The following is a 142,538-nucleotide window of genomic DNA, read 5'->3' as shown; positions in this document are numbered from 1 at the left end:
GTGTGTGTGTGTGTGTGTGTGTGTGTGTGTGTGTGTGTGTGTGTGTGTGTGTGTGTGTGTGTGTGTGTGTGTGTGTGTGTGTGTGTGTGTGTGTGTGTGTGGGTGGTTGTAGAGCAGTATGTAGGCTGTAGAACACTGAAAGGGCCTGTGTGTTTCATGCTTGTCAGGGTACATTTGGGGGAATGGAACGTTCGCAGTTCAGTGAGCTTTGTTTTCTTTAAATAGAACCAGTTGCCATAGAGACAACGAAATTGCAGTGAAAGGTCCTGAAAGCGCACTTGCCTTGAAGCAATACACACAAGCGTCACTTTCCTCACACACACACACACACACATACATCCACACACACACACACACACACCCCACTCACTCACACATGCAAACACACACACCTATTGTTTGATGTTAGTAACATAGATTCATGTTTGGGAAATAACTAATAAATTACAATAAGCTAATATAATTATTAATGGGTCACATATAGAGGTACATTGTGTATGTATACACTGTATTGTGTGTGTCCCCTCCCAGGACTCTCATCACTGGCATGGCATCCGGCAGCATTGTGGCGTTCAACATCGACTTCAACCGGTGGCACTACGAGCACCAGAACAGATACTGAGGGTTACAGAGACAGAGAGGCAGTACAACATGGCTGCTGGTTTGGAGGACTTCTGGACACTACTGTTAATTACTGTTAACCAACTATACAGGTTAACAGCTGTTAACTACCTATACAAGTTAACTAGGGTTAACTAACTACTTGTTTAAGTGTTAACTAACCATACAGGTTAACTAACTAACAAACTAATCATAAGCTGTTAACCAGGTTAGTAATACAGTGGGGTCTGAATAATGACTGTATAAAATAAATCATTCAAATACTGAGCTATATGATATGCGCCAAAAAAAGTGAAAATGATATTATTTTATACTAACACAATTGCTTAGAGAAAGATATTTTGTTTAACAAGTAAACATTTTTTTCTCAGAAAGGTAGGGTTCAAAATGATTGACATCCCTAAATATTCTTATAAATTCAGCAGTCAAAAGTTTAGTATTTGGTCCCATGTTCCTAGCCCTTAATGATTACGTCAAGCTTGTGACTACAAACTTGTTGGATGCAATTGCAGTTTGTTTAGGTTGTGTTTCAGATTATTTTGTGCCAAATAGAAATGATTGGTAAATAATGTATTCTGTCATTTTGGATTCACTAATTGTAAATAAGAATAGAATATGTTTCTAAGCCCATGATTACAGATAATCCTGAATGAATCGTGAATAATGATGAAAGTTACAGAGGGTGAAAGATCATACCATTACCAATAACAGGGGAGGTACGCATGTCTTGGGGTTATGATCTTTGACCTTCTGTGACAATCTGAAGTAGATGTCTTCTGATAGATTACATATAATCCTTAAAAGATACCAAAATTCTGTTAGTTATTGGTAAACTTCAAAAGTTTCCAGTAATTCCCTCCCTTTGCAACCCTACCCCTACATTTTTGAAAAAAAAACAAGTATATATTACTTGTGAAACAAAATCATTTTCTCTGAGCAATTGTATTAGTATACAATAGAATACATATTTTTTTATCATACAATATAGCGCAGTATTTGACATTTTTATTTTATACAGTAAATATTGCCAATTCTTTATTAAGGGTGTCAATAATTTCGTACCCCACCGTATATCATAATGCCTAGAAACAAACAGGTTCAAAAATAAGTAATATCAGAAGAAACTTCAACTGAAGAGCTTAGAAGAAGAGCTCAATCATAGCGCTCCAGCGACAGTTTCAACACTGATAAAAAAAATAACGAATGTACGATTTTATTCAACTGGTCATATTTAAAACTGTGAAAAATACAAATAAACAAACCTACAGTTAATAACATTTATACAACATTTGTATGTCAAATACATATCAAACTTGGGACACTTTTCTAGGAAAAAAAGTAAAAACTGCTGTATATAAGGATGATGTAAGGAGTTTATTTCCAGAAAAGATTTGAAAAGAACAAGACGTCTCCATTTTGACAGTTGAACCATAATTCTCTGTTCCAAACCGTGACATGACTCTCTCACATCAAATCTTAGTTTGCTTCCCAAATGGTACCCTATTACATTTATAGTGCACAACATTTGATCAGGACCCATATGGCCCTGGTCAAAAGGCGTGCACTATAAAGGGATTAGCGTACCATTTGGGACAGAGATTTAGTTGATTAGTAATAATAGCTGATAGTTTGTCTCCCATCATGGAAAACAGTAGTCTATCAATGTACTTGTCAAAAATGACAAATTGTTCTATGTTCATGTGATAATGTGTTTAGATGTCTGTAAGGGCAGTTTCAGAACTATACTTATCGTGCGAAATGTGTCCATTGTAATTTGTTTCTTAATCACATCTCACATTATCAGCAGGAAGTAACGGACCTTGTAATGATTTCTGTACCATTTCTTGTTCTGTAACTATTTTATTTATATTTCAACAAAAGCAAGGGTTTAAAATTACTTTTAAATACTTCTAAAATCATTACCACAGGCTTGTCAGATGTAGCACGGAATTCTTTAGTCGTCATTGTTTGTATATCCAGAAAATAGACTTATAAGGAAGACTGTGTGAGACGTCATTTGTAGAAACTCTGGATGATCACTTGCAATACCATGAGTTTGTTAAAGCCTGCAATCCAGACCTGTTTGGTGCTAACATTCCACTCATTGTACTCCATGTTATATGCCAAACGTGACATGATGTTTGGCATTGCAAGTAATGGAAAGGAGTGGAATGTTAGCACAAACAACCAGGCTAAGTGAGAGGCATGTAGCTAACCTGACCAAGAACAGGCTATCGTCATCCCAAAATGATTCTTAACTATTTTGAATAAACAGAAAACATTATACGTTTGTTTCAGTGCAGCAATGTAAAATATGCCACATGTGTGAGTTGACAGTAAGGTGAAAAGGAAAAAAAACGAATCACAATATGCAAAGAGTTTGGGTTTCCATTGTAATGGTACAGACAGCAGCCTAGCTAAACCAGGGACGCCGTATGCAGAGAGCTACAGTGGCTGGATGGAATATCTATCTCACTTTACTGCTTTGGTTCTTAATACCCATCAATATGAATTTGACATACTGGGTTTATTTTGAATATTTGACTTAAATCTTTGTGTAAGGAGGATTTTGGAAGATTTTGCTAAATAAATGCATTTTATTTGTGTTGACATTGTTGCTTTAAAAAACACATTTTGATTTTTGTGTAAAATATTTTGTTGATTTGTATGTAATATATTTTTGTTGATTTATGTCATGATTTTATAAGTTATTTGTATTTACATGTTGTTTTTTGTGTAGATTGTCTGAGGCATTTACCTTGTGTTTGTTTGGAGCTGTTATACATTCACTTATGACAATATATAAAGATTGATGATCAGTACATTTTTTTATTGTTTTCCTTTTTGTTGTATTTATAATAACAATAAATAAAGCAAGCTCTTATGCGACTGGATTTTCAAATGTTAATAGCAGTTTGAACAAAACTAGTAGTTTGTTTTTCTAATATTCTGACATATAGAATTATAACCAGGCAAGTCAGTTAAGAACAAATTATTATTTACAATGGCAGCCTAGGAACAGTGGGTTAACTGCCTTGTTCAGGGCCAGAACGACAGATTTTTACCTTGTCAGCTCAGGGATTTGATCTTGCAAACTTCCGGTTACTAGTCCAACGCGCTAACCACTGGGCTCCCTGCCGCCCCAATAGAATATCTATATGTATATTACTCATATCTTAAACAACAAAAAATCGAATATAACCCTATGCACTTAAAATGTATCTCAATAGTGGAAACTCAAAATGCATGTGTTTGTTGTCTTATTACTACCTTCTAGATCTGGTACAGATTATCCTATACTGCCATCTACTGGCTGGATGTTGTTATTGCTGCGGCTGTGGCTGCTGTTTGTAAATCCCAGATTGTCCGACTGTAGTCCCCCTGGAACGACGCAGTACAATGACCAGGCTCTCAGATTGAGGAAGTGGTTTATTCACAGGTTTGGCTTGGTGATGACCACTGTTAAAAGGTTGCTATACAGGAACAATGACAATTCACTACCATCATCAGGAAAAAAGATGTGCTACTGGTGATGAATCCCGATCAAATTGGCTTCACATGTAATCACTAATTCTTACATATCATTGGGTATCAATACATATTTTGCATAGCAACATAATTTCAATCTGTACTTTTTCATTCTTTCACAACAGAAATTTGGACAATTACATTCAGCAGATAGATACACTTCACTCCTCTGTTGCTATGATTAAAACTCGGTACTAACATAGTTGTTTGTCTGTCCTAGAGGACAAACAAGTGTTCCACACATCAATCATCTCATGCTTCTCTTGTGCTTTTTACTTCTCTCTCTAGACCTGTCTGAATTACTGTGCTTCTCTCTCTAGACCTGTCTGAATTACTGTTCTTCTCTCCCTAGACCTGTCAACTCACTGTTCTTCTCTCTCTCTCTCTAGACCTGCCAACTCACTGTGCTTCTCTCTCTCTCTAGACCTGCCAACTCACTGTGCTTCTCTCTCTCTCTCTCTAGACCTGCCAAATCACTGTGCTTCTCTCTCTCTCTAGACCTGCCAACTCACTATGCTTCTCTCTCTTTCTAGACCTGCCAACTCACTGCGTTTCCCTTTCTAGACCTGCCAACTCACTGTGCTTCTCTCTCTCTCTAGACCTGCCAACTCACTGTGCATCTCTTTCTAGATCTGCCAACTCACTATGCTTCTCTCTCTCTCTAGACCTGCCAACTCACTATGCTTCTCTCTCTCTCTCTAGACCTGCCAACTCACTATGCTTCTCTTTCTAGACCTGCCAACCCACTGTTCTTCTCTTTCTTGACCTGCCAGTTAACTGTGCTTCTCTTTCTAGACCTGCCAAATCACTGTGCTTCTCTCTCTCTCTAGACCTGCCAACTCACTATGCTTCTCTCTATTTCTAGACCTGCCAACTCACTGTTTCCCTTTCTAGACCTGCCAACTCACTGTGCTTCTCTCTATCTCTAGACCTGCCAACTCACTGTGCATCTCTTTCTAGATCTGCCAACTCACTATGCTTCTCTCTCTCTCTAGACCTGCCAACTCACTATGCTTCTCTCTCTCTCTCTAGACCTGCCAACTCACTATGCTTCTCTCTCTAGACCTGCCAACTCACTATGCTTCTCTTTCTAGACCTGCCAACTAACTGTGCTTCTCTCTCTCTCTCTCTAGACCTGCCAACTCACAGTGCTTCTCTTTTTAGACCTGCCAACTCACTATGCTTCTCTCTCTCGCCAGACCTGCTAACTCACTGTGCTTCTCTCTCTCACTAGACCTGCCAACTCGCTGTGCTTCTCTTTCTCTCTAGACCTGCCAACTCACTGTGCTTCTCTTTCGAGACCTGCCAACTCACTGTGCTTCTCTCTCACTCTAGACCTGCCAACTCACTGTGCTTCTATTTTTAGACCTGCCAACTCACTATGCTTCTCTCTCTCTCTCCAGACCTGCCAACTCACTGTGCTTCTCTTTCTAAACCTGCCAACTCACTGTGCTTCTCTCTCTCTCTAGACCTGCCAACTCACTGTTCTTCTTTCTCTCTAGACCTGCCAACTCACTGTTCTTCTTTCTCTCTAGACCTGCCAACTCACTGTGCTTCTCTCTCTTTCTAGACCTGCCAACTCACTGTGCTTCTCTCTCTCTCTAGACCTGCCAACTCACTGTGCTTCTCTTTCTAGACCTGCCAACTCACTCTGCTTCTCTCTCTCTCCAGACCTGCCAACTCACTGTGCTTCTCTTTCTCACTAGACCTGCCAACTCGCTGTGCTTCTCTCTCTCTCTAGATCTGCCAACTCACTGTGCTTCTCTTTCTAAACCTGCCAACTCACTGTGCTTCTCTCTCTCTATAGACCTGCCAACTCACTGTGCTTCTCTCTCTCTCTAGACCTGTCAGCTCACTGTGCTTCTCTCTCTAGACCTGCCAACTCACTATGCTTCTCTCTCTCTCTAGACCTGTCAGCTCACTGTGCTTCTCTCTCTAGACCTGCCAACTCACTGTGCTTCTCTCTCTAGACCTGTCAGCTCACTGTGCTTCTCTCTCTAGACCTGCCAACTCACTATGCTTCTCTCTCTCTCTAGACCTGTCAGCTCACTGTGCTTCTCTCTCTAGACCTGCCAACTCACTGTGCTTCTCTCTCTCTCTAGACCTGTCAGCTCACTGTGCTTCTCTCTCTAGACCTGCCAACTCCTATGCTTCTCTCTCTCTCTAGACCTGTCAGCTCACTGTGCTTCTCTCTCTAGACCTGTCAGCTCACTGTGCTTCTCTCTCTAGACCTGCCAACTCACTGTGCTTCTCTCTCTAGACCTGCCAACTCACTGTGCTTCTCTCTCTCTCTAGACCTGTCAGCTCACTGTGCTTCTCTCTCTAGACCTGTCAGCTCACTGTGCTTCTCTCTCTAGACCTGTCAGCTCACTGTGCTTCTCTCTCTAGACCTGCCAACTCACTATGCTTCTCTCTCTCTAGACCTGTCAGCTCACTGTGCTTCTCTCTCTAGACCTGCCAACTCACTGTGCTTCTCTCTCTCTCTAGACCTGTCAGCTCACTGTGCTTCTCTCTCTAGACCTGCCAACTCACTGTGCTTCTCTCTCTCTAGACCTGTCAGCTCACTGTGCTTCTCTCTCTCTAGACCTGTCAGCTCACTGTGCTTCTCTCTCTAGACCTGCCAACTCACTGTGCTTCTCTCTCTCTCTAGACCTGTCAGCTCACTGTGCTTCTCTCTCTCTCTAGACCTGCCAACTCACTGTGTTTCTCTCTCTCTCTAGACCTGTCAGCTCACTGTGCTTCTCTCTCTCTCTAGACCTGCCAACTCACTGTGCTTCTCTCTCTCTCTAGACCTGCCAACTCACTGTGCTTCTCTCTCTAGACCTGCCAACTCACTGTGCTTCTCTCTCTCTCAAGACCTGTCAGCTCACTGTGCTTCTCTCTCTAGACCTGCCAACTCACTGTGCTTCTCTCTCTCTCTAGACCTGCCAGCTCACTGTGCTTCTCTCTCTAGACCTGCCAACTCACTGTGCTTCTCTCTCTAGACCTGCCAACTCACTGTGCTTCTCTCTCTAGACCTGCCAACTCACTGTGCTTACACCAGGGGTTGGAAGCAAAAGTATTTTCCAATCGCATCGTTTTTAACAAAACCATTTTTTTTGTTCAGTTCCATTGTTCTGACCAGCAAAATAAAGTTCTGAACCGGATTGAACCCCCAAATTAGTAGCAGTTTATATTGTTCCTTTTTAAACCTCTGCAATCATAGTTTAAAAAAAACATTGAACTCAACATTAAATTACTTTACCAATCAGTGCGGATATAGTAGCTTGCTATGGAGCGGGCAAGCTGTAGTTGTTTACATGCATTGGACAGACAATTGTAGGGAGTGAGATGTGACTAAAATGTTGTGAGTGGGAGGAGAGGGTGGAGGAGGAGGCTTGAAGTGCTGGGCATCTTGTTTTGAACTGCAAGATTTTCCGGTTTTCAGTTCTGTTCACTGAACCGGTTCCAACCCCTGGCTCACACACAGCAAGCTGAAAACTCAGGCAGCACTGAAAGACAATGCCATAGCACCTCTGTTCTGACATACATTCACAATGTATGGATTGTTTATAGTTAACAATAGCTTGAAAAAGTCTGTGCTGTCTAATGTTGGTAAGAGATCCAGAACCTAATTGCACTTGGTCCATTGTGTTCAGGCCAATAATCGTACTTTAAATAGGTAATTATTTCACTATCAACATATTAACATATTAACTGAAACAAGGTCAATTTTGTATAATAATAAAAAGCCATGAAAATGGCTGTTAATACTCTACCAAATACACAACCTTTTCCGTAGTCCATTAAATGAGGACTGTACATGAACTGGCACACTGGCATAACAGTCATGGACAAAAACACAATCAATCAACCAATAGATATGGTATCGCAGAATGCCTGGAGAGCTTCCAGCGCCCCTCTCTGGTCCTCTGTAAAGTGTGTTGTATATTATGTCTACAACAGCACCAAGAACCGGAGAATAGCGGAACACTAGACAGTTGGATAAATAAAAGTGGACATGACCGTTGCCACATGTCCTTCCAGACACACAGAGATTATATCTTCACGTTACATCATACAGCATGTCTTATTGAACGCTCTGAAGCTGTGATGACATCTTTTCACTTGGAAGTGTTTTTCTACAGAATGAACTGTACAAGTTGTAATGAATTGGGTGCAATTTAACTTCACACAAATAGATACCTGACTTGATGCATACATTGTCAAAATGAATAATAATACACGGTATTTTTGTTTATATAGCACTTTTCAAGGACCCAACGTCATTATTATTATCATTATTAATTTCAAAATGTATGTTTAATCACATAAATACTTAAGATGCCCTATTTAGGGCGTATGAGGTCCCGTCAAGTTAAATGGAAGATTTTGATCTGTAGGTTAGTTGTGTTGCAGTTTAAGCTGTCCTGTTAGCAGGTTGGTTGGCCTGCAGTACTCACCTCCCAACACCAGGGGACCTCAGTGGATCATTATTCAGTATTTGCTGAAATAAGGCTTAACTCTTGTATGTCTGTGTGGTGTCTTAAAAAGTTAAGCAGATACAGATTCTCAGCCTTAGTAACCTCTCAGGGCCAGAGCAGAACCCATCCAGAATACACCTTTAACCTTGACCCTAACCTCTACCCTTTAACCCTAACCCCACCCTGACTGACCCCTATGCATGGCTCTGACCCCAGTGTATCTTAGGGTAAACTGACACTGTAGCCGGAATGGAAAATCAATGTTTAAGTAATTGGCAGGCATCTTGACAGAGTGTCGTCGTGAATACAGGGACATGGGCTAGTGTTAGTACAGGGACACACGCCCCCTATCCTTCCTCGTTCTCCCTCCATCCTCCTCTCCCCTCTCTCTTCCTTCGGGGTCTAGAAGGGGGAGGTGGGGGAGCGGACGGTGTCAGCGGAGCTAGGAGAGGTGGGGGAGGGGCTGGGGGAGTAATCTTCTGACTCTGAGGTAAAGTCAGCGGGAGAGAGGGCAGGGTTATTGGCGCTGTGGGCAGAGCTTTGGCTGGCACTGGTGGGGAAGCCGGTTGGTTGGGGGCGGGGGCGGGGCTTCAATCTCACATCCTGCTGGTGTCTTAGTCTGAAATCCTGCCGCTCCTTATCAAGAGGGGTGGTCTGAGAGGGAGAGGGGAGAGAGGAGGGAGAAAGAGGACAAAGAGAGAGAGGCAGAGAGACGGGGATAGAGGGCAAATAGAGAGAATCAGAGACAGGAGCGAGAGAGGAGGGATAGAGGCAGAGAGAGGGGGAGAAGGAGAGAAAGGGTCAGAGAGAGAGAGAGGAGGACATGCATTAGATGTCAGGGTTACATGTGAAGAACCTAATGTTTTGGGCTGTACACATTCTGAACAGTCCTAAACACCTACAAAGCCTTGAGTAAGAATGACTAAGGGGAATCCTTACTGTGATAATAACAGTGTGGTGTGGTGTGATGGTGTGTGTGTCCCTACTGTGATAACAGACACTCCAGCAGTGGTGCTGCAGGCTTTAGGACCAGTGTTGAAGTGTTTCTTAATCTTCCCAGCCACAGAGAGCTGCTGATCTTTCACTAATCGGCCATCATCCTGGAACACAGACAGAACCTCTGATAGAGCTGGTCAAGGAACACACACACAAGCACGCAGGCAGACACGCAGACACACACACACACAGACACACATACACACAGTAGACCTACCATATGTATGCTATAAGAGGTATGTTTTAGGTACTCACATTGACCCAGGGGTGATCCAGAACCTGCAGAGCTGTGTATCTCTGCTCCACCTTCACCTGCAGCATCCCAGTAATCAGCTCCTACAATAAATAAACTTGCTTATTTGTATTCATTTTTTACAAACATTTGTCAAGAAGTGTAGTGATAGAACCATAGACCAACCTTAGCAGTGACAGACACGTTGTCCCAGGACGGGGAAGGGAAGTCTAGTTGTCCCGTTAGAATCTGGTCCAACAAAATCTCCTGGTCCTCACTGTTCCTGGACAAACACATGAAAGTAAGTAATTATCATCAGTATTATAATGTGATTTTCTATCTGGGTGTACTGAAATACTATGAGCGGCACACTAAAACTTTGGCCGACATCAGAAGCTTTTACTATGAATGCGATCTCTGCAAACATATGGGAAAATGCCTTTAAACAGCTTATTGTCGGTTGTCTAGTGCGCTGAGTTAGAGCATGTCTGGGATTGAATCCCGGCCTATGACAAATCAGACATAGAGCAGTACTGACCCACTGAATGATTATAATGGTATTGTCTAGCTAGGTATCATAGAGAAGTACTGACCCACTGAAGGGTTATAATGGTATTGACTAGCTAGATATCATAGAGCAGTACTGACCCACTGAAGGGTTATAATGGTATTGTCTAGCTAGGTATCATAGAGCAGTACTGACCCACTGAAGGGTTATAATGGTATTGTCTAGCTAGATATCATAGAGCAGTACTGACCCACTGAAGGATTATATTGGTATTGTCTAGCTAGATATCATAGAGCAGTACTGACCCACTGAAGGGTTATAGTGGTATTGTCTAGCTGAGTATCATAGAGCAGTACTGACCCACTGAAGGGTTATAATGGTATTGTCTAGCTGAGTATCATAGAGCAGTACTGACCCACTGAAGGATTATAATGGTATTGTCTAGCTAGATATCATAGAGCAGTACTGACCCACTGAAGGGTTATAATGGTATTATCTAGCTGAGTATCATAGAGCAGTACTGACCCACTGAAGGGTTATAATGGTATTGTCTAGCTAGATATCATAGAGCAGTACTGACCCACTAAAGGATTATAATGGTATTGTCTAGCTGAGTATCATAGAGCAGTACTGACCCACTGAAGGATTATAATGGTATTGTCTAGCTAGATATCATAGAGCAGTACTGACCCACTAAAGGATTATAATGGTATTATCTAGCTGAGTATCATAGAGCAGTACTGACCCACTGAAGGGTTATAATGGTATTGTCTAGCTAGATATCATAGAGCAGTACTGACCCACTGAAGGGTTATAATGGTATTGTCTAGCTAGGTATCATAGAGCAGTACTGACCCACTGAAGGGTTATAATGGTATTGTCTAGCTAGATATCATAGAGCAGTACTGACCCACTGAAGGGTTATAATGGTATTGTCTAGCTAGGTATCATAGAGCAGTACTGACCCACTGAAGGGTTATAATGGTATTGTCTAGCTAGATATCATAGAGCAGTACTGACCCACTGAAGGATTATAATGGTATTGTCTAGCTGAGTATCATAGAGCAGTACTGACCCACTGAAGGATTATAATGGTATTGTCTAGCTGAGTATCATAGAGCAGTACTGACCCACTGAAGGGAGGGAAGCCACACAGCAGGATGTATGTGATTACTCCAGCTGCCCAGATATCGACCTTCAGCCCGTACCTGTCAGAGAACAACACACACACCTGTTAGATGACAATGCACACACCTGTCAGAGGACAACACACACCTGTCACATATACACGTACCCTGTCTCAGCGATGATCTCAGGTGCTACATAGGTAGGGGTGCCACAGACCAGGTAGAGGAGTCCATCCACCAGGCTAGCCAAGCCAAAGTCTCCCAACTTCAGAGACTTGCTACCATCCTGATGCTCATACACCTGGGACATACAGTGAAGCATAGGCCGGGATTCAATGGAGGGCGCGTTACAGACTTTTAAAGGTCATCTATGGTTGAGTCGACATGCACAGCATTTCCACTGAATGTGATCTCCCTGAACGTCAGGCGTTTAAAAGGTGCCGCACTTTATCACACCTTGCATTGAATCCCGGCTAGATATAAACATAAATAAACAAACACACAAAGACATAATGTACACACACACACACACACACACAAAAACATAATGTACACACACACACACACACACACACACACACACACACACACACACACACACACACACACACACACACACACACACACACACACACACACACACACACACACACACACACACACACATACACACACACACACACACACTCTCACCAGCAGGTTCTCAGGTTTGATGTCTCTGTGCACGATGTTGAGGCTGTGCAGGTACTTGATGGCACTGGCCAGGTTATACAGCATCCCACTAGCATCTCTCTCTGTGTATTTACTAGAGGAAGTGATGGCATCAAACAGGTCACCCCCCTGTGGACCGATACACACAATTACACCTCACAACACGCAGAGTTGTAATGAACAGAACTGACCTGCATGACTCTATTCATAACAGGGTGTAATCTATGAAACGCATGACCAGGTACAGCTCATCTTGAGCAGCTTGCCAGGATCTAAGCTCGGGACCACTCAGCCCACTGTCTGTGCCCTTTCCTCTCTGTATCCCTCACTAAACCTGTCTCCAAAATCTACTGTTCGTCTCGCTCTCCTCAAACTCACCTTGACCAGCTCCATGACTAGGTAAAGCTCGCTGTAGGTGTCCATTTCCTCGATCAGCAGAACGATGTTGGGGTGTTTGACACGACGGAGGATGGACACCTCGTTCTGGATCATGTGTTCCTGGGGAATAACATCAAGGAACGGTCAGGTTACAGTTATTAATAGTATTCTTAATAGTACTGTAGTGCAGGTAATAATAATATAACAATACTACTACTATCAAACTACTGGAGACCATGCAGTCATTTTCATTGGGGGGAGGATACACAAGGAAATATTCAGCGACTTAACGGTCTGCTACTATGAGCTGAGCAAGTCCCATGTTTATGCAAATTGACAGTGGCACGACCCCTCGATAACCATTCGGAAGAGGTAGGGTCTAACTAGCTCGCTTTGACATCCTGCTTGATAGGCATTAGCGAATGTCATGTGTTCCGAAGATACACCCACAAAAAGAGAGCTCTGCGATTCCTTACTACTCTGTAGCTTTCGTTATAACCGGGCTGATATAGGAGTAGTTCTCACCTTTCCCCTACATTTGCCTTTGTTGATGATCTTCAGGGCGTATTCTCTGCCCGTACATCTCTCCACACATTCTTTAACCACAGCAAAGGTACCGTCACCTAAAGTCCTCCCCACCTTGTACCTCTCAGCGATGGACGGAGGGACGGAGGGACATTCATCACTCAGCAGGTTCAGCTCCGCTATCAAACAATGCAAACAGGAGAGTTCGGTCATGTCTGCTACTGCACTCTCCACTCCACAGTCCCCAGACTAATAATGGCTAAATTAAATCTGTATCGAGGAAGATCAGTGCTATAGCGCAATTTACATTTAAAGGTAATTTCCTTATTGAGCCGACAAATGCAGCGTCTACCGTAAATGCAGTTTCCGTGAACGTGGGAACATTGCCTTTAATTGTCAGTTGCGCTATAGTGCTGATCTTCGGCGTTATGGATTGAATCTAGGACTACATCTCTCCTCTATCCTACCTTCACTACCTGCTCCGTCTCCCTCATCCATGGAGCTACACACCTTGGTGGAGGCTAGAGACAGGGACGAGCCACTGTGTTGGGACCCCTGAGAAAGGGAGAGATCATAAATGCTTTTTGAACACATGGATGTTGACAGTTTGGGCATCTATAGACTATCTCTGGGGGACTATCTATAGGGGACTATCAATACGGGACTATCAATGGAGTATTATATATAGGGGACTATCTATAAGGGACTATCTATAGGGGACTGTCTACAGGGGACAAGGACCATGCCCTAGGACCATGCCTCAGGACTACCTGACATGATGACTCCTTGCTGTCCCCAGTCCACCTGGCCGTGCTGCTGCTCCAGTTTCAACTGTTCTGCTTTATTATTATTGGACCATGCTGGTCATTTATGAACATTTGAACATCTTGGCCATGTTCTGTTTTAATCTCCACCCGGCACAGCCAGAAGAGGACTGGCCACCCCACATAGCCTGGTTCCTCTCTAGGTTTCTTCCTAGGTTTTGGCCTTTCTAGGGAGTTTTTCCTAGCCACCGTGTTTCTACACCTGCATTGCTTGCTGTTTTGGGTTTTAGGCTGGGTTTCTGTACAGCACTTTGAGATATCAGCTGATGTACGAAGAGCTTTATAAATAAATTTGATTTGATTTGATTTGACAATCTTTAGGGTACTATATATATATAGAGGACTATCTATATGGGACTATATATATGTGACTACATATAGGGGGCTCTCTATAAGGGATGTTTACATACTCTTAGGTTGGAGTCATTAAAACTCGTTTTTCAACCACTCGGTTAGGACATCTACTTTGTTCATGACACAAGTAATTTCTCCAACAATTGTTTACAGACAGATTATTTCACTTATAATTCATTGTATCACAATTCCAGTGGGTCAGAAGTTTACATACACTAAGTTGACTGTGCCTTTAAACAGCTTGGAAAATTACAGAAAATTATGTCATGGCTTTAGAAGCTTCTGATAGGCGAATTTACATAATCTGAGTCAATTGGAGTTGTACCTGTGGATGTATTTCAAGGCCTACCTTCAAACTCAGTGCCTCTTCACTTGACATCATGGGAAAATCAAAAGAAATCAACTAAGACCTCAGAAAAACAATTGTAGAACTCCACAAGTCTGGTTCATCTTTGGGAGCAATTTCCAAACGCCTGAAGGTACCACGTTCATCTGTACAAACAATAGTACGCAGGTATAAACACTATGGGACCATGCAGCCGTCATACCGCTCAGGAAGGAGATGCGTTCTGTCTCCTAGAGATGAACATACTTTGGTGCGAAATTAATCCCAGAACAACAGCAACGGACCTTGTGAAGATGCTGGAGGAAACAGATACAAAAGTATCTATAACCACAGTAAAACGAGTCCAATATCGACATAACCTGAAAGGCCGCTCAGCAAGGAAGAAGCCACTCCTCCAAAACCGCCATAAAAAATGCCAAACTACAGTTTTCAACTGCACATGGGGACAAAGATCCTACTTTTTTTAAGAAATGTCCTCTGGTCTGATGAAACAAAAATAGAACCGTTTGGCCATAATGACCATCGTTATGTTTGGAGGAAAAAGGGGGAGGCTTGCAAGCCGAAGAACACTATCCCAACCGTGAAGCACAGGGGGTGGCAGCATCATGTTGTGGGGGTGCTTTGCTGCAGGAGGGATTTGTGCACTTCACAAAATAGATGGCATCATGAGAAGAAAGATTTTGTGGATATATTGAAGCAACATTTCAAGACCTCAGTCAGGAAGTTAAAGCTTGGTCGCAAATGGGTCTTCCAAATGGACAATGACCCCAAGCATACTTCCAAAGTTATGGAAAAATGGTTTAAGGACACCAAAGTCAAGGTATTGGAGTGGCCATCAAAAAGCCCTGACCTCAATCCTATAGAAAATTAGTGGGCAGAACTGAAAAAGTGTGTGTGAGCAAGGAGGCCTACAAACCTGACTCAGTTACACCAGCACTGTCAGGAGGCATGGGCAAAAATTCACCCAAATTATTGTGAGATGCTTGTGGAAGGATACTCAAAACATTTTGACCCAAGTTCAACAATTTAAAGGCAATGCTACCGAATACTAATTGAGCGTATCTAAACTTCTGACCCACTGGGAATGTGATGAAAGAAATACAAGCTGAAATAAATCATACTCTCTACTATTATTCTGACATTTCACATTCTTAAAATAAATTGGTGATGCAAACTGACCTAAGACAGGGAATTTTTACTAGGATTAAATGTCAGGAATTGTGAAAACTGAGTTTAAATGTATTTGGCTAAGGTGTATGTAAACTTCCGACTTCAACTGTATATGGGACAATATATAGGGGACTCTCTGTAGGGGACTGTCTATAGGGGACTATATATAGGGGACTCTCTGTAGGGGATTATATATATGGGACTATCTATAGGGGACTATATATATGGGACTCTATAGGGGACTATATATAGGGGACTATAACTAGGGGACTATAACTAGGGGACTATAACTAGGGGACTATAACTAGGGGACTATAACTAGGGGACTCTCTGTAGGGGATTATATATATGGGACTATCTATGGGGGACTATATATATGGGACTCTATAGGGGACTATATATAGGGGACTCTCTGTAGGGGACTATAGATATGGGACTATCTATAGGGGCTATACAGTGCCTTGCGAAAGTATTCGGCCCCTTGAACTTTGCAACCTTTTACCACATTTCAGGCTTCAAACATAAAGATATAAAACTGTATTTTTTTGTGAAGAATCAACAACAAGTGGGACACAATCATGAAGTGGAACGACATTTATTGGATATTTCAAACTTTTTTAACAAATCAAAAACTGAAAAATTGGGCGTGCAAAATTATTCAGCCCCCTTAAGTTAATACTTTGTAGCGCCACCTTTTGCTGCGATTACAGCTGTAAGTCGCTTGGGGTATGTCTCTATCAGTTTTGCACATCGAGAGACTGACATTTTTCCCCATTCCTCCTTGCAAAACAGCTCGAGCTCAGTGAGGTTGCATGGAGAGCATTTGTGAACAGCAGTTTTCAGTTCTTTCCACAGATTCTCGATTGGATTCAGGTCTGGACTTTGACTTGTCCATTCTAACACCTGGATATGTTTATTTTTGAACTATTCCATTGTAGATTTTGCTTTATGTTTTGGATCATTGTCTTGTTGGAAGACAAATCTCCGTCCCAGTCTCAGGTCTTTTGCAGACTCCATCAGGTTTTCTTCCAGAATGGTCCTGTATTTGGCTCCATCCATCTTCCCATCAATTTTAACCATCTTCCCTGTCCCTGCTGAAGAAAAGCAGGCCCAAACCATGATGCTGCCACCACCATGTTTGCCAGTGGGGATGGTGTGTTCAGGGTTATGAGCTGTGTTGCTTTTACGCCAAACATAACGTTTTGCATTGTTGCCAGAAAGTTCAATTTTGGTTTCATCTGACCAGAGCACCTTCTTCCACATGTTTGGTGTGTCTCCCAGGTGGCTTGTGGCAAACTTTAAACAACACTTTTTATGGATATCTTTAAGAAATGGCTTTCTTCTTGCCACTTCCATAAAGGCCAGATTTGTGCAATATACGACTGATTGTTGTCCTATGGACAGAGTCTCCCACCTCAGCTGTAGATCTCTGCAGTTCATCCAGAGTGATCATGGGCATCTTGGCTGCATCTCTGATCAGTCTTCTCCTTGTATGAGCTGAAAGTTTAGAGGGACGGCCAGGTCTTGGTAGATTTGCAGTGGTCTGATACTCCTTCCATTTCAATATTATCGCTTGCACAGTGCTCCTTGGGATGTTTAAAGCTTGGGAAATCTTTTTGTATCCAAATCTGGCTTTAAACTTCTTCACAACAGTATCTCGGACCTGCCTGGTGTGTTCCTTGTTCTTCATGATGCTCTCTGCGCTTTTAACGGACCTCTGAGACTATCACAGTGCAGGTGCATTTATACGGAGACTTGATTACACACAGGTGGATTGTATTTATCATCATTAGTCATTTAGGTCAACATTGGATCATTCAGAGATCCTCACTGAACTTCTGGAGAGAGTTTGCTGCACTGAAAGTAAAGGGGCTGAATAATTTTGCACGCCCAATTTTTCAGTTTTTGATTTGTTACAAAAGTTTGAAATAACCAATAAATGTCGTTCCACTTCATGATTGTGTCCCACTTGTTGTTGATTCTTCATAAAAATACAGTTTTATATCTTTATGTTTGAAGCCTGAAATGTGGCAAGAGGTCGCAAAGTTCAAGGGGGCCGAATACTTTCGCAAGGCACTGTATATAGGGGACTATAACTAGGGGACTATCTAAAGACAGTCTTTAGGATACTATGGGCTCTGTTCTTTCAGATCCTTTTTAGTCGACATCCGCATATCGGTGGTGTTGGCGGTGTCGGAGGTGGAACTGCGTTAGAGCTGTCAAATCTACAAGCGACTCCTGGAATTAAAACCTAAAGCCGACATTGCCCTTGGCTGCATGGAGTCGCATTAAGAGAAATCCCATGCAGCCTTGTTTACAAGTTCAAACACTGGAATGTGAGACGTAATCTACACCTTGATGAGGCTGGTAGAAATCCTCATTATTATGTTGAATGATTTTCAGTTTCAGCGTCATTATTTCTGTAGGCTATAGCCTACACTTTCTCGTTCTGAGCTTCTAATGGGAGTGGGACGGGTGTGACTTTGTGGCAATGATCAAGAGCAGCTCCAATGCAGCTACACCTCCAATACCGCCCAAAACATTAGCTATGTGGGTGGCAGCTATAACCGGTTAACGCTTTGATCCGATTGAACATAGGCTTATGTTAATAAAGCTGTGTGATTATATTAGTAAATCATTGGGTGGTCCTACCCTGCGTCGTTGGAGACTAGCAGGACTGGTGGGAGAGGGGCTGGGGGACTTCCCTGAGCGAGGAGTCGACAGCTGACTGCCTGCCGTCCCATTGGCTACAGTACAGACACAAAAGGTTAGAGGTCAGTGAAAGACACTGCTCATTCAGTTGGTTGCTGATAAGAAGGGCAAACACACATTGCTGAAAAACTGCAGATGTTGATTCTGCAGGTGTCTTATGCACCCACGCACCAATGCACAAAACACACACACTCACAGGGCCATACCTGAACCTGAGCTTCGGCGTGAGCCTCCTCCTCTGGGTGAGTAGCGTCCCAGCAGAGAGGAGATCCGACCGTATGACGTCGACTTCACCACCCTACACTCTGGAGGGAGAGGACACACAGTCAGATATACCACACACACACACACACACCTATACACACACACACATACGGTCGGACCTCTCCAGAGGGTAGTGAGGTCTGCACAACGCATCATTGGGGGCAAACTACCTGCCCTCCAGGACACCTACACCACCCGATGTTACAGGAAGGCCATAAAGATCATCAAGGACATCTACCACCCGAGCCACTGCCTGTTCACCCCGCTATCATCCAGAAGGCGAGGTCAGTACAGGTGCATCAAAGCTGGGACCGAGAGACTGAAAAACAGCTTCTATCTCAAGGCCATCAGACTGTTAAACAGCCACCACTAACATTGAGTGGCTGCTGCCTACACACTGACACTGACTCAACACCAGCCACTTTAATAATGGGAATTGATGGGAAATGATGTAAATATATCACTAGCCACTTTAAACAATGCTACCTTATTTAATGTTACTTACCCTACATTATTCATCTCATATGCATACGTATATACTGTACTCTATATCATCGACTGCATCCTTATGTAATACATGTATCACTAGCCACTTTGTTTATATACTCATCTCACATGTATATACTGTACTCGATACCATCTACTGTATCTTGCCTATGCTGCTCTGTACCATCACTCATTCATATATCCTTATGTACATATTCTTTATCCCCTTACACTGTGTATAAGACAGTAGATTAGGAATTGTTAGTTAGATTACTTGTTGGTTATTACTGCATTGTCGGAACTAGAAGCACAAGCATTTCGCTACACTCGCATTAACATCTGCTAACCATGTGTATGTGACAAATAAAATTGGATTTGATTTGACACACACTAATTACTCCTGTGACATTCTAATTTAAATGTTATGGTACTGTTATCATAACTATCTCACCACTCTCATCTAAGAGGAAGTCATCTTGGTAACGAAACTTCTCTGGACCACAGGCCATAAAGATGTCATCGTCACCAAAGAAGTCCTGAAGGCATGTCACCTGGAACAGACCGACAGATAGACAGTGTCAGTCACCTGGAACAAGGATACCACAAACAAACTAGTCTTCACATGACTTTATTATATTTATTATTGATATGACACAGACAGGTAGCCTGGGTACCAGACCTGTTTGTTCTATCATTCCAATCATTGCCACTCCTTGTCATATGCCACACTTCTGATGGAGTTTGACCTATGACAAGGAGTGGCAAGGATTGGAATGACAGCACAAATGGGTCTGGTACCCAGGCTACCGGTCTGTGTCATATCAGTAATAAAGATAATAAAGTCATGTGAAGACTAGTTGTTTGTGGTACAATAGTACGCAATTGTACGCAAGTATAAACACCATGGGACCACGCAGCCGTCATACCGCTCAGGAAGGAGATGCGTTCTGTCTCCTAGAGATGAACGTACTTTGGTGCGGAAAGTGCTAATTAATCCCAGAACAACAGCAAAGGACCTTGTGAAGATGCTGGAGGAAACAAGTACAAAAGTATCTATATCCACAGTAAAACGAGTCCTATATCGACATAACCTGATAGGCCGCTCAGCAAGGAAGAAGCCACTCCTCTAAAACCGCCATAAAAAAAGCCAAACTACGGTTTGTAACTGCACATGGGAACAAAGATCGTACTTTTTGGAGAAATGTCCTCTGGTCTGATGAAAAAATTGGAACTGTTTGGCCCTAATGACCATTGTTATGTTTGGAGGACTGTGGAGCACAGGGGGTGGCAGCATCATGTTGTGGGGGTGTTTTGCTGCAGGAGGGACTGGTGTACTTCACAAAATAGATGGCATCATGAGGCAGAAAAATGTCTCTGGTACAGAGACTAACAGACTGGGTCTATCTCTCTCTGAACTGTACTTACTCCCCCTCCCCGTTAACCCACTCCTCTCCCCCCCCTTCCCTGTAACCCACTCCTCTCTTCCCACTTCCCTGTAACCCACTCCTCTCTTCCTTCCCTGTATCTCTCCCCCTTCCCTGTATCCCCCTCCTCTCTCCACCTTCCCTGCCTCCCCATCCTCTCTTCTTCCCCTTCCCTTTATCCCTCCCCCTACTCACTACCCGCTTCTCCCACCTCCTCACCCCCTCCTCCGTATCCCTACACTCTCCCTACTTGCCCTGCCCCCTAACTGTTAGAACTGTTAAGACTCCATGGATTGAGGAGGAATTGAAAAACTGTATGGTTGAAAGAGATAGGGGAAAAGGAGTGGCTAATAAGTCTGGCTGCATATCTGACTAGCTGATTTACGGCAAACTGAGAAATGCTGTGACTAAACTCTTGTAAACTGTCATGGTCAAAATGAATAGATTTAATGGTTGTAAAGATGGGGAGAGGTCTGTCCATAATAAAGAAATGCTCTGCGTTTTTGACACCACACTACAAAAACAAGTCCTGTAGGTTCTAGTTTTGTCTTATCTTGATTATTGTCCAGTCTTGTGGTCGAGTGCTGCAAAGAAAGACCTAGTTAAGCTGCAGATGGCCCAGAACAGAGCAGCACATCTTGCTCTTCATTGTAATCAGAGGGCTGATATAAATGCTATGCTGCCAGTCTCTCTTGGATAAGAGTTGAGGAGAGACTGACTGCATCACTTCTTATTTTTATAAGAAACAATGCGCTGAAAATTTTAAAATGTTTGCATAATCAACTTACACACAGCTCTGACACACACACTTACCCCACCAGACATGCCACTAGGGGTCTTTTCACAGTCCCCAAATCCAGAAAGAAAATTCAAAAAAGCGTATTATATAGAGCCATTATTGCATGGAACTCCATTGCATCTCACATTGCTCAAATTATCATGGTTTCAAAAAACAGATAAACAACACTGTCACAAAGACTCCCCTTCTAGTTCGGGTGGCGCTCGGCGGTCGTCGTCGCCGGTCTACTAGCTGCCACCGATCCATTGTTCTGTGTTCCTTTGGTTTTGTCTAATTGGTTTCACCTGTTTCTTGTTTGGTTGTTAGGGTGGGGTTATTTAAGTTAGTTCAGCCCGCTTCTGTTTGTGCGGGCTTGTTCATCTGTATGTGTTAGAGTGGTTAGTGTTTTGCATTTCGGGTTTTTCGCTGTCCTCTATTTTTTCACATTGTTGTTCGCCTGATTTTTGTTCTTGTGATTTTCTGGACATTAAAGCGTGTTTTTCCCGTATCCTTTTGCTCTCTGCGCCTGACTCCACACCTATTCACTCATTTAGCGTTACAAACACCTCACGGCACAACGCCTTTCCCCCATATGACCTAGACAGTTTTTGTGTATGTCTTGATATGGAGGCTACGTGTGCCTTTTAAAATTGATGTAGTTCTGTTCTTGTCTATTAATGTTCTGTCATGTTTCATGTTTTGTGTGGAACCCAGGAAGAGTATCTGCTGCTTTCGTAACAGCTAATGGGGATCCTAATAAAAAAATAAATATATAAAAAATACCCCTCCTCCCCACCTCCTCTCCGTCACCAACTTCCCCACCTCGCCCTCTCCTCTCACCCCCTCCCCACTTCTCCCACCTCCTCCCCCCTCCCCCATATCCCTCCTCCTCGCTCCCTGACCCCCACCTCCTCTCCCCCTCCCCATCTTCACCCTCCCTGCATTCTCCTCCCTCCCACCCCCAGACAGTCATATAGGCCTAAAGTAAAGCATGCAGTCCTAATGGATGTACATGAAAAATACTGACTCATACTTGCAACATTCCCACTGGAATTAAATGCCTCCCACTCAGAGACAGGCTTTTACAAAGACAGGCTGTTTCAGAGACAGACTTTTTCTAAGACAAGCTACTGACTGACAGTGTCACGCCTTGGTCTTAGTATTTTGTGTTTTAGTTAATTAGTTGGTCAGGCCAGGGTGTGACATGGGTTTATGTTATTGTGTTGTCGTATTGGGGTTTTTGTAGGCATTGTGATTGTAGTTGATTAGGGGTGTGTTTAGTTTAGGTTTGGCTGCCTGAGGCGGTCCTCAATCAGAGTCAGGTGATTCTTGTTGTCTCTGATGGGGAACCGTATTTAGGTAGCCTGGGTTTCACTGTGTATTTCGTGGGTGATTGTTCCTGTCTCTGTGTAGTTTCACCAGATAGGCTGTAATTAGGTTTCACGTTCCGTTTTGTTGTTTTTGTATTTGTCTCAGTCTCAGTTAATTTCATGTATTCGTCATTTGTTTCATTAAAAAACATGAGTAACCAACACGCTGCATTTTGGTCCGACTCTCTTTCGACAAATGAAGAACGCCGTTACAGACAGGCTGTAGGGCAGGAGGTAGCCTAGCAGTTAAGAGTGTTGGGCTAGTAACCGAAAGGTCGCTGATTAAAGTCCCGGAGCCGCCTCGGTGAAAAATCTGTGCCCTTTAGCAAGGCACTTTTAAATTATTTAAAGTATGTCAAGATGGGGAATGTATTCATATCAATAACAGGTAGTCAGGTTGAATATGATTACAGGAGCAATCAGTAACAGAATATTAATGTACTGTAACACTAATCAAACAGACTAAGTAATCATACCACTATGTGTCTGGATATCTGAAATGAGCCAATAACCAGTATATAAATCTCACTGTGTGTTTATGAAGAGCTGAGCAGAGTTCCAGCAGGCTGCTATATTACTACAACAGCATCGCAAATGGCACCCTATTCCCAAATTAAAAGTAGTGCACTATTTAGGGAATAGGGTGTCATTTAGGACACAAGCCTGCAGCTGCAGAGGAGGAGATAAATTATGACTGGCTTCCGAGCTGCAAGTCAGCACAATATAGCTCCATTACTGTACTGTAGAAGCTCCCTAACCCACAGTTTCTGTGGAGTCAGACACTTAGCAACACTACATGAAGCAACGCTCAATGCATCACTCAGCTTACAGTACTCACATTAGTCCAGTATTCTCAGCCTGTATTTTCACCCCAGACAGATCACGTCAACAGGTCAATTTCACAGCTGAAGATCAGAAAACATTTTAGTGCGAGGCCGGGATTCAATCTGTAAAACGCTGTCAACAATTAGGTTTTTAAAGGCAATGTCACCACGTTTGCAGATATTGCATTCGTAGTAAATGTAGCCCGGCTCAATTAGAATTGCTTTTAAATCGCACATTGTCGACAGTCGCGATCAGATTGAATCACGATCCTTGTCTGGCACTGTCTGAACAACGACAGAGTCCCTTTCCCAGTAAAAGGAATTGCTATACGGTGCAGTAATAAGACAGCAACAACACAGTCATAACAACAATAACACAGTCATAACAGCAACAACACAGTCATAACAGCAACACAGTCATAACAGCAATAACAGGTCAATTTCACAGCTGAAGATCAGAAAACATTTTAGTGCGAGGCAATTCAATCTGTAAAACGCTGTCAACAATTAGGTTTTTAAAGGCAATGTCACCACGTTTGCAGATATTGCATTCATAGTAAATGTAGCCCGGCTCAATTAGAATTGCTTTTAAATCGCACATTGTCGACAGTCGCGATCAGATTGAATCACGATCCTTGTCTGGCACTGTCTGAACAACGACAGAGTCCCTTTCCCAGTAAAAGGAATTGCTTTACTGTGCAGTAATAAGACAGCAACAACACAGTCATAACAACAATAACACAGTCATAACAGCAACGACAGAGTCCCTTTCCCAGTAAAAGGAATTGCACAGTCATAACAGCAACAAACACAGTCATAACAGCAACAACACAGTCATAACAGCAACACAGTCATAACAGCAATAACACAGTCATAACAGCAACAACACAGTCATAACAGCAATAACTCAGTCATAACAGCAATAACTCAGTCATAACAGCAACAACACAGTCATAACAGCAATAACTCAGTCATAACAGCAACAACACAGTCATAACAGCAATAACTCAGTCATAACAGCAATAACTCAGTCATAACAGCAACAACACAGTCATAACAGCAATAACACAGTCATAACAGCAACACAGTCATAACAGCAACAACACAGTCATAACAGCAACACAGTCATAACAGCAACACAGTCATAACAGCAATAACTCAGTCATAACAGCAACAACACAGTCATAACAGCAATAACTCAGTCATAACAGCAACAACACAGTCATAACAGCAATAACTCAGTCATAACAGCAATAACACAGTCATAACAGCAACAACACAGTCATAACAGCAATAACACAGTCATAACAGCAATAACTCAGTCAAAACAGCAATAACACAGTCATAACAGCAACAACACAGCAATCATAACAGCAATAACACAGTCATAACAGCAATAACACAGTCATAACAGCAAATAACACAGTCATAACAGCAACAACACAGTCATAACAGCAATAACACAGTCATAACAGCAACAACACAGTCATAACAGCAATAACACAGTCATAACAGCAACAACACAGTCATAACAGCAATAACACAGTCATAACAGCAACAACACAGTCATAACAGCAACAACACAACAGCATCATCTGATCTGTCCATCCATGTTAGGAGACGAGAGCTGCTGAAGCCAAACATCGACAGGCAATAAACCTCAGGCAGCAGTGACATCTCTACCACATCGCACGGGTGTGTGTGTGTGGATTGATTGCACAATCACCAATGAGAGGCCCAATCAAGGTCAACAGGCACACACACACACACCTAACAGTGAAACAACAGTCAGACAGAGTTGCCAAACACTGTATAGTATAGTAGATCAACCCTGATACCCACTGTATAGAACTGTACTCTATAGCCCAAACCCTGATACCCACTGTATAGAACTGTACTCTATAGCCCAACCCTGACCCCACTGTATAGAACTGTACCACTGTAGCCCAACCCTGATACCCACTGTATAGAACTGTACTCTATAGCCCAACCCTGATACCCACTGTATAGAACTGTACTCTATAGCCCAACCCTGATACCCACTGTATAGAACTGTACTCTATAGCCCAACCCTGATACCCACTGTATAGAACTGTACTCTATAGCCCAACCCTGATACCCACTGTATAGAACTGTACTCTATAGCCCAACCCTGATACCCACTGTATAGAACTGTACTCTATAGCCCAACCCTGATACCCACTGTATAGAACTGTACTCTATAGCCCAACCCTGATACCCACTGTATAGAACTGTACTCTATAGCCCAACCCTGATACCCACTGTATAGAACTGTACTCTATAGCCCAACCCTGATACCCACTACTCTATAGCCCAACCCTGATACCCACTGTATAGAACTGTAGCCCAACCCTGATACCCACTGTATAGAACTGTACTCTATAGCCCAACCCTGATACCCACTGTATAGAACTGTACTCTATAGCCCAACCCTGATACCCACTGTATAGAACTGTACCACCCAACCCTGATACCCACTGTATAGAACTGTACTCTATAGCCCAACCCTGATACCCACTGTATAGAACTGTACTCTATAGCCCAACCCTGATACCCACTGTATAGAACTGTACTCTATAGCCCAACCCTGATACCCACTGTATAGAACTGTACTCTATAGCCCAACCCTGATACCCACTGTATAGAACTGTACTCTATAGCCCAACCCTGATACCCACTGTATAGAACTGTACTCTATAGCCCAACCCTGATACCCACTGTATAGAACTGTACTCTATAGCCCAACCCTGATACCCACTGTATAGAACTGTACTCTATAGCCCAACCCTGATACCCACTGTATAGAACTGTACTCTATAGCCCAACCCTGATACCCACTGTATAGAACTGTACTCTATAGCCCAACCCTGATACCCACTGTATAGAACTGTACTCTATAGCCCAACCCTGATACCCACTGTATAGAACTGTACTCTATAGCCCAACCCTGATACCCACTGTACTCTTTTGCCCAACCCTGATACCCACTGTATAGAACTGTACTCTATAGCCCAACCCTGATACCCACTGTATAGAACTGTACTCTATAGCCCAACCCTGATACCCACTGTATAGAACTGCCCAACCCTGATACCCACTGTATAGAACTGTACTCTATAGCCCAACCCTGATACCCACTGTATAGAACTGTACTGCCCAACCCTGATACCCACTGTATAGAACTGTACCAACCCCTGATACCCACTGTATAGAACTGTACTCTATAGCCCAACCCTGATACCCACTGTATAGAACTGTACTCTTTTGCCCAACCCTGATACCCACTGCATAGAACTGTACTCTATAGCCCAACCCTAAAATCTATCTAGTTTCACTTAGGAGCACAGAGAGCATATTGGCCTCATAAACCAACAACTGAAGAAACAATGATATTGACCTGGAAGTGTGTGACTGGAAAACTCTTGTCAATACATTCTAATTCTATCATAATTATTTAATGAGACAGTGAAGTTAAACTGAACCGGATGAACAGGGTGAACCGCATACATTACAGATGAATCCCTGAATGCATTTCATCTGCATGATATTGATGATAGAATATACAGCTACTATCTCCGGTCATGTCTGGGCCATAAGAGTACCCTGCACCATTCTCTAGCCTTCTTCAATAGCACTGACATACTGTTCTGCAACACTGAGCCACACACACAACATTCCCACTGCACCACTCTGCCGCATAGGCTGTTCCATAGCAACCAGCCCAGGCAACCAGATCACCATAGAAACCATCCAGGAGAGAAAAAAGGAAAACTACATCGGCGTTTCTTTGATAGAACCTATATAAGAGAGGAGAGACTGACTACTAATAGGCATATCACAACTACGCAACATGTTCCCCAACTCTGCTTGCATCTTTCTCATTCACTTCTCCTATTTACTCTCTCTAGGGACTGAGTCACTGGCCTACTGGTGCTCTTCCATGCCGTCCCTAGGAGGGGTGCATCACTTTAGTGGGTTGAGTCACTGACGTAGTCTTCCTATCTGGGTTGGTGCCCCCCCTCCCCTTGGGCTGTGCCGTGGCGGAGATCTTTGTGAGCTTTACTCGGCCTTGTTTCAGGATGGTAAGTTGGTGGTTGAAGATATCCCTCTAGTGGTGTGTGGGCTGTGCTTTGGCAAAGTGGGTGGGGTTATATCCTGCCTGTTTGGCCCTGTCCGGGGATATCATTGGGTGGGGCCACAGTGTCTCCTGACCCCTCCTGTCTCAGCCTCCAGTATTTATGCTGCAGTAGTTTATGTGTCGGGGGCTAGGGTTAGTCCTTTACATCTGGAGTATTTCTTCCGTCTTATCCAGTGTCCTGTGTGAATTTAAGTATGTTCTCTCTAATTCTCTCTTTCTTTCTTTCTCTCTCTCTCTCGGAGGACCTGAGCCCTAGGATCATGCCTCAGGACTACCTGGCATAATGACTCCTTGCTGTCCCCATTCCACCTGGCTGTGCTGACCTGTTGCACCCTCGACAACCACTGTGATTACTATTATTTGACCATGCTGGTAATTTATGAACATTTGAACGTCTTGGCCATGTTCTGTTATAATCTCCACCCGGCACAGCCAGAAGAGGACTGGCCAGCCCTCATAGCCTGGTTCCTCTCTAGGTTTCTTCCTAGGTTTTGGCCTTTCAAGGGAGTTTTTCCTAGCCACAGTGCTTCTACACCTGCATTGCTTGCTGTTTGGGGTTTTAGGCTGGGTTTCTGTACAGCACTTTGAGATGTCAACTGATGTAAGAAGGGCTTTATAAATACATTTGATTTGACATTTGATTAGTAATCCTGAGTTCGGGACTCTGTGTGTTAAAGGGCTGTGTTCACGGGATTTATACCATGTAGTCATCTGGTCATAAAGGCTATATTTCAAAAAGATTTAAAGATCATCCATTGGTCAATGTGTGAAAATGTCTCAGTGAAACTGTGCTCCTGAAACTCCTACTGACTTGGTTAATAAAGGATGTCAAACACAGCAGACTGAGTCCCAGAAACCTACTAACTCTGCTAATTGCCTTATAGCTCATCCATCTGAGTCTGTGGGGAAAGCTAAGCATGAGAACCAGGCATTAACCTCGCTAATAAAACAGTCATTCATAACCTACCAGCTTCCCATCCACGGTGTATAGTCTCTTGACGACCCCAGAGTCCATCTTGATGGCATCTGTGATGTCAGAGAGGACCTGTTCGAAGGAGTGGGCCGTCTTTTTGTTGAGGAGGATGCGGACGGCCTTTCGAGGCTTCACCCCGCTCCGGATGATGGTGACCAGTTTGGGCCGGATGAAGTCCTTACTCTCCCTGGTCTCCGGGGCCCCAGCCTTGGCACTGCCCAGGGAGGGGGGACCACGTGCCGAGGCAGCTGTCTTCACCCCAACTGACCAGTTGGGGTTGACATTCTTAGTGTAGTCCAGCTTCCTGTATGGCTCTATGGAGCCACACACATAGCTCTCTCCTGCAGGTAGGCAACACACAGAGATAGGCCTACGTGGTCACAGCAACCATAGACTCACCTCACTGCATGCACCACGGAATGAAACAGCAATGATATGTCAATTATAGAGTTTACAGACCTACTGGAAATGTACTTGCCTATCTGCCTACTATATAGGCCTACTGGAGCAAGTTACTCACTGTACAGTGGTGAAACGCAGACAAATTCACAACTTATTTTGATCTTAGACTTCTACTGTCCCACCCCTATGGGTGAGCTCCTCAATACTGTCCCATCCCACCCCTTATGGTTAGCTCCTTAATACTGTTCCATCCCACCCCTTAGGGTTAGCCCCTCAATACTGTCCCATCCCATCCCTTAGGGTTAGCCCCTCAATACTGTCCCATCCCTTAGGGTTAGCCCCTCAATACTGTCCCATCCCACCCCTTATGGTTAGCTCCTTAATACTGTTCCATCCCACCCCTTAGGGTTAGCCCCTCAATACTGTCCCATCCTTTAGGGTTAGCTACTCAATACTGTTCCATCCCACCCCTTAGGTTTAGCCCCTCATCCCATCCCACCCCTTAGGGTTAGCTCCTCAAAACTGTCCCATCCATCCCACCCCTTAGGGCACTAACGGCACTGACAGACACGAGGATTTTCAGCAACATTCTTGTTGATAACCATCCAGGTTTGGGGCGGCATCCCATTACTAGTAACCGGGTTGCAAGTTCAAATCCCCGAGCTGACAGGCAGTTAACCCACTGTTCCATCCCATCCTAGTAAAGTAAAGGTTTAAAAAAAATAAAAAAAATCCCTTAGGGTTAGCTCCTCAATACTGTTCCATCCCATCCCTTAGGGTTAGCTCCTCAATACTGTTCCATCCCACCCCTTAGGGTTAGCTCCTCAATACTGTATGTTAGGGTTAGCTCCTCACCTTCCTCCAGGGTGCTCCATGCCCAATATCTTCTTGGTCCCGTCAATAGAGTAGATGGTCCGGACCCCTCAAGTTCACATGTATCCCACAGGGAGCTCCTCAGATCTGTCTAACCACCCCCTTAGGGTTAGCTCTATACTGTTCCAAACCACCCCTTAGGAAATACGTTCCATCCCATCCCTTTGGGTTAGCTCCTCAATACTGTTCCATCCCACCCCTTAGGGTTAGCCTTCTTGGCCTTCTTCTCCGAGGCCAATACTGCAGTGTCCTTAGGGTCCTGTACTGTTCCATCCCACCCCTTAGGGTTAGCTCCTCACAGGGTTAGCAATACTGTTCCATCCCATCCCTTAGGGTTAGCTCCTCAATACTGTTCCATCCCACCCCTTAGGGTTAGCCCTCAATACTGTTCCATCCCACCCCTTAGGGTTTCTCCTCAATACTGTTCCATCCCAAGGGTGCTCCTCAATACTCCATCCCACTTAGGGTGCTTCAATACTGTTCCATCCCAAGAGCCAAATCGGGGAGGGGAACATTATCCCACGAGAAAATTTCCATCCCACCTCAGGGTTAGCATTTCCATTGCAGAATAAACAAGCCATTCCATTTAGTTTTAGTTAAATGCCATCCCATAGGCCTCAATGGGGATCCCATCCCTAGAGTCAATTGGATTTCTGCATGAACTCTTGAGGACTGGGCCATCCCATTCAGTGGTGCTGAATGGACATCGCCGCAGGTGCGGTTCTGCTCGCTACCAGCTAGCTAGTCTGACAGGTAGGCTATCCCAGCGGTGGCAGGAGTCAGAATGAACCATCCCACCCCTTAGGTGACAGCGTGATAGCGCTGGGTGGCTAGCCAGATAGAATTCTGCTGTTTGTGGGCAGTTTGTCACATACTGAAAATGTGCTACCCATTTCTTAGGGACATAAAATCTGATTGTAGGGTTAGCACTGTTCCATCCCACAGGGTTAGTCATGCCATCCCACCCTAGTTTCGTCCCCCACCCAATTGCAATGTGATTCCAATCAAATGTAATGTTTGTTTTGATCATATTAATTTCTGACAATATAACTGTTCCATCCCAGCTATTGTTAAATGACACGGAAGAACACATTATGGCATCTTAAAATATGTTTTGGGCAAAGAATTGTTATCCTTTAATTAAGTCTGATGCAGTCAATCCCGTCCCTTAGGGTTTTAATAATTGCATATAGGGTTAGCTCTCCAATAGACTGTGTCAGTGCATATATGTGTTAGCTCCTATAATGGCCATCCCAGCCCTAGGGTTAAAAACTGTCATCCGTCCCTTTGTTGCCCTGTGATTGATCCCACCCTTAGTGTACGCTGCAAGAGCTCCAGCTGGTTTCCTGTCTTACGCAGTGATTTCCAATATGTCCCATCCCACATTGACATGCAGGCCTTCCAAGGGAAGCTCCAAGCCATCCCACCCTCGGGTTAGAATGTTCCATCCCTCCTCTCTCATCTCTCCTCCCCCCGAGATGCGCTGAAACATCCCAGGGTTAGCTCCTGGTGCAGGCGGTCATTACACTGCTAGCCCCTCAGGGTTAGCACTAACTGTTCCATCCCACAGACACGAGGATTTTCCATCAATTCTTGGGTTGATAACGTCATCCCTTATAGATAGATCCCACCCCTTAGGTTTATGTGGCAAAATCCCTTTTCTCTCAATACTGACAATGCAGGGTTAGGTTAGACTTCCCATCCCTTAGACCCCCAATCCATCCCTTAATCAGTGGAGTATTCCCAATATCTTCTTGGTCCCAAATGTAATGGTCAGCCCCCTATTTCACATTATCTGACAGGGAGCGGGTCAGATCGGCTAACAGGGCTTTTGACCAGGTCATGGGAAATAGTCTGGACAAAAGTAGCGGTCTCCGTTGGGTAAAATAGGTTCCTTCTTGGCCTTCTTCTCCGAGGCCAGGGACATGGGTCGTCCTGTACAGCTGGTGGGCACTGTGAGTGGGGCTCGGATGTTGTTCTTGGAGCCTCGTGTTTCTCTGAATTTCTCCCGTGTGCTCCAGCTCCATTACTGTATGCACAGAAAGAGCAAATCAGGGCAACATTATGGACAAAAATTTAAACCTCAAACATTTCCTGTCTAAACAATCTAATAATGATATAGCTGTACACACAGTAGAGTCAATTGGATTTCTGAGTAGATATAGGCCTCTAGAGTCAATTGGATTTCTGCATGAACTCTTGAGGACGCGACATTCAGTGGTGCTGAATGGACAGCGCCGAGGTGCGGTTCTGCTCGACCAGCTAGCTAGTCTGACAGGTAGGCTATAGCGGTGGCAGGAGTCAGAATGAACTCCCCGGTGACAGCGTGATAGCGCTGCTGGCTAGAGATAGAATTCTGCTGTTTGTGGGCAGTTTGTCACATACTGAAAATGTGCTGATTGTCACATCATTAACAACACCCTCAGGTTAGGTCACTAGTTTCGTCCCCCACCCAATTGCAATGTGATGATTGGGTTTTGACAGATGGAAAATACAGTTTGTGACCTGATTGAACACATTGTCTAAAATATGTTTTGGGCAAAGAATTGTTATTTAGGTCTGATGCAGTCAAGCTCAAGTTTTTAGCAATTGCATATAGCAGCTCTCCAACTAGACTGTGTCAGTGCATATATGTGTAGTATAATGGCCCGAGCGATATAAAAAGCTCCGTCCCTTTGTCTGCCCTGTGATTGAGCAAGTGTACGCTGCAAGAGCTGTAATGGTTTCTGTCTTACGCAGTGATTTCCAGATGGCCGTCCCTCATTGACATGCAGGCCTTCCAAGGGAAGCAGAAGCATCTCACCTGCGAATGTTCCTCTCTCATCTCTCCTCCCCTCGAGATGCTGAAACAAGGGGCGTGGTGCAGGCGGTCAATGTTGCCCCTCAGTACTAACGGCACTGACAGACACGAGGATTTTCAGCAATTCTTGTTGATAACTCAGATAGATAGATACAGGTTTATGGGCAAAATCCCTTTTCTCTTGACAGGGCAGGAGCTAGGTTAATTATAGACCCCCTCCACCCTTAATCAGTGGGTATTCCAGAGAGCTGTAATGTCCCAAATGTAATGGCAGACAGAGAGCTGTAATTTTGACCAGGTCATAAAGGTCTGGACAAAAGTAGTGCAGTCTAACTCAGGGAATATAGGTTCCATTTGACAGACATGAGCTCTGTATGCTGGTGCTGAGGAGGATGTCTAGCAGTGTCTGAATTCGTGTACCATACTGCATGCACAAACACAGGGCAACCAAACCCAAACCTGTCTAACAATCTAATAATGATAAAGCTGTAACACACACAGAGAGAGCGAGAGAGGGAGAGAGAGAGAGAGGAGAGACAGAGAGAGAGAGAGAATGGAGACAGAACTGAGAGGTAGTGGGAGAGGAGAGAGAGAGAGAATGTACAGAGCTGTTGTCTAAACAACACCCTCAGGTTAGGTACAGTGGTATAGGGCAGACAGATGGAAAATACAGTTGTGACCTGATTGGTTGTCTAACTCAGGGGTAATTGTATAGGGAGACAGAAAGCTGTAATGTTGTCTAACTCAGGGGTAATGGTATAGGGAGACAGAGAGCTGTAATGTTGTCTAACTCAGGAGGTAGTGGTATAGGGAGACAGAGAGCTGTAATGTTGTCTAACTCAGGGGTAATGGTATAGGGAGACAGAGAGCTGTAATGTTGTCTAACTCAGGGGTAATGGTATAGGGAGACAGAGAGCTGTAATGCTGTCTAACTCAGAAGGTAGTGGTATAGGGAGACAGTGAGCTGTAATGTTGTCTAACTCAGGGGTAATGGTATAGGGAGACAGAGAGCTGTAATGCGGTCTAACTCAGAAGGTAGTGGTATAGGGAGACAGTGAGCTGTAATGTTGTCTAACTCAGAAGGTAGTGGTATAGGGAGACAGAGAGCTGTAATGTTGTCTAACTCAGGAGGTAGTGGTATAGGGAGACAATGAGCTGTAATGTTGTCTAACTCAGAGGGTAGTGGTATAGGGAGATAGTGAACTGTAATGTTGTCTAACTCAGGGGTAATGGTATAGGGAGACAGTGAGCTATAATGTTGTCTAACTCAGGGGTAATGGTATAGGGAGACAGATAACTATAATGTTGTCTAACTAAGTGGTAATGGTATAGGGAGACAGAGAGCTATAATGTTGTCTAACTCAGTGGTAATGTTATAGGGAGACAGTGAGCTATAATGTTGTCTAACTCAGGGGTAATGGTATAGGGAGACATAGAGCTGTAATGTTGTCTAACTCAGGAGGTAATGGTATAGGGAGACAGAGAGCTGTAATGTTGTCTAACTGAAGAGGTAGTGGTATAGGGAGACAGAGAGCTGTAATGTTGTCTAACTGAGGAGGTAGTGGTATAGGGAGACAGAGAGCTGTAATGTTGTCTAAATCAGGAGGTAGTGGTATAGGGAGATAGAGAGCTATAATGTTGTCTAAATCAGGAGGTATGGTAGAGAAATGAATGTTAAATGAATTCCCAATTGGTAGTTACAGTCTTGTCCCATCACTGCAACTCATGTAAGGACTTGGGAGAGGTGAAGGTCGAGAGCCGCGTGACTTCCAAAACACGACCCTGCCAAGCCACACTGCTCACTTAACCTGGAAGCCAGCTGCACCATGTCTCAGAGGAAACGCCAAATACAACTGGTGACATGAGTCAGTGACACTAGAGCGCGATGGGACAAGGACATCCCGGCCGGCCAAACCCTCCCTTAACCCGGACGATGCTGGGCCAATTGTGCGCCATCTCATGGGTCTCCCGGTACAGTGCAGCGCCTTAAACCGCTGCACCACTCAGAAGGCCTGCTCCCTCAAAACCTGAGACATCTGTGGCATTGTGTTGGGTCACAAAACTGCACATTTTAGAATGGCCTTTTATTATACCCAGCACAACATGCACCTGTGTAATGATCATGCTGTTTAATCAGCTTCTTGATATGCCACACCTGTTAGGTGGATGTATTATCTTGGCAAAAGAGAAATATTCACTAACAGGGATGTAAACAAATGTGTGTAAAAAATGTGAGAGAAATAAGCTTTTTGTGAGTATAGAAAAATGCTGGGATCTTTTATTTCAGCTCATGAAACATGGGACCAACACTTTACATGTTGCATTTATATTTTGACAGCACTGGGCCTTTAAATTCTGTGAATCAAAAAATATCGAAAAAATAGTCTCATTTGAAGAATGAATTCTGACTCAAATGTCAATCTTGAACAAAATATACTAGGTCTTAATCTTCAAATAATAGTACAGTGATATGGTATTGTGATTGAAGAGTAATACAGAATTACATAATAATAGTAGTGATATGGTATTGTGATTGAGGAGTAATACAGAATTACATAATAGTAGAGTGATATGGTATTGTGATTGAGGAATAATACAGAATTACATAATAATAGTAGTGATATGGTATTGTGATTGAGGAGTAATACAGAATTACATAATAATAGTAGTGATATGGTATTGTGATTGAAGAGTAATATAGAATTACATAATAATAGTGATATGGTATTGTGATTGAAGAGTAATACAGAATTACATAATAATAGTAGTGATATGGTATTGTGATTGAGGAGTAATACAGAATTACATAATAATAGTAGTGATATGGTATTGTGATTGAGGAGTAATACAGAATTACAAAATAATAGTAGTGATATGGTATTGTGATTGAGGAGTAATACAGAATTACATAATAATAGTAGTGATATAGTATTGTGATTGAGGAATAATACAGAATTACATAATAATAGTGATATGGTATTGTGATTGAAGAGTAATACAGAATTACATAATAATATTAGTGATATGGTATTGTGATTGAGGAGTAATACAGAATTACATAATAATAGTAGTGATATGGTATTGTGATTGAGGAGTAATACAGAATTACATAATAATAGTACAGTGATATGGTATTGTGATTGAGGAGTAATACAGAATTACATAATAATAGTAGTGATATGGTATTGTGATTGAGGAGTAATACAGAATTACATAATAATAGTAGTGATATGGTATTGTGATTGAGGAGTAATACAGAATTACAAAATAATAGTAGTGATATGGTATTGTGATTGAGGAGTAATACAGAATTACATAATAATGGTGGCCTCGGCTTTCTACTCATTATTCCTTGTTAATAAAACAAACATGCTTCCATTTGAAATTGCATAAACAATTTAAAGAAAACTTACTTGGATTGAATGTGATCCAACTAATTTGAATGAGCTCCTTTGCATTCAGGATAAATCACTTGGATAACGTGCTGGAAAACATTTGAAAATGCTCCTATTTCACTACCTTGATTTGATAGCCAGGTAATGTGAGTGGCGCTGGCGTCAAAATGCTCCATTATGTAGTAGACAGACAGACATACGACATGCTCTATCCAAAACAAGGAAACTCATGATATACAACTCATTCTTCAATAGCTTTTTATTACATATCAGATATTTGGTTTATCATCAGACCATGTGACTATTTGATCACATGGGGCCACAGAAGCACAGAGTCATTATTTTGAGAAGAATGCCGGTGTGTATTCAATGCCTGCATGATATTTCAAATTCACACCAGAAAGACAGTCTGCGTTCACTTAACCCGTAAGGGGAAATATTACTGAAGACAATTCATATTGAATCAACATCAGCCCAAGGTCAATCATGAATGGTAGACAGCATTACAAGTTAAATACAGTATGTTGAGAACATAACATGTACAGCGACACTAATCTTAAACACACACTCCAAAACCAGATACGTACAGATTGTGCCAAAACAGTTGATGTATTTATAGCTGTAATTTTGCCATAATCATTTCTTCCAGGAGTCATAGTTTAAAAAATATATATCCCTTTCTTTACATCACGTGAAAAAAAGTGTACTTTCATAGAAAATTAATATCACAGCTTTAACAAGTACAACCAAGATGAAAGTAGCGTGGCCTCGTTTGGTTAGAGTAGCATAGAGCATGTAGTAACTGGTTATTAAGGCATACGAAGCAAGCCATGGATCATTCTCAAACCAGTTCAACACTCCCCTGCTTCTACGTTTGGATTGATTCTTTCCTCTGCATTAAAGTCATATGACAAGAGTATACCTTGTTCAATCTTATCCAGTACCCTCAACAGCTATACAAAACTACACGTATTCCTGTGCATGCTTGGATTCATCTTGTTTCACACATTAACATTATTTCATTGATTAAATGAACCCAAACATGTATTCTTATAGCACATAGTTAGCATGCTGCTGCTAGCTACAGTACTACTGTAGTAATACTACTACTGTTACCACAGTATTACGACAATAGGTCAACAGCAGTGGTCTTGAAATTTAAAAAATAATCCTGTTATCAGTTTATATTTCTATCACATTCGTGACTTATTCTATTCCAGTGTCTTGCAGACAAATCATTTAGCAATAATACATCAGCCTACCTACATACAATGTTCCTCTTAGTTATTATATTAATGACATTATAATGTCATACCATTCATTATAAAGATTGAAGTGCCTAACAGTTGTATCAAACCCTGGTAACATATCTATAGGCTATTAGTCAACTAGTATGTAAATATAAAATATTTATTGTAAATAATGTATAGATTTCTTTATAGAATACAAATTGTGTGTTAATTAAGGCTCTAAAGGAAAGAGAGGAGGACACGGGTGCATCCCAAATAGCACCTCATTCCCTTTGTGCACTATACATTGGGAATAGGGTGCCATTTGGGACGCAAGTCCTAGCCTCTACCCTCTAGGCACTAGGGTAGATCTGAAAGAAAAACGGACACATTTAATCAATATCAGTACCTCAGCCTTTCCCTATGACAGAGTAGGCAAGTAGAAGTTTGGCCGTTTTGCTCACACCTATCCAGTCCTCTCATATCTACACCAGTGCTCTGTGGGTAGGACTGGGGTAAGTGTCATGGGGCTAGTGGTTGACTGTGTCCAAAAAAAAACCCACCCTACTCTCTATATTTTTCTCTGGTCCAAAGTAGTGACTATTTAGGGAAAAGGGTGCCATTTGGGACATAAAACGTATTCCTGGATGGGGCCTATTTGTCCCGTTTCTCCACTTGTTTCTGGTTAGTGTTAGGGTCCTGTAGCTGGTAGTCCTGCAGAATGGCCACAGCCGTCTGTTTGCCAGTCTTCTTCACCGCAGCTTTGATGCCCAGGTTGTCAATGTTGAAGGCGGTGACGCCCATGTTAATGGCTGAGTTCACAGCATGGTCTGTGGCCTGGCCGGCTGCCACCCCATACCTTATAAATCAATCACACACAACCAACTAGTGAGAGGGGGAAGGCTGAGGGGGTGACACAGGGGGGGGGGTTGGGGTGAGGGCAATTATAGGGAACAGAAAGGACAGCAACAACATGCAAGTAGGAATAAAGCCCCCACCCATGCAGAGCATGAATTCAACAGAATTATTCAAGTTGTCTGACTATTCAGTAATCTGTAAATATACAACTGATTATATGTGCAATCACCAGCCCCACATAAATGCAATAAGTGCATCAATTCATATGATGATTATGCATTAGGAATAGTTATATTGTTTTCAATGAAATCAGGAAAAATAATTGGTTAGTTAGAAATCAGAGTAAGCTTCATGATGAATTACAGGTGCATAGCCCAGTAGGATAGAAGAGTAGACTGTTTAGAGAGTAGAGGTGAATCTAACAGCTGTACATTCAGACCATCCAGAAACAGAGGCTACGGCCATGCTGCTTGTTACTATTAAGGGGGGTTCTTTCAAGAGAAAAGACATGTCTTCTTGTCATTAGGTGGGTCTAAGATGTTTTGTAGACCCCTAAATCTGAAACATAAGTGGAAGAGGGAAATGTACAGTAAGTGCTTGCTTGTTTTTGCTTAGAAAACACGAGTGTTTAGCAAAACCTGATCTAGAAAGCAAAGTAACAGACATACACATCAGAGCTGTCAAGCAAGTAGTACTACCAATCACACATGGTGAATAAGCCAAGCACAGAACACATTGGGCAGGTAGCCTAGTGGTTAGAGCGTTGGGCCAGTAACCGAAAGGTTGCTGGTTTGAATGCCCAACCTGAGAAGGTGAAAAATTCTGTCGATATGTCCTTGAGCAAGGCACTTACCCCTGGAGTAAATTAGGGGTGCCGTACTACTATGGCCGACCGTATAAAAATAACACTTTTCACTGCACCTATCCGGTGTGTGACAATACAACGTATTTATTTATTTTGACATGATTGCATCTCAAATGGTACCCTATTCCCTATATAGTGCACTACTTTTGACCAGGGCCCATAGGCTCATCGGGTGCCATTTGAGATGCACCCATGTTGATTGAGAAGAGCACAGACAACACACATTGGTTGAAGTGTACAGAGAAAGACCTACTTATGCTTGACAGTGTTGACGGTTTCTGAGGCAACGGAGACGGCGATGTTCTTTGCTGCTACTTCCAAGCCAGTCCACATGGTAGCGAAGCCTTCAGGTAGAAACACAGGAACCACAACAATGACCACACTTGGTAGAATAGGGGGTACATCATCCATGTGAACCATCCTTAAGGATAAGACAGACCGATACGAACGTCGGCCATGCGTAGCAGGTGGCCGTCCCATCGCCTCTGACCACCACACATCGGCAGTCATTATCTATTCATTTCTCATAGATTCCACATTCTACGTTGAATCTCCACCGTTTGTTGACAGCCAGCAGGTGATCTACTGCGCACGTCCAACGTTGGTGTCGTTCTGTCTTGTCCTGTACAGTCACTAGCCTAGTGACTATGACAACCACAACAGTGACTGTGTGTACCTTGAACTCCACTGGCAGCCACCACCATGGCTCCATCAATGTTGGATCGTCCATCTTTGTCTTTCTTCATGGACTCTGGGACCAACTTGCTTCCATGTTTCTTCACATGGGGAGCCAGCTCCTTACCCACACACCCTGCCACCATACACACACCGTCCACTACAAACACACACCCCGTCATAATACAACGTCCACTATTAACACAACAGCACACACGATACACCCATCCACATCCAATCAGACAGTCAACTCCTTCCAACACCTGAAGCAATCAGTCAGACACTCAGCTGCTTCTCACCCAGGAACTGGCTGACGCGGACAGCGCCCCCGGTGGCCTGTTTGGCTACATGCAATCCCTTGGAGACGGAGGGGCTGACATGGGCTGGCTTGTCCTCGGGGGTGATGTGCTCCCGCAGTTTCGAGGCCCCCTTGTGGATGGCTGTGCCAGTGAACTCAGCCCCCTTCACCAGGCCCCAGCTCAGCCACGATGCCCCTGGATGGAAAAAAACACAGTAGGTGTGAGTGAGTGATACACAGTATACAACTTTAACCCTAACCCCTACAGCCTCGGGTTAGGGTTGTAGGGGTTAGGGCCCTGGGTCTGACCTGTGAGGATGCCACTGGCCACCTTCTCACTCCACTCTGGCAGGTTCTTCTCCTCCTCTCCTGGGTCCTCTTCTTCCTCGAGGGGAGCGAGGGACACCTTCTGGCTCAGGTTGATGCTGTCTGCTGCCTCATTTGGAGCCTGCAGCAGCAGGACGTATTAATATGGTGTTTTGCAACAGTGGTTTTATGACACCTGCTGGTGCATACGTACAGCATTGGCAGAAGAACAAAGTTTGATTAACTCTGCTTCGTTGTCACGGTCCTCTCTGTTTTCTGTAACTTACCGCTGTTACAGGACTGGTTAGCCTAGCTGGAGCCTAGCAGACCCTGCCTCATAGTAACCTCCTGGTAACCCCCTAATAGTAGCCTCCTGCTACACTAGGGTGCCTCCTCTCCCTCTATCCCCATCCTGATCACAACGTCTCATTCTTCTCCAAACAAAGACATGGTCACCAGACATTTCAGATGTCTCCTTGCTTGAGGAAAACAGACAGAGGGGTAATGTTCTAACACCATCACTGCTATTCTCGAACAAGACAACCTCCTAAATGTACATATATTCAATATGTGATCATGAAAAGCCTACTTGCTTATTGGATTCCATTCCAGAAGCAGCTGTCCATGTGACAGGTAGTTTATCAACAACATGCCCTCAGTCAGAGCCTGGCTGAATACTGTTCCTCGGAGACAAAAACCACAGTCAAACTCCATTACTGTAATGACTACGGAGGCTGTGTTGTGTTCTAGCCAGATAAGAGCACTAGAACACATCAATGCACTTCATCTGCCTGTTTTACATTTCCTAACTGCTGAGGTGTATTCAGGGAGCAAGCAGTGCAGTAGAGCCTTTAGTGTTGTATGCCAAATGGCACCCTATGTCCTACATTAGAGGTCGACCGATTAATCGGAATGGCCGATTTCAAGTTTTCACAACAATCGGAAATCGTTATTTTTGGGCGCCGTTTTCTCTTTTTTTTTTTTACACCTTTATTCAACTTGGCAAGTCAGTTAAGATCATATTATTATTTTCAATGACGGCCTAGAAATGTTCTTCCTCGTTCAGGGGCAGAATGACAGATTTTTACCTTGTCAGCTCGGGGGAACCAATCTTGCAACCTTACAGTTAACTAGTCCAACGCTCTAACCACCTGATTACATTGCACTCCACAATAAGACTGCCTGTTACGCGAATGCAGTAAGCCAAGGTAAGTTGCTAGCTAGCATTACAAACTTATCTTATAAAAAACAAACAATCCAACGACTGTCGTTGCTCCAATGTGTACTTAACCATAAACATCAATGCCTTTCTTAAAATCAATACACAAGTATATATTTTTAAACCTGCATATTTAGCTAAAAGAAATCCAGGTTAGCAGGTTAATAGTTAAAGGTATGTGGTTCAGAGAGAAATAGTCGACGCGTTATAATTCCTGTAATAACTTGCGGCTGAACTTGAAAGGGGTTCCTTCATTATTTTACCGTTCATGTCTTCCATACAGAATGTCTTGATCTACTTCAAATAAGGTCTGTGCTTCATGCTTAAACCGCCTCTGCGTTTTGATACCCGTGTAAATCTCACTAGGATAAGGTAACGTTTGGCAACATATTTTCATAAATCCACTACATTCAAAAAAAAAAATCTTTGCTTATATTTAGCCAATATTGATCAGAGTTACCTTGTCCTATGGATATCTACAGTTATAAAATTGGCAAGGTGGTGTAAGCCTACACGAAACACAGACCTTATTTTAAGTGAATCTAAAAAATATCCTATGGAATAAATTAATGAAGGAACCGCCTTTTAGATTTTGCTAGAAGGTGTCATGGGAATTATGACTCGCACTTTGGTAGTCAATTCTTACCATGCCCATTATTAAAATAGGATTTCCTGCATGTAGAAATTACAGTTTGTGTCTTCAACATTCATCACAGGTAACTTAAACTCTATTTTTATTCAAACAGTTGAGAGTATTTGTCCCCTAAGCAGACTCTTCGGTATCATTGTCACTTCAGGGCTGTGTGTTTTACAGATGGCAGAGAAAAGCAGAGCACCAGTGCGGGACTATTACATGGAATTGGCACCAGGGAAGCAAGGTGTCTTATTTGTGATAAAGATGTAAGCATGGGGTCAGCAACGACTAAATCAAACAATACCACCAACCTGTGGAATCACCTTAAGAAAACCCATCCAAAAGCCCATATGTATTATATTAAGTTAAAATAAAAGTGTTCATTCAGTATTGTTGCAATTGTCATTATTACAAAAATGTGTGTGTGTGTGTGTGTGTGTGTGTGTGTGTGTGTGTGTGTGTGTGTGTGTATGTGTATGTGTATGTGTATGTGTGTGTGTATAATACATTATATGGGCTTTTGGATGGGTGTTCTTATATTTTATTTTAAAAAATAAAATCGTCCAATAATCGGTATCGGCGTTGAAAAATCATAATCGGTCGACCTCTATCCTGCATAGAGCACTACTTGGGACCAGGTTCCATAGAGTTGTGGCCCAAGACCAGCAGGTGAAGTAGAGCACCTTACAGCAGCAAGCAGACATTTTCACATCAGAATAGAGCAGCATTTATATCATCAGTAGTTCTGGAATAACACCAGAAATCTCGACCAATCAGAGTCATTATTGAGGCTAGAGAGAGCAGAATAGCTTATGTTAATCTACTACCGTACTAAATGGCACACTATTCTGTATGTTGTGCACTATTTTGACCAGGCTCTGGTCAACGGTAGGACACTATGAAGGAAATAGCGTTCCATTTTGGGCCAAATCCCTCATTTTAACCTTACATTCCACTGGGATCATTGGCAGGGATATAAGAAAACAAAGAACAACACTTGGAAACTGTCACGCTTCCTGAATCTGAACTGCTGATTAAGAATGGATGTAGGCAACCCTGTCATTCTTTTCATCCAGGGTCCATAACCTTCTGCACAAGGACACGTGTCATGGTGTGGTGGTGTGGCATAGAGTGACATTTGAGAGACAGCCTCAGCAGCTCACCTGCACCCTGAGGTCTGTCAACTGGGACAGCATGTCCTGGAACAGTTGTCTGTCTTCAACAGGCAGTTCAGAGGACAGCACAACGCCCACGTAGGATCCCGCGGCAGACTCCATCATGTCCGGGAACATGAACACCCCTGTGTTACACAGCAGGACAGGGGAGTCAGTGGCCATCAGTGGGTACAGCCAATCACACACCTGGAATACATGAACAGTATAACCCATCAACAGTACAGCAAATCACAGGACAGTATATGGAGTTTATATGGAACGACTGTCTGTCTCTCTGCTGTAACACAGATCTCTGAACCTGACCCGATGGCCACTGGGGTTTTCCCACCATGACATCATAGCGAACTCCTGCCTGGGATTAGGGCCACTGAGTCACTAATCACATGATGCAGGACACAGATCATTATCTGGCTGCAGTGCTTCTGATAGCCTATCCCACACACAGGAGCCCAACCCTATTCTAAACAACACACACACACACACACACATCTGTATGACAAGAGGGAGTTTATGAGCTGAGGCAGAGCAAACCATTGATGATGAAATTGTGTTAAGAGTGCACAACTGATAGAGAGGTCAAGGAAACAGATTCCAAGAACCCTGTGATTTCATCATACACTGAAATGTTGAATACAATAAGTGCTGACACTATTTTAAGGTCATTGTAAAAGGCAAAACGTAGACAGTGACTAGAACTCATCACCCACCCCCATCCCTCTTACCTGCAGGAAGGCTGGTGGGCGGTTGGGCACTCTCTCTGACTGCTGGCTGGTGAACTTGACCATCCGCAGGTACCCTGGGTAGGAGGGAGCGCTGACCTGGCCGTCAGGTGTGACAAAGAATACCTGTACCCCATGAGACAGGAAGAAGAGTTCCTCTCCATCCTCCCCCAGGCTCTGAGGAGAGGGGGACATGTGGCTGTAGAACTCCTCTCCTACCAGCGACATCTCTCCAGATTCTGTCCCGTAGGAGATAGTCAGGTGGCCATCAGCCGCCTGGGAGGAGTAGGCTGGGGGCAGATCGCCAGGCACCACAGGCTGTCTAGTGGGAGAAAGAGGCAGGGAGGGAGACACAATGCCTCCCACAGCTCCATCCTGGCAATTAGTCATTAGTAGCTTGGGTGGAGATGGCTGCTCTGGTTTCTCCTTCTCCAGTTTGGGGTAAAGGTAAGAGTTAGATGCTGTCCCGGGGACTCCATTAGAGGCATCTAGAGGTGGTGGGAGCTCAGGGTCTGGGCTGGTCTCTAGGACCGCCAATCGAGTGGTGATGTTGTTCAGAGTCTCCTGCATCTTGTGCTGCATCTGGCGGGCTGACTCCCAGGAGCACCCCACACACTCATGCCCCTGTGAGGGCACACTGATGGCCCTGAGGAGGTGCTGGCGTCCCTGTGTGTACCGGGCCAGGGCCTGGGCCTTGTGGCCAGCTTCATCCTCGGTCAGGCCTCTGTTGATGCACTCAAAGGCCTTCTCATAGCCGTCTTTGATCACCTGCAGCCTGGCTCTGTCAAAGGCAACTTGATTGGCTTCCTCCATGTCTGTCAAGAAAACAAGAAAATACATACATTTTGACCTAGCTGGCAAAGGTTCAATGATACTAATTAATGATCAATAGCTAAATTCAAGGAAGCAATAGTTGAGAATCTTAACAACAGTTAACTATTTAGCTAGCTAGCATAGCTCGTTACGATACTTTTGCATAAGGAGGCTGGCAGGCAAAGGCAAACATTACCATTACTGTAACTACCTAGCTAGGTTTGTAACGAAAAAACAGTACTGTGTCTCATGAGATATCAGGCAATAACATCTAGCTCCTCTGCTTGGATAGCAAGCAAGCAAATTAGTTAGTAAGTTGTGTGTACTTTACTCTTGGTGTGTCGCTAGCTATCATGAAAACAAACATAAACTTGAGACATTTTGACAATCAAAAGCCATCTAATCTGATACATTACCCACTAACGTTAGACGACAAACTCTTGTCTAGTGAATGAGGCGATCAACGTCTGACGTCCGTCTTTTTAGCTGGTGGAGCTGGATTTCAAGCTTTGCTGACAAGAGGCTGACAGTGTCATGCGCCTCCTTCTTCTTCTTCTATGGGTTTTATGGCGGACACAACCCAAAAAGGTGTATTGTCGCCACCAACTGGACAGTTTGAAACCAACATTTATATTTATATTTATATATATACAAATAAATAAATATATATATATTTGTATCCATACGTAATAGTGAAACATAATTTAATCCATCCTATTAAAAAGAGTACATTGCCAGAAAAAAAACTCCCACTTCTTCCTCCTTTTAGTTCTCCATATCTCCCTTATCAGGCTCTAGGACTTGAGAGGGTGGTACGGCTTGTACCAATATTGCATAACTCCTCTACTGAGAAATCTTTCAGCCCCATGAACTGCCGCAATCACTATGATTTCCATCTTCATGGACCTTCTCTCCACCTTGGCAGTGCCATTAATTACCATAACTATAAAAATCCTCCTATCTAACCTGTAAAAAATGTTGGGCTCCCGTGTAATATGATCATTTCCACAACTTGGACAACTTGGAAATCTTGGCTTCTCCTTTCGGCAAACACTTTACAATGATCCCACTGCATTGGTCTTGGGATAAATGCTCTGACTCTGTAGTTAATATACCCTAACTGCACTTGAGTAGGGAGAAACACCATTTCAACAAACAAAATAACAGATAAACTCACTTTTCTTCATTCACCTACGATTCATCGGATGTGCATCAATTACTCCTGGAATATTGTTTTTTTTATCTCTTCAACATATACTTACGATATGCCAGATATAACCCCCTTTTCACGTCCAATTTCTCCAGCCACCTCCACACGCTTGGCATTCTGTTCGTTATGTGCCTCCAACAACCATGTTTGGCTAATCAACAAAATAAAATATGGCGACAGCGAGATCCCCGACCCCAAAGAGTTGAACTGGTGGAACAGTTTTGTAATCTTCTCTGTTAACATATTTTCTACGAGAGACAAACAGTTCAAAGTCATCAAGTAAGTCACGATAAGCCAGAAGAGGGCTTGCCTGACAAGGGCTACAGTTCTCTCCCTTTGCCCCAGCCTGAAGAAGTGAAAACAAAACATAATCTGATAGGGGCATAGCTGCGGGAAGTATGTGTGCCCCCTCCACCCCCAACAATATTATATTTTAGGGGCTATTTTGCTCCCCTCTCTGCTAAGGAGTATTTTTCTCTGCTCATACATAAATAATAAAGGCCTAGTGCACTCATTTGGTATTCTACATTTTATTTAACTAGGCAAGTTAGTTAAGAACAAATTCTTATTTTCAATGACGGCCTAGAAACAGTGGGTTAACTGCCTGTTCAGGGGCAGAGCGACAGATTTGTACCTTGTCAGCTCGGGGATTTGAACTTTAATTTTGATTTATCAATCCTTCCAGCTATGCATTAATTATTGAGTCATTGTTAGTTTTATACTTAAGACATGAGTGTTGTTAGCTTTACACATAAGACATGACTATGTAGTTGTGCTGTAACATGTTTGAATTTTGTCTCTTGTATAATCAATTCTATACATTAGTTTATACTGGATTATGCATACATTTTCGTTAACTCATTTCATTAGTTAGGTTCCAACACTCCCTCCATCTTGTGCCAATATCAGTTATTTTTAAGGTATTTTTGGTTCCAATAGTTTATATACTTTTTTAAGAGACTGTCAATTGGGTAGGCTCTCTGCAAGGGTTTGTATGGCTTACCTATCATATGAGTATCCTTTTCTGATTCAAATAGGATTCCCTTAACATTGCTCTAATTTCCAATAGATTTCAGGTCGAAGTTGCATGAATTTGAAAATGTCTCCATTGGTCAGTCCAAAATTGCTTTTTAATTCTGTCATAAAAGTAATTTTATTTCTTATTACCAAGCCATTTACAGTTTCTATGCCTTTCGTTTTTATCATTGAATTCTGACAGCTACTTTACATTAGCGGCAGGGCTCCAAACTATTTTTTCCCAGTGCCAAGTAAGACAACTGAGATGGTAGTCAAAAAGTAAGCTATTTCATCGAACATATCCAGAGAATGCATGATTGATATTTTGATGTGCAAGAATTATCAGAATTATAATATTTGTGCATATTGGCCTAGGATATAAACTATTCTTGACCATGGACCCGATTCCCGCCCTGAGTTAACCGCGTAAATGGAACATAATTCCCTTTTTAATGCACTTTTCTCACTATGCATATTCTGACCTTGAATTTAAGCATAAAATCGAATAAATGAAGGTGTGGCTGTGGTGTGTCTACAGATATACTGTATTCTGACCTTGACTTTATTCCCTAATAATCACACCACTTTCACGCGCAAGGAAACCATGAATAAGGTCTTGCGAACCTAGCGGTTCCAAGTAATACATTTTTTATGTTAGAAGAAACACCCTTCTCCATGCACTGTAATGTATAACTTAGTAAGAGCTATTAATTCGAGCTATATAAATGAGGTAGCCTAGTGGTTAGAGCGTTGGGCCCATAACCGAAAGGTTGCTGGATCGAATCCCCGAGACAAGGTAAAAATAATTCATTCCGCTGTTTCCCTGTAGACCGTCATTGTAAATAAGAAATTGTTCTTAACTGACTTTCATATTTAAATAAAGATTCAATCCATCTGTATATGGGAATTGTAAATGACAATATATATTTGACATTATAATCGCCGTAGACAAGTCTGAAACATACGAACATTATTTCCCACAGTGAAGTTTATAAAATGCTGTGCCATTATGCAGAACCTAACTGGCAGGGCACTCTCAAATGTGTTTGATACAAACCAACCAGCTTGACTTTTTAAATCTTACATTTTCAAAAGAGTTGCAGCTTCTTTGATGCTCTGTGGATAGGCCTGAGTAATCGATTATTCCATTCTTCCAGAAATCTTCCTGTAAAATCCACCTCAAATGCCAGTTGGATTCGTTTAGTTTTCCTCGGGTGTAGCTTGCCTCTTCTGTGCTGACTGAACACGTTTGTCATATATATCAAGAGGGGTTCATTTGTCCCCATTGGAGCCACGGTGGGTGATTTCAGTCTGCAAAAACTGTAGTGACACTAAACACAGCTTCCACCAAATCTGTTTAGCTTAGATCCAGCAGGGCTTTCACCTTTTTCACATCTAAAAATTATGGCTCTCTGGGTCAAGTGCAAACAGGGCCTCCACCATTTGACTGTTACGTTCGCAAAATCGTTCCGACATTTCACTATGACAACATCCAACGTGCTGAAGAACAGTATTTTACACTCAGTCTCTTCTCCTCTGTCCTGTTGGCCTACTGTACTGTCCACCACGTATTTCTGGAAATGTGTACGTACATAACGTCGTCTGTGATTGGAGCTGGTGGTGGTGCGTCAGTGCCATTGGGACTGCACTATGCCCAAATGGCTTCGAGCTCGAAGTCACGCCTCAGCTTCTCAACGCACTCCAATGGAATGCGAACCACTTTGAATCCAGTGTAAAGATAATTTGCTTTTGCCTGGAGTAATTAGTTTGCAGGATCGAGAAGACTAAGGATTTTGTGCACCATGGTGGCTGTAACCTTAAAGCCAGGGTCCGTCACCCCAGCAGTCTTGAGTCTTACTTCTGTGTTGTATGCACGCGTTTCCTGCTTCTTATGGAAACACAAAGGAGTCATACCTTACTGCCCAGGGGCTTTTCACAGCCCCCTTACACGCACCGCAGCGCACCCTGTCCATTGTGCTGACACAGCGCTATTTTATACAGGGACATAAAACTTCAACTGAGGGTGCTAAAGTTTGAACTGAGGGGGCTACGCCCCATTTAGCCCCCTTTGTGGAACCGGACCAATATAGCCTACTATCGTACACTCTTCTCCCTATTATAATTATATGTACAGTAATCTTCCAACATTACCATGGGTTGAAGAACTGAATATGGCACTTTTCAGAATTAATCAAACCACAATTTTCTTTTGTGCATAAAGACTCTCAAACTCTGTTTTTTATGATTTATAACTAATTTTCTAACCCTAAAAATCAGATTATTTTTTGTATTTACCAATTGGTGCTGAAACGGAGACAAATATGCACATATTTAGATGTCTTTCTTTCATTGATCTAATATTCTGAACCCGTTCTCTCGATATATTCTATTGAGTCTGTCGACAAAATTCTAACGAAAAGGTACACCATATTTAATGGAATGACTTAAGATAAATGTACTGAAACCCCTATTGAATGAAAACTTGAAGAGAAAATCTGTTGGCCAGCATGTGGGAGGGTTTTCAGCGGTTGAAGTACGTTTATTCAGCGCGCACAAGGGAACCACGCCTGCAATGCTCATTATGCACCTTCATAAAGTAAGCCAAAATACCGACTACTGAGAAGTGCATAGGAAAGGCGTGCTTAAATTATTTTTTACTTTTCTAAGTTGTAATGGGGCCCTATCTTAGGAAGTGTGAACTCTAAACACTCAGCTATATTGCTAACTCTAATGATGATCTATGATCTTGTTACTAGATGTAGCATTAGGCATACTAGTAAAGTGGTGCTATTAACTCAATATTGACAGATTATTAATAAATAATATATTGACAGCCTGTGACTCTCCTCGCTGTAACTAACTAGTGCAACAGTAGTTGCTTTGAAATTTGTATTTTTATTTTGACAACTGTCGTATGCTTGTGCTTCTCAGAATGCATCGCTCCCTCCTCCCCGAGCCAGCTGGGAGAGGGAGCGAGGCTCGCTCACAGAGCAGCCTTTCATAGCAGTTATCAACATAATGCATAAACTATTACTTTGGACCAAATAATGGTTTTAGAACAATCTACAGGAACATTAGTCAAATCACTTCCGGTATAAGAGCAAAGCAATGTCGTTGTCGGTCTTTTTCGGTTTATCATTCCAGCTCTATTTGGGATACAATAAATGTAACCATAAAGGTGAAATAAAATAACAAATAAATAAAAATGCATATTGAAAAATTATTCATTCTGAGAGGAGCCTGAGAGATGAGGGAAGGGCCTTCTACTGCTCAGTTTGTAGGTTGAGCATGGTTGCCTGGCTACCCAGACTCCTTGCTCCGCCAAACGCTACATCACTACCTTTGGATGTTAGTCTTCTTCGCAATAAGACTGGATCTGAGCATGTCCCCTACTCTTCACCGAAAGCGAACACATCTGGCGCCGTCTGATTGGTCCAGAAACCTATTGGTTGGGCCAGAGCCAGAACACATGTGGGTAAAACCAGAGAGGAAAAGGCGAAGCGAGTGGGTTTATACTCTGCCCAAAATTTCTCCAGGTTAAGCAGATCAATAATTATTAAACAAGCGAAGAGTTTTTGTATGGGGGGCAATGAGAGTGTCAAATTTAGTTTAAAGTTTCATGTTTTTGTTGTTGTTGGTATACATCGTCCAACCAAATGCTTACTTGGAGGTCATTTTCTCGACAATGTAACAACAATAAGAAATAATAAAAGCTAAGAATACGAAAATAAAGTAAATTGCTCAGTAGAATAGATTACAGCATACGTGTAATACTGGAAGGCACAATTTACAGTTCAATATTTACACGTGGGGACGGGGGAAATGTATAAACTGAGGTTTAGGGTCTGGTAAAAGCAGTTGTGATATGTGTGTAGCCTGAATGCATATGTGTGTATGTCTCTGTGTATGAGTGAGTGCATGTGTCCTAAGGTGTGGAGAATCAGAGCAGCTGGTCAGTCCTGTTCAATTTTTTTTTTTAGTAGATAGAAACTGTCTCTGAGCCTGTTGGTATCAGACCTCATGCTCTGATACCGTCTGCCCGATGGTTAGGGCGAGAAGTGGTACCATAGATGTACAAGTAGATGTCCTGGATGGGTGGGAGCATGGTCCCTGTGATGTACTGGAGCGTCTTCACTACCTGCTGGAGGGCCTTGCGGTCATAAACGGAGCAATTCCCATACCAGGCCGTGATGCAACCGGTCAGGACACTCTCGATGGTGCAGCCAAAGTATTTGGAGAGGACCCGGGGCAGCATTCCGATTTCTTTCAGCCACTAGGAAGTAGAGACGCTATTGCGCACTCTTGAGATGAGTGGTGATGTTGTTGGTCCTTGACAAGTCCTCTGTGATGTGGAGGCTGAAGTCCTCTGTGATGTGGAGGCTGAAGTCCTCTGTGATGTGGAGGCTGAAGTCCTCTGTGATGTGGAGGCTGAAGTCCTCTGTGATGTGGAGGCTGAAGTCCTCTGTGATGTGGAGGCTGAGGAACTCAAAACTCGTGACTCTTTCTACTGCAGTCCCATTGATGTTGATCGGGCATGTTCCCTCCTCTGCTTCTTGAAGTCAACAATCAACTCCTTTGTTTTGCAGACTTTTAGTCAAGATAAAAATGAATAGCTATTTTGATACCGAGGCTTATTTGATCTAATATAAGTTTTGTAATGCTTAGGTTGTTACGAGTGTACTGATATAAGTGTGATGCACGTGACATCCCGGCAACTTTGAGAAAAAACATTTTATATCAGAGTTGTCTCTGTTGATATTCGAGACGTCTATGCATATTCATGAGGCTAGCATAGTATCTCACTTCTCATTTAATACAGGCGTTTGACGTCAATACCCCTCATCGAATATTTAAAAAGATATTCAAATAGAGAGATGTATCCACCAATCCAAAGAGAGGAATAGGCGGGAGCTTGACAGCCCGCCGGTCCGCTCTGTGGACAACGAATCCTATTGTTAGGGCAGAGACACAAGCGTCTTGTCCCTTTATCTAGTATCTCTGGTAACACGCAGGTTTGAAAATGTGTACTTGGCTTTGATCCTCTGATTGGTTAGAGACGATTCAATCGCTGATTACTGTTTTGTACAACTCCCCTAATCACCACGCACAACTTCAATGATGGCAGTCTCAAAAGACTGTGTGTAGCGGACGACAGAGCAGCAGAAGAATTTAGAAGAATTTAGTGTGAATCGTCAGGCTCAGCGCATGGTGCTTGCCACGCCAGGATAGTGGGTTCGATTCGAAGGAACACCCTTATGTAAAATGTATGCACACATGACTGTACTTTGCTTTGGATAAAAGCATCTGCCAAGTGGCATATATAATATATACTGAGTACACCAAACATTTGGAGCACAAAATGGCTACCCAGACTATTTGCATTGCCCCCATCCCTTTTACACCGCTGCTACTCTCTGTTGTTATCATCTATGCATAGTCACTTTAATAACTCTACCTACATGTACATATTACCTCAACTAACCAGTGCCTGCGCACATTGACTCTGTACCGGTACCCCCCTGTGTATAGTCTCACTATTGTTATTTTACTGCTGCTCTTTAATTACTTGTTACTTTTATTTCTTATTCTTATTCATATATATATATATATATACAGTGCCTTGCGAAAGTATTCCGCCCCCTTGAACTTTGCGACCTTTTGCCACATTTCAGGCTTCAAACATAAAGATATAAAACTGTATTTTTTTGTGAAGAAACAACAGGTGGGACACAATCATGAAGTGGAATGACATTTATTGGATATTTCAAACTTTTTTAACAAATCAAAAACTGAAAAATTGGGCGTGCAAAATTATTCAGCCCCTTTACATTCAGTGCAGCAAACTCTCTCCAGAAGTTCAGTGAGGATCTCTGAACGATCCAATGTTGACCTAAATGACTAATGATGATAAATACAATCCACCTGTGTGTAATCAAGTCTCCGTATAAATGCACCTGCAATGTGATAGTCTCAGAGGTCCGTTAAAAGCGCAGAGAGCATCATGAAGAACAAGGAACACACCAGGCAGGTCCGAGATACTGTTGTGAAGAAGTGTAAAGCCGGATTTGGATACAAAATTATTTCCCAAGCTTTAAACATCCCAAGGAGCACTGTGCAAGCGATAATATTGAAATGGAAGGAGTATCAGACCACTGCAAATCTACCAAGACCTGGCCGTCCCTCTAAACTTTCAGCTCATACAAGGAGAAGACTGATCAGAGATGCAGCCAAGAGGCCCATGATCACTCTGAATGAACTGCAGAGATCTACAGCTGAGGTGGGAGACTGTCCATAGGACAACAATCAGTCGTATATTGCACAAATCTGGCCTTTATGGAAGAGTGGCAAGAAGAAAGCCATTTCTTAAAGATATCCATAAAAAGTGTTGTTTAAATTTTGCCACACGCCACCTGGGAGACACACCAAACATGTGGAAGAAGGTGCTCTGGTCAGATGAAACCAAAATTGAACTTTTTGGCAACAATGCAAAACGTTATGTTTGGCGTAAAAGCAACACAGCCCATCACCCTGAACACACCATACCCACTGTCAAACATGGTGGTGGCAGCATCATGGTTTGGGCCTGCTTTTCTTCAGCAGGGACAGGGAAGATGGTTAAAATTGATGGGAAGATGGATGGAGCCAAATACAGGACCATTCTGGAAGAGAACCTGATGGAGTCTGCAAAAGACCTGAGACTGGGACAGAGATTTGTCTTCCAACAAGACAATGATCCAAAACATAAAGCAAAATCTACAATGGAATGGTTCAAAAATAAACGTATTCAGGTGTTAGAATGGCCAAGTCAAAGTCCAGACCTGAATCCAATCAAGAATCTGTGGAAAGAACTGAAAACTGCTGTTCACAAATGCTCTCCAGCCAACCTCACTGAGCTCGAGCTGTTTTGCAAGGAGGAATGGGAAAAAATTTCAGTCTCTCGATGTGCAAAACTGATAGACATACCCCAAGCGACTTACAGCTGTAATCGCAGCAAAAGGTGGCGCTACAAAGTATTAACTTAAGGGGGCTGAATAATTTTGCACGCCCAATTTTTCAGTTTTTGATTTGTTAAAAAAGTTTGAAATATCCAATAAATGTCGTTCCACTTCATGATTGTGTCCCACTTGTTGTTGATTCTTCACAAAAAAATATAGTTTTATATCTTTATTTTTGAAGCCTGAAATGTGGCAAAAGGTCGCAAAGTTCAAGGGGGCCGAATACTTTCGCAAGGCACTGTATATATATATTTTTTAACTGCATTGTTGGTTAGGGGCTTGTAAGTAAGCATTTCACCTGTTGTATTCGGGGGATGTGACTAATACGATTTGATTTGACCTTCCTAATATTGAGTTGCACCACCCCCTTTTCCCCACAGAACAGCCTCAATTATTTCTCTCAAATGTTGTGCACAAAGTTGGTTACATCCCTGTCTACATCTCCTTTGCCAAGATAATCCACCCACCTGACAGGTGCGGCATATCAAGAAGCTGATTAAACAGCATGATCATTACACAGGTGCACATTGTGCTGGGGACAATAAAAGGCCACTATAAAATGTTTAGTTTTGTCACACAATGCCACAGATGTCTCAAGTTTGGAGTGAGCGTGCAATTGGCATGCTGACTGCAGGAATGTCCCCCAGAGCTGTTACCAGATAATTGAATGTTAATTTCTCCACCATAAGCCGCCTTAAATGTCATTTTGCAGAATTTGGCCAGATTATCTGAGACCAGTCACCCGGACAGTTGATGTATTTGAGGAGTATTTCTGTCTGTAATAAAACCCTTTTGTGTGGATAAACTCATTCAGCCTATGCCTCTCCCAGGTGCTGCCATGGGTCCAGAGATTAGGGTATAATGAATTTATTTAAATTGACTGATTTCCTTATATGAACTGTAACTTAGTAAAATCATTGAAATTATTGCATGTTGGGTTTATATTTTTGTTCAGTATAGATGTTGGCAAAATACCTCCCTGCACGTTTTTACTGCAGATTAGGAGCAGTTTAGGAGGTGTGTGTCTGTGTTATTTATTTATTTAGACCACGTAGAACCTCTACATGACTGACTAAAATACAGTACATTATGGTTTAGAAACTGTGACTGACTGACATGAGATAGATGCTTACTTGCACCCGAAAATAATGATTTTTTTCTTATCATGGATAATTACAAAAAATACTCGGATCATAATCGTATCCAGAAAATTGCCCGTATCCGTTACAATACTCATTTTGTCCAACTACTCGGCACACCCCTACCTACTACTATACCTGTTCAAAGGCACTTACAATTGCGTCGGAAGTTTACATACACTTAGGTTGGAGTCATTAAAACTTGTTTTTCAACCACTCCACAAATTTCAGTTTTGTCAAGTCGGTTAGGATATCTATATTGTGCATGACACGTCATTTTTTCCAACAATTGTTTACAGACAGATTATTTCACTTATAATTCAATGTATCACAATTCCAGTGGGTCAGAAGTTTACACACACTAAGCTGACTGTGCCTTAAAACAGCTTGGAAAATTCCAGAAAATTGTGTCATGGCTTTATAATCTTCTCATAGACTAATTGACATAATTTGAGTCAATTGGAGATGTACCTGTGGATGTATTTCAAGGCCTACCTTCAAACTCAGTGCCTCTTTGCTTGACATCATGGGAAAATCAAAATAAATCAGCCAAGACCTCAGAAAAACAATTGTAGACCTCCACAAGTCTGGTTCAACCTTGGGAGCAAGTTCCAAACGCCTGAAGGTACCATGGTCATCTGTAGAAACAATAGTATGCAAGTATAAACACCGTGGGACCACGCAGCCGTCATACCGCTCAGGAAGGAGACGCGTTCTGTCTCCTACTTTGGTGCGAAATGTGCAAACCAATCCCAGAACAACAGCAAAGGACCTTGTGAAGATGCTGGAGGAAACAGCTACAAAAGTATCTATATCCACAGTAAAACGAGTCCTATATCGACATAACCTGAACGGCTACTCAGCAAGGAAGAAGCCAGTGCTCCAAAATCGACATAAAAAAGCCAGACTACGTTTTGCAACTGCACACGGGGACAAAGATCATACTTTTTGGAGAAATGTTCTCTGGTCGAATGAAAAAAAAATATCTCTGTTTGGCCATCGTTATGTTTAGAGGAAAACAGGGGAGGCTTGTAAGCCAAAGAACACAATCCCAACCGTGAAGCACTGGGGTGGCAGCATGATGTTGTGGGGGTGCTTTGCTGCAGGAGGGACTGGTGCACTTCACAAAATAGATGTCATCATGAGGGTAGGAAAATTACGTGGATATATTGAAGCAACATCTCAAGACATCCGTCAGGAAGTTAAAGCTTGGTCACAAATGGGTCTTCCAAATGGACAATGACCCCAAGCATACTCCCAAAGTTGTGGCAAAATGGCGTAAGGACAAAAAAGTCACACTTTTGGAGTGACCATCACAAAGCCCTGACCTCAATCCTATAGAAAATGTGTGGGCAGAACTAAAAAAGTGTGTGCGAGCAAGGAGGCCTACAAACCCAACTCCGTTACACCAGCTCAGGAGGAATGGGCCAAAATTCACCCAACTTATTGTGGGAAGCTTGTGGAAGGCTACTCGAAACAAGATTTGACTCAAGTTAAACAATTTAAAGGCAATACTACCAAATACTAATTGAGTGTATGTAAACCTCTGACCCACTGGGAATGTGATGACAGAAATAACATCTGAAATAAATAATTCTCTCTACTATTATTCTGACATTTCACATTCTTAAAATAAAGTGGTGATCCTAACTGACTGAAGAGAGGACATTTTTACTAGGATTAAATGTAAGGAATTGTGAAAAAGTGAGTTCAAATGTATTTGACTAAGGTGTATGTAAACTTCAGACTTGGACTGTACATTATTTGTCTTGCCTATTCACCCTCTGAATGGCACTGTCTCTTTCCAATCATCTACTTTGACTGAAATAGATTTAACAAGTGACATCAATAAGGGATCATAGCTTTCACATGGTCAGTCTGTTATGGAAAGAGCATGTTTTGTATTTTCAGGACCCCTCACGCTCTCGCCCTCAGGCCTCAGGTAATAGCACAGCTCTCGTCAGACACAATAACTACATGTACAGTAGTTACAGTGCATGCAGAGAGGATGGAACAGTTTTATTGCGTTTAAGTTAGTGCAACTGCAGTGTCCTGTTGACTTTTGCGAGTGATTCAGGTGACACAGTGAAAGACATTTGGGAAACAAGGAAATAATAAAGAAAGTAAGGGAGTACACTATAAACTCCAAGGCATTTTTTACAAAAATACCTGTAGTAACTTCAACTCAAAGTCATTATTACTTAAAATATTTGTGGTATGGACTCAAAACTAAATGAGAAGTCCCACCAACTACATTTAAAAATATATGATATATTAACTTTTTTTCCCAGCACGCTCTACTGCAGGTTGATTAAAAAAATAAATTAAAAAAATACCTGCGTTTTGCATGTACACTGAGTAATTGATTAAATGTTCTGCTACACAAAAATAATTACATTTTTTCCTAAACTAATCGAAACATTGAATTTTTGCACCACTAAAATTGTCGTCCCTGCCTTAGGCAGTTTCATCCCACTGTTTAACCGCGGTACAAACCTTTTGTTACCTGTAAACTCGGAACTCACTTATTTAAGAAGACAATTTATTTAAGACGACAATTTATTTAAGAAGACAATACAGTTAATTACCGAATTCAACAAGTATCTCTCAATCACTAACAAATACAGTCATGGGTGGTAAACTTTACAATTCAATCCAAAAGGCAAGGCACACTGGGAAGTTATTGGGGGCGGGACTAAGCGTTACATTTAAGTATACCTTATTTCCGGAATCCTTGGGACGTCTTATATACACAATGTACGCGACTGCCCTACCCCCTCTCAGAAAGGATATACAACTCTCGCATTGGTTCACAGCAATTGCTATGTTGTGCACCACCAAAGATTTTACAGCACAGGTAGCTAATTTCAACCAGAAAGTGTATTTTGCTAGGTCAATTCACAGCATGGCTTGATTTGTTGTTGGGCCAAGCGTACAGTACACGTGCCACACTCGCATTACATTAATTTTACCCGTGGCTTAGCTAGCTGTTGTCAACATTTCAATTGTGCGTCTTTCAGTTTCAACTACAGTGTTGTCATTTCGAGCTCGCGAGGGACGAGGGTAAACTAGTTTAGAAAAGTAACAGTGGGTCGATCTCTGCTAAGTAGACAACAGAGCCAGAGATGGCTATCGCCCACGTCGCTACAGAGTATGTGTTCAGCGATTTCCTCCTGAAGGAGCCGGGTCAGGCAAGGTACCGCGCCGTGCGCACTGAGCTAGCCATGGACAAGATGGTGACGTGCGTGGCGGTGGGACTCCCTCTCCTCCTTATCTCTCTAGCCTTCGCCCAGGAGGTCTCTGTGGGTGAGTAGGTCACGGGTGTGGGGGAAGCTACTTGTGTGTATTAATTAATCACTAAATTATAAATTATGATGGTATCATTTAGTGATTATTCAGTGTGTGTGTGTTTTTTATGTCTGTCTCCCAGGTGTTCAGATCAGCTGTTTCCCTCCAGCTAACTTTTCCTGGCGTCAGGCCATGTATGTAGACTCCTACTGCTGGGCAGCCCTACACACTCACACACTACCCTTATGGCTACACAAGGTAACACACACACATACACACACACACAGCCATACACTTATGGCTACACAAGGACACACACAGGGAACTAACACTTAACTGTTCTCCTCTTCTCCTTCCTCTCGCCCTTTGTCCACCCTCCTTTCTCTCTCCCTTCCCCTGCTCTCTCAGTTCTTCCCCTATATCCTGCTGCTGGTAGCAGTAATTATGTATAGTCCAGCGGTGTTCTGGCGTTTCTCTGCCTCTCCTCTGCTTCAGTCAGACCTTAGCTTCATCATAGAAGAGCTTGACCGCTGCTACAACCGTGCTGTCACTCTGGCTAAACGCATGGCCACTGCTGGGGAACACACAGACAGGTAGGCTAACTAGGTTGTATTCATTAGGCACCGAACAGAAGAAACAGACAATGGCTGGAATGAAATTAATGGAACGTAGTCAAACACATGGAGAACGTTTGAAGTGTTTGATACTGTTCCATTCATCCATTCCAATGGGTCTGTCCTCCACCACTGCTAACTCTCTCTGTCTCTCTCTCCAGTGGTGCGTCGGACCCTACTGAGGGCTGTTTCATGTACCCGGTGGTGGAGCAGTATCTGCTGACCAAGAGGAGGAGTGTCGTGGTGTTGTGGCGCTACCTGCTGTGTCGAGGCCTCAACCTGCTCACCTTGCTTCTGGCCTGTGTCTACCTGGGCTACTACCTCCGCCTCGCCTCCCTCACTGACCAGGTAACTGACCCTAACTTATTGATCTTGTGTTGTGAGTTATCTGGTTAACTTATTGGTTCTGCATTGTGATCCTGCCCACAGTTCGGCTGTTCCCTGCGCACCGGACTCCTGGCCAATGACACCTCAATCCCCGACCAATTACAGTGCAAGCTGGTCGCCGTGGGAGTATTCACTTTGCTAAGGTTTTTACACCACCTTTTTATCTTTTAGCCAGTAATTTTTTGTTGTTCCCTTTTTAAATAAGGTTTACTGGATTGTGATTTCAGCTTTGTTAATCTGCTGGTGTACGCCATGCTGGTTCCCGTGGTGATATACTCCGCTCTGCGCCCCTTCTTTCAATCACACACCCATTTCCTGAAGTCCTACCAATCACTGCCCACCATCAGTGTTCTGCCCCTCCCGCAGGGCCAATGGGATGACCTGACGCTCTACTTCCTCTTCCTGGAAGAAAACCTCAGCGAGCTCAAGTCCTACAAGTACATGAAGGTGTGTGTGTATAGTGCTGTGTTGTAGGTGGTGGAGTTTCAAGTTTATTGTTACATGCACAAGTACAGTGACATGCCTATCTTGCTTGATCTTTCCCAACAATGCAATAATGAATATCAGTAGTACTGTAGCAAAAACTACAACAAAAACACACTAGAAATAAGAAGAACATAAGTAAGTTAGCTATATAGAAGATCAGTTCCATGGTCAGTGCCAACATCATATTTACAATGTTTAGGGATACTAGTGTGGCAGGGGTAGATATGTATAGGGGAAAGGTGACAAGGCATCAGGATAAACAGAGTAGGAGCAGTGCATATGATTGTTATGTGAGTGCGTGTAGAGTCAGTAAGAATGTGTGTGTGAGAGAGCAAATTATGTCTTGGGAGTCTGTAGGGTGCATAGTTAGTGTAAAAATAGAATGGTCAATGTAGATAGTCTGTGTAGCCATTTTGTTAGTTACTTAGCAGTGTTATGGCCTGGGGATAAAGAGGAGCCTGTTGGTGTCAGACTGGTTGCTCCAGTACTGCTGCGTGGAAGCAGAGAGAACAGTCTGACTTGCGTGACTGGAGACTTTAACAATTTTCTCGGCCTTCCTTTCACACCGCCTGATAGAGGTCCTGGATGGCAGGGAGCTTGGCCCCAGTGCAGTTGCCATACCAAGCAGTGTTGCGGCCAGTCAATATGCTCTCAATGGTACCGCTGTGTAACTTTAGGGGGATTTGAAGGCCCTGCCAAATCTGTTTCTCTATGTGTAACTGTATAGCTCTGTGTTGTAGGTGTTGGAGTTGTTGAGGAGGAGGGGGGTGTGTGAGGGGGAGGACTTTGACGCCATGGGACTGCTTCAGATGCTATGTCTGGTGAAGACTGATGTCACGGACGGAAAGAGGAGCACCGCAGCTACCTTCAATGCTAGTGACAAAACGACCAATGCAAATGCTAGCCTTGATGCTAAAGCTAATGATAACCCTATTGCTCAAGTCAGCCATATTGCTAATGCTAACCCTGCTGCTGGGGAGGCTATTAGCAAGGCCCCAACCCCCAGCCCAGCATTCCCAGACTCATGCCACAGCCAGACCAGTGCCACTGAAATGACAGGTGAGTCTGAAAGGATGAGGATGGGGAGAGGAAGCAGATTTGGAATGATGTGAAATTAAATTGCAAACTGAAATTCATAATGTTCTGTTTCCCGACAGAATTCTCTGCTTTGTTGCCAGGCAACAGTGCAATGACAGGCGGAAGGCAGAGTAACGAGGGGGCGGTCCAACAGCGAATTATCTGATCGTTGCCATGAAGAAACAGCCCCAGTGGGTTGTGGGACACTAGAAACCAGAGGTTCTAATACCCAGAGATCCAACAAGCCTTTATCTAAACGACTCAGACTAAGGTGAACCAGAGATGTCTTGATGTCAATGGGACAGAGTTGTATTCAAATCAATCTTTATTTTCCACATGTGCTGAATACAACAGGTGTAGACTTTATCATGAAATTCTTACTTACAGTTGAAGTCGTAAGTTTACATACACCTTAGTCAAATACATTTAAACTCAGTTTTTCACAATTCCTGACATTTAATCCTAGTAAACATTCCCCGTCATGTGTCAGTTTGAATCACCACTTTATTTTAAGAATGTGTAATGTCAGAATAATAGTAGAGAATGATTTCAGCTTTTATTTCTTTCATCACATTCCCAGCGGGTCAGAAGTTTACATCCACTCAATTGGTATTTGGTGGCATTGCCTTTTAAATTGTGTATTTGGGTCAAACGTTTTGGGTAGCCTTCCACTAGCTTCGCACAATAAGTTGGGTGAATTTTGGCCCATTCGTCCTGACAGAGCTGGTGTAACGGAGTCCGGTTTGTAGGCCTCCTTGCTCACACACGTTTTTTCAGTTCTGCCTACACATTTTCTATAGGACTGAGGCCAGGGCTTTGTGATGGCCACTCCAATACCTTGACTTTGTTGTCCTTAAACCATTTTGATGCCATCTATTTTGTATAGGGCACCAGTCCTTCCTGCAGCAAAGTACCCCCACAACATGGTGCTGCCACCAATGTGCTTCAGGTTGGGATGATGTTTTTCAGCTTGCAAGGTTACCCATTTTTCCTCCAAACATAACGATGGTCATTATGGCCAAACAGTTCTATTTTTGTTTCATCAGACCAGAGGACATTTCTCCAAAAAGCAGTCTGGCTTTACAGTGGTTTTGGAGCAGTGGCTTCTTCCTTGCTGAGCGGCCTTCCAGGTTATGTCGATATAGGACTCGTTTTACTGTGGATATCGATACTGTTGTACCCGTTTCCTCCAGCATCTTCACAAGGTCCTTTGCTGTTGTTCTGGGATTGGTTTGCACATTTCACACCAAAGTACGTTCATCTCTAGGAGACTCCTTCATGAGCGGTATAGTTTGTTAATTAACAAGAAATTTGTGGAGTGGTTGAAAAACAAGTTTTTTTTTTAATGACTTCAAAGTATGTAAACTTCCAACTTCAGCTGTACAAGCCCTTAACCAACAGTGCAGTTCAAGAAGAAGAAAATATTTACCAAGTAGGCTAAAATAAAAAGTAACACAATAATGAGGCTATATACAGGGGGCACCTGTACTGAGTCAGTGTGCATGGGTACAGGCTAGGTATTCTGTACATGTAGGTGGGGGTGAAGTGACTATGCATAAGTAACAAACAAAAAGCAAGTTGGGGGGGGTCAATGCAAATTGTCTGGTGGCGAATTTTATAAATTGTCCAGCAGTCTAATGGCTTGGGGGTAGAAGCTGTTGGGGAGCCTTTTGGTCCTAGATTTGGCGCTCCTGTTCTGCTTGCCATGTGGTAGCAGAGAACTGTCTATGACTTGGGTGTAATGCCAATGGGACAGCGCTGTATTAACTAATGGCAGTGGTACTAGCCAAAAATTCCAGGAAGTTTCTTTAACAAGATCAGGGATTTGAATTGGACAAGCCGTTTCTGGGTATCTTCTTATACTGAAAGCCATACTGCCCAAGGTGTGTGTGGTGGTAGCATACTGTCCCACAGAAGGGTCTTTCTATGAACTAGCGTACCACTGAGGATTTCTTACACTGGACAACTTGTAACAGCTGTTGATAAGTAATTGATGTTGATTTTGCTTGATTTACAGCCGTGTCACCTTTTACATTTAACAGAGAAAGCCTTAAAGTAATGAGTTCATGTTTCTGTGCCTGGGATTGTACACTGTCTACTGTGTGAAATTGTGTTGGATGGATTATTGCGCAACACCCAAAGTTAGTGGCTATGTAATATTATCTGGTAATGAAACATGTAAAATACAGTTTGTTTACCATGTTACACCTGCAATTTTAAGCAATACAAGGAGCTTGAAGTAGCCTACTTTCTCATTATAAAAACAGCGACGGTGAGATAAATGCTACCCCTATTCTTGGATTTATGTGTCCCTGGGTCGGCCACATAGGCTACAGTAAAATCACAAATAGATTGCATCCAATCTATTTAGTAAGGCAATTTCCACATTATTTTCACTTTTTTTAATTTAGTGATATTCAAAATATCAATGGCTTGGCAAGGCCTAAATAATGCATTATTGTTAGTGGCAATGGGCTACTTTTTTGCATGCTTTTTGGGGGGAGGGGTTATATATTAGGCTGTATATGTACAATTGTATAAATTACAAGGTTGTATACCATGGAGGTCCTTAAATTACAATGAAATGCTTGGAAAAAGTACCTGAAAGTCATTGAGTTTGACTTGCCAATGTCTTTATTTACCCTGATTTAAAGGATGTATAGTCCTAGGCCTATGTTGTTTTGGTGGAGTTAGGGGCCAATTTGCATACAGTTGAAGTCAGAAGTTTACATACACCTTAGCCAATTACATTTAAACTCAGTTTTTCACAATTCCTGATATTAAATCTCACTGTTTTAGGTCAGTTAGGATCACCACTTTATTTTAAGAATGTGAAATGTCAGAATAATAGGAGAGAATGATTTTAGCTTTTATTTATTTCATCACATTCCCAGTGGGTCAGAAATGTAACATATACTCAATTAGTATTTGGTAGCATTGCCTTTTAAATTGTTTAACTTGGGTCAAATGTTGTGGGTAGCCTTCCACAAGCTTCGCACAATAAGTTGGGTGAATTGTGGCCCATTCCTCCTGGCAGAGCTGGTGTAACTGAGTCAGGTTTGTAGGCCTTCTTGCTCGCACACTCTTTTTCAGTTCTGCCCACTAATTTTCTATAGGATTGAGGTCAGGGCTTTTTGATGGCCACTCCAATACCTTGACTTTGGTGTCCTTAAGCTAGGATGGTGTTCTTCTTGCAAGCCTCCCCCTTTTCCTCCAAACAGAAGCATGGTCATTATGGCCAAACAGTTCTATTTTTGTTTCATCAGACCAGAGAACATTTCTCCAGAAAGTAGTCTGGCTTTTTTTATGGCGGTTTTGGAGCAGTGGCTTCTTCCTTGCTGAGCGGCTTTCAGGTTATGTAGATTTATAGGACTCGTTATACTGTGGATAAAGATACTTTTGTACCCGTTTCCTCCAGCATCTTCACAAGGTCCTTTGCTGTTGTTCTGGGATTGATTTGCACTCTTCACACTAAAGTACGTTCATCTCTAGGAGACAGAACGCATCTCCTTCCTGAGCGGTATGACGGCTGTGTGGTCCCATGGTGTTTATACTCGTGTACTATTGTTTGCACAGATGAATGTGGTACCTTCAGGCGTTTGTTAATTGCTCCCAAGAATGAACCAGACTTGTGGAGGAAAACATGTTTTTTTCTGAGGTCTTGGCTGATTTCTTGCTTTTCCCATGATGTCAAGCAAAGAGGCACTGAGTTTGATGGTAGGCCTTGAAATACATCCACAGGTACATCTCTAATTGACTCAGATTATGTCAATTAGCCTTGCCAAGCTGTTTAAAGGCAGTCAACTTAGTGTATGTAAACTTCTGACCCACTGGAATTGTGATTATTTCGCTGTGTCTATAAACAATTGTTGGAAAACTTTCTGTGTCATGGAATTGTGATACAGTGAATAAGTGACTTGTGTCATGCACAAAGTAGATGTCCTGACCGATTTGCCAAAACTATAGTTTGTTAACAAGAAATTTGTGGAGTGGTTGAAAAATGAGTTTTAATGACTCAACCTAAGTGTATGTAAACTTCCGACTTCAACGGTATATTCACTTTTATTACTCTAAATACACGTGGAAAATCATGCATGTCACACATTGGCCCCATTTATTAATTGAAAGACCCAGAACTGTTATTTTTTACATGTGGAGCATGCAGAATCGAGAAGTCCTTTTTAGTCCAGAAAATGCTTTCTGGGCCCGGAAGCCAGCTTGTGATGCATATGTTTTTTTATGGAACAGAAAATATATATTTTCTTATTATCAAATACGTTTGCAGCATCATTGTTTCCCCTTTCGACAGTGTACACATTGGCTGACATTAGTGACGTAACAGGAGGAATGGGAACCTAAATGCAGTATAATAGCCTTTTGGGGGAACGGGAGGGACTCACACACAACTTAAAAGTCAATGTAGAAATGCATTTTATAAATAAAGTAAATGGTTATTGGATGAACTCGGTGGGACAAACAGCCATTGCTTCAAACGTTCAGTTACAATTAACCTTAACCAGTCCGCATTTTGTCATTGCCACGTTCAGCAGGAGTCAACGTTGTCTTGCGTTCATATAGAAATGTATGATGTAGAACAAATATACTTCTCTGGTATGTAGAATAAGTAATCACATCAGCTGAATTGAATATCTATCTGCAGCGTTCCACAACGCTGAGGTATCAGCTACTTAACCGAACGATCCGGAACACACCCCTTTACGAAAGTAGCACAGGCTGCCTACGAGTCAACGAACTGGTAAGGAAAATAAGCATTCACGAATGACGGACATAAAATTAATACTTTTAAAACCAAGACAAGTCGTTAGTAAATGATAGCAAAGTGACATTTCAGCGACAATTCACTTTCGGTTCATAAATGATCGTTCGGTTTCAAACACTTGTCTGCGTGGACATGCTACAGTTCCCCAGTGTTTGTTTACATGGTCACGTTGACAGAAATACGATCTAATAATAGTTCATAGGGACTCAACTTTAGGTACGTTTATCACTAGATATGCTTATGTTTTACAATAATACTTTATTTATCCATATTCCTTGGAGCATTGATCTCAAGTTACAACCCCTCTGAGACACCAAGGCCCAGAATCTAGAATATGCATATAATTGTCAGATCAGGATAGAAAGCACTAAAGTTTCCAAAACTCAAAATATTGTCTGCGAGTATAACATAACAGATATTGCAAGTTGTTTTTCCTGAAATCGCCCGATTAGACATTAAGGGGGTTGCTCTATGTCAAAGGCAGGATAGTATCTAGGATACTGATGCCAGCAACTCTCCGGTTCCTGGCCTACCTTTACTTTGATCACACCGACTGCGTCATTGCATTTTTGTACACCAGAATTACATTAATTTCCAATGAAAAGCTGCGTTTGCCTTGTGTTTAGTTGAAAACGCTGCGTTTGTTTCCAAACGTGCCTGCAGCAGCCGAGACACATCTGACCTATGTCGTCGCCAGAGATCGCTTCCCTGTCCTGGGGACACATGAAGGTGAAGGGCTGCTCCTCTTCCTATAAGGACTGTAAGGTGTGGCCCGGGGGTAGCCGCGCATGGGACTGGAGAGAGACTGGGACGGATGTAAGTTAAGATAAGACATGGACTGTGTCTCAAATGGCACCTTGTATGATGATAACGATGTGACTGACTGTGTGTAGCATCACCCTGGAGTGCAGCCTGCAGATCTGGAGGAGGTGCTTCAGAAGGGTGTGGTGACTCTGGTCATCGGGCGGGGCATGAGTGAGGCGCTGCAGGTATCCCCCAGCCCCATACACACACTCTTCCCCTACTCGTTTACATGACACTTTCCCAAGACCTAACAATGGGAAAATGTTCTTAAAGATGGAAGGCAGGCAGGAGGTGAGATCAGGTGCGAATATTCTAGCCAATGAGAGGGCCGATAAGCTTGTGAACAATAGGCCATCGCGATATATAGAGGACTCTTGTATCTCCCATTATAGCGTCTGTGACGGCAATAGGCTCCATTTTAAAGTAGTACATTTTATTTTCCTTCATTGGCTGATTTTTCCAATTCAAGAATCCCCACCCAGTTGACTACTTTAAAATGTTGGAAGCCTTCAATGGCAATGTCCATGCTAAAATAGATTATATCCACGATGAGTCTTCTCTTTATGACAACAGGCACAACTCCGATATAGTCGTTTTTGGGTTGCCGAAATGCCAAGGGCGTCCACTTACACTTAATTCGTAACAACCTATTATGAAACTTATTTTCAATCAAGAACAATTACATAAAAAAAAAAAAAAATCAAATTTGACACTCAAACCTCCATACAAAAATTCCTCACTTCGTGTGCTTATTTTGGGTGGAGTAAAACCTCGCTTCCTCTCTGTTTACCCTATCCTTCACTTTCCCTTGCCCCGACAAACATACTTTCACCATGTACATTACCCTTCCTCAGCCCTACACTTTCCCTAGCCACTACACAATTCCCCTGATTTCTCTCTGGCCTTGTTCGAGATACATCAAAACTGATGTACCATGGGTAAATTGAATGACTGATCTACAAATAGAGTATTTATGATGCAAGGTGATTTGTAGATCAGTCAGTCTTGACTCGCCTTTTAAACTCCACCCAAAAACTGTTTTACCCCCTTTTCTCCCCAATTTCATGGTATCCAATTGTTAGTAATTACTATCTTGTCTCATCACTACAACTCCCGTACGGGCTCGGGAGAGACGAAGGTCAAAAGCCATGCGTCCTCTGTAACCCAACCAAGCCGCACAGCTTCTTAACACAGAGCACATCCAACCCGGAAGCCAGCCGCACCAATGTGTCGGAGGAAACACCGTGCACCTGGGGGCCTTGGTTAGCGCGCACTGCGTCGATTAGAAATCAGCCCTGTATGACGCTAAACCCAGAATCATATGATGCAAATTGCATCATACAGGGATGATTTCTGTATTTTGAAAGTTACATCTTAAACTTGATTGCTGACATGCAAAACATTTTGGAACTATGCTAACAATGGACTAATGCAACAAATACAAAAATATTATTTTTGGGCAGAGTTTTCCTTTAAAGATGGCTGCAATGTTGAACTCTGCGCTCTCTCTCTAAGGTCCCGTCCTCAACTGTGGACTTCGTGAGACAGAGAGGAGTGGAGCTGATAGTTCTGCAGACAGAGAAGGCCATCACAGAATACAACAACCTGGTTGGCCAGGGAGCCAAGGTGGGTGGCATCTTCCACTCTACCTGCTGATGACATACCACAGGTGGCCAGTAGGAGAACTCTGAAAGCCTGGTGCAATTCAACATGTCATATTCATTACAGCACACCATAGCAAAATGTTTTGCAATGGACAAGTCCATGTAGTTCCTCCCTGTTTTCTTCTGTTTGGTGTCTGATGAATACAACCCTGGGGTGCATTAGCAAAGTGAAACATTCAGAACACTAATGAAGAGCTAAAATGACTTGCTGTGAATAAAGGCTTGTTTTTGTCATCTGGTGTCATTTATTGTCATTCAAAGAAAAAAATGGTCCTTAACTATAGCAGGAATAGCAACACACATCAGATAGGTGACCTCAGTGATTCTCTTGCTCAGTCTCAGGATGAAATCCCAAATAGCACCCTTTTTCCTTTAGTGGTCAAAAGTAGTGCACTATATAGGACGCATCCTCAATCTAGTTGAGCAATCAGCCAGGAGTGGCACACAGTTACACACTAAAAATGAACATATTGTTTAGTAAATATGTATGCAGTAAGGAACGGCCAATGGCTGAGGACTAGAGGGTCAGGGGTGGGAGAGGGAGAAAACAGACAAGAGAGGAGAGAGAAAGCGAGATGGATGTCAGCGGCGGGCAGGTTTAGGCATGATGAAGACCTTGACAGGTTTGCTGAAGGGAATTGTTCCCTCAGTGGCACCCTCTGCTGGCTGGAGGCCTTCAGTGCTGCTGTCGCTCCACACCGCCTTACAGAGACGAGATGAGCTGTAGGCCAGCAGCAGCCTCACCTCGATCTGACACGCCTCTGAGACAGAGAGAAAAGGGCCGGGGGTGAGTTTGTGTCCTCACCAGTCCATGCAGAGTAAGACAGCTAGAATGTGGGTGTGCCCCCACTAGTCCATGTGCTGTGAGACCGGAAGTGTGTGTCCTCACCAGTCCATGCGGAGTGAGACAAGTAGACCTGTGTGATGAGGCGGTGGCGGTGTGGTCCAGGACTTCTGAAGTCTCCAGGTTTAGGCTGAATCACATGAGACTGGCCGTCTGGATACAGCACCTGGAGAGAGAGAAAATGTGTGTGTGTAAAAGACAAAGCAAACTATTACAACTTGGACCAACACTTCATCCATCAGCAGGAGAAAGTGCACAGCTTATATACATACCGCTAGGGTCCTGGACAAATGGTTCATTCTGATTCTCTACCCTTCACCCGGAAATGTGCAGGTGTATCCAACTTATGCATTTACATTGGATTGGTGCAATGTGTGTATAAGGTAGTAGTTTTAGAATTGTTAGGTTAGATTACTCGTTGGTTATTACTGCATTGTCAGAACTAGAAGCACAAGCATTTCGCTACACTCGCATTAACATTTGCATGTGACAAATTTGATTTGATTTGCATGGCTTGAGGGAGTTTCCACTATATTCTAGGTAAGGGTGAGTGTACGCTTTGGGAGAAGGTTGGAGAATCATAACCCAGCCAAGGGGTGTGTGTACCAGAGACTTTATATAACAGGGTGTGTACCTGTACTTTGACAGTGTTGTGGGGGTCTTGCACGTGCTCCAGCGTAGCATCGATGTCTAGTGCCACCACCAGGCCAGATGTGAAACGCAGCGGGTTGTCAGACTCTCCTGTCGGCTCGATGATGGTCGCCGACGCACGCTGGACCTGCCAGCCAATTCAAACCACACCTGGGTCAAATACCTGTGTATGTGTGTGCGTGCGTGTGTGTCTCTGTGTCTGTGTACCTGTTTAGGTAATTGAAGGTTTAAGAAGCCACTCTGTCTCAATGTGGTCTGAAGGATCTTGACTAGTTCTCCAGGCTTGCAGGCCGACAGCTTGGGACTCAAGTCCAACAGCTTCCCCACAAAACTTTCCTGGAGGTGGGGCAGCTCCACCACAAACAGCCTGGAGGCATAGAGGTCAGGATTCATCAGAATACCAAAAGAAAAGGGTGTGCTTTCTGCAAGGTCAAAGTTGCCACCTTGTGGCGATAAATTAAAACAACAATTCAGTTCAACAATTAATTTAGGATGCATCAGTTTCTGTTTGTCTTATATAGGACAAATAGTCTGTCTTATGTTTTCAAAGATGTCAAAAGTTGATTAAATAAAAACAGATTAAATAAGTAGGTGAAATGATGGTTAAAAAAGAGATAATATACCTCTGAAAGGATTCCACCTCCTGAAGGAACTTCTCACAGACACTGATGAGAGGTTCAACTCTGCAGAGAGATGAGAGGGGTTGAGCTGCTTTACAGTTATAGACATGGACGGTGGGGGTGTTTATGTGTGTACTAACCCTCGTCTGGTACGGGCAGTCAGGACTAGCTGTAAGGCCTTAGCCTGTAGTCTGACGTGGTGTATGGTGGCCACCTGTCTGTTCTCCAGACCACTATATAGGAACTCCAGTTTATATGTCTCCTCCAACATCTACAAAAACACACACATCACATTAATGTCTAGGGGTAACGCCAATGGCTGAAGACATACACTGAGTGTACAAAACATTGCTCTTTATATGACATAGACTGACCAGGTGATGCTTATTGATGTCACTTGTTTTATCCACTTCAATCAGTGTAGATGAAGGGGAGGAGACGGGTTAAAGAAGGATTTTTAAGCCTTGAGACAATTGAGAGATGGATTGTGATTGTGTGCCATTTAGAAGGTGAATGGGCAAGACAGAAATATGTAAGTGCCTTTGAACGGGGTATGGTAGTAGGTGCCAGCTTCACCTGTTTGTGTCAGCATCCCTGTGGAATGCTTTCAACACCTTGTAGAGTCCAGGCCCCAATGAATTGAGGCTGTTCTGAAGGTATGCAACTCAATATTAGGAAGGTGTTCCTAATGTTATGTTCCTCTTCCCACCGGAGATCGGGGTTCATTCCCCCCTTCAACCTGTATCCCCCCATTTCAAGTGTCTAAATAAAGTGAAAAATACTATTAAAAAAAGCACAATAGTTTGTGTGTGTGTACCTGTTTGGCAGCAGCAGTTGCCATGGCGTTGTGTTTAAGGCAGAGGGGGACGGCCATAGTCCACAACTTCTCCTGCAAGGCCTGTGGGAAGGAAACAAGGAGAGGAGACAAGGGGATGAGGAAAGGCAATACGATTTGGGCATTCTGGTCAAATGTCATGCAGACAGACACCGGTCCATCCAGATGCAGAAACACACCTTGGTGAGCAGTAGTTGGCAGCGGAGGTAGGTGGCAGAGAAGTCAGCAGCTCCTGCCAGCTCTGTCTGTAGCTCCCCCAGTCTCTGTAGGTCTCTGAGAGGATACACACACAAAATATTTGCTTCAAAAATTGTGTGAAATGTTTTGATAGTATTAGTGTGTATGTATGTACCTGATAGTAAAGTTGAGCAGGTCCTGAGCCCCGGGGTCCTGTAGGTTGTGTATAGTGCTAATTCTGCTCAGACTCTGTTGGAGGAACAGTTGAGCAGACTCCACACTGCCGGAACCTTCTATACCACTCACACCTGGGGCCTGCGTCCTCCCTGGTAACTATACACACACACACACACACACACACACACACACACACACACACACACACACACACACACACACACACACACACACACACACACAAACTGGGTGGTTCAAGCCCTGAATGCTGATTGGCTGACAGCCGTGTTCTATCAGACCGTATACCATGGATAAGACAAAACATGTATTTTTACTGCTGTAATTAAGTTGGTAACCAGTTATTAATAGCAATAAGACACCTCAGGGGTTTGTGGTATATGGTCAATATACAATGGCTCCACGTTGCGTCGTGCATAAAAACATCACTTGGTATATTGGCCATATAGCATATCCCCTCGGACCTTATTGCTTAATTATGACACAGTGGGTCTCAACATATTGGTGAAAGGGGTGTATGTGTGTCTTACCCTGAGAGGAGGTACTAGGTGAGAGAGGCTGTCCCGTAGGTAGGTGTAGTGTCTAAAGGTGTGGTCTGAGAACAGAGCTGTCATGGTGGGACAAGACTGAGCTGCGTTGAACACCAGCACCAACACTGCAATATCTGTTACGCTAGGTCAAGAACACACAACACAGAGGTAGGTATAGGTGTGTGTGTGTGTGTGTGTGTGTGTGTGTGTGTGTAGGATACAGGCAGGGTCATCCATGTCTGGTTCAGGGGTGTGGAAGTAGGGGTGAGTACTGAGCAGCTCTGGAACCAGCGGTAACACCAGGGTTGGATGACGACAACCTAGAAACTTTAGACACCTAGAGAGAGAATGAGAGGGATAGAGAGAGAGATGACAAGAAAGAGTGTGTTGAGTTTTAAAAGCGTTTTTATTGAATCACTTGCAAAGTGATACACACAGACACACACAGACAGAAGCTTACTTCCAGACAGAGTTGCGGTCGGTGGGGTACTTGGTGAGGTTTTTCAGCAGCTCCAGCAGGGCCAGTTGGATACACTCTTTAGTCGACACATTGGTGAAACACAGCAACTCATGTAGCGCCTCTCTGATGTCACGAGACGAATCCTACACAAGTTACACATTTCAGTTATTATTTTTATTCTTAAAAAAATTGATACAGCCCCAGTCAAAAAGTTGACACACCTACTCATTCCAGGGTTTTTCTTTATTTTTTTTACTATTTTCTACATTGTAGAGTAATAGTGAAGACATCAAAACTATGAAATAACACATATGGAATCATGTAATAACCCAAAAAAAGTGTTTCATTTTTTTTTACAAATAATTTATATTTGAGATTCTTACAAGTAGCCACCCTTTGCCTTGATAAAAGCTTTGCACTCTTGTCATTCTCTCAACCAGATTCATGAGGTAGTCACCTGGAATGCATTTCAATTAATAGGTGTGCCTTGTTTAAAGTGAATTTGTGGAATTTCTTTCCTTAATGCGTTTGAGCCAATCAGTTGTGTTGTGACAAGGTAGGGGTGGTATACAGAAGATATACCTATTTGGTAAAAGACCAAGTCTATATTATAGCAAGGACAGCTCAAATAAGCAAAGAGAAATGACAGTCCATTACTTTAAAACATGAAGGTCAGTCAATCCGGAAAAAAGTTTGTTCAAGTGCAGTCACAAAAACCATCAGGGGCTATGATGAAACTGGCTCTCATGAGGACTACCACAGAAATGGAAGACCCAGTTACCTCTGCTGCAGAGGATAAGTTCATTAGTTACCAGCCTCAGAAACTGAAGCCCAAATAAATGCTAACCAGAGTTCAAGTAACAGACACATCTCAACATCAACTGTTCAGAGGAGACTGTGTGAATTAGGTCTTCATGGTCGAGTTGATGCAAAGAAGTCACTACAAAGGGACACCAACAAGAAGAAGAGACTTGCTTGGGCCAAGGAAGACAAGCAATAGACATTAGACCGGTGGAAATCTGTCCTTTGGTCTGATGGGTCCAAATGTGAGATTTTGGGTTCCAACCGCCATGTCTTTGTCAGGCGTAGAGTAGGTGAACAGATGATCTCTACATGTGTGGTTCCCACCGTGAAGCATGGAGGAGGAGGTGTGATGGTGTTGGGGTGCTTTGCTGGTGACACTGTCAGTGATTTATTTAGAATTTAAGGCACACTTAACCAGCATGGCTCCCACAGCATTCTGCAACAATACGCCATCCCATCTGGTTTGCACTTCATTTGTTTTTCAACAGGACAGGCTGTGTAAAGGCTATTTGACCAAGAAGGAGAGTGATGGAGTGCTGCATCAGATGACCTGGCCTCCACAATCACCCAATCTCAACCCAATTGAAATGGTTTAGTTTTTGTGACTGCACTTCAAGAAACTTTCAAAGTTCTTGAAAATATCCAGATTGACCGACCTTCATGTCTTAAAGTAATGATGGACTGTCGTTTCTCTTTGCTTATTTGAGCTGTTCTTTACCAAATACGGCTATCTTCTGCACCCCTACGTTGACACAACATAACCGATTGGCTCAAAGCATTAAGAAGGAAAGAAATCCCACAAATTAACAAGGCACACCTGTTAATTGAAATGAATTCCAGGTGACTACCTCAGCTGGTTGAGAGAATGCCAAGAGTGTGCAAAGCTGTCAAGGCAAAGGGTGAATACTTTGAAGAATCTAAAATCTATTAAGATCTATTAATACTTTTTTGGTAACTACATGATTCCATGTATTATTTCATAGTTTGATGTCTTCACTACTTTTCAACAACGTAGAAAATAGAAAAATAAAGAAAAACCCTGGAATGAGTAGGTGTGTCCAAACTTTTGACTGGCACTGTATATTCTTTCCTTGTAATTGTGTGTGTGTGTGTGTGCATGCGTGCGTTGGCACGTGCATGTGTGTGTATGAGTCTCCATATGTGTGTTGGTCTGTGTTACCTCTAGTACAGCCAGTACAGTATCCAGCTGGTCTTCTCTCAGGGTGATGTTAGTAGAGATCTGTCTCAGGACGTGGATGGACTGCAGCCTGACTTCCTCAATCTCATCATTAAACATGTCAACCAGGAAGTCCAGGCACTTCTCGGCAAAGCTGGCAGATGATTGGGCAAGAGCAGAGAGTGCATCCACAGCAGCAATACGCACCTCTACAGATAAAACACACATAGGCACATTATAATTTACACACATAAAACCCATGCGCACACAAAAACACACACTCTCTCTGAGCCTCCACAAGCCTTCACAGAAACAAACAAAACATAACACACACAGAGACAACCTCAAACACACTTACCGACACACACACTCTTACCGTACATCTCGTCCTCCAGTCCGTGTACGAAGGCTCCACATGCCCCCGAGGCAATCAGGTTGACAGCTGAGGTGTCCACCTTCTCCTTGGGAGCATCATCAGCCCATTTCCTCCCAGAGGAGAACTCACCTGATGCATAGAGCTCCTTGGCACGCTCATGAGCAGTACGTTTCCTCTGAGATATATATATATATAAAACATTATTATTAATATATTGTTGTGTTGTAATTTGAAATACTTGCTACACCAGAAGTGAATGGTTATATGTAGGAGGAATGTATATGGTGGGGTCAACGGAGGTTGGATATGAGCTAGGGGCTTGGAATATTACTGAGTAAGGGAAAAGGCAATGGGGGTATAAATACTGGTGGAAACATGTCTGTCTTTTCAGCTGTTTGACCCAGTGGGTGAACAAACTTGGTTTGAGCTTCGATAGTTGTCTGATGGTTTATTTAGAACCTGAGTAAAAACTAACAATATATTTCACTACGATTCGAAAGTTTGGGGTCACTTAGAAATGTCCATGTTTTTGAAAGAAAAGCAAATTTTTTGTCCATTAAAATAACATCAAATTGATCAGAAATACATTGTAGACATTTGTTTTTCGTTTTCTTACCCCTTTTTTCTCTCCAATTTCGTGGTATCCAATTGGTAGTAGTTAGTTTTGTCTCATTGCTGCAACTCGGGACTCGGGAGAGGCGAAGGTCGAGAGCCATGCGTCCTCCGAAACACAACCCAACCTAGCCGCATTGCTTCTTGACACAATGCATATCCAACCCGGAAGCCAGCCGCACCAACGTGTCAGAGGAAACACCGTACACCTGGCGACCTGGTCAGCGTGCACTGCGCCCAGCGACTCCTGTGGCGGGCCGGGCGCAGTGCGCACTAACCAAGGTTGCCAGGTGCACGGTGTTTCCTCCGACACATTGGTGTGGCTGGCTTCCGGGTTGGATGCGCGCTGCGTTAAGAAGCAGTGTGGCTTGGTTGGGTATCGGAGGACGCATGACATTCAACCTTCGTCTCTCCCGAGCCCGTACGGGAGTTGTAGCGATGAGACAAGATAGTAGCTACTAAAACAATTGCATACCACGAAATTGGGGAGAAAACAGGGTATAATTCACCCAAAAAAAACAAGGCCAGCATCCCAGAGTTACCTCTTCACTGTTGACATTGAGAATGGTGTTTTGTGGGTACTATTTAATGAAGCTGCCAGTTGAGGACTTGTGAGGCGTCTGTTTCTCAAACTAGACACTCCAATGTACTTGTCCTCTTGCTCAGTTGTGCACCGGGGCCTCCCACTCCTCTTTCTATTCTAGTTAGAGCCAGTTTGCGCTGTTATGTGAAGGGTTTAGTACACAGCGTTGTACAAGATCTTCCGTTTCTTGGCAATTTCTCGCATGGAATAGCCTTCATTTCTCAGAACAAGAACAGACTGACAAGTTTCTGAAAAAGTTATTTGTTTCTGGCCATTTTGAGCCTGTAATCGAACCCACAAATGCTGATGCTCCAGATACTCAACTAGTCTAAAGGCCAGTTTTATTGCTTCTTTCATCAGTACAACAGTTTTCAGCTGTGCTAACATAATTGCAAAAGGGTTTTATAAACATCAATTAGACTTTTAAAATTATAAACTGGGATTAGCTATCAGAACGTGCCATTGGATCACATGAGTGATGGTTGCTGATAATGGGCCTCTGTACATCTATGTAGATATTCCATTAAAAATCAGCCATTTTTAGCTACAATAGTCATTTACAACATTAACTATGTCTACACTGTATTTTTGAATAATCTTATGTTATTTTAAGGGACAGAAAATGTTTCCTCTGAAGAGACATTTTACACACACACACACAGTGTACGTACCCTGAGGTCTGACATCAGCTTCTTGTCCAGAGTCTGCTCTAGGAAGTGAGGACTGACCTGCAACATGTTACCCTGAGGAAGAGAGGAATGTGTGGAGGGGGAAGAAAGGAGAACCATGACTATCTGAACACTATTTGTGTGTTTGTGTGTGTGTGTACTCACCAGTGTTTTGGCGGCCTGCACCCTGACCACCCAGGATCCATCAGAGACCATGTGACTGATCTTCCCAAACGAGTCGTCGACCAGACGGACTTGCTCATTGGACGACGGAATCGGCACAATGCTGATTGGACAGATGCCACCTTTATTTATCAATCACACAGCAGTTTTCACCCCCCCCCAGTCAGTGATTGTGTGTGTTCAGTGTTGGGCTTGTTTGACATTGCAGCTGACATTGCAGGCGACTGCTGACTGATGATCTGCAAATCGACTTGCATCATAAATAACCACTCATTATTATTTGTAGATCAGTCTGGCAGTCACAATTTACCCACAACGAATCATGGTTTTGGTGATCATGAACACAGCCTGTGTGTGTGTGTGTGTGTACGTGTGTGTCTATGTCTTACCTCTCTGGATATAGCTGACTCAGGACCCACACCATCTGAACGGCAGCCGAACGAACCTGCTCATAGTCATCACACAGCAGCTGACAGGCCTAGACACACAATTAAAGAGAAACGCTCACACAAAAGAACCTAGCGGCTGAGAAAGAAACACACGCATACACACTTTACCTGATCATAAATGGTCTGTTGAATCTTCAGTCCCCTTTCATGCAGTTGCAGCTGAAAGGAAGAGCAGAACATTTAATTATCAATCAGTCAATATATAATCTATCTAGCCTGTACACATGCCAATAGTCTAGAGAGGATATGTTTGGAGTAGGCATCCAGCTAACTTTCACCTGTCCTGTATTTTCAGAGCAGTGCAGACTATCGAGAGGCCTCCCAATATCCACTCAATAGACTGAAGCATTGTTTTGGGCATGCATTCTAAGTGAGCATGCTAGGATGTATATTGGGACATAACAGGAGGAAGTAAGGTCATACCATGGCTTTGATGGCCGCCGTGCGCACCCTTGGGTCCTGGTCTGCAAAGTAGTCACTGATGAGGCTCTGCGCGTCTCTCACACACACTCCACCAGACACCCCTGGAAGGAGGAGGAAGGGAGAGTGGAAAGTCATCACTGATAGCACACTGCTGCTGCACATCCCACACACATCTCTCAGACATGATGATGTAATGAGGGGACTACTGGGTCAATTAAATTAAGTAAACATGTCATGTAGTAAATGTTTTTATTGTTGTTGACTCAACTACCCTGGTTAACCCAAATAAATATACACACCTGGAGCACTACCCCCAATAACAGCTGGAACCAATCCCTGTCCATCTTTATTTAGGGGCGTGTCCACGTTTCCCAGGCAACCCAGGAGTTGTAGGCATTTATTCCTCACACCGAAATATGTGTCTGACAGGTGCTGAGAGAGAAATGAGAGGGATAAGATGAAAGACGGGGATGAGAGAGAGAGAGAGAGCGGCATGAGAAAGAAGATGAGTGATTGATGAAAAAAACTTGCAGACCACGACTGTATGCGTGTTACCTTGTAGGCCACCTCTATGAGTCTGTGTCTAACAATAAGGCTTTCTGGGAGCTGGGTGCCGATGACCAGCAGAGTGTCCAGCAGCTGAGCCAGGACCTGATGGGACTCTGGACACACACACACACAGAGAAGAAAACACAGAGACAGACATGGACTAGGTCAGAGAAGATATGGGAAAGAGTGCGTACAATGTACTAAGTGTGTGTATCAGAATGTAACTTACTCTCTGTGTTGAATGTGTTGAGGGTGTCATCTAGGATACTCTCAGGGTTGAAGTTCTGGGTCTTACTTAGCAGGCCGATCAGAGAGGCAATCTTCAGCCGCACAGAGTTATCCTGCTCCTACAGTGACATAGATACACAAACAGTTATCACTTCTACAGCAAGACACAGCAGCAAGGTGAGGGAAAGAAGGGATGGAAGAAGAAGAGGCAGAAAGGATAGATGTAGGAGGGGAGAAAGGAGGGACCATCGAAGGAGGGGCGAGGATAGCTGCTCTTAGCAACGCAGGTGTATTTACAGTGGGGGCAAAAAAAATTGTCAGCCACCAATTGTACAAGTTCTCCCACTTAAAAAGATGAGAGGCCTGTAATTTTCATCATAGGTACACTTCAACTATGACAGACAAAATGAGAAAAAAAATCCAGAAAATCACATTGTAGGATTTTTAATGAATTTATTTGCAAATTATGGTGGATAATAAGTATTTGGTCAATAACAAAAGTTTCTCAATACTTTGTTTTATACCCTTTGTTGGCAATGACAGAGGTCAAATGTTTTCTGTAAGTCTTCACACACTGTTGCTGGTATTTTGGCCCATTCCTCCATGCAGATCTCCTCTAGAGCAGTGATGTTTTGGGGCTGTGGCTGGGCAACATGGACTTTCAACTCCCTTCAAAGATTTTCTATGGGGTTGAGATCTGGAGACTGGCTAGGCCACTCCAGGACCTTGAAATGCTTCTTACGAAGCCACTCCTTCGTTGCCCGGGCGGTGTGTTTGGGATCATTGTCATGCTGAAAGACCCAGCCACATTTCATCTTCAATGCCCTTGCTGATGGTAGGCTTTGTTACTTTGGTCCCAGCTCTCTGCAGGTAATTCACTAGATCCCCCCCTGTGTGGTTCTGGGATTTTTGCTCACCGTTCTTGTGATCATTTTGACCCCACGGGGTGAGATCTTGCGTGGAGCCCCAGATCGAGGGAGATTATCAGCGGTCTTGTATGTCTTCCATTTCCTAATAATTGCTCCCACACTTGATTTCTTCAAACCAAGCTGCTTACCTATTGCAGATTCAGTCTTCCCAGCCTGGTACAGGTCTACAATTTTGTTTCTGGTGTCCTTTGACAGCTCTTTGGTCTTGGCCATAGTGGAGTTTGGAGTGTGACTGTTTGAGGTTGTGGACAGGTGTCTTTTATACTGATAACAAGTTCAAACAGGTGCCATTAATACAGGTAACGAGTGGAGGACAGAGGAGCCTCTTAAAGAAGAAGTTACAGGTCTGTGAGAGCCAGAGATCTTGCTTGTTTGTAGGTGACCAAATACTTATTTTCCACCATAATTTGCAAATAAATTCATTAAAAATCCTATAATGTGATTTTCTGGATTTTTTTTCTCTCATTTTGTCGGTCATAGTTGAAGTGTACCTATGATGAAAATTACAGGCCTCTCATCTTTTTAAGTGGGAGAACTTGCACAATTGGTGGCTGACTAAATACTTTTTTGCCCCACTGTACATACACTCCTTTCAGTTGTATTGGGTTGCACAAAAACAGTCCTCTGGAAGCCAGAAGTTAAATACAATTCCAATTCAAATTATTGTGCCGGTGGGCAGGAAGGTTGGTCATTTTGACGGGTGGAATTTGTGACAAAATATCTAAAGGATCGGATTATTAAACAGAATTTCCAAACTGGTCTGTTGTGGACCCACTTCTTCTCTGCTTACCTCATGTCAAAATAAAAGTCCCCCAAAAGTTATTCATTTTTTGCCCACATATGGAGCATGTGCAGGATTTTTATTTTGACATGAGGTAAGCAGAGAGTACATCGGCACAAATGTAATAGTATTAAACTTCTGGCTTTCCACTGACTGTTTGTGTGCAACCCAATACAATTAAAAGCAATGCTAGTGTATGTAAATACACCCGCATTGCTAAGAGCAGCTAGGGAGTGGAGGGCTGCTTTACCTTGTAATAGTGTTCCAGGAGGAGAGATGGGAGAATGATGAAGGATAGAAGAAGAAGAGAGAGGACGGAAGTAGAAGATGGAGGTATGGAAGAAGAGATGTGAGGATGGAAAGATGAAAGCCAGGGCTATCATACCTTGTAGTAGTGTTCCAGCAGTATGCGCACAACCCCTTCCACACTCTCTGCCTCCACGGAGCTGCGGGCAAAGTGCAGCAGGTACTGCAGGGCATCAGTGGGGTTGGAGGCCTTACACAGGTCAATATGCAGCGCTGCAGACTTACTTGGCTTGGTCAGACGGAGCTTCTTGGCTGGAGCCTCCTCTTGGGGAAGCTGTTGATCAACAGAGACAATTTAATCAAAACCTTTTTAATGTGATGTGATATGGATCTGTACAGCCAAACGGCCTATCTAAAGCTGTAAGGATCGAACTATAGCATGGATTTAGACAAAGCTCGCCAGGTACCAGATCCCTTTGTACTCTTGCCTACTCTATTGCTGTCCTTTTCATGATTTGCATAATCATAACACAAACAGACTGGTACTCAGGCTAGAACACTATTGCAAATGTACACCAGCTAGCTAACTAAAAGGAGCTACCACTGGCCATTTGTTCAGATCCATGTGACCCAACGTAGCTAGTTAGCAACGATTCTACGAGCCCTATATAATATCTCTAACTACCTAAAGTTAATGAAATAGTATGCACTATGTTATCAAAAATTCGGATGTTATTGCGGGATGCAATACGTTAACAGTTGGTTAGCTAGCAACGAAACACTCACACAGTCTGAGTCTAACGTTAGCTAGCTGGCTTGCTAGTATTGTAAGAACATCGACAATTAAAATGTGAATCTTTCGGGGGTTTTTCGTAACCATGCGTCTACCGACCTGAACAACTTTGGAGAATTCCTCGTAAACTCGCTTTTTGAGATGTGCTGCCATTTCCAACGAAATTAAGTAGCTTCCAGTATTTTTTGTTGTTGAAAGCGCCCAGCACCATCGTAATCAAGCGTCGACGGAACTCGCAATTATGAGTATAAATATACTTCCGGTTCCTTAACTATTTCTTTCCTGTCAGCGGCCTCAGGCAAAATGGCGGTGCAAATATCTAAGAAGAGGAAGGTTAGCTCACGTTTCTTACCAAAATGGTCTTCGTAACTGATGCATTTGTAGAAAATTGGGATGCCATGTGTTAGCAGCATGAGTACGGAGTTGATTGTCGTATTGATTGGTGTCCTCGTCCTCTAGTCTAAAGAGGATTGACAAAGATGTTACCTACCCGTACAAAGAATCCTCACTTCGCTAGAGAACGTGCGAAGGGGTGCCTTTTATACCGTACTAGCGATTTAAGTATAGCCATAATGGTACCATTCAAAAAATGTAATTGCGAGTCTGATTGTCAGTGGTGTGTAGGTGGATTGGTGATCGGTGTCCAGTTGGCTAATATTAACGTTACGTAGGTGGCAGGCTACTTCATTCTAACATTGGCACTACCCAGTTAGAGTAAAAGTACTCGGTAATAGTAACTTGCTGGCCAGTGATGTCACCAACAGTTGCAGGTTCGCTAGCGGCTATGTGACTACTACAAGCATGTTCCCTACAACCTAGCTAACGGTATACTCAATTTGTGTGCCTGGTTAGTTCGTCGCGGACGGAATCTTCAAAGCCGAGCTGAACGAGTTTCTGACGCGCGAACTTGCGGAGGATGGGTACTCCGGTGTGGAGGTGCGTGTAACCCCGACCAGGACCGAGATCATCATCCTGGCCACAAGGTAACGTTACCGGTATGTTGGTAGTTAGGGGGTTATACTGTCTTGAAAAATGTGTATTGTTGGTACAATAATGAATTGGTGTGGGTATCAAGATTTCCGTGGGGAGCCTGTGCCATCCCGTGATATATGGTATTACCGGTAGTGCACCAACGTTCACGTAGGGTGTCTTTGTAAATAAGAATTTGTTCTTAATAACTGACTTGCCTAGATAAAGGTAAAAAAAATACTTTTTTTCTTCTCCATGCGCAAAAGTCCTCATCGTCACTTAAGAAATGCTAACAAGTGCTAAGGAATTCTCATAGCGGATGCTAGGTAAATGCTATTGAGCACATGCGAACATTTCCTACTAGGACAGACAATGGGGCTCGTGCAAGTATCTCAACGCTGTTTGCAGGAAGCACAAAATAAATATTAGGTGGCATGGATGTGGTTAACAAGAAGCTTGGTCTTTGTTAGCCAACGTAGCCACTTCTCAGTAAAATGCACATGACAACCTGCTTGGAGTTTGCTAAAAGGCACTCAATGGACTCTCAGACCATAAGAAACAAGATTCTCTGGTCTGATGAAACAGAGTCAACTCTTCTGCCTCAATGCCAAGTTCAGGTCTGGAGGAAACCTAGCACTATCCCTACGGTGAAGCGTGGTGGTGGTGGCAGAATCATGCTGTGGATATATTTTTCAGAGGCAGGGACTGGGAGACTAGTCAGGTTTGAGGGAAAGATGAATGGGGCAAATTACAGAGATCCTTGTGAAAACCTGCTCTAAAATTGATTTGAATGAAATGGATCATCTTGGGTTTTAAATATGAAAACCTGTTCAATTCAGCTGGAACTTTCAGGAAAACTAGATGACTAACTGATTGCATAGAGCACGTTTAGTAATAGAGTGCCATTGTTGTTTCAGGACCCAGAATGTTCTGGGAGAGAAGGGTCGTCGCATCCGGGAGCTGACCGCTGTTGTTCAGAAGAGGTTTGGCTTCCCTGAGGGCAATGTGGAGGTAAACAAGCACTACAGTTGCATACATGTACTCATTAGACATACTCCCTAACCACAATAGCAGGGAGCTGAGAACTGTGGTTCAGCAGAGGTTTGGCTTCTAAGGGCAGTGTGGGGGGATAGAGGAATATGATTGTGTGAAGTTTAAATGAAAACAAGTGTGAATTCCACATATTTTTACATAGGGAAGATTTGAAATGTGTTAATGAATGTAAAACAACTAACCTCAAGTGTGTCTGAAGGTAGAATCTGACTGGAAAAGCTCCTTCAGTGATGATACGATGACGAGTCGGAACGGGACACAGTCAGTCTCTGGGGTCGCTGGGTCAGGGTCACGTTCTGTGTCTCTGGGTTCAGTTCCCCAGCGCAGCGTGTCTCTTCAATTGAAGACATCGAGGCATTTGTCTGAGAAGGACTGAATCCAGTACAGGAAATGTGTGGATTCATATGGTTTCTTGTTAGGTAGTCCGGTAGCTAGTTGGCTAAGATAAAGGTATTCAGGGATGCATGAAGTTGTAAGCGTTCTAGAGACGGTTTCTATCACAATTAAGAATGTGAATTGCGAGGCAATACTTCTCTGCTGTGGTGGTTCCAAAGCTCACATTGCAGCACCCGCACCAAGCTGTAGGCTGTGTAGCCTCTTTGTATTTGTAGAAGGTTAACCTCCTCCACTCTCCCCCCTCTAGCTGTATGCTGAGAAGGTTGCAACCCGTGGTCTTTGTGCCATTGCTCAGGCGGAGTCTCTGCGCTACAAGTTGCTGGGAGGTCTGGCTGTACGTAGGTAAGACTAACCCTGGCCCTGTTGCACCTAGACACTGAACTAAGGTCCGTTATGCATTAACCTTCAGTGGTACAGGTTTCACGCTTAATGATACAGGTTAGGATTTGGGAAGGTAAGTGGGTTCTAGATCTGTTCAGGAGAAAGTTGACAGAAAACGGCTGTCCACCCCACACTAATTTGTGCTGTCGTCAATCACCCCAGACCATTTAAGTTAATTTGCAGTATTTAGGTATCTTGAGCAGCCCCTGGTTACCTTAGCATGCTACGATCAGTGTCTCCAGGAATCTATTGAGCAGAACATGCCCCTGCTGTTACAGTCCACTCTCTTAAACTTCCTTTCTCATGACATACAGTGGAATGTCTCCCTTCAGTGATGATACGATGACGAGTCGGAATGGGACTGGGTTGGTGTCACGTTCTGTGTGTCTGGTTTCAGTTCCCCAGAGAGGCAGCTCTCTTCAGTTGAAGACATCGAGGCATTTGTCTGAGAAGGGCCAGGAAAATGGCTCATAATGTCAGATGTGATCTCACAGTCCTGTATAAGTTGATGTGTATTAAACCCATTTACTTTCTCATATCCCCCCCCCCCCCCATATTTGCTCCACCTTTCGTCTTCTCCCCCCCCGCCTTTCTTCCTCTCTCCCCACACACTCTTTACTGCGCACTCTTCACCATCTCTCTTCTCCTACCTCTCCCTCTACCCCTCCCAGAGCTTGCTATGGTGTGCTGAGGTTCATCATGGAGAGTGGCTCTAAGGGTTGTGAAGTGGTGGTTTCTGGGAAGCTGAGGGGTCAGAGGGCCAAGTCCATGAAGTTTGTTGATGGCCTGATGATCCACAGTGGAGACCCAGTCAACTACTACGTAGACACCGCTGTACGCCACGTCCTGCTCCGACAGGGTATGTACCAAATAAACTGCTAGACACTACACTACTACTCTACCCCTAGACACTACTAATGGTTAGACAAAGTGAATACCAAATCAGACCCTATACCCTACCCCTAGATTTTTCTGATCTGTCAAGGTGAGTCTCATCAACAGTAGAATTTTTGGTCTGTTGCTTTTTAAAGGTAAAATATTTTCCTTCGGTGATGATACGATGACGAGTCGGAATGGGTCACGGTCGGTCTCTGGGGTCGCTGGGTCAGGGTCACGTTCTGTGTCTCTGGGTTCAGTTCCCCAGAGCTGCGTGTCTCTTCAGTTGAAGACATCGAGGCATTTGTCTGAGAAGGGCAGTCATATTAGTCAAGTCATTATGATCAACCTCTTACTTGCTATATCACACATACGCTAACCCTCATACTCTATTCCACAGTGCCTTCAGAAAGGTTCAGAGCCCTTGACTTTTTCCACATTTTGTTATGTTACAGCCTTATTCTAAAATTGATTGGTGTTTTCCCCCCGTTAATCTACAAACAACACCCTATAATGATAAAGCGAAAACGGTAAAACTAATTTATTACAAGTAAAAAAAAATATATATGTATGTGTGTGTATATGTATATGTGTGTGTGTGTATATATATATATATATATGTATGTATGTATATATATATATGTATATGTGTGTCTATATATATGTATGTGTGTGTGTGTGTATATATATATATGTATATATATATATAATGTATGTGTGTATATACACACACACATACACACATATATATATGTATATATATGTGTGTGTGTAAGTATTCAGACCCTTTACTCGGTGCTTTGTTGAAGCAGTGATTACAGCCTCAAGTCTTCTTGGGTATGATGCTACATACTTGGCACACCTGTATTTGGGGAGTTTCTCCCATTCTCTGTTCTTGGAAACCTTCAATGCTGCAGAAATGTTTTGGTACCCTTCCCCAGATCTGTGCCTCGACACAATCCAGTCTCGCTGCTCTACAGACAATTCCTTTGACCTCTTGGCCTGGCTTGGTTTTTGCACTGGCAACTGTGCGACCTCATATAAACTGGTGTGGGCCTTCCCAAATCATGTCCAGTCAATTGAATTTACCACGGGTGGATTCCAATCAAGTTGTAGAAACATCTCAAGGATAATCAATGGAAACTAGATGCATCTGAGCTCAATTTTGAGTCTCATAGCAAAAGGTCTGAATACTTATGGAGTATTGTGTAGATTGAGTATTTGTTTTTTTAAAGGATTTTTAAATAAGGCTGTAATGTAACTGGAAAGAAAGTCAAGGTGGCTGAATACTTTCTGAAGGTACTGTATACATTTCACTGTTCTACGTCTAGGTACGCAGAATAACCGTTGGGTAGAGGGTCCGTGTAAGCACTGATGTGTTCATGTATGTGTTTTTTTTTGTCTGTCTCAGGTGTGCTAGGCATCAAGGTGAAGATCATGTTACCATGGGACCCCAGTGGTAAGATCGGCCCCAAGAAGCCTCTGCCAGACCATGTGAGCATTGTGGAGCCCAAAGACGAGACTATCCCCTCCACCCCTGTGTCGGAGCAGAAGGGTGCCAAGCCAGAAGCCCCAGCAGCCATGCCACAGACTCCTGTACCCACCGCATAGTAGACAGGTACTATACCCTAACACACTAACCCAGCCACTGCATAGTAGAAATGTACTGTACTATAAATTAGTGCTTCTCAGCTGGTTTTGCTTCGGGACTCAAATTTAACCAGGTTGCCTCAGTTGTGACTCAATTTGCATTGTGGGGGAAAACTAGATTGATAGTGTAGTAATTGTTGAGGCTTGTGGTCGTGAAAGGACTCTTCATAATAGTGTCATTTAAAATGCTGCACAAAAGTGTCTCAGAGTGTGATACACTGTTTACTTTCAGGGCGACTATTAGTTTAGTGTTAGTTTACTCTTCCCTTCAGTGATGATACGATGACGAGTCGGAACGGGACACTGCCTGTCTGGGGTCACTGGGTCAGGGTTACGTTCTGTGTCTCTAGGTTCAGTTCCCCAGAGCAGCATGTCTCTTCAGTTGAAGACATCGAGGCATTTGTCTGAGAAGGGCTTCCTAACTTTATCAAATAACTGTGTCCCAAATGGTACCCTATTCCCTTTTATATTGCACTACTTTTGACCAGGACACATCTGTTCAAAAGCGATACACTGTATTGGGAATCGGGTGCCATTTGAGTCTGTCAATATACTGGTGCCTGAATAAATATTTCTAGACTACGTTGAGCATGTAGCTAAGCTACTGTGTGTGTAATTCATAAACTGTGATTCAGGCAGGTTTAGGTCTGGTATCCTAATGTCTGTTATTCTTTTTCTTCAAGGTTTCGAACATTGTTCGTAGATGGAAGCAGGACCCTGCATTTTCTGTACAAAAATAAAACCTGGAAAATACACCTTTTTGTTGTCTGTCTCAACTTGTGAAGTATTCCTGCTCCCAAACATGGCAATTAATTAGTTAATAATTGGTTGGTTTATGGTACTTTTGGAATTGGAGAATGGCAAGGAGTCTGGGTAGACGGGTAAGGAAACTCTTCATAACTGTCAGTACCAACAAAGGACCTAAAACTCGCTGTCATGCATAGTAATTCCGTGATGCGCTATAGGACATTCAACAATTACCTATCCACTATCTGAAGGACAACTGAACACTCTGGTAATTAACCCTGATATCAAATCATATACGGGCCTTTCCACACTCGTGTTGCGGTTATTTACTTGTTGCTAGTAGCTTATTTTATACTGAACAAAATAAATGCAAGCTGCAACAGTTTCAAAGATTTGACTTGAGTTAGTTCATACGAGGAAATCGGTCAACTGAAATGCATTCAGTATGCCCTAATCTATGGATTTCATGACTGGGAAAACCGACATGCATCAGTTGGTCAGATACCTTTAAAAAAAATGTGGCAACTGCATTCACATTGCCACTGAGCCCAGGTGTGTCCCATTTCGCTGATGACCCACCCAGCTCTGCCCACTGACGTCATATACATGGTCTGCTATTGTGAGGACAGTTGGATGTACTGCCAAATTTTCTAAAGTCTCCAATGTTTATGGGAAAGAAACTAAATTCAATTCTCTGGAAACTGTTCTGGTGGACGTTCCTGGAGTCAGCATGCCAATTGCATGCGCCTTCAATTTGCTACATCTGTGGCATTGTGTTGTGACAACTGCACATTTTTGGCCTTTTATTGTTCACAGCACAAGTTTCATGCTGTTTAATTTAGATTGATATGCTACACCTGTCAGGTGGGTGGATTACCTTGGCAAAAGAGAAATGCTCACTAACGACAAATTTGAGAAGTCTTATTTTTCTGTGGAAAATGTATGGGATCGTGATTTTGGTTTGCAATGGCGTATGGTCCACCTACAGACCGTGTGGTGAAGAAGGTCCAATGGTGCTTTTCAACCTCACCAGGCTGAAGAAATGTGGCTTGGTTCTAAGACCCTCAAACTTCTGCAGATGCACCATTGAGAGCATCCTGTCAGGCTGTATCACCACCTGGTACTGGCAACTGCAGTGCTTTCCAGAGCATGCGGTCTGCACAATGCATCACTGGGGGCACATTGCCTGCCCTACAGGACACCTACAGCACCTGATGTTACAGGAAGGCCAAAAAGAACATCAACCAGCCAAGCCATGGCCTGTTCGAGTGCATCAAAGCTGGGACTGAGAAGCTTGTTTTTCAATCTCAGGGAGACCAGACTTAAATAGCAGGCCTCCGCCCAGTACCCTGCCCTTAGTCACTGTTATTAGCTGGCTACCACCTGGTTACTCAACCCTGTGTACATAGTCATGGGCTCACTGGTCACTTTAATGTTTACATACGGTTTTCGTAATTTCATGTTTATACTGTAACCTAGTCAATGTCACTCCGACATTGATGTCTTGATATTTGTATATTTCTTTATTTTACTTTGAATTGTTAGATACTACTGCACTGGAGCTAGGAACACAAACATATCGATACACCCGCAATAACATGTTAAAAATGTGTGACCAATAAAATTAGCTTTGAAACATGGGATCAACGTTCATATTTGTGTCCAGTGTACTTTCCCTGAAGAACTGCGCACCGTTGGGGGAAAAACATATAATTCAGTACAAACCGTCACACACACCCGCCCAAAGCCTTGCCTGGGAGATGCCGGGACCATAGAAATAGTGATGCCTGAAACTCCGTATTTGACCACGCCCACAGAAACATCTTGGCGCAACTGCGGTTGTTCGATTACCGGGCTATGGCCCGAGACATGACCAGGCCGAGGAATGAGCGCTCTTCTCAAATTGAACAGTAATCATACCGCCCGATCCTACATCATTAACACACGTGCTTGGCATCATGCCCCTTGTGCTGTTGTCTGTGCCCAATAATGTTTGTACCATGTTTTGTGTTGCTGCCATGCTATGTTGTGTTGTCTCTCTTGTCATGATGTGTGTTTTGTCCAAAATGTGTATTTAATCCCAGCCCCCGTTACCGTAGGAGGCCTTTTGGTAGGCCGTCATTATAAATACGAATCTGTTCTTAACTGACTTGCCTAGTTAAATAAATATCATTACGCCGGGAAACCCGGCTCATGCCCCGGAGGCAGCCTCGTTACAAAATGCAATCACTTTTCACCCCCTTAAACTCCTTCTACATGGTGAACCGGGCCATCTAAATCGAATCCCCTCACTTACTGTTCCTTGAGCATGTTCGAGCGAGACGTGTTGACATCATCCAAAACATTTCCCACAACAGTCAGGAAAGAAAATGAGTCTTCCAGACTCCAGATCACCGGGCAAACAGTCTTCTCCGGGGCTACAGGTAAGGAAAAAGTGTTCATTGTGAACTAGTCATTCAGTACAAGCATCTGGAATGTTTGGAGGAAGTTGTTTATTTGTTAACTTCTTCAGCTTTTCGATTACCTTCAGCCTGAGACGGTATAAAGTAGCCAAAATGTTCTCTCTAGGTAATGAATACAGTCTGCTTTGCCACCGATTTACGAGCTTGTTCTAAAATAGTAGCCTTATGATGACGTGTATTCTACACTGTTGCGATCTCACGCAAATCTGGGCCAGTAATTCACGAAGCGTTTCAAATTAGGAGTGCTGCTCCAGGAACAGTTTTGCCTTTTATATCATAATTAATATGATTATACGGGGGACCTGTTCCTAGAGTAGCACTCCTACTAGAGTAGCACTCCTACTCTAAGAACTATAAGTTCTTGGCTGTCATACTGACAAGTGTGGAAGGTGTTGCTGCTCTGCTGACCAGGCAGGTAGGCACATCCTTGAGACGACAGTATTTATCTACCGTGTAGCAGTTGGACGATTCCTTATCTCACACTGAGTCAATCCACCTCTTGAGACAAATAGCTTAGAAATGGACCTGCTGACTGATTGCCACATTGTTATGTAGGCGGTGTCCCTACCTCTTTCACCACATAATTAAATATATTATTTGAAACAATGAATTTAATGTTTATTTGTGCTTCATTGATGTGAAGTGGGCCTTGACCATACTCCGTTCCTAGCCCGTTCCCTAACAGTTTCTAACCCTAACGGTCACTATCCCTAACCTATATCCCTCCCTGTACCTAACCTTAGCAGTCTCCCTGTCCCCAGAGTTGTTCTGTAGTGCAGCTGAATGTGGGTGGTCATGTGTTCACCACATCTCTGTCTACGCTGCGTAAACACCCTGACTCCCAGCTGGCCTTCATGTTCAGTAGTGGTCAGCAATCCAAACTGCCCACCGACGCCAAGGGACGCTACTTCATCGACCGCGACGGGACGCACTTCGGAGCCATTCTTCAGTTCCTACGCACCCAGCGCCTGCCCACAGAGAGTGTTCTGGAGGTTTGTGACAAACACACACACTTGCCCATGTGTTGGAACCCTGAACCAATGAGGTAGCCCATCATGCATTATCATCCCTGAGATCTTTTGCCCCCAGTAGTTACGAAACTTCATAATATGAGAGTCCTACGTGTGGTTGTGTGTAACAGGTTTACCAGGAGGCTCTCCACTATGACGTCAGAACCCTGGTGAAGCAGCTGCAGGACTCAGCCCAGCTGTTTGGAGAAACAGTAGGGAGGCAGCAGTTCATCTCCAGGGTCCCCAACTATTTGGAGAACCTGGAGGTACAATAACAATACCTAACAATATAATAACAATACCTAATGCCTGGGGTGATCCAGCAGCCTAAGCCGCTGTTTCTGGATTACTTGTATTGAACTATTGTGGCGAGTATGAGTTTGAATCCGACCCAGTGCTCTAGCACTCTCTCTGCGCCCATCTACTCTATCTATCCTGTCCAGTAAACACAACAAATGTGAATGGAGTGGGACTGACCCACTCCTTAAGAAAAATACAAAGACTGCCTCTACATCGTCCCTGTCAAATAACTGATATGAATTAATGAGATATTATTTTTGGTCACTGTTATATGACTACCAGGTGTTGGTGAGAGTGGCCCGAGCAGAAGCCATCGCAGCCCGTCACTCTGCTGTCATCGTTTGTGTTCTGAGGACCGAGGAGGACCTGGGTCGCTATGACCATGCTGTCAACAACCTGGAGGAACAGGAAGTGGTGCGATTCGGACCGTGGAAGGTGTGTAACTGTACTTGTGTTTCAGTGTGTGTACATATACATAAACTATTAAGTACATGACTACTACTGATGCCACAAAGGCACTTTCAACTGGAAAAGTATTTTTTTCGTGACAGTTCCTCTTTAAATGGTGCTGGGGTTTCTCTTTCAAATACTCGTTTCGATGTCCCACGATGGGATTTGCTGGATAGGAGGGTCACTACGGAAGAACCAGTCACACAACGTGTTACACGGCTAGCTATCGAGACCTGGTTAGCCCACGCTGCAAAACATAAGCGAACTTGGTCAGCTCGCTGGAAAGCAAGCTAACTCCACGAGCATTCATACTTGCACAGCGGCAGTGTTACTAGCTCCCTTCTCGTTTATTTGAACCTACGTTCACTCGTTTGTGCTAATTAGCTTATACAGACGCTTTAGTCTTGTGGCTCTACTGTCGTGGGAGACTATCATCCTGAAGTCAAAAACCGCGCCCATGCGGTTCCCTTTGGCTAGCACTGTGCTTCTAACAAGCTAATCACTGGAACCACCACGTTCTTGCGCTTACAGTTCCATAATTGCGAGAGAGAGTTCCATAATTGCACTTTTTTGTGCTTCAACTGCTTGGGAGAGAACATGCTCAGGCAGCACTTGACGACCCCAAGTACTGTGAGCACTGCAAAACGCTGACTAGGGCGGGGTTGAGGAGGATGCTCAATCGTGCCTCTGTCACCCCCTCTTCACTGCAAATCCACCGGCCGAGGATGAGATTCAGCTCCACACAACCCCGGCCCCATTTGTGGCGAGGTTATGGATTCAGATTGTCATTGGGTCTACACTCATGTAGCCTTAATTAATTAATGCATCTTGCAAAAAATGCACTTTTTTTGTAGAAAGAAATGTTGGAACACATGAAAAGGGGCTGAGATACAGGTCCAGAGACTGAAGAGGAAGCGAGACACCCCACAATTGTATTTATTTATTCTGGTTCAATGAACTAAGTAGATCATAGACACCAATGCAATAGCAACTGGCTATGGCAGACACTCAGTTAAATAGACTGGAACAACAACAAAAAATGGCATGGTAAACCGCCTTAGTGAACTATGCTATATATGTATGTGGAAACCCATTCAAATTAGTGAACTCGGCTATTTCAGCTACACCTGTTGCTGACAGGTGTATAAAATTAGGCACACAGCCATGCAATCTCCATAGACAAACATTGGCTGTAGAATGGCCTTACTGAAGAGCTCAGTGACTTTCAACGTGGCATTGTTAGTTTGTAAAATGCTAGAGCTGCCTGGGTCAACTGCAAGTGCTGTTATTGTGAAGTGGAAACTTCTTAGTGCAACAACAGCTCAGCCATGAAGTGGTAGGACACACAATCTCTCACAACGGAACCGCAGAGTGCTGAAGCTCGTAGCACATAAAAATAGTCTGTCCTCGGTTGCAACACTAACTACGAAGTTCCAAACTGCCTCTGAAAGCAACGTCAGCACAAGGACTGTAAGTCGGGAGTATCATGAAATGGGATTCCTGGCCGAGCAGCCGCACACAAGCCATTGGACTGGAGTGATTTTTATTTTTATTTTATCTTTATTTAACTAGGCAAGTCAGTTAAGAACAAATTCTTATTTTCAATGACGGCCTAGGAACAGTGGGTTAACTGCCTGTTCAGGGGCAGAACGACAGATTTGTACCTTGTCAGTTCGGGGGTTTGAACTTGCAACCTTCCGGTTACTAGTCCAACGCTCTAACCACTAGGCTACCCTGCCGCCCCAATCACGCTTCACCATCTGGCATTCCTACGGTCGAATTCGGGTTTGGCGGATGCCAAAAGAACGTTACCTGCCCCAATGCATAGTGCCAACTGTAAAGTTAGGTTGCTGAGGAATAATGTTTTGGGGCTGTTTTTCATTGTTCGGCTAGGCCCCTTAGTTCCGGTGAAGGGAAATCCTAACGCTACAGTATACAATTACATTGTAAACTATTCTGTGCTTCCTACTTTGGCGACTGTTTGGAGAAGGGCCTTTCCTGTTTCAGCATGACAATGCCCCTGTGCACAAAGCGAGGTCCATACAGAAATGGTTTGTCGAGATTGATGTGGAAGAACTTGACTGGCCTGCACAGAGCCCTGACCTCATCCATTGAACACCCTTTGGAATGTTGACTGTGAGCCAGGCCAAATCGCCCAACCTCACTAATGCACTTGTGGCTGAATAGAAGCAAGTCCTCTCCACACTATCCCAACATCTAGTGAAAAGCCTTCCCAGAAGATTGGAAACTCTTGTAGCAGCAAACCAACTTCATAATAATGCCCATGATTTTGGAATGAGATGTTCGACTAGCGTGCCTCAGGGAGATGATGGACCTGTGTTACTAACACAGCCGGTACGTCCCTCTCTGGAAAGAAGGGCTTTTCTGCCTCCATTCTTCAGAAGACGTACAAAGCCTCAGCCCAGTCAGTCCGAGCAATCAACGTGACCTCTTTATTGCTAGCTTACCAGCAAAAAGTTACTGGAGGAGGTGGGGGAAAAAATGAATTTGGACATTTTAAGGCTGTGGTTGTACTATGAGTGGTGAGAGCGAGGGCACTTTGGTGAAGCTTGTCCAGCTTGACAGACAAATAAAAAGTGGGCCTACTCGATACACCGGTAACACGCAAGGAGTGGTTTGGTCCCACTGCCGTGTGTCAGAAGTGTAACATTTGTAAGAAAGAAGGCGACGACATCTGGCAGACCTGGGCTCTGTTGCCGCCTGTTGGTTCCTGCAACTATCCTTCACAGCCTCACAGCTGAGATGGGGCAACAAGCTGGTTTTGAAGGACCAAAGCCCCTGGCGACACAGCAGACTGCCAATACCCAGGTTCGAAACTTGAACCAGGGGGGAAACAGTCTTTTGCCGCAGCAAGGTTCCGCCCTCTTAACCCCCCCTAAGGGGGGCAAGAGGGGTCGACCGACCTACTATTTTCCACATTGTAGAATAGAATAATAGTGAAGACATCAAAACTATGAAATAACACATATGGAATCATGTAGTAACCAAATAAGTAGCCACCCTTTGCCTTGATGAAAGTTTTGCATGTTCTTGGCATTTTCTCAAACAGCTTCATGAGGTAGTCACCTGGAATGTTTTTCTAACATTCTTGAAGGAGTTCCCACATATGCTGAGCACTTGTTGGCTGCTTTTCCTTCACTCTGCGATCCAACTCATCACAGGCATCTCAATTTGGTTGAGCTCGGGGGATTGTGGAGGCTCGGGGGATTGTGGATCTTCTGTATACCCCCTACCTAGAAATTCCCACAAATGTAACTTTAACAAGGCACATCTGTTAATTGAAATGCATTCCAGGTGACTACCTCATGAAGCTGGTTGAGAAAATGCGAGGCTGTCAAGGCAAAGGGTGGCTACGTTTAAGAATCTGAATTTGTTTAACACTTTTTTTGGTTACTACATGATCCAATATGTGTTATTTCATAGTTTTGATGTCCTCACTATTATTCTGCAATGTAGAAAAATAGTAAAAAATAAAGAAAAACCCTGGAATGAGTAAGTGTTCTTAATCTTTTGACCGGTAGGTAGTGTGTTTCCTTTGCAGCAGCACACGTTTGTGGTCTTGCTCCGAAGGGAAAATGGAGAATCTGACTTTACCCCCAAGCGCCCTCCTCCCCTATACTCTCCCCTTTGCGCCTTTTCAGGTTCCAGCCAGGAAGTCCGCTCTCCCGGCACCCTTATCAGACGACAGAGCCCCAGACAGCTATCTGGTACTCCCAAGTCCACACTGCTCAGGCTTTCTCCTCATCCCCCTTCTTTTTTTTACCCTGCGCTTGGCTCACGCAGTTGGGCCACTGCCCGCTCTACCTCCTTTTACTGGAGCGAGCGGCTGAGGATACTTTTGCTGTTGTTAACCTTCCTCCCCGGAGTAGGGCCAAGACAAATCAAGGGTGATATCTTGTTTTTTTTTCTCTGGTAAGCAGAGTGATGGAACAAGGCTTATCCCTCATCTTAGAGCCTCTCGACAGCCAGGGAAGCTCTGGTTGCCAGAGATCACCCTCCTGCTTTATAACCAGCTCTGGCAGCTACTATTACCCAGGGATTTTTTGGCCCAAGCGAACCAAGATTTTCCACCCTGCCCCAGGAACCATTGCCCTCTGGGCCTGGCCCATGAGAGGAGGAATCTCAATGTGACAAGCTTTCCACTCCGAGTCAATGAGACTATCCAAAGTGCCAGTGTCTCTTCTACACAGTATGGAACTAGTGGTGCGTTTTTGAGAAGTAGCTATCCCATTGGATAGTGGAGGCTGTTATACTGGCGACCCCACATACATTTGAGGTTTTACCGACTGGATGTCACTGCACCTTTCTTTGGCGCACACTGCCCTCCGTGTCGGATCCTGAGGGTTGATCATGTCGGACCGTGATACGGGAGTTGGGCATAGCCCATAGTGAGGCATCGAATCAAGTATTTGAAAGCTTACTCCAGGTTAATTGCGTAACCCCGGTTCTCTGAGAATATTGGTGAGATGTGCGAGCAGGGAAATGCAGTGAGATGAGTGCAGTGAAGAAGAGGCATGCTTGAGATTGATCAGAGTGTGGGGAGAGTGACGCCTTATAAAGAGGGAGGGACACCTCATTCGGCATCTGTCACACAACCCAACGTTGTGTGATTGGTTCTCCCGTAGCGATCTGCCTATCCAGTGAATCCCATAGTGAGACATTATTCTCACTCATATTCTCAGAGAACCAGGGTTAGGCAGAGAACATGGGTTACGCAAGTAACCTTGAGTTATGTTTCTCTCATTGTGTGTGTTTGTGTCGCTACAGGCCCCTCCGACTGCCATTGACCTGTTGGACTGCATCAAGATGGATGTAGAGGCCAGGGGATACAAAGTGAGATACGAGCCTCACAGCTCAGACCGAGGCTTTTTGTTCAAGACCAATGATGGCTTCCTGTACAAACTCATCTTCACTTGGTGGTAACAGAATGACAAGTGTGTGGTGTAGAACATCTATGGCGGCCTTCTGATTCTCTACCCTTCTCCAGAAGTGTGCACTCCCCCTCATGCATTTAAAACCATTTGATTTGTGTTAACAAGTCTGGAAGGTCTTTCCACCATATTTATTAAAGCAGTCCGTTCCTTTTAAATCCACGAGGGGACTGTATTAGTGCTCACTTCACCCTTCACGTTCCCAGACAGAGACATGCACAGAGATCCTATTATATTAGAATCTATTTAGAAAACATATTTATTTGGACAGTGAAGCTAAAACGTTTAATTGGGATCTATACTCAAGCATTTGGATTAGAGAGCAAATGTTTCATATGAGGCGACAGTACAGACTGTCACCTTTTTATTTGAGGGTATTTTCATACATATTTACTGTTTTATGTATCTAATGTATCCCCCCCCCCCATTTGAAGGTGTGTAACACTGGTTACCCCTATCAACCCCGATCAGCATGTCAAACCAAAAACTGTTTTTTCAAAATGTTTGCTAATTTATAATACAAAAAAACTTCAGCAATATCACATTTACATAAGTATTCTGACCCTTTACTCAGTACTTTGTTGAAGCACCTTTGGCAGCAATTACAGCCTTGAGTCTTATTGTGTATGACTCTACAAGCTTGGCGCACCTGTATTTGGGGAGTTTTTCTCATTCTTCTCTGCAGATGCTCTCAAGCTCTGTCAGGTTGGATGGGGACTGTTGCTGCACATCCAGAGATGTTCAAGTCCAGGCTCTGGCTGGGCCACTCAAGGACATTCAGAGACTTGTCCCGAAGCCACTCCTGCGTTGTCTTGGCTGTGTGCTTAGGATCGTTGTCCTGGTGAATATTCACCCCAGTCGGATGTCCTGAATACTCTGGAGCAGGTTTTCATCAAGGATCTCTCTCTACTTTGCTTCGTTCATCTTTACCTTGATCATGACCAGTCTCCCAGTCCCTGACGTTGTAAAAACCCTCCACAGCATGATGCTGCCACCACCATGCTTCACCCTAGGGATGGTCCCAGTTTCCTCCAGATGTGATGCTTGACATTTAGGCCAAAGAGCTCAATCTAGATTTCATCAGACCAGAGAATCTTGTTTCTCATGGTCTGAGAGTCTTTAGGTGCCTTTTGGCAAGCTCCAAGAGGGCTGTCATGTGCCTTTTACTGAGGAATGGCTTCCGTCAGGGTACTCTACCATAAAGGCCTGATTGGTGGAGTGCTGCATAGATGGTTGTCCTTCTGGAATGTTCTCCCGTCTCTCTTCACCTCTCTGACCAAGGCCCTTGTCCCCGATTGCTCAGGTTTGCCAGGTGGCCAGCTCTAGGAAGAGTCTTGGTTGTTCCAGACTTCTTCCATTTAATAATGATGGAGGCCACTGTGTTCTCGGAGCTTCAATGCTGCAGACATTTCTTGGTATCCTTTCTCAGATCTGTGCCTCGACACAATCATGTCTCGGGGCTCTACGGACAATTCCTTTGACCTCATGGCATGGTTTTTGCTCTGACATGCACTGTCAACTGTGTGACCTTATATAGATGGGTATGTGTTTTTCCACATGTGTCTGTCCAATCAATTGAATTTACCACAGGTGGACTCCAATCAAGTTGAATAAACATCTCAAGGATGACCAATGGAAACAGGATGCACTAATTTCGAGTCTCATAGCAAAGGGTCTGAATACTTATGTAAATACGTTTTTAAATAATTTTATACAATTGCTAAACATTTCTCAACCTGTTTTCGCTTTGTCATTATTGGTTATTAAGTGTTGCGGAGGATACTTTTCTTAAATCCATTTTAGTCTGTAACGTAGCAAAATTTTAAAAAGTAAAGGGATCTGAATACTTTCCGAAGGCACTCTATATTTACCCTCACAATGAAGTGTTTACAATTATTTATTTTTTTTGGGGGGGGACCACCAAGGTTACAAGTAGGACACAACAAAATTTGACATCAACAGTTGCTTTCCTGAGTTTATTGACAAATGTCAATTAAAGTATCAACCCGATAAATGTAATTGATATGAACGCTGTAAGTAGTGACGGTGACAACTCAGTTGATGTCGCAAACTCCAAACTCCACAATCTGAGCTTATTATAGACATTGTGTCCTGGGGTTTCGTATGATCTTCTATGTAGAATGATCCCTTACCTTCTAACCAGTGGCGTAAAGTACTTGAAAGTACTACTTAAATAGTTTTTAGGGGTATCTCTACATTACTATTTATATTTTTGATAACTTTTGCTTTACTACATTCCTAAAGAAAATGATGTACTTTTTATTTCATACATTTTCCCTGACACCCAAATGTACTCGTTACATTTTGAATGCTTAGCAGGACAGGAAAATTGCCTAATTCACACACTTATCAAAAGAACATCCCTACCTACCCTGATCTGTCATTCTCACCAAACACATGCTTTGTTTGTAAATGATGTCTAAGTGTTGGAGCATGCCCCTCGCTATCTGGAAAATAAAAAAAACTGGAAAATGACGCCATCTGGTTTGCTTTATGTATGCAATTTGAAATTATTTATACTTTTGATACTTAAGTATATTTAAAACCAAATACTTTTACTCAAGTAGTATTTTACTGGGTGACTTTTACTTGGGTTCTTTTCTTACAATTGGGTTCTTTTCCCACCACTGCTTCTAACGACTCTTGTGTAGGTTGTGAGAGTCATAGAGCAAGACGTTGGTTGTTGCTCTAACCATCCGGACTCTTGTCTCACAAACACAGCTGTTGCTCAGCCATTCATGACCTCAGTGGAATGGAACTTTGCCGAAATACTTAGGCCAGGATTCAAGCCGATCACCCATTTTCGTCTATGCACCATTTTAAAGGCAATGTTACCCTTGTTGCAAAGATCGCATTCAAAGTAAACGCTGCAGATATTGGCTCAAGCCTTTAAATGTCAAATGTGCTACAATGCAGCTGAATGCTGGCCTTAGCCATTGTTCAGCTGGAACTTGTATTTTTGCTAACACAGTAACTAACCCCTGACACCATACACACAACAGAATGTGTATCATGATGAGTAACCTTGCTTGGGACCTTGTGGTAGGCTGTTTTTAGAGAGACCTGGGCTAAATCTAGTCTGTCCTCAGATGGGTCTAGAAGTGTCACAGAGGCTGTTTGGTCATTTGGTGAACCACACTGGCATGTGGATTTTACCTTGTGTGAGACCAGAAGACTTGCGTTAGCTCCCCCGAGATACAAACCGATTACACCCTGGAACTGTTTTGTGGTTGTGCCCTGCTCAAGCGCATAACACCAGTAGATGGCATCTAGGATAAAATACCAACAGCTCTCCATTTGCCGGTTCACATCCACCAGATTATTCCATTTAGACCAAGGACTCAAACCAGCAACTCTCTGGTTGTTGGCCCGCCCCTCTAACCTCCAGGCTACATGCAGCACCGTAGTTCAGCAACCGATTTTTGCACTTGGTCCAGTTTTCTGAATGGCTGAGCTGAGGACTCTCAATGTCAAACATGCATCAGCATAGAGACCCACTCTGTCATCAGTCAGCCCAGATCATGGATTGTAAAAAACTGACAGATGGTGCCTAAAAAGTTAGGCTCAGAAAAAGGCTCTTGAGGTAGACGCTGCTAAATGTGTGAAATGAACCGACTTAATTTCTAAAAGTTCTGATCCTGCTGGTGTGAACATTTTCTCAGCAGCAGCTGAGAAAACAGACGACACACACACTGACAGATTTAGCTTACTGCTGCCATTTACAGTTTGCCTGTATATAGTATGCTAATTATTTAGATAAAAAGCAGTAGCACTGTATTTCATCCAGTTTATCAAATGCAAGTCATGTATTACAATGAAACACTGAATTAATGCATAATAATTGCTAAATCATATTTTAAAGGTCAATTCGGGGACTGTATTTTAGTAGTTTTATCTGTTTATTCGCGTCTGAATTTGTCTCGCCAGCCAGCCAGTGGGTCTTAGTTTATGATCTGGCAGAGGGAGAGACTGCCAGATCCTTAATGTAGCCATTGAATGTATTATACAGCCAATACATTAAGGAACTGTCCCTCTCTCGACGTAAAGGCTCATGAATATTGCAGTATCATTCATAATAACCTTCATACCACATTAATACCCTTTCAGGATCAAAACATGATTTGTTTGTGAATAAAGGTACCTTGTGGAGCTTATGCGTGTGCGGGCTCTATTTAATACAACATCAATCACATGTCATTTAAAACAAAAGTTCTGTTTTCATTACAGTATTACTATTATTATCACGTTCTGTTTTCATTACAGTATTACTATTATTATCATTATACTATTATTATTAGCCTGCAGCGACCGGGAGATTGGCCCAGCATAGTCTGAGTTAGGGGAGGGTTTGGCCGGCCGGCCGGGATGTCCTTATCCAATCGCGTTGTAGCGACACTTGTGGCTGGCCAGGCGCATGCACGCTGACATGGTCACCAGGTGTTTCCTCCGACACCATTTTTTTGGGGGGTGGAAAGGTATAATTTCTATGCATAAAATGTATAATAGTAATATTTAAAATGACTAAATTGGGTAATTTTGTATACATTTATTTACATTGAGTCGCTTCTGGGGGGATTTTGGTAAGATGTCAGCTGAATTCCGGTCGACAGAAACGGCCAGATGTACTTGGGACAATTCTGGGCAGTCATTCATTTTGATTCCGGGCTGAGTCCGACACCCAATTCCGGGTCGATTCGATCAGTTCAGGCCCCCCAGAAGAGGGCCACTTCTGGGCCAATTCCTCATTGCAAGCTGGGTAACATTGATTTTGGTATGTTGTCACATGATTATTTTTTGATGAATTACATTATTCATCAAAAGTTGTTTACTCACCGGTTAATGTTATAACTTATTACATTTAGCGGAAAAAGGTAACCATTCAACATTTTATTATATTAAATCGGCAAGTTATTACATGAACCAGTTTTATTACATAAAAAAATCAAAAAAGTTATTACAAATAGAAAACTTGTTTATTACATCAACCGTTGGAAAATGTATTACATTAACTGGTGTTACAGACCTCACTGACCATTTTACACGCCCTAGCAGAACTGGTTAGACTTGTTTTCAAATTATCTGGACAGGTGAGGGACTATACCATAACTGTGTTACTGTTTTGCATGTACAAGACACATTCAAGAAACACCCACATCTAAGCACGCTTCCAAGACACAAATCTCACATTTCTTAATGAGGGCGAGGAAAACCCGAGCCAAAATCAGCCAATCCAGCCTGTCTAACTTAAATGGGTGTACACTCCAGTTAAAACCAGTGGGACCATACTCACAAACGTTTGCTTAAACCAAGGTTTATACCTGGGTCTAAAATGGCTAGCTGCTATAGCTTTTCTCTTAGGCCGACCCGGCACAATTAGCCATTATGCTGTGGACGACCAACTGAGCACATAATTATATCAAATTGTATTTGTAAATTCCGAATACAATAGGTGTAGACCTTACAGTGAAATGTTTACTTACAAGCCCTTAACCAACAATACAGTTTTAAGAAAATACCTATGGAATAAAGAGATAAGGATAACAAATAATTCAAGAGCAACAGGTAATAGAATAATGAATCAACCTATCATAGACCTTAAATAGTAGAGCCACCATCCAATCATATTTGTTAAACAGGTCAACTTGGCCACCAGAGGTTTATTTTGTTACCTGTCTCGGTCTAAATTTCTGACCTGGCCCTAGCTGTATGTACCTAATAAACTGTCCGCTGAGTGTGTATTGCATGATGCTTCCTTGACTAGGCTACTGTGACGTTACACAACATTCAAAAGGCATGTTTTTGCATATATGATCAAATTCCACATTTTGCTTGACCATTTCACACAAATCCATATACTTTTACAGAAGAAAGTAGAGAATTATATAACATGAGTTTGGATTCATACATTGTAAAACTCAAAGGCAAATGGCTCTCGTGGTGTTATCAAATAGCAATAATTTACCACCACTGCTATCCCAGACCGATGGCGTAAGTGGTTACCTCGAAAGTGATGGGATATGAATGTGACAAAGTAGCTGATTATAAAAATGTATCTAAAATGTTCACGTCCTTGTAGCCTCATAATATGCAATATATGGTAATTAGGACCTAGCAGTGTGTTTGTAAACAAGGCTGGAGAAAGAAATAGGTCCTTAATAATAATAATAATAATAATCCATTTAATAAGGTTTTGGCTGCACTTCCCTTCTCAACACACTAACACAATGTCAGGAACTAGTCACTGTAAACTGTGAGCCATTTGTCCAGACCCATTTCCACACGTGATCTAGTTACTTTGATTATCAGAACGTGCCAGTGGACTTCTGGTAAGGATGCTTTGGTGAAAATGAGATGGATCACGTCTAACTACATCACTGTTTTCTAATGGGAAGATACGGCATCTGTAACCAGATATAATTATGTGCTTTGCCGATCAGTGTCGTGGCTCCTTTTTTCCTCAAGTTGTTATCCTTTTTCTTCTCCTTTCTAGGCCTACAGTACACTTTCAGAGCCTACCCTCCCAGAGGGGATGACGGAAGGGTTGTGTCCCAAATGGCACCCTACAACTTTTTTTCATACTTTTTACAGGATGGATGGAATACATTGACCAATGTGTATTACAAATACATCATGACCCTCACTGGATTATTTGGGTCAAACATATCTCACAGTGACCCTGGAGAAACTAGATGCCTTATCTCAAGAACGGTATCTGGCCAGTTTTGAAACTAAAGCTTTTTAACAACACACAGTTCAAGCCACAGTTCAACACATTGATTGAAACTGTCTCTATGTTCTATTCTCTAAGCAGATAGCTTCTTGGGGCTTGATCTAACATAAGTTTACATATTCTTGACCATATCATGATTTTCACTCTCAGGTCACAGGTCAAAAATGTGTGTTTATAGTTTCTCATTGTTGCATCATTCACACCAGACCAGTCTGAAGGGAGGCAATTAAGCCTAATGACACTCTGCACCTCCCTGGGACTAACCCTTCAATTGGTGTAACGAGAGACGAGACTGCGACCAAGGGCTACCTCGGTGGTTGTTTCAGCCTCTCTGGTCTCACAGGTAGGTGTTTATACATTGTTTTCAAGGGAATTGAGAGATACAGTGGACTAATGACCTGTTCTCTGAAGACTGACAGACACATTCAGTAAACATGTTTTCTTGCTCAATTGACCAGCTTCTACATACTATACCCTAAGACATGAGGATAATGGACAGGCATTCAAGTCATCTACTTAGCATCCCAATGTCTTTGGGGTTTTATGTGGTATGCACTTTGTTATATCTCAAACACACAATATTACATACCATTGTTTACCATCCCTTGAAGATATAACCATAGAAATAGGGTGGCAGAATGTTACCCATTTTGAACCACTGAAACCCCAAAGGAGTTGTCTTTGTAATGACAGAAATGTTCAGCAAGACTAAAACAAGTGGCCTTCTGTCAAGTTTCAGGTATAAGGGTATTGTGTTTCAGTCATCCCTAACCCAATATAAGTCAGGCCTGTGTACTACAGATGTAGGTTCTTAAAACTATAAAAGTCTGGGCCTCCCGAGTGGCACAGTCGTCTAAGGCAGTGCTAGCTGTGCCACTAGAGATCCTGGTTTGAGTCCAGCCGGTCGCAGCCGGAGACCCATGGTGTGGCGCACAATTGGCCCAGCGTAGTCCAGGTTAGGGGAGGGTTTGGCTGGCAGGAATGTTCTTGTCCCATCGTGCACTAGTGACACCTGTGGCGGGCCGGGTGCAATGCATGCTGACATGGTCGCCAGGTGTACGGGAACACATTGTGTCAAGAAGCAGTGCGGCTTGGCTTGGTTGTGTTTTGGAGGATGCACGGCTCTCGACCTTCGCTTCTTCCGAGTCCGTACGGGAGTTGCAGCATTGGGACAAGGCTGTAACTACCAATTGGATACCACGAAATTGGGGAGAATTCTTTTTTTTATAAAAGTCTAAGCCGTTTGGGTGGGTTGTAAGCGAAGATATGAAAATGTTTTATGATGGTCATACCATATTTGATTTGGAATTTTAGGACCCCTTTAGGTATATTAATAAAACAAATAGACAAATTATTTCAGAAAATATTGAATTTGGCCTTTGTTACTTTAGCCCAAAGAAACACAATGAATAACATTCATGAATGGCAAAAAAAATACAGTAAAAAAATAAATCGCAAGGAATAAGATTTTAAAGTGTCTATCCCATATCTAGGAGATATAAGACAGCTCAGGAAATGTGTTTTTTTTTGGCACAAAACTACCTCCATACTTTCATTAATTTGTATGGGTTACATTCAGACGAGTCTGTGACACTTGTGAGCAAAACGGAGAACTAGTGAGAGTCTCATCTTTCCAAAGTGGGGTCATATTAGTTTGTAGCTCAAATGGTACAGACAGAAGTTGGCACATCAGCATTATCATCCTGTGACACTTGTGGGGACATTCAAAGATAGACTTTTTACTAATCGGTAACACCTCATCATTTTTGGGAAGTGTGATGCCCCTGGCTGGATGGGTTCTGTCAATCAAGACGTAAGCTGACATGAGGCCTATAAACAGTCCGTTGATAGATGATACGCACCACTTCAATATGAACTTTATGAAGGTTACAGTATTTTGTACAAAGACCCATTTTTATACGCTCCGACAAGATTTTACAGTGAATTTTGCAATTGAAATGTTTTCATTACATACATTTTTATCATTAATTCATGCAAAAACTGGCTACTCCCAGTCTAGCCCTTCTCTAATTCACTTCCTGGAGCTGAGCAGTGGTAAAACAAATTGCACACATGTGAGCTAAACTTTGCTGAAATCTGTGCATTTTGTGGAAAGCCCTTAGAGACAAAGAAAAATGTACCCTTGTGGTCCAATTACTAAATAGGAATTTGGCCATGCTCCAAACAAGGTCTGTTCAAAATGTAGCCCCCAAAAATTGAACTTGAACAACATTAACTTGAAAATATAAAAATTGCACAGAAGTGAGCTAAACTTTGCTGAGATCTTTGCATTTTGTGGAAAGCGTGAATATGAACTTCAACAATATTACCTTGCTACATAAACAAAATCCTATTCTATCTCATACCTCATCTCATAGTCAGTCCTATAGACATGGTCTCATTAGGAAGGTAACCTCCAGAGTGAGCAGTGTGTCTGAGGGGTTCACCTGTCTGTCACTCCATACATCTCACATGTTGCTATGGGAGTTGAGATACTCAGATACTGCCCCATAAAGGAGTGGTGCGGAGAGTGGAGAAGTGTCATACCTACTGTAGGTATGATCTGGTCTGCTCAGGTGGAGGTGATCTGCTCTGGCCCTCAGAAGAGAGATACAGAGACCATACAAATACACAGACCATACCAATGATCATCTTCAAGGAGAACCTACTTTGAAGACTTTGAAAAGACTTACTTTGTTTCTATTAATCATCTAACTAATTCAGTTAAATATTGTTTAGGATTACTCTCTAACTTTGAGTTAAATTAAGTGGTCTGTGTGCTCACTGCATTGTAATGTAGGTGGCTGCTGAAGCTGGGTGGTTTTGGGTTGACTTGTTTGACATCTGAATACCAACAACATTGTTTGAAGGAGAGCTATCATCGTTGAGAGGCTGACAGACAGCTGTATGGGTGGCAGTTACTGTTCAAATGTAATCAAATTGTTTTTTAAATAGACCAACCAACAAAACTTGGATAAACTGAACATTCTCGGGTCCTGTGTACACTAGCCATGTGTGCCTGCTGTCAATGACAATGGAGTTCAACTCCTCCCAGCAGATAGTGTTTGTGCTGCATGGACTGAACGTGACACAGACAAACAAACACATCTACTTCTCATTAACTCTCATCCTATACATCTTCACCATTTTTGTGAATCTGATACTGATCGTTACCATTTTTCTGGAGAAAATGTTGCATGAACCTATGTATTTATTTCTCTGTAATCTGTGTATTAATGGTATCTATGGTGCTTCAGCTTTCTACCCAAAGATACTTTATGACCTTTTCTTTGACTCTCATGTGATAACATACCCTGGGTGCATGACCCAGATTTTGGTAATCTACTCCTATGCTTTCTGTGAATTCACCAGCTTGACAGTGATGGCATATGACAGGTATGTTGCCATCTGTAAACCGTTACAATACCACTCTATCATGACTACTCGAAAAGTGTGGACACTGCTTCTTCTTACGTGGCTTTTCTCATGGCTAGAAAGTGGCATTGGGATGGGACTAACAGCTAGGTTACCCCTCTGTGGCCTCGACATCGATAAACTCTACTGCTCAAACTGGGCGGTCGTGAAGCTCTCATGCGTTGACACCACTCTGAACAACCTCTATGGCTTCATTCTCACGTTTTCTCATGTTTCTCAAACAATACTCATTCTGATATCCTACATGAACATCATCAAAGCGTCCTTGCGTTCCCGTGTGCAGAGGAAGAAGTTCATTCAAACCTGTCTGCCTCATCTGATCACCCTCACTAACTTCACCATATCCCTCACCTTCGATGTGATGTACGCTCGCTATGGCAGCAACACCAGCCTGCTGGCCTTGCGGAATATCATGGCGGTGGAGTTCCTAGTTGTGCCTCCTCTGGTGAACCCTATCATATACGGGATGAAACTCACTCAGATTCGGAATAGAGTTGCACAGATGTTCAACCGGAAAGTTGCTGCCCTAATCTAAATGTATTGTGGTGATGCGCTTGTGTGTATCAACATATCTTTCTTGTTGATCTATAAAGCTATATTGACAATTTTCATTTGTAATTTTTCATGGACATAAAGAAGGAAAATGTGCAAATATCGCTCACAATTAAATTCTTGGTGCTTTATTTTATCTAAATATTAAAATAATGATGTTCTAGCAGTCAATGGCCTTCGTCAGAATTATTTTTCATGGATGTCGTGTGGAATAACTTTGGCCCTCTTATTTGTTGTCAATGACTGAGATTCAGGTGTTTGGCTTCATGGAGCCATCTTGTTACCTTGACCAAAAAAATCAAAATAGCTGTATATAGCCAAATATATATACAGTGCATTTGGAAAGTATTCAGACCCCTTGACTTTTCCCACATTTTGTTAGGTTACAGCCTTATTCTAAAATTGATTCAATGTTTTCCCCCTCATCAATCTACACACAATACCCCAAAATGGAAAAAAACAATGTTTTTTAGAAAGTTTTGCAAATGTATAAAAAAATAAGTATTTAATCCCTTTGCTATGAGACTCGAAATTGAGCACAGGTGCATCCTGTTTCCATTGATCATCTTTGAGATGTTTCTACAACTTGATTGGAGTCTTGATTGGACATGACTTGGAAATAATTTGGAAAGGCACACACCTGTCCATTGGTGGAAAAAGTACCCAATTGTCATACTTGAGTAAAGGTAAAGATACCTTAACAGAAAACGACTCAAGTTAAAGTGAAAGTCACCCAGTAAAATATTACTTGAGTAAAATACTAAACGTATTTGATTTTAACTATACTTAAGTATCAAAAGTAAAAGTATAAATCATTTAAAATTCTTTATATTAGGCAAACCATTTTTGTTTTTTAAATTTACGGATAGTCAACGGCACACTACAACACTAAGACATAATTTACACATGAAGCATTTATGTTTAGTGAGTCTGCCAAATCAGAGGCAATTGGGATGAACAGGGATGTTCTCTTGATAAGTGCGTGTATTGGACCATTTTCCTGTCCTGTTAAGCATTCAAAATGTAATGAGTTCTTTTGGGTGTCAGGGAAAATATATGGAGTAAAAAGCACATTATTTGCTTTAGGAATGTAGTGGAGTAAATGCAGAAGTTGTCAAAAATATAAAACGTAAAGCATAGATACCCAAAAAACGACTTAAGTAAAAATACTTTAAAATACTTCTTAATGACTAACCTAAGTGTATGTAAACTTCCGACTTCTGTATGTGGGTGTCGGCTATCGCCGGTTAACGCTTGATCTGATTGAATCTAGGCCTTAATTTCACCCCATTGTTGAAGCATGAACTTTAACATTGATCTTGTGTCTCATCCTCTCACTGATAAACAGGCATTTTCATATCTGTTGAGAGTCCTTTAGGTACCTTTTGGCAAACTCCAAGCGGGCTATCATGTGCCTTTTACTGAGTAGCTTTCGTCTGGCCACTCTACAATAAAGGCCTGATTGGTGGAGTGCTGCAGAGATGGTTGTACTTCTGGAAGGTTCTCCCATCTCCACAGAGGAACTCTGGAGCTCTGCGGAGTGACCATCTGGTTCTTGGTCACCTCCATGACCAAAGCCCTTCTCCCCCGATTGCTCAGTTTGGCCGGGTGGCCAGCTCTAGGAAGAGTCTTGGTGGTTACAAACTTCTTCCATTTAGGAATAATGGAGGCCACTGTGATGTTGGGGAACTTCAATGCTTCAGAAATGTTTTAGAATCTGAACCTGCCTGCCTGACCATACTGCTAGCCCTGACCTCGAGCCTAACTGCCACCCTGTACCTCCTGGACTCTGACCTTGTTATGATTCTTTGCCTGTCCATGACCGTTCTCTTGCCTGCACCTTGGATTTTAAGAAATATCAGACTCAAACCTTCTGTCTCCCTTGTCTGCATCTGGGTTTGTGCCCTTATACTTGTGTAAAGTCAGCTGAGGGAAGGATTAAGTTCACACAGACATGTGTGCCACATTTATTGACAATGGTTATTTTCATTAGTGACCCTGTTTGATATTTTGCTAGGGGGGAATAGTGATGTTAATATTACGATAAATATCCATGCAATGGGTGTACAATTCCTTGTTATACCACCTGTCTTAAACCCTGTCATATATGGACATAACCTACAGATAATTCGAAGGGCAGTTTTTAGAAAGTGTAATCCACATAAAATCATTGATATGAGAGGTTCGTTACATGTTACACAACAGGGCGACTTCCTGATATCAGAAGGCAACTAAATTGAAGGTATAATCTGGCAAAACTGTTGCAAGGTTAAATGGCCCCTAATTACTTGGTATCAATCGCACTCTTCCGGGAAAGGGATTTACAAATATTCCAAGGATAGAGTGATTGTAGCACACTTCAGAGGGTAAATGGGCAATGCGCAACATTTAAATGCTTTTGAACTGAGTATGGTAGTAGGTGCCAGGCGCACTGGTGTGTGTCATGAACTGCAAAGCGAATCTGTTCCCGTCACCTGCCCTCCAGAGCGCAACTACGTCCCCACGGAGGTGAGCGATTGGCTGTTGACCTGGGCGCACACAGCCCTTGTCACTGGACACCCAGGTATCACCCGCACCATCCAATCCTTTTCTGATAAATACTGGTGGCCCACTTTAGTGCAGGACTTTGCCCACTATGTCAACTCATGTACTCAATCTCCCCAGCACACTCCACCAGGGAAACTACTTCCCCTTCCCGTGCCTCAGTGGCCTTGGTCACATCTGTCCATAAACTTTGTAACGGATCTTACCCTTTCTGATGGTTTTACCAATATTCTGGTGGTTAACAGATTCTCTAAATCCTGCTGTTTTTATCCCTCTCTCTGGTCTACCTACTGCTCTCCAGGTTGCTGAGGCACTGTTCCAGCAGGTCTTCAGGCACTGTGGCCTTCCGGTGGACATCATTTCTGACCCTGGTCCCCAATTCACATCATGTGTTTGGAAAGACTTTATGGAGAAGCTGGGGTCACGGTCAGCCTCACTTCCACATACCGGACTCAAACTAACGGGCAGGTGGAGAGGATGAACCAGGAGCTGGGGAGATCCCTGAGGAGCCACTGCCTGGTCCAGCAGGGGGAGTGGGCCTGATTGCCTTCCTTGGGCAGAATTCATCCAGAATTCATTGCAACACTTCTCCACCGGGCTGACTCCTGGCTCTGTGGACTCTGAGCCAGACAAGTGGTTCAGGCACACAGAAGCGGCATGGAACAATGCCGTCAGGAGCAGCAGGTGGATCGCCACCGCAGTGAGGCTCCCGTGTTCCATCCTGGTGATCGCGTCTGGCTCTCTGGGCTGTCCCCCTGGCCGGTGTTGTCCAACAGCTGGAGCCGCTTGTTGGGGCTGGGTGGTACTGTCACGTCTACTTCTCTGCCCCTGGGGCACTCGAGATCACCGGTCCTGGCAACCCTTAATTACGCACACCTGCACCTTATCACATTCATTTTTGTTTTAATTGAACTAGGCATGTCAGTTAATAATAAATTCTTATTTACAATGACGGCCTAGGAACAGTGGGTTAACTGCCTTGTTCAGGGGCAGAACTACGGAGTTTTACCTTGTCAGCTCAGGAATTCCATCTAGCAACCTTTCAGTTACTGGCCCAGCGCTCTAACCACTAGGCTACCTTCCCTGATTACTTACCATTTATCTAGCACTCTGTTCTTTCAGTTATCAGGTAGTTTTGTTTTCCTTTTAGACACTGCTCTTGTTTGTTTTCATTAAACTCACACTGCACTTGCTTCCAGACTCCCTGTGTCTACGTTACACATACAACTAAACAATACAACATGCACAAGGACTACTTTTAACAACTGTTTGACATATACACTGAAAAAATATATAAATTGCTCAGTTTAGAATATTTTTACTGTCAATTGAAATAAATTCATTAGGCCCTTTATCTATGGATTTCACATGACTGGGAACATAGATATGCATCTGTTGGTCACAGATTCATTTTAAAGACAAGGTAGTGGCGTGGATCAGAACCAGTCAGTATCTGGTGTAACCACCATTAAATACGCTTTTTTGTGCATATCGAACATTTCTTTGATATTCGATTTCAGCTCATGAAATATGGGACAAACACTTTACATGTTGCATTTCTATTTTTGTTCTGTATATTTTATCACTGTTATCGTGGAATTGCCCTGTACCAAACCACCATACTTAAGCATGTAAGCATGGCTCAGTATTGAACAGCCTGCTGTAATTTCATGCCCAACCCACCCTGTGGAGAGCAATCCTCCAATAGGTTTTCACTTAATCTTTTACCTACACTACTCATATTGTTAAGCAATGACTATCACATACATTCAGTCTAGCACGATCTTTCTAACCAATAGACAGCAGCTGGTCATCATCCTCTCTACGTGACAAATGTTCTATGCACAATAAGCTGACAATTGGAATTAATTTAAGATGGTCATACCATGGATCATTTAGATATTTGATTTAGAATTTTACCGAAACACTGTCACATTCATAATAATGAGCGGACCAAGGCGCAGCTGAGTATCGTTCCACATATTTTTAATCTCCGTGAAACAAACAAAACAATAAAGAAACAACAAAACGTGACGTGCACATAGGCAACTAAACACAAACAATATCCCACAAAACACAGGTGGGGAAATGGCTACCTAAATATGATCCCCAATCAGAGGCAACGATAAACAGATGCCTCTAATTGGGAACCATATTAGCACCAACATAGAAATAGACATACTAGAACACCCCCTAATCACGCCCTGACCAACTGCACCATAGAGAACCAAGGGCTTATTGGTCAGAGCGTGACAGAACCCCCCCCCCCAAAACCTGAAACCAAATGGGGGGTTAGGGGGAGTGACAAGTGGAGGTGGTGGCTTCAGTGCAGGTCTTATTTCCCGCCCAGACCCCGGCACCGGGCTAAGCGCCGTGCCTAGACTGGGCACCGGCGCAGAGGAGGGCTCCGGCCATGGCGCCGGGCTGAACGCCGTGCCTGGAGCCGGCACAGGTGGTGTCCAACTGGTGACACGCACTTCAGGAAGAGTGCGGGGAGCTGGCACAGGATGTACCGGACTGGGGAGGTGCACTGGAGGCCTGATGTGTGGATCCAGCACAGGTTGCACCGGACTGGTGACACGCACTTCAGGAAGGGTACGGAGAGCTGTCACAGGACGTACCGGACTGCTGACAGGCTCTTCAGGTCGGATGCCGTGCAGAACACACCTACATAACATTTCTCTCATCTCTCTCCCAACTTCTCCATCGCCTCCCTGATAGTCTCTGGCTCTTCCCGCAGCTCAGCCGCCAGATCCATGTGCCACCCCCAAAAGAATCTTGGGGTTTCTTTGGCAGTGGACTGACGACACGCTCCTCATGGTGAGTGCAAGGAACCAGCACAGGACATACCGGGCTGAGAAGGCACACTGGAGATTTGGTGCGTGGAGCCGGCACAGATGGCACGGACTGATGACCCGCTGCAACCTACTCCTTGCTAACCCCTCTCTCCGATATCCTTCCTCACATTGTTCCATCGACTCCCAGGCGAGGCGCACTGGAGGCCTGGTGCGTGGAGCCGGCACAGGTGGCCCCAGACTGGTGACACACACTTCAGGGCGAGTGCGGGGAGCTGGCACAACCAGATTGAACTACGTGGCCTGAATGCCAACTACGTGGCCTGAATGCCAAGCGTCACATCTGGAGGAAACCTGGCACCATTCCTACCGTGGCAGCCTCATGCTGTGGGGATGTTTTTCAGTGGCAGAGACTGGGAGACTAGTCAGGATAGAGGGAATGATAAACGGATCAAAGTAGATCATTGATGAAAATCTGCTCAAGAGCTCTCAGGATCTCAGACTTGGGCGAAGGTTCACCTTCCAACAGGAGAACGACCCTAAGACATGCAGGAGTGGCTTCGACACAAGTCTCTGAAATTGCTTGAGTGGCCTAGCTAAAGCCCGAACCCGATCGAACATCTTTGGAGAGACCTGAATTGCTTTGCTGGAATGCTCCCCATCCAACCTGACAGAGCTTGAAAGGATCTGCAGAGAATGGGAGAAACTCCCCAAATACAGTTAAATATTTATTTAATTTGAACTTTAAAAAAAATAAAAAAAAAATAAAAAAAATCGGCAAGTCAGTTAAGAACAAATTATTTTTTCCAATGACGGCCTACCAAAAGGCAAAAGGCCTCCTGCAGGGACGGGGCTGGGATGAAAAATACAAATTGATTAAATAAAAATATAGGACAAAACACACATCACAACAAGAGAGACAACACAACACTACATAAAGAGAGACCCAAGACAACAGCATGGCAGCAACACCTGACTACACAGCATGGTAGCAACACAACATGGCAACAGCACAAACCTACAAACCTCAGATTTCCCACTTCCTGGTTGGATTTCTTCTCAGGTCTTTGCCTTCCATATGAGTTATGTTATACTCACAGACATCGTTCAAAAAGTTTTAGAAACTTCAGTGTTTTCTATCCAAAACTACTAATAATATGCATATCTTAGCTTATGGGACTGAGTAGCAGGCAGTTTACTCTGGGCACCTAAAATGACATCGGCTGCTTTAGACTGAAGGGTCATATCTCAGTTATTGCTTTCATATCCACAAATAAGAAGCTATTTTCTTAACATTCAGAGTGCGAGCTGATCAAGGGGTCGAAAATGTAGACATTGCCAGATGTTCACGGTCCGAGGAACAGGCCGCGGAAGCTTTATTGCTGGCAAAAGTGTCCATAACCAGAGGTAATTAAACTGTTATTTTTCTCTCTTCCTCTCTGCCTGTCTTGATGTACATGGAACCTGTCTCACATGCACAGTTTGGAGGAAGAAGGATACCTTGACCTGTCGAATTTTATCCCCCTCTTCTGTGTGGGATATTTGTCCCTACCTTGTCTGCGGGCAGATCTGCAACATTTCACAGAGAGTTGGAATAATCACCCTTTAAGTGCAGAGGCAAACCTGACACCTCACCAGCTGTGGCATATCAGAATTATCCAAACACCTATGCACATTTTTGTTTTTGCCTTAGCACTACACAGCTGATTCAAATTATCAAGTCATCAAACTTCAAGTGGTATTTATGTCTAATAATGACATTATCTTCTAGTGTTTGTACTCATGTGTCTGTTTTTCTGCATAAAGTTATCTTGGGCCACTTAGAGTGGATACCAGGTGAGACAACACACACACAATAACAGTCTCTCTCCTTCACTTCATCCCTCTCCCCATTCTCCCTAAATCCTCTAGGTTATATCAGCTGTGTCGGTGAACCCCTCCCACATCTGAACTGGCTGACACAGAGGGCACAGTATGATCATGTGCGAGAGGCCAGGTCAACAGGAAGTATTATTAAGGAGATGCTTTACATTGAAATACAGGTAGAGATGTAGTAGTCCCAGAGTTAATGATCCAAGGTCAGTTTTGCATTTCACCTCCTGATGATTATGATGACTGATTGTGTTAGAATAAATAAAACAAGGCTTAATCATGCTCTCTCTCTATCCATCTCTCTTGTCTGCAGGTATGTTTTGATGTGAGAAAGGAAGCCAGTCCCGTCATCGCCACCTCACCCACTCAAGATAACCTTCGGGCTAACTGGGGGCCCAAGGCTGGTTAGGAGACACCGCTAGAGACATTGTAATTGTGGTGAACTGAGATAATATAGGGTAGCACTGTAATTCATTAATCATATGCTGTCTGCCTCTGTTCTTACCTCTTTCCCTTTGTCTTCTACACCTCTCTCCCCACCTCGTCTTTCTTCCTCATTTTATAATGCACACCATATGTGCATTGAAGTACAGATTGAACTTGAAATTTATAATATAATATTACATTTATGATAAATACATAATACATGCATTTTAATTATAGCACCAGGAAATTAACTTCTTTAAATAGTGTTTCACATTCTCCATTAGTTGAAATTAAGTGTCTCATTGAAATGCTATCCTCTGTCCTCAGATTAATGCAGATGAAGGGAGTTAGATATGCATTGTTTTTTTATCTTTCTGTATATATGAATTACAAATCACCCTTTACTTATAACCTGTTGCGACTCTAGGGGCAGTATTTTTATTTTTGGGAAAAAAACGTTCCTGTTTTAAACTGGATATTTTGTCAGGACAAGATGCTAGAATATGCATATAATTGGCAGTTTTGGATAGAAAACACTAACGTTTCCAAAACTGTAAATATATTGTCTGTGAGTATAACAGAACTGATGTTGCAGGCGAAAGCCTGAGAAAAATCCAATCCGGAAGTGCCCCATATTTTGAAATCGCTGCGTTCCAATGAGTCCTACAAAAATAATGTTTTGGGAAAAAATGAACTTTGGCTATCTACCTTGGAGTCTCGTGAGTGAAAACATCCGAAGTTCATCAAAGGTAAACTATTTAATTTGATTGCTTTTCTGATTTGTGACAAGGTTGCCTGCTGCTAGCAAGGCATAATTCTATGCTAGGCTATCGATAAACTTACACAAATGCTTGTCTAGCTTTGGCTGTAAAGCATATTTTGAAAATCTGAGGCTAAGCTGTGTCTCAATATATTTCATTTGTGATTTTCATGAATAGGAATATTTTCTAGGGATATTTATGTCCGTTGCGTTATGCTAATTATTGTCAGGCGATGATTATGCTCCCGCATGCAGGATGGGGAGTCAGTAGAGTTAAATCATGTTTCTAGTCTATTGCATAGGTACAATGTGTAATCATTGTTGTCCCAGGAGCAGGAGTGGTAAACACGGTTGAAGTGTATAATTGTAATGAAGACACAGCATCAAGAATGGAGTTTGATACACCTGGTATTGGATATGACGGAAAAAGAATGTCTCAGAGATTCATACCTGAACCACACCTTTATTTGCCAAGGAAGAGTACATGATCGGTGAATATATTCACTGTACAGGCTACAATGTGGGTCTCATGCGTGGTTATAACTACAGTACATGCATCTAGGACTTGCATACTTGGCACAAAGTTATATATTCTATTCAATCCATAGGCTTCATTAATGCCTTTCAGACTTGAAGTTGATACAACAACTATGATAGCTAAGGTTCATAGATTGGTATGAATATTAGTTCGAAACCTAACGTTTTGGGGTGCATACACAGATTGGCTACTTACTGTAGCTAGCTACACATCCATAGGCATGCAGTTATGTGTATCCTCCACTACACAATAAGCAAGTAAATAGTTAGCTATGTTACATCAGATGCATTGCGCGGCAAGGCTAACTTACAATTGTACATTCAATTTGCAGTAAATGCTTTAGCTAGCTAGATTCTTTACATCCACTGTTTTCCAAGACAACAGCCTGGTTTGCTAGTTCTCAGGAGTCCCTAAAACATTAAACACAAATTACAATGTCATACTGTACTCATGTCATAACACTAGCTAGCTAGCTGGCTAATGTTAGCTAGTCAGTTAACTTCCTAAATTGCTATTTTCGTAAAATGAACTTTATGACAAATTATATGCACAATCATTTGTCTCTACATTAACTAACATATTCCTCTCAATTGTAAATGTTTAGCTTGACTCGTTATGACATAACTACTTAAATCTGCTTCCTCTGTAATGTTCTGTCAGCCATCTTCATTGAAGAAAGCCACCAAGGACGGGTGGCTTGCGTCAAATTTGTCAGTGGAACCACTCGATATGATTGGTCATATAAAAACCTTGGGACCCAAATGCACAATGAGTGCTCCGCCTTGTGGTGGTCTTGAGCAATGAAACCGTGACGCTTGGTCCCTGCGGTGTAAGCTCGCAACTTTTAAAGGAGGAACCACTGTATATACAGTCGTGGCCAAAAGTTTTGAGAATGACACAAATATTAATTTTCTCGAGGTCTGCTGCCTCAGTTTGTATGATTGCAATTTGCATATACTCCAGAATGTTATGAAGAGGGATCAGATTCATTGCAAAGTCCCTCTTTGCCATGCAAATGAACTGAATCCCAAAAAACATTTCCAATACATTTCAGCCCTGCAGACATCATGTGAGTGATTCTCTCGTTAACACAGGTGGGAGTGTTGTTGAGGACAAGGCTGGAGATCACTCTGTTATGCTGATTGAGTTTGAATAAGAGACTGGAAGCTTCAAAAGGAGGGTGGTGCTTGGAATCATTGTTCTTCCTCTGTCAACCATGGTTACCTGCAAGGAAACACGTGCCGTCATCATTGCTTTGCACAAAAAGAGCAAGGATATTGCTGCCAGGAAGATTGCACCTAAATCAACCATTTATCAGATCATCAAGAACTTCAAGGAGAGCAGTTCAATTGTTGTGAAGAAGGCTTCAAGGCGCCCTAGAAAGTCCAGTAAGCGCCAGCATTGTCTCCTAAAGTTGATTCAGCTGCGGGATCAAGGCACCACCAGTACAGAGCTTGCTCACGAATGGCAGCAGGCAGGTGTGAGTGGATCTGCACGCACAGTGAGGCAAAGAATTTGAGGATGGCCTCGTGTCAAGAAGGGCAGCAAAGAAGCCACTTCTCTCCAGGAAAAACATCAGGGACAGACTGATATTTTGCAAAAGGTAAATGGATTGGACTGCTGAGGACTGGGGTAAAGTCATTTTCTCTGATGAATCCCCTTTCCGATTGTTTGGGGCATCCGGAAAAAAGCTTGCCAGGAGAAGACAAGGTGAGTGCTACCATCAGTTCTGTGTCATACCAACAGTAAGGCATCCTGAGACCATGTGTGGGGTTGCTTCTCAGCCAAGGGAGTGGGCTCACTCACAATTTTGCCTAAGAACACAGCCATGAATAAAGAACGGTACCAACACATCCTCCTTAGAGCAACTTCTCCCAACCATCCAGGGACAGTTTGGAGATGAACAATGTGGATGATGGAGCACCTTGCCATAAGGCAAAAGTGATAACTAAGTGGCTCGGGGAACAAGCCATTGATATTTTGGGTCCATGGCCAGGAAACTCCCCAGACCTTAATCCCATTGAGAACTTGTGGTCAATCCTCAAGAGGCGAGCGGACAAACAAAAACCCACAAATTCTGACACACTCCAAGCATTGATTATGCAAGAATGGGCTGCCATCCGTCAGGATGTGGCCCAGAAGTTAGTTAACAGCATGCCAGAGCGGATTGCAAAAGTCTTGAAAAAGAAGGGTCAACACTGCAAATATTAACTCTTTGCATCAACTTCATGTAATTGTCAATAAAGGCCTTTGACACTTATGAAATGCTTAGAATTATACCTCAGTATTCCATAGTAACATCTGACAAAAATATCTAAAGACACTGAGGCAGCAGACTTTGGGAAAATTTATATTTGTGTCAATCCCAAAACATTTGGCCACGACTGTATATAAACATGACCAAAGGCATGTGGACACCTGCTTGAACATCTCATTCCAAAACCATGGGCATTAATAGGGAGTTTGTCCCCCTTTGCTGCTATAACAGGGAAACAACTACAGTGCCTTGCGAAAGTATTCGGCCCCCTTGAACTTTGCGACCTTTTGCCACATTCCAGGCTTCAAACATAAAGATATAAAACTATTTTTTTGTGAAGAATCAACAACAAATGGGACACAATCATGAAGTGGAACGACACTTATTGGATATTTCAAACTTTTTTAATAAATCAAAAACTGAAAAATTGGGCGTGCAAAATTATTCAGCCCCCTTAAATTAATACTTTGTAGCGCCACCTTTTGCGGCAGATTACAGCTGTAAGTCGCTTTGGGTATGTCTCTATCAGTTTTGCACATCGAGAGACTGAAATTTTTTCCCATTCCTCCTTGCAAAACAGCTCGAGCTCAGTGAGGTTGGATGGAGAGCATTTGTGAACAGCAGTTTTCAGTTCTTTCCACAGATTCTCAATTGGATTCAGGTCTGGACATTGACTTGGCCATTCTAACACCTGGATATGTTTATTTTTGAACCATTCCATTGTAGATTTTGCTTTATGTTTTGGGTCATTGTCTTGTTGGAAGACAAATCTCCGTCCCAGTCTCAGGTCTTTTGCAGACGCCATCAGGTTTTCTTCCAGAATGGTCCTGTATTTGGCTCCATCCATCTTCCCATCAATTTTAACCATCTTCCCTGTCCCTGCTGAAGAAAAGCAGGCCCAAACCATGATGCTGCCACCACCATGTTTGACAGTGGGTATGGTGGGTTCAGGGTGATGAGCTGTGTTGCTTTTACGCCAAACATAACGTTTTGCATTGTTGCCAAAAAGTTCAATTTTGGTTTCATCTGACCAGAGCACCTTCTTCCACATGTTTGGTGTGTCTCCCAGGTGGCTTGTGGCAAACTTTAAACGACACTTTTTATGGATATCTTTAAGAAATGGCTTTCTTCTTGCCACTCTTCCATAAAGGCCAGATTTGTGAAATATATGACTGATTGTTGTCCTATGAACAGAGTCTCCCACCTCAGCTGTAGATCTCTGCAGTTCATCCAGAGTGATCATGGGCCTCTTGGCTGCATCTCTGATCAGTCTTCTCCTTGTATGAGCTGAACGTTTAGAGGGACGGCCAGGTCTTGGTAGATTTGCAGTGGTCTGATACTCCTTCCATTTCAATATTATCGCTTGCACAGTGCTCCTTGGGATGTTTAAAGCTTGGGAAATCTTTTTCTATCCAAATCCGGCTTTAAACTTCTTCACAACAGTATCTCGGACCTGCCTGGTGTGTTCCTTGTTCTTCATGATGCTCTCTGCGCTTTTAACGGACCTCTGAGACTATCACAGTGCAGGTGCATTTATACGGAGACTTGATTACAAACAGGTGGATTGTATTTATCATCATTAGTCATTTAGGTCAACATTGGATCATTCAGAGATCCTCACTGAACTTCTGGAGAGAGTTTGCTGCACTGAAAGTAAATGGGCTGAATAATTTTGCACGCCCAATTTTTCAGTTTTTGATTTGTTAAAAAAGTTTGAAATATCCAATAAATGTCATTCCACTTCATGATTGTATCCCACTTGTTGTTGATTCTTCACAAAAAAATACAGTTTTATATCTTTATGTTTGAAGCCTGAAATGTGGCAAAAGGTCGCAAAGTTCAAGGGGGCCGAATACTTTCGCAAGGCACTGTACTTCTTGGTCTCAGAGAGGGTAACATCTCCGATTGAACGCTAGAGTGCAACACCAACTAGCTAGCCATGAATTACTGTATTTCTAGAGAATTTAAGAAAGCATATTTGCATATCACACCAAGGCAGGCAGTTTTTTTTTCATCCCACAAATATAAGAATCAAGTGAGGAGCTGTTTCAGGAGTTCATCATGGATTAAAAATGGTACGTTACATACATTTTATCAATATATTTAGCATTTTAATACAATAAATAATGAGTGCAGGATAGAAAGTATAATATTGTTTGATTTAGGCTATGAATTATGTAATCCAAAGAATGAATAGCTATCTATATACAGCAATGGGAAAACGTATCACTGTAACATGAACAGGTCAAGGTTATCAATTTAGGTCGTCTGGTCTTTGTGATTTCATTGTTTTAACTTATATTGAAGTTACAGTACTATAGAGGATTTGCCCTCTTCTTCAAACATTGACAGCACATCTTTACCAACTCCCAGGACCATGGAAATCTCTACTCACTACGAGGTCTTCAGGCTTGCTGCATACGGTGATATCGGACAATTGAAGTATTTCTTCTTTGCTTTAGTGACTGTTTTATATTTTGTCATCATTCTTGCCAATACTTTACTTATTGGAGTTATCTGCATTGAAAGAAGTCTTCATGAACCCATGTATCTGTTTCTATGTGCTTTGTTTGTTAATCAGTTGTATGGGAGCACTGGTTTGTTTCCTGCTCTCATGTTTTACTTGCTGTCTGACACACATGATATTTCCCTTCTTTATTGTTATCTCCAGATTTATGTGTTGTACACATATGCTATAACAGAATATAGTAATTTAGCAGTTATGTCCTATGACAGGTACATCTCTATTTGTTATCCTCTACAGTATAACAATATTATGACACCTAAAATAATTTCTGGCTTAATTCTACTGCCCTGGGTGTATTCTTTTTTCATCAACGCCATCATTATCTCCCTGAGTTTGCGACTGCAATTTTGTGGTAACATTCTAGACAGAGTGTATTGTGACAACTACTCAGTCGTCAAGCTTGCCTGTTCAAATACTATGCTGAATAACATATGGGGTCTTGTTGTCACTGCGCTCTCTTTTTCTTGTAGTATATTTCCTACCATATACTCATATGTAAGAATTCTACAGATATGTTTAAAGTCTTCTAAAGAGACAAAACAGAAAGCATTTAACACCTGTACACCACATATAGCCTCTTTGCTGAACTTCTTATTTGGCTGTATATTTGTGATTATACAAGGCAGATATGATACTGCACATCTTCCACCTATACTTCACACTATTTTATTGGTTTATTTTCCAATATGTCCACCACTTTTCAATCCTATTATGTATGGCATTAGGATGGTTAATATCAGGCAGGCTTGTAAAAAGGTACTACCTGAGCCCTTGGACCATGTCCCAGGACTACCTGACATGATGACTCCTTGCTGTCCCCAGTCCACCTGACCGTGCTGCTGCTCCAGTTTCAACTGTTCTGCCTTATTATTATTTGACCATGCTGGTCATTTATTAACATTTGAACATCTTGACCATGTTCTGTTATAATCTCCACTCGGCACAGCTAGAAGAGGCCTGGCCACCCCACATAGCCTGGTTCCTCTCTAGGTTTCTTCCTAGGTTTTGGCCTTTCTAGGGAGTTTTTCCTAGCCACCGTGCTTCTACACCTGCATTGCTTGCTGTTTGTGGTTTTAGGCTGGGTTTCTGTACAACACTTTGAGATATCAGCTGATGTACGAAGGGCTTTATAAATACATTTGATTTGATTTGATTTGATACTAGGCCGTCACACTAAAACATAACCTGGTGGTAATTTTTTGTAACATTTAATTATGTGTTTTGTTACTTATAGTTGCTATAATTGACTGTATAGATATGTGTCATTTTGGAATCATTTCTCTGTAGCCCAAATATTACTGTAAAGTTTATAATGTATTGTAACATAATGTTTTGTTTCATATTAGCTAGTTAATTGCATAACTATAGAGCATCAAGGGGAGTGGCCCTCCCTACCTTCAAGCTGTGCTCAAATAGATGCTAAGTGGGATCCTTGGGACGACCCTACACCCCGACCCATTATGCCTCTTCTGTTCTCTTGGCCCTGGTCTCTTGGCCCACCGTACAAAAATATTTCTGCAATATATATGTAATGTTTGCTTACGTTATTCTAGCAGTAATGGCTTATGACAGGTATGTCTCCATTTTTAGGCCATTTCAATATCATAGCATTATGACTCCTTCTAAAGTGAGTATGTTGTTGGCCTTGGTATACTTTATTCCCATAACTCTTTTCAAATGTGTATCGCTTCAAGGCTCCCTTTGTGCAAGTACAACAACTTTTTTGTGATGACTAAGCAGTTGTTAAACGCTCTCGTGTTGAAAGTGCGCTGATCAACCTGTATGGTATATGTATCATATCTAGTAGTTTTACCATTGGTGTTAGTTGTGCTCTCATATTTAAAGATATTATTTGCTTGAAAGCCTCAAAGGAGTCACGAACGAAGGCTTTTAATGTGTGTACTCCCCACTAGAACATATTCATCAACTTCTCTACAGCCATCCTTTTTTCTGTTGTTTACAACAGGCACAGCACAGTTAGCAAGGAGGTTAATGTATTGATATCAGTACAGTTCATTATTTTCCCACCACTGGTACACCCTATCATATATGGTATTAGGACCAAGGAGATCAGGACATGTGTTACAAAAATTGTTAGAAGAAAAATCAAGAAAGTTCAGAAAGATTTTCCTCATCGAAAATCTTAACCTAAATTGGGACCAATTATAACTTTAGAAAGTACAGCAGCAGGACAGGGTTGCCGGTTTGAATCCCAGGATTGACAGGAACATCTGCCAGAACTGAATGCTTATACATTTGTTTTGATCATCAACCTAATCACTTGTTTCTCCTTTGTATTGCATACTATTTCTGTGAATTCTTCTGAATTTCCTTTAAATGTATTTTACTGTACTAAAGTCAAATCAGGAATACTGTTGTGTCACTGACCCTATAATGCTCTATTAGCATGTCAGTGGACATGTACATGCCTTTCAGGGGGGTTGGGGACAGAGTAAAAGGATATAAGGACACAATAAGTTCTGTTTCAAATAATTTCCTGTAAAATAAAAGGGATCAATCCATTTCTTGATCAAACAGTTGCATTTTTTCTTGCTAATGATTCCAATGCATTTTTGAAAGAGCTTCAGGGACAATGAGGAAGATCAGCCCAATCCCCCGCTCAGCTACACTTAATCTGAAGACACCTCAGTCTGTCCCAATAGAGTACCACATAATACCCATGAAACCCAGCAGTCAAATAGGGAAATGGTTCCATAGGGGATTTTACTGACACCAGCAGTTATGGAATGTTTTCTCACAAGTATAATTCATTAGCTGATCCCTCATGGTGACCTTTATGGAATTATGTGATCCTTCCTTAACCCATATGAAGTCCCACCCAGTTACTACTCTAGTGACTTTTGGCCACGCAAGTCCTCTATCTAGCTCTACGCAAACTTTTTAGACTTTCCACTGAGCTAAAGGAATGACCCATCTGGCATTTGCACTAATTACTGGGCCGGTCTGATAAAGCTTAATTCTTAAAAATACAGTTCCAGTCAAAAGTTTGGACACACCTACTCATTCCAGGGTTTTTCTTTATTTGTACTATTTTCTACATTGTAGAATAATTGTGAAGACATCACAACTATGAAATAATACATATGGAATCATGTAGTATCCAATGAAGTGTTAAACAAATCAGAATAAATTTGTAGGGTGGCTACTTTTTCAAAGTAGCCACCCTTTTCTTTGATGACAGCTTTGCATACATTTGGCATTCTCTCAACCAGATTCATGAGGTAGTCACCTGGAATGCATTTCAATTATTAACAGGTGTGCCTTGTTAAAAGTTAATTTGTGAAATGTCTTTCCTTCTTAATGCATTGTGTTGTGACAAGGTAGGGATGGTATACAGAAGATTTACTAAATAGGGCAAAGACCAAGTCCATATTATGGCAAGGACAGCTCAAATAAGCGAAGAGAAACGGCAGTCCATCATTAGTTTAAGACATGAAGGTCAGTCAACCCGGAACATTTCAATAACTTTGAAAGTTTCTTCAAGTGCAGTCACAAAAACCATCAAGCGCTATGATGAAATTGACTCTCATTTGGACCGCCACTGGAAAGGAAGACCAAGAGTTACCAACACTGCAGAAGATAAGTTCATTCGAGTTACCAACCTCAAAAAGTGCAGCCCAAATAAATGCTTCACAGAGGTCAAGTAACAGACACATTTCAACATCAACTGTTCAGAGGAGACTGTGTGAATCAGGCCTTTGTGGTCGAATTTCTGCAAGGACATCAATAAGAAGAGATGCAGGAGAAGAATGGCATGAATTACATTTTACGTGCTCCTAACGAACTGTGTTATTTTGTTTGTTTTCTTGCGATGTGTTGGACTTTTTAAAAACTTATTTTGTACATAATGTTGCTGCTACCGGCTCTAAAGACCGAAAATAACTTCTGGACAGAACAGCGATTACTCACCACGAGTTGGAAGAACATTTTTCCTTTAACGTATCTGACAAGTTTATACTGCTTTCCCAGGAACAGGCCAAATTCCCCATCATTTGCTTTCTGAGAAAAAGGGGGCGGAGGTTGGGCTGCCTTCTGAGAATTTGTAGGCGAGCGAGTAAACCCCCACTGCCATTCTTCCTATTGGACAAGGTGCAATCATTGGAAAATAAAATTGATGACCTACGAGCGAGATTAAACTACCAACAGGACATTCAAAACTGTATTATCTTATGTTTCATAGAGTCGTGGCTGAATGCCAACATGAAGAACATACAGCTGGCAGGTTTTACACTGTATCGGCAGGATTGAACAACAGCCTATCGTAAGACAAGGGGTGGCGGTCTATGTCTATTTGTAAACAACAGCTGGTGCACGACATCTAAGGAAGTCTCAAGGTTTTGTTTGTCTGAGGTAGAATATTTCCTGATAAGCTGTAGACGACACTATCTACCTAAAGAGTTTTCATTAGTATTTTTCGTAGCTGTCTACATACCACCACAGACTGATGCTGCCACTTCAAGTGGCCGGGGACTTTAATGCAGGGAAACTTAAATCCGTTTTACCTAAATTCTACCAGCATGTTAAATATGCAACCAGAGGGAAAAAACTCAAGACCACCTTTACTCCAAACACAGAGACATGTATAAAGCTCTCCCTTGCCCTCCATTTGGAAAATCTGACCATAATTATATCCTCCTCATTCCTGCTTATTAGATAAAACTGAAGCAGGAAGCACCAGTGACTCAGTGGTCAGATGAAGCAGATACTAAGCTACAGGACTGTTTTGCTAGCAGAGACTGGAATATGTTCCGGGATTCTTCCGATGGCATTGAGGAGTACACCACATCAGTCACTGGATTCGATGATGTCGTCCCCACAGTGATTGTATGTATATACCCCAACCAGAAGCCATGGATTACAGGCAACATCTGCCCTGAGCTAAAGGGTAGAGCTGCAGTTTTCAAGGAGCAGGACTCTAACCTGGACGACGAACCATCAAACAGGCAAAGTGTCAATACAGGACTAAGATAGAATCATACTACCCTCGGCTTAGACATTTGTCGGATGTGGCAGGGCTTGCAAAGTATTACAGACTACAAAGGGAAGCACAGCTGAGAGCTACCCAGTGACACAAGCCTACCAGACCAGCTAAATTACGTATATTCTCGCTTCCCATAGCAACGATTAAAACATTCCCAAACCAGAAACCGTGGATTGATGGCAGCATTCGCGTGAAACTGAAAGCGCGAACCACTGCTTTTAATCAGGGCAAGGTGACTGGTAACATGACCGAATACAAACAGTGCAGCTATTCCCTCCGCAAGGCTATCAAACAAGCTAAGCGTCAGTATAGAGACAAAGTAGAATCTCAATTCAACGGCTCAGACACAAGAGGTATGTGGCAGGGTCTACAGTCAATCACGGACTACAAAAAGAAAACCAGCCCAGTCACGGACCAGGATGTCTTGCTCCCAGGCAGACTAAATAACTTTTTTGCCTGCTTTGAGGACAATACAGTGCCACTGACACTGCCTGCAACGAAAACATGCGGACTCTCCTTCACTGCAGCCGAGGTGAGTAAAACATTTAAACGTGTTAACCCTCGCAAGGCTGCAGGCCCAGACGGCATCCCCAGCCGAGCCCTCAGAGCATGCGCAGACCATCTGGCTGGTGTGTTTATGGACATATTCGATCAATCCCTATACCAGTCTGCTGTTCCCACATGCTTCAAGAGGGCCACCATTGTTCCTGTTCCCAAGAAAGCTAAGGTAACTGAGCTAAACGACTACCGCCCCATAGCACTCACTTCCGTCCTGTTTAACAGTCTGATGGCCTTGAGATAGAAGCTGTTTTTCAGTCTCTCGGTCCCTGCTTTGATGCACCTGTACTGACTTCGCCTTCTGTATGATAGCGGGGTGAACAGGCAGTGGCTCGGGTGGTTGTTGTCCTTGATGATCTTTATGGCCTTCCTGTGACATCGGGTGTTGTAGGTGTCCTGGAGGGCAGGTAGTTTGCCCCCGGTGATGCATTGTGCAGACCTCACTACCCTCTGGAGAGCCTTATGGTTGTGGGAGGAGCAGTTGCCATACCAGGCGGTGATACAGCCCGACAGGATGTTCTCGATTGTGCATCTGTAGAAGTTTGTGAGTGCTTTTGGTGACAAGCCGAATTTCTTCAGCCTCCTGAGGTTGAAGAGGCGCTGCTGCGCCTTCTTCACAATGCTGTCTGTGTGGGTGGACCAATTCAGTTTGTCCATGATGTGTACACCGAGGAACTTAAAACTTACTACCCTCTCCACTACTGTCCCGTCGATGTGGATAGGGTGGTGCTCCCGCTGCTGTTTCTTGAAGTCCACAATCATCTCCTTTGTTTTGTTGACGTTAAGTGTGAGGTTATTATCCTGACACCACACTCCGAGGGCCCTCACCTCCTCCCTATAGGCCGTCTTGTCGTTGTTGGTAATCAAGCCTACCACTGTAGTGTCGTCCGCAAACTTGATGATTGAGTTGGAGGCATGCATGGCCACACAGTCGTGGGTGAACAGGGAGTACAGGAGAGGGCTCAGAACACACCCCCGTGGGGCCCCAGTGTTGAGGATCAGCGGGGTGGAAATGTTGTTGCCTACCCTCACCACCTGGGGGTGGCCCGTCAGGAAGTCCAGTACCAAGTTGTACAGGTCCTGGTCGAGACCCAGGGTCTCGAGCTTGATGACAAGTTGAGGGTACTATGGTGTTAAATGCCGAGCTGTCGTCGATGAACAGCATTCTCACATAGGTATTCCTCTTGTGAAGATGGGTTCGGGCAGTGTGGTTGCGATTGCGTCGTCTGTGGACCTATTGGGGCGGTAAACAAATTGTAATCCGCCAAGACCTAATAATTTTTTTTGTAGACCTCCACAAGTCTGGTTCATCTTTTGGAGCAATTTTCAAATGCCTGAAGGTACCATGTTCATCTGTACAAACAATAGTACGCAAGTATAAACACCATGGGACCACACAGCCGTCATACCGCTCAGGAAGGAGACGTGTTCTGTCTCCTAGAGAGGAACATACTTTGGTGCGAAAAGTGCAAATAATCCCAGAACAGCAGCAAAGAACCTTGTGAAGATGCTGGAGGAAACAGGTACAAAAAGGTGCAAAAAGTATCGATATCCACAGGAAAACAAGTCCTATATCGACATAACCTGAAAGGCCGCTTAGTAAGGAAGAAGCCACTGCTCCAAAACCACCATATAAATGCCTGACTACAGTTTGCAACTGCACATGGACACAAAGATCATACTTTTTTGAGAAATGTCCTCTGGTCTGATGAAACCGAAATAGAACTGTTTGGCCATAATAACCATCGTTATGTTTGGAGGACATAGGTGGAGGCTTGCAAGCCGTAGACATCATCCCAACCGTGAAGCATGGGGGTAGCTGCATCATGTTGTGGGGGTGCTTTGCTGCAGGAGGGACTGGTGCACTTCACAAAATAGATGGCATCATGAGGTAGGACAATTATGTGGATATATTGAAGCAACATCTCAAAACATCAGTCATGAAGTTAAAGCTTGGTCACAAATGGGTCTTCCAAATGGACAATGACCCCAAGCATACTTCCAAAGTTGTGGCAAAATGGCTTAAGGATAACAAAGTCAAGGTATTGGAGTGGCCATCACAAAGCCCTGACCTCAATCTTATTGAAAATTTGTGGGCAGAACTGAAAAGGCGTGTGCGAGCAAGGAAGCCTACATACCTGACTCAGTTACTCCAGCTGTCAGGAGGAATGGACCAAAATTCACCCAACTTATTGTGGGAGGCTTGCGGAAGGCTACCCGAAATGTTTGAACCAAGTTAAACAATTTAAAGGCAATGCTATCAAATACTAATTGTCTGGATGTATACTTCTGACCCTACTGTTATTCTGACATTTCACATTCTTAAAATAAAGTGGTGATCCTAACTGACCAAAAACAGGGAATTCTTACTAGGATTAAATGTCATGAATAGTGAAAAACTGAGTTTAAATGTATTTGGCTAAGGGGTATGTAAACTTCTGACTTCAACTGTATATACTCCCTCTGCCATTTGTCTTTGTCGGTCATTGTAAATGTTACCTTTTTCCTGAAAGGAATCTCTCCTACTATTTCCTGAGTACTTGTCACTTTGGGTTCGCCCTGTGCCTTTTTGTTAATGATGATATATTTAGAGCACAACAGCGTTTGGGTTTGGTCCCGCTTTGATCTATGGTGCTTAAATACATTCAGTAGTTCTAAACCTGTGACTGCCTACACCAGTAACACATCATTTCTCTGTACCCCAGAGATTATTTAAAACATTGCATCAAGTTTATCGTGTATTGACACTGAGAATGTTTTATTTCATTTTAGGTACCCGGTCTTTATAATTCACCAAATGAAAATGGTTCTGTTCTTGGACTGTTCTGGTTTTCTACAGTTTCCAGTATTTGGGTGAAAAATCATATTCTGCTGGCAGACGTTTGGATTTGTTAATACATAGAGTATAACAAGCAACTAATTTGGTTAGATTTAAACTCATTACAGATCCATCTCTATGGAGTGGTTACATGTTGACACAAACTTCAATCCCATGTGAGCACAGACCAGGATATATTTAGAGACTAACATGACAAGTTCTTGGAGCAGTATCCCTCTGTCAAGCAAGAAGACGCTTCATGGACCAAAGCTAATTTCTTTCTTTCACGCAGATGTCTAATTTCAACATATAAATCGGGATCATTAATTTTTAAGAGTAAGAGTTTGAGGGAGGATGTGAATGTATTTTAAAATGATTCTTTAGTCTGAGTCTACACAGAATCCAACAATTCACATGCATTCATTCACATCAATACATACTCAAGCCTTGTAAGGACTAAGAATAGCTGTTTTGACCGAAGAAAGGAAATTAACAAAAGCGATGGAGAACTCAACGCAAGTTGAGTTCTTTTATCTATGTGGCTTACAAGAGACATTTAACAACAAATCAGTCTATTTTACCTTGTCTCTTATCACATACCTTCTCATCATCACTGGGAATCTGACTCTGATCATAACAATCATTCAGGAGAAAGGCCTCCATGAGCCCATGTACATCTTTCTGTGTAGTCTATGTGTCAATGGATTGTACGGAACCACTGGTTTCTACCCCAAGTTCTTATTGGACCTTCAGTCAGATGTTCAGGTGATATCTTATGGTGGATGTTTGACTCAGGCCTATGTAATATACACATCTATCATGTGTGAAGTTTCAATTCTAACAGTGATGTCTTACGACAGGTATGTGGCAATATCCAGACCATTACTATACCATACCATTGTGACATCTTTAACTGTTAGAAAGTTACTCTTATTATCTTGGTGTTATCCTTTATTTATAGCACTCATAACAGTTATTTTAACCATCAGAGTTCCTTTGTGTGGATCTCGCATTGATAAAATATTCTGTGACAATCCGTCTATATTGAAGCATTCATGTTCACCCATAACCATCAATCATATTTTGAGCTATTGTATAATAGTGCTTCATGTTTTACAGATACTTTTCATTGCCTTTTCTTACTGTCAGATTGTAAGGACTTGTGTAAAATCAGCTGAGGGAAGGATTAAGTTCACACAGACATGTGTGCCACATTTATTGACAATGGTTATTTTCATCACAGTGACCCTGTTTGACATTTTGCAAGGGTGGAATAGTGATGTTAATATTACACTAAATATGCGTAATGCAATGGGTGTACAATTCCTTGTTATACCGCCTGTCTTAAACCCTGTCATATATGGACTTAATCTCCAGCAAATTCGACGTACAGTTTTTAAAATGTGTAATACACATAAAATCATTGATATGACACATTAGTTACATGATCTTACACAACAGGGAGACTTCCTGATATCAGAAGGTCAAATCTGCCAAAACTGTTGCAAGGTTAAATGGGCCCTCGTTTCTTGGTATCTGTTGCCCTCTTCTGGAAAGTGATTTACAAATATTCCAAGAATAGAGTAATTGTAGCACACTTCCTGAGCAGGAAAATGCCTCACCACGTCCCAAATGAAACCATATTTCCTTTAGAGTGCACTACTTTTGACCAGAGACAAAGTAGTGCACTATGAAGGGAATAGGGTGCAATTGGTAGCACAAATATATTACTCCTTATGCAATTACTCTTAAATATTTATTGTCCGCACAGTAAGAAAAAAAATGGTGTCAATAATTCCTGTGGATACAGTTCTGTAAAAATAGTTTTTTTAAATGTTATTGAGTTGTGATAACGCATCTATGTGCTTATAGCCAGGCCTCTTCCTCACTGCATCTCTCAAAATAAATGTATTTTCACGACTGCTTTGGAAGGCAATTCATTGTTTTATTGGTGCAATAAGTATAATATGAATGTAACTGGAAAGTATGGTTGAATGTTGGCTACACATTTGGAGTGATATAAATTCCATAAACAAGAAATACTGAACAGAAATATCAAATTCTGAATTTCCATTTAATTTAAACACTACATTTGTATTTGTTTTAATCCAAGTTGAACATGCTGTATATTCAATACTCACATTCTGAAAAAAGGATGATTTTTACTGTCTCGTGATGGTATGAATTGTTGTTTTAGTAATGACCACATGTAGGCTATGTATAGCTTCAGGCTGTAAATCAAACAATTTACACTTGTTATTGGACAAACCTTGCATCTTGATTTGGATGACATATTGACTAGCCAACCATTGATTGTAGCTTTGCATTACCTTCCCTCTCTTATTATGTAGTGGTAGTGTTATGATATTTTCTATTGGGATAACAGGATGAAAAATATCCTACTATACAGAAGTCACTATTGGATCTAAAGTTTGTGCTAAATGCAAAGACAGCAAAGTTGTTTTCTCTGTCCCATAAGCCAGATTTAAATTAATTTGTAATAAGTAGTTATTACTAATGGTACGGAAATTGAGTTCCTTCCTTCCTACACATATCTTGGTATCTGGCTTGATGACAAACTATCATTTAATAAACATGTCACTGAGCTGGTGAAGAAGTTGAAGTTATTTTACAGAAACAAAGCATGTCTGACTTTTGTTAATAGGAAGGAAATTGGCCAGGCCGTGTTTATGTCTATTTTAGATGATGGGATATTATCTATATTCAAGTGTAACAGTGCTCTTCTTGCATTGTAAACAATCAATCATCCACAAGGACTCCAGCATGTAGCACCAGTCACAGATGTATTATCTGATAGAAAACCAGCATGGATAGTACATCATGCAATGCAGCCTCCATAGATCATTCTACTTTCTGCACCCACGCTGTACAAAATACATAAAACACTCCCAGACACCGTGAATAACCAGCTAGCATTTGCTGAAATTACATTTTAAAAATGTACCAAGAATATTCACAAACAAACATCTTATGTACAATATTCCAGAAATGTTTATAAACAAATTGATCTAACTTGTATATTCCGATCTGCGCTTTTGATGTACAGTGCTTTGCAGCAGTTAACTCATCGCTGGTTTGGCGCTTGTTGACTGGAACGATTCTAACTCACACACCGCCCCTCGTAAGCAAGCTACGCCAGTAAGATTCCATGTTGATTGGTTGAAGGCAAGCTAAAAATGAAAACCAATAAACCCATTGGCTTACAATAGAGTGGCTAGGGGAATCACCAATAATAACCCGGTTGTCACACCCTGATCTGTTTCACTTGTCTTTGTGATTTTCTCCACCCCCCTCCAGGTGTCGCCCATCTTCCCCATTATCCCCTGTGTATTTATAAGTGTGTTTTCTGTCTGTCTGTGCCATTTCGTCTTGTTTGTTCAAGCCTACCAGCATTTTGTCTCAGCGCCTGCTCTTCCCCAGTCTCTATTTATCTTGTCCTCCTGGTTTTGACCCTTGCCTGTCCTGTCTCTGAGCCAACCTGCCTGACCACTCTGCTTGCCCCTGACCCTGCCTGCCATCCGGTACCTTTTCCCGACTTCTGGATTACCGACCTCTGCCTGAGCCTGCCTGCCGTCCTGTACCTTTCCCTCACTTCTCTGGACTATTTACCCCTGCCTGTCTTGACCTGTCTATTTGGGATTATTAAACTATTGGTTATCCATCTTGGTCTGCCTCTGGGTCTTACCTTCACATCTGATACCTGTACATAATCAGCTCTGTAGATTTAGCTATGAAGAGACAGAATCACTAGAGCTGTGTTCGAATTTCATACTAACATACTGTATACTACATACTTACTGAGTATATACTACATACTATCAGTTAATGTTAGTATACTGTAAACAAACAGTATCCTTTCAGTTGAGCGAACTAGCTCTTCACCTGCCTACGGGAAGTTGATGTTGCTATGCAACCAATTTGCTAGCTAGTTAGCATAACAAATTACTAATTGTTCTTAAATTCAATCTGGAGTGCCAGAGTGTGCTCGTAAATTCAGAGCGGTTTGATCTCAGAGTGCACACTTGATGCTTGGGCCGAAGAGTAGGGTTGATTTGAGAGTTCTGACCTTACAACGGCAGTCAAGCACTCAAGCTAACGTTGGCTAGCTTGCTAGCTACCAGGCACAAATGAGACCACTCTGACCATTTTACTCGCCCTAGCAGAGCTGGTTAGGCAGTTATGTTATCCAGATAGTTGTTGACTGTAACTGTGCTGCTGGCATCAATTTAATTACACTTTTTTGCCGACGTTTACTGACACCGGCTATATTCAACGGGGTAAATTCATTATTCTGCGCTCTGGTACACTCAGACGAGAGTGCTCTGAAATCGGAGTAGATAGCCAGAGCGAATTTACGAAAGCACCCGAATGTTCATTGAGAACGTACAATGACTCTACCACTTAGCTAAGCATGACAGGAATAATCAAGTCAATAAACGTTGGGTAGTTAGCCTATAGTTAATATACTGGCAAGTTTGGTGTATAAGTAACCAACTAACATTAGGTAGCTAGCTAAAATACTGGTTCATACTGCTGTAATGATATGCTATGTGGTTCGTACAAATTGTCAGCCAACATAACGTGTAAAGTAACTTATTTGAAAAGTAATTACTTTATTACATTGCTAAACATTTGTCATAATTAGTTAAAGCGATGAATTTGTATCCGCTCTCGAAGTACTTTGGCTGCATATTTTCCGCCATTTTCTTCAAATCTGAAAACAATGTGAAGCCACATCCATTTCCTGAATAATGCATTATGGGCCCTAAAGTATGGAAAGTGTCCTCTGCGTGTATACTTCATATTTTACCGAATTTAGTACGACATCTGGGAACTTTTGGCATACTAACTATATCCATACTACGACCAATAAGCATACTATACACTCAATTCATGTCACAAAGAGTACAGTTATTGCGGTTAGTATGAGTATTCAAACACAGCTTAGATAATTTATTCTGTTATTTCCCCTATGTAGCTTGTGTCTGGTCACAGGTTCAGGAATGGGAAGAAAAATTAACCTTACAAATAGCAGTGTTGGGTGATTTGGAACTCCCCAAAACTGTGAGGACTAGCAAAAGAGAATAGAAGCAGGACTACGGGAAAAACGCTGGTTGTCTTGAAAAACATACAAGACGAACTGGCACAGAGAGACAGGAAACACAAGGATATATACACCAGGGATAATAAGCGACATCTGGAGGGGGTGGAGACAATCACAAGACAGGTGAAACAGATCAGGGTGTGACAGGCAATAAATAATATAATAATACTTATAGGAAAGGTTTTCATCTTTGTCTCACAATCTGTGGATACTACACGATTAGAAAGGTTAAAAATGAATGTAAAACATCACAACATAATTGAAAAACATACGGCGCATGGAAACCACGAGGTTGGTCTATGGTGATAGGTGGGATGGGCTGAGTGGCGGGATTAAGGAGCTTATGTTCAGTAATGTATTACTGTTATATGATTGCTGTATATAAAAGTACCATGTATGTCAAATCTGTATGCAAAATGTATAAGTAAAAAGCTGTAAAAAAGAAATTACAAATATATGTGTCCTCCAAGGAGGAGTAGTGGTGGATGGGTTAATACAAAAGAAAAAAGAATAACCCTGTTAATGTCACGCCCTGGCCTTCGAGATCCCTGTTTATTCTCTATATTTTGGTTAGGTCAGGGTGTGACTAGGGTGGGGACTCTAGTTTTTGTATATCTATGTTTTCTTTTTCTTTGTTGGCCTAGTATGGTTCTCAATCAGAGGCAGCTGTGTATCGTTGTCTCTGATTGGGGATCATACTTAAAAATTGAAAGAAAATGTATGCCTACCACGCTGCACCTTGGTCTTCATTTAACGACGGACGTAACAGAAGATCCCACCACCAACGGACCAAGCAGCGTGGTCAGGAGGACTGGACTCTGGACAAGGGCCAGGGAGTATCGCCGTCTGAAGGAGGAAATAGAGGCAGCGAAAGCGGAACGGCGACGATACAAGGAGTTAGCTCAACGAAGCAAGGACAAGAGGCAGCACCAACATTTTTTGGGGGAGGCACACTTGGAGATTGGCGGAGTCAGTGTTCAGACCTGAGCCAACTCCCCGTGCTTACCGTGGGGAGTGAGTGACAGATCAAGCACCGTGTTATCCGGTTATGCGCACCATGCATTCAGTGCGCATCCACAGCCCGGTGCGCTCCCCGCAGTTGCCGTGCTAGACTGGGCATTCAGCCAGGACGGATTGTGCCGGCTCAGCGCTCCTGGCCTCCGGTGCGTCTCTTCGGTCCATGATATCCTGCGCCAGCTCTACGCACGGTATCCCCAGTTCGCCAGCACAACCCAGTGAGGCCTGTGCCAGCTCCCCGCACTTGCCGTGCTACAGGGGGTATTCAGCCAGGACGCATTGTGCCAGCTCTACGCTCCAGACCTCCAGTGCGCCTCCACGGCCCAGCATATCCTGCGCCGGCTCTACGCACTATGCCTCCAGTGGGTCTTCATAGCCCACTGTCACGCCCTGTCCTTAGGGATCCCTGTTTATTCTCTATATTTTGTTTAGGTAAGGGAGTGGCTAGGGTGGGTACTCTAGTTTTTGTATATCTATGTTTTCTTTTTCTTTGTTGGCCTAGTATGGTTCCCAATCAGAGGTAGCTGTCTATCGTTGTCTCTGATTGGGGATCATACTTAGGCAGCACTTTTTCCCACCTTCAGTTGTGGGATCTTATCTTTGTTTGGTTGCATGTATTTTTGCACAACGAAGCTTTTCGTTCGTTGAGTAGTTTATTGTTTTTTGGTGGATCATTTAAAATGAAAGAAAATGTACGCCTACCACGCTGCACCTTGGTCTACCCTTAACGACGAACGTTACAGTTACACTCCTGAATTCCACTTGCTAACTAGACAGAAAATACACAACTGCCCTATGCAAACATACCATGAACACTCAACATACTGTATGTACAAAAACTATGCAGCAAAAAACATTTAGAAGAGCAGACAAAGGTAGAGATGTGTATTGAGGGTGCAGACCCTGCTTCTTAAACAGTCACTAAATATTCCAGTCGTCAAACTATTCTCCATGATAAATTGAGTGAAAAGAGGTTGATCAGTCCCCATGGCCCTCATATGTAAACATGCCTGTCACATGTTAATAACACCCAGTTACTTGAAAGGAACTCAAATAAATAGAAAACCACAATAAGGGACTTGAACATATCCTTGTCTCATTCTTGTCCTGTGACATCGAAACATGTCCACAGGGACGTAAAAAAACCAACAACAAATATAATATGAAAATACCTTTGACCCCCTGTATGCACATATTGGCCTTTAAGAAAACAAAATACTCATGTGGAGAGATATCGCCACATACCTATAAAAACCTTTCAGACTCTATAAAAACCTAACTCTCTGCTGATTCATAATCTCAATAAATCTCAACACTGGTTTAACTACACAAGGGGTGACAGTGTCGTGTGCTGTGTTGATGGTGGGTGCGTCAACACAGTCAGTGTGTAACGCGTCAGGTAAGGAATGGTCAGAGTTTGGTAGGTCAGTATGGGGATGGTCAGAAGAAGACTGGTCAGTGTGCTCACTCACTGCACTGTTAAGTTCTGAGCCAGGACCTCGGCTGCGATACAGCTTGAACAGAATCAAGATGTGAAATATCCTGAGCATCCCAGGATCACACATCATCCTCCAGGCTCATGTCACCTGTTCCTTCAGAGGGCAGCTCCGACACCTACACATTTGTTCTTTACTCAGCATCATTATCATCATCCACTGCAGGAAATTGGCAAAGCCTGTGGTCTCATAGATTGTACAGTTGTGTACATGACACTGCAAAAAAATTCCCCATGGGGACAATAAAGTCGGTAAGTAAGTAAGTAAGCAAATTAGGGACAATATATCGGTGAGCATATCAGAATCGGCGGATATTAGCTAAAAATGCCAACTTCGGAATCGGCCTGATGTCTAGTTTAACACCAATGTGCACTGACGGGCATACCTATGTAACGTAGGTAGATGATGTAATGACGCCACAAAAAATACAGCGCCACACAGAACAAAAGCAGAAAAATACTAAGCGCACACTTCCAACAACTAAACAAGTTCAAGTCAAGCAGTCATTTGAAAATGTTAGGAATTTTATGAATAATGACTAAACAATATGTACATTTAAATAGAACTATAACTAATAAAACTCTACCCTGTTTTACAATATCTGATTAATAATGTTAGTTCCTAAGAAAGAGGTTATGTAGCATGGACAAGGGGTAATTGGAAATGATAACCATTGTGGAAGAAGTAATGTATGTGTGTGTGTGTCTAAAGTAAGCAAAGAGGATCATTAACCTATGTTTGAACCGACCCGGCTATAACTCTGTGGAGATAAAATAAAACAGCGAGAGCGCCTCCAGGTTTTCCGTATCTGGGGGGGGACTGGAACTGTCTGCTAAATGGTAATAAACTGTGGTGAGACTGCAGGAGATAATCCAAATATATTGTGTCTCATGTATGTGCGCTAGTGAGTTGGAATGAACTTTTGAAGCTGTTTTGTCCTGGTCGGAGAGGAGGAGGGACATTTTAAAACCTATGGCATCATATGTAATATATAAACTGATGTACATGGTACTATGATCAGCGCTCTCGAGAATAAATGCTATTGGCTAATTTTGGTAGACTGGTCTCTGTCCATTTTATGCAAATACGGATCTTACAAATTCTTAGAAACAGACAGAGTGATTTAAATTGAATTGGTTAAATGAACACAAATAGGAATTGTTGTATTCCTTTAACAGAAGAGTAAGAACATTTCAGCGAGACAACTCAAAGGAGAAATCCATTAACGCAAAGATAATGGAATTCATTGCCCTTGACAATCAACCGTTCTCTGTTGTGGATGATGTTGTCTTACACCGACTGGTCGAGCCCCGATACACACTATTTTTCAGATGTTGCCGTACTGGAGCTACACAGTATTGTTTAAACTCGCATACATGAGCTACTTGCTATGGGCGTCACTGCTATTAGCTTCATGACTGACATTTGGACCAGCGATGTCAGCCCCATGAGCATTATGAGTCTGACAGTACAGTGTGTCGACAAGGATTTCGTACTGAGGAAAGCCGTATTGCAGGCTCAAGAATGTTCTGGTTCTCATACCGCTGCTGCCATTTCAAAACATGTTTGAAACTTGAAAACATGAACACACTTCTAGTGCCGTTTGAACAACTGACTTGAGAAATAAGCTAATCAACTACGTCTGCAGCAGACGTGATACTCTTTGTCATGGCATTGAAACACCTGCTCAACAAAACTGCCGACACAGAACATGGGATTAAAACTTACAAAAGTACTCAAGGCTGTGAACAAGCGATTTGGTGGCATTTTCTCTGCGCCTCTTTACTGTGGTGCCACCATGCTCGGTACAAGGACCGCGAGTTCGATGCAGACACGAAACAGGGTTTATGTGAAATTTTACATACACCAGCTGGACAAGATGGAAACGGACACAGTGACAGTGCGCACAGAGGAAGAGAGGCCATTGACAGACAGAGCTGAAACTTCTTTGCTGGACATATATGATAAGATCCTGGTTGAGAATGAAATGACTGAACAAATGAACAACAAAACAGCAAGAAAGTGAAAGAAATAGGTTTGATTGTTTTACTGGTAATGGGGACATACGTAAATGCCAACAAAATAATGTTTTGGTCAGTGTAGTGTAGTGTGTGGTGTGCGTGTGTAACCTTTATTTAACTAGGCAAGTCAGTTAAGACCAAATTCTTATTTACAATGTCAGCCTACCCCGGCCAAACCCGGACAACGCTGGGTCAATTGTGTGCTGCCCTATGGGATCCAATCATGGCCAGATGAGATACAGCCTGGATTCCAACCAGGGACTGTAGAGACGCCTTTTGCACTGAGATGCAGTGCCTTAGACCGCTGCGTCCATGTGTTTGTGTGTGTTAACTATTTAACTGTACTAGAATGCATAAAAGGCCGCAATTTAAAAAAAATATCGGTTATCAGTATGTTTTTTTTGGCAAGGAAAATATCGGATATCGGTATAAGCCAAAAATGTCATATCGGCGGATCCCTAATGAAAATGTGAAAGACTTCAGAGCCTGAGACCATCTGTTCTTTTCTCTCGTCGGCAGAGCCCAGGTTATGTTTCCCAATGTCCTATTCATCATTCCACAGGACCCATTGCCCATCAGATGGTATGGCGTGGTGTGGGACTTCTGTACGCCTGCAACACTCAATAGCTCAATAGCTCGGTATTCTCCAAGTTGTCTCCCTGATCTGAGTGTATACGACAAGGTAACCCGTAGACACAGAAGTAGTTGTTACACAACTGATGAGCCACAGACTTGGCAGACTGGTTTGGACACAAGAAGGCATGAGCCAATATGGTGAAGTGGTCAGTAACAACGAGCACATCCAGGAACTTGTTTGTGGAATCTTCTGCAGACCAAAAGTCTATGCACTATAGTTTGAGAGGCTCAGTTGTGATTATACTCTCCAGTGGAGCTTTGGCCACCGGATCAGGAGTCTTCCACGTGACGCATCTTCTGCAGCACCACACATACTCCTTGACTTCCCTCTCCAGACCATGTCTTGTCAGGTACATCGTTCTCTGTTGTCCCTGGTGGCCAGCTTCATCATGGGCACGCTTGCTTTAACACTATGACTCTCATGGCGACTGGTATACAAGTATGTTTTCCTCTTTTTTACCATGTTCTTTGAAACGCGATTCAATACACCCATCTTTTTGGTGAACTTGTTCCAACTTCTGAGAAGACGCAGAATCTCGACAAACACGTGAGGACGCTCTCTCCGTGACGGTCTTCGTCCCCACTCCACAAAGAAGATCACTCTGCTCATCACGTCATCATCACGCTGCTTACTCATCAGTTAGTCTTGTGGCAGGACATCAACATCGGACTGCTTTGATGGCATCACAGCCTGTGGAAGCTGTGGCAACAGCAGTGCACGGGAACACACATCGCCCACCCAGCGCCTGTTTGAGTGGGGTGGAAACAGCAAACTGACAGCTAATGACTAACTCATTGGGGTTAGAGGCTTTGTCAAAGGTATGAGTGGACCAGCGAAACACATCTTGCACAAAGGTCTGTGCGCACAGCATTAGCTTCGGCTAGTAATGTCTCGTACGGAAACCTCGTCAGGCGGTGGAGTGCACTGGGTCGTATGAAGTGCTCTCTGCTCAGGGAATCTGCAATGACATTTTTGGGACCAGCGATGTACTTGATGTCAAACTCGTACGGTGCCAGCCTGGCAACCCATCTCTGCTTATAAGCAATAACACTACACATAATCTACACATAATAACCCATATTGACAAAGCAACATTTTTTTTGGGGGGGGGGGATTTTTGCAAATGTATAAAATAAATAAAATCTGAAATATCACATTTACATAAATTGAAGCACTTTTGGCAGCGATTAGAGCCTAAAGGCTTGGGTATGACACTACCAGCTTGGCACACCTATATTTGGGGAATTTTTCCCTCCAACTCTCCCTCACTCACTATGCTTCTTTGCCTCCCACATACTGGGCTTACCTGTAGCTGGATCAACCGCATTAAGGAAACTGCGGCGAAGAGGAAGGAAAAGGGATATCCAAGCTGGACTGAAAAGTGCTTTCTGATAGACATTCGATACTGCAGCGATGCGAAAGTAATCACAAGCTCCTGCTCACCCAATCTGGAGTTTATGATGCTGAATTGCCGGCACCACTATCTGCCGAGAGAATTCACATTTGTTTTCATGAGTGCTGTGTACATACCGCCGACAACCACGTAAGCACTCAATGAACTGTACGAGACCATTGGCCAACAAGAATCCTTACACCCCAAAGCTGCCTTTAACCAGAAAAAACAAAAACATCCTTAAATATCACAAAAATCTCATGTCCCACGAGAGCAGGGCCTACAATTAAATGTTTGGTCCACCAGCCACTGTGGCAGGTGGATGGAAAAATCTACCTCTAAACAAAATATCAGATGAGACAAAATGTTAATCTGTGTCACACCCTGACCATTGAGAGCTGTTTATTCTCTATGTTGGTTGGGACATGACAGTGACTAGGGTGGGTCATCTAGGTGATTAATATGTTGGCCTGGTATGGTTCCCAATCAGAGACAGCTGTTTATCGTTGTCTCTCATTGGGGATCATATTTAGGCAGCCATTTCCTCATTGTGCTTTGTGGGATCATGACTATGTTTAGTTGCCTAGTAACACTGTTAGCTTCACGTTTCGTTTGTTCTTTATTGTTTTGTTTGGTGAGTTTTGATTTATTAAAATATGTGGAACTCTATGCACGCTGCAAGTTGGTCCAATCACCAATCAATCTAACGATCGTGACAGAAGATACCACCACCAAAGGACCAAGCAGCGTGGCCAGGAGGAGCAGGGATCCTGGGCCTGGGAGAAAAGTGAGTGGAGGACATCATGGACATGGGGGAGGTTATGGCAGGGGACAAGACCCTGCCATGGAAGCAGGCGGAGGCAGTGAAAGAGGCGACTTCGAAGTTCACGACCACAACGGAAGCCCGAGAGGCAGCCCCGAATTTGTTTTGGGGGGGACACGCAGGTTGGCCGGCGAAGCCGAGGGGCGAGTCTGAGAGCGAAGAGGAATATTGGGATAGACTGAGCGAGGAGTATTGTGAGATAGTTGAGGGGAGTGATGAGGTAGAGTGGAAGTTTTGGTGTCTGGAGTAAGACAGTCGCTGTGAGGAGCTTGGGACTAGTCAGGCACCATGTTTTGCGGAGATATGCAATGTGCCCCTCACTTGCCGGGCTAAAGTG

At 42.9% G+C, this 142,538-nt stretch overlaps 11 protein-coding genes, 3 non-coding genes and 2 pseudogenes across 20 annotated transcripts in view; 13 read left to right on the top strand and 3 right to left on the bottom strand.

Annotated features, from left to right (window-relative positions):
- LOC135546348 (neurobeachin-like) overlaps window positions 1-3,510 on the top strand; it is a 334,302-nt gene extending 330,792 nt beyond the window's left edge. For all 4 annotated transcript variants that reach the window (XM_064974700.1, XM_064974698.1, XM_064974697.1 and 1 more), the window contains one exon: window positions 532-3,510. In XM_064974700.1, the coding sequence (XP_064830772.1) occupies window positions 532-622 (91 nt within the window). In that variant the 3' untranslated portion in view covers window positions 623-3,510. The remainder of the gene's footprint in view (window positions 1-531) is intronic.
- A 5,265-nt stretch (window positions 3,511-8,775) lies between these two features.
- Window positions 8,776-19,791, bottom strand: LOC135546349 (serine/threonine-protein kinase DCLK1-like). The gene is made up of 13 exons (XM_064974702.1): window positions 19,697-19,791; window positions 18,702-18,800; window positions 18,436-18,530; window positions 13,557-13,644; window positions 13,090-13,268; window positions 12,565-12,684; window positions 12,169-12,315; window positions 11,643-11,776; window positions 11,479-11,556; window positions 10,027-10,123; window positions 9,864-9,944; window positions 9,599-9,712; window positions 8,776-9,266 (listed from the first exon to the last, which is right to left on the bottom strand). Exons 1-13 carry the CDS (start codon window positions 19,752-19,754, stop codon window positions 9,015-9,017), a joined length of 1,542 nt encoding a protein of 513 aa, XP_064830774.1. The 5' UTR covers window positions 19,755-19,791; the 3' UTR covers window positions 8,776-9,014.
- A 16,693-nt stretch (window positions 19,792-36,484) lies between these two features.
- On the bottom strand, window positions 36,485-48,838 carry LOC135546346 (spartin-like). 4 transcript variants are annotated; one of them, XM_064974693.1, is made up of 9 exons: window positions 46,212-46,577; window positions 45,455-45,640; window positions 44,225-45,036; window positions 43,491-43,688; window positions 40,478-40,616; window positions 40,170-40,364; window positions 39,872-40,030; window positions 39,449-39,539; window positions 36,485-38,331 (listed from the first exon to the last, which is right to left on the bottom strand). In XM_064974693.1, exons 3-9 carry the CDS (start codon window positions 45,032-45,034, stop codon window positions 38,127-38,129), a joined length of 1,797 nt encoding a protein of 598 aa, XP_064830765.1. In that variant the 5' UTR covers window positions 45,035-45,036; window positions 45,455-45,640; window positions 46,212-46,577; the 3' UTR covers window positions 36,485-38,126. The 4 variants fall into 4 exon arrangements, with proteins under 4 accessions (XP_064830765.1, XP_064830764.1, XP_064830766.1 ...); XM_064974692.1 differs by having other exon boundaries at window positions 45,451-45,640; window positions 46,212-46,576; XM_064974695.1 differs by having other exon boundaries at window positions 38,206-38,888; window positions 45,451-45,640; window positions 46,212-46,578.
- Window positions 48,839-58,134: 9,296 nt separating this feature from the next.
- On the top strand, window positions 58,135-65,521 carry LOC135546343 (pannexin-1-like). Its single transcript, XM_064974689.1, has 8 exons — window positions 58,135-58,701; window positions 58,826-58,941; window positions 59,092-59,276; window positions 59,459-59,645; window positions 59,727-59,827; window positions 59,912-60,131; window positions 60,911-61,229; window positions 61,328-65,521. Exons 1-8 carry the CDS (start codon window positions 58,521-58,523, stop codon window positions 61,411-61,413), a joined length of 1,395 nt encoding a protein of 464 aa, XP_064830761.1. The 5' UTR covers window positions 58,135-58,520; the 3' UTR covers window positions 61,414-65,521.
- A 284-nt stretch (window positions 65,522-65,805) lies between these two features.
- Window positions 65,806-68,729, top strand: aamdc (adipogenesis associated, Mth938 domain containing). Its single transcript, XM_064974691.1, has 4 exons — window positions 65,806-66,003; window positions 66,691-66,843; window positions 66,921-67,016; window positions 68,347-68,729. Exons 2-4 carry the CDS (start codon window positions 66,712-66,714, stop codon window positions 68,485-68,487), a joined length of 369 nt encoding a protein of 122 aa, XP_064830763.1. The 5' UTR covers window positions 65,806-66,003; window positions 66,691-66,711; the 3' UTR covers window positions 68,488-68,729.
- On the bottom strand, window positions 68,718-81,845 carry ints4 (integrator complex subunit 4). Its single transcript, XM_064974688.1, has 24 exons — window positions 81,708-81,845; window positions 80,955-81,149; window positions 78,861-78,978; window positions 78,638-78,744; window positions 78,382-78,514; window positions 78,083-78,183; window positions 77,768-77,818; window positions 77,600-77,688; window positions 77,193-77,313; window positions 77,031-77,102; window positions 75,165-75,339; window positions 74,792-74,997; window positions 72,808-72,950; window positions 72,569-72,684; window positions 72,348-72,481; window positions 71,798-71,955; window positions 71,625-71,718; window positions 71,428-71,508; window positions 70,751-70,881; window positions 70,614-70,673; window positions 70,198-70,357; window positions 69,974-70,117; window positions 69,385-69,505; window positions 68,718-69,256 (listed from the first exon to the last, which is right to left on the bottom strand). The coding sequence occupies exons 1-24, from the start codon at window positions 81,759-81,761 to the stop codon at window positions 69,078-69,080; spliced, it is 2,943 nt and encodes a 980-aa protein (XP_064830760.1). The 5' UTR covers window positions 81,762-81,845; the 3' UTR covers window positions 68,718-69,077.
- A 32-nt stretch (window positions 81,846-81,877) lies between these two features.
- LOC135546344 (small ribosomal subunit protein uS3) lies at window positions 81,878-87,688 on the top strand. The gene is made up of 7 exons (XM_064974690.1): window positions 81,878-81,941; window positions 82,461-82,591; window positions 83,495-83,588; window positions 84,274-84,368; window positions 85,079-85,266; window positions 86,695-86,901; window positions 87,617-87,688. Exons 1-6 carry the CDS (start codon window positions 81,912-81,914, stop codon window positions 86,892-86,894), a joined length of 738 nt encoding a protein of 245 aa, XP_064830762.1. The 5' UTR covers window positions 81,878-81,911; the 3' UTR covers window positions 86,895-86,901; window positions 87,617-87,688.
- Window positions 83,853-84,001, top strand: LOC135546752 (small nucleolar RNA SNORD15). The gene has a single exon (XR_010456615.1). It is a non-coding gene; the product is annotated as a small nucleolar RNA SNORD15 (small nucleolar RNA).
- LOC135546754 (small nucleolar RNA SNORD15) lies at window positions 84,734-84,861 on the top strand (annotated as a pseudogene).
- LOC135546753 (small nucleolar RNA SNORD15) lies at window positions 85,452-85,600 on the top strand. Its single transcript, XR_010456616.1, has one exon. It is a non-coding gene; the product is annotated as a small nucleolar RNA SNORD15 (small nucleolar RNA).
- On the top strand, window positions 87,200-87,346 carry LOC135546751 (small nucleolar RNA SNORD15). The gene has a single exon (XR_010456614.1). It is a non-coding gene; the product is annotated as a small nucleolar RNA SNORD15 (small nucleolar RNA).
- Window positions 87,689-89,994: 2,306 nt separating the features above from the next.
- On the top strand, window positions 89,995-99,350 carry kctd14 (potassium channel tetramerization domain containing 14). Its single transcript, XM_064974687.1, has 5 exons — window positions 89,995-90,103; window positions 90,904-91,134; window positions 91,284-91,418; window positions 91,735-91,887; window positions 96,691-99,350. Exons 1-5 carry the CDS (start codon window positions 90,050-90,052, stop codon window positions 96,844-96,846), a joined length of 729 nt encoding a protein of 242 aa, XP_064830759.1. The 5' UTR covers window positions 89,995-90,049; the 3' UTR covers window positions 96,847-99,350.
- A 7,283-nt stretch (window positions 99,351-106,633) lies between these two features.
- LOC135545046 (olfactory receptor 4S1-like) lies at window positions 106,634-107,575 on the top strand. Its single transcript, XM_064972700.1, has one exon. The coding sequence runs from the start codon at window positions 106,634-106,636 to the stop codon at window positions 107,573-107,575; it is 942 nt and encodes a 313-aa protein (XP_064828772.1).
- Window positions 107,576-121,161: 13,586 nt separating this feature from the next.
- On the top strand, window positions 121,162-122,142 carry LOC135545044 (olfactory receptor 11A1-like). Its single transcript, XM_064972699.1, has one exon. The coding sequence runs from the start codon at window positions 121,162-121,164 to the stop codon at window positions 122,140-122,142; it is 981 nt and encodes a 326-aa protein (XP_064828771.1).
- A 700-nt stretch (window positions 122,143-122,842) lies between these two features.
- On the top strand, window positions 122,843-123,458 carry LOC135545043 (olfactory receptor 52K2-like; annotated as a pseudogene).
- Window positions 123,459-130,190: 6,732 nt separating this feature from the next.
- Window positions 130,191-131,129, top strand: LOC135545042 (olfactory receptor 1D2-like). Its single transcript, XM_064972698.1, has one exon. The coding sequence runs from the start codon at window positions 130,191-130,193 to the stop codon at window positions 131,127-131,129; it is 939 nt and encodes a 312-aa protein (XP_064828770.1).
- Window positions 131,130-142,538: the final 11,409 nt, after the last annotated feature.

The sequence above is a fragment of the Oncorhynchus masou genome, chromosome 9, assembly GCF_036934945.1.
Source record: "Oncorhynchus masou masou isolate Uvic2021 chromosome 9, UVic_Omas_1.1, whole genome shotgun sequence".
Taxonomy (NCBI): Eukaryota; Metazoa; Chordata; class Actinopteri; order Salmoniformes; family Salmonidae; genus Oncorhynchus; species Oncorhynchus masou.
This window is presented reverse-complemented; position numbering and strand designations above follow the sequence as displayed.

Excerpts from the sequence above, each read along its gene's own strand:
- LOC135546349 (XM_064974702.1), bottom strand. The coding sequence starts at position 19,754 with ATGGCCTGTGGTCCAGAGAAGTTTCGTTACCAAGATGACTTCCTCTTA. Across the intron at positions 13,645-18,435 it reads CTAGTCTCCAACGACGCAGG|GGGTCCCAACACAGTGGCTC; the intron begins GTAGGACCACCC and ends TCCCTTTCTCAG. Across the intron at positions 11,557-11,642 it reads GAGATCATCGCTGAGACAGG|GTACGGGCTGAAGGTCGATA; the intron begins GTACGTGTATAT and ends GTTCTCTGACAG.
- LOC135546346 (XM_064974694.1), bottom strand. The coding sequence starts at position 45,034 with ATGGAGGAAGCCAATCAAGTTGCCTTTGACAGAGCCAGGCTGCAGGTG. Across the intron at positions 40,617-43,490 it reads TGACAGACCTCAGGGTGCAG|GCTCCAAATGAGGCAGCAGA; the intron begins GTGAGCTGCTGA and ends CTGCTGCTGCAG. Across the intron at positions 40,365-40,477 it reads GGCCAGTGGCATCCTCACAG|GGGCATCGTGGCTGAGCTGG; the intron begins GTCAGACCCAGG and ends TTTTCCATCCAG.
- LOC135546343 (XM_064974689.1), top strand. The coding sequence starts at position 58,521 with ATGGCTATCGCCCACGTCGCTACAGAGTATGTGTTCAGCGATTTCCTC. Across the intron at positions 59,646-59,726 it reads TCGCCTCCCTCACTGACCAG|TTCGGCTGTTCCCTGCGCAC; the intron begins GTAACTGACCCT and ends TCCTGCCCACAG. Across the intron at positions 61,230-61,327 it reads CAGTGCCACTGAAATGACAG|AATTCTCTGCTTTGTTGCCA; the intron begins GTGAGTCTGAAA and ends GTTTCCCGACAG.
- aamdc (XM_064974691.1), top strand. The coding sequence starts at position 66,712 with ATGTCGTCGCCAGAGATCGCTTCCCTGTCCTGGGGACACATGAAGGTG. Across the intron at positions 66,844-66,920 it reads GGAGAGAGACTGGGACGGAT|CATCACCCTGGAGTGCAGCC; the intron begins GTAAGTTAAGAT and ends GACTGTGTGTAG. Across the intron at positions 67,017-68,346 it reads GCATGAGTGAGGCGCTGCAG|GTCCCGTCCTCAACTGTGGA; the intron begins GTATCCCCCAGC and ends TCTCTCTCTAAG.
- ints4 (XM_064974688.1), bottom strand. The coding sequence starts at position 81,761 with ATGGCAGCACATCTCAAAAAGCGAGTTTACGAGGAATTCTCCAAAGTT. Across the intron at positions 71,509-71,624 it reads GCCAACTACTGCTCACCAAG|GCCTTGCAGGAGAAGTTGTG; the intron begins GTGTGTTTCTGC and ends TCCTTCCCACAG. Across the intron at positions 69,257-69,384 it reads GTCTCACTCCGCATGGACTG|AGGCGTGTCAGATCGAGGTG; the intron begins GTGAGGACACAC and ends TCTCTGTCTCAG.
- LOC135546344 (XM_064974690.1), top strand. The coding sequence starts at position 81,912 with ATGGCGGTGCAAATATCTAAGAAGAGGAAG. Across the intron at positions 82,592-83,494 it reads ATCATCATCCTGGCCACAAG|GACCCAGAATGTTCTGGGAG; the intron begins GTAACGTTACCG and ends TTGTTGTTTCAG. Across the intron at positions 85,267-86,694 it reads CCACGTCCTGCTCCGACAGG|GTGTGCTAGGCATCAAGGTG; the intron begins GTATGTACCAAA and ends TGTCTGTCTCAG.
- kctd14 (XM_064974687.1), top strand. The coding sequence starts at position 90,050 with ATGAGTCTTCCAGACTCCAGATCACCGGGCAAACAGTCTTCTCCGGGG. Across the intron at positions 91,419-91,734 it reads ACTATTTGGAGAACCTGGAG|GTGTTGGTGAGAGTGGCCCG; the intron begins GTACAATAACAA and ends TATGACTACCAG. Across the intron at positions 91,888-96,690 it reads TGCGATTCGGACCGTGGAAG|GCCCCTCCGACTGCCATTGA; the intron begins GTGTGTAACTGT and ends GTGTCGCTACAG.
- LOC135545046 (XM_064972700.1), top strand. The coding sequence starts at position 106,634 with ATGACAATGGAGTTCAACTCCTCCCAGCAGATAGTGTTTGTGCTGCAT.
- LOC135545044 (XM_064972699.1), top strand. The coding sequence starts at position 121,162 with ATGGAAATCTCTACTCACTACGAGGTCTTCAGGCTTGCTGCATACGGT.
- LOC135545042 (XM_064972698.1), top strand. The coding sequence starts at position 130,191 with ATGGAGAACTCAACGCAAGTTGAGTTCTTTTATCTATGTGGCTTACAA.